Genomic DNA, 144,179 nt, shown 5'->3' on the forward strand with positions numbered 1-144,179 from the left:
CAAGTCCCCGATATTGAAGTGTCGGGGGTTGGCTCTTCTGTTGTAATACCTTTCTATCCACTGTTTCTGGGTGTCCAACCGAACTAGGGCGGCCTCGCGCCTTTCATCCAATAGTTCCAGGCTCGTGCTCATGGTCTCACCATTTGATTCTTCGGTTGCATATCGAAACTTGAGGCTCGGTTTCACCACTTCGACCGGTATTAATGCTTCGGCACTGTAGACCAATGAAAACGGAGTGGCCCAGGTACTTAGATTTTGAGGTTGTACGGTATGCCCATAAGACTTCAGGCAGAAGTTCCTTCCATTTCCCTTTAGCATCGGTCAATCTCTTCTTTAGGTTTTGAAGTATGGTTTTGTTTGTTTATTTTGCTTGTCCGTTCCCACTAGGGTGATAGGGTGTTGACAAGATCTTTTTGATCTTGTGATCTTCAAATAATTTGCTTATCTTGCTATCGATGAATTGCTTCCCATTATCACACACGCTCTCGGCAGGTATCCCGAACTGACATATTATGTGGTCCCAAATGTGCGGACTTTCTCAAATGCTTGAGCTTCGACCCATTTAGAGAAATAATAGGTCATAAACAGTATGAATTGAGCCTTACCAGGTGCCCTCGGCAGGGGACTGACAATGTTCATTCCCTATTTTAGGAATGGACATGGGGATAAGACCGAATGAAGTAGCTCTACGGGTTGATGCATCATCGGTGCATGTCTTTGGCAGTCATCACATCTTCGTACAAAGTCCTTTGCATCTTTCTCCATGTCGATCGAGTAATAGTTGGCCCTGATTATCTTACGAACCAAAGATTCTGCCTCCGAATGGTTTCCGTCGGTGAATTCATGGACTTCTCTCAAAACATATTCGGTATCTCCTGGTTCCAAGCATATGGCGAGCAGGCCGTCGAACGTTCTTCTGAACAGAGTCCCTTTGTATAGGCCGAACCCCTTCGTGCGTAGAGCTCTCATTTCTTTAGGATCCGGGGTAACTTCCTAGTCTTCAAATAGTCTATGTGTTTTTTTCTCCAATCCCAAGTTAAACTTGTTGAGTTTATTTCGGCATGTCCTTCTTCCACTACCGATTTCATGAGCTGCATGACCGTTCCTGAGCTGAATTTGTCCTCATCAACTAATGATCCCAAGTTATCCAGAGCATCGGCCTCGCTATTCTGATCTCGGGGTACGTGTTGTAGGGTCCACTCCTTGAATTGATGCAGCGTTACCTGCAATTTGGCTAAATACCTTCGCATTCATTCCTCCTTTACTTCGAACATTCCATTGACTTAATTTACCACAAGGAGGGAGTCGTACTTGGCTTCGACTACCTCGGCTCCGAGGCCTTTAGCCAATTCGAGACCTGCAATCATGGCCTCATACTCGGCCTCATTGTTAGTCAATTTCACAGTTCTAATAGACTGCCTAACTACGTTACCCATAGGCGGCTTCAATACGATGCCTAGTTCAGACCCTTTTGCGTTTGAGGCACCGTCCGTAAAGAGGGTACAAACCCGAGGAAGTCCATAGGTTATTAACAATTCCTTTTCGACTTCGGGTATTAAGGCCGGCATGAAGTCGAAAACGAAGTGTGCCAAAATTTATAATTTGATACCCGCTAATTTCTACGGCCCATTTGGCCAACCGGCCCGAGAGCTCGGATTTGTGCATAATGTTCCTTAGTGGGTAAGAAGTTACGACACATATGTGGTGGCATTGAAAATATGGCTTTAACTTTCTGGAGGCGCTTAGCAAAGCGAGCTCTAATTTTTCTAGGTGAGGATACCTTGTTTCGGCCTCACATAGAGTTATACTAACATAATAGATAGGAAATTGCATACCTTCCTCTTCCCGGACTAAGACTTCACTTACCGCTACCTCGGATACTGCTAAGTACAAGTACAACTTCTCATCCGCCTTCGGAGTATGGAGCAAGGGTGGACTCGAAAGGTACCGTTTGAGTTCTTCCAAAGCTTGTAGGCATTCCGGGGTCCAAGAAAAGTTATTCTTCCTCTTCAATATTGAGAAGAACCGGTGGATCTTAGCGAAAAACCTCGATATGAACCGGCCCAGGGCCGTTATGCGTCCGGTTTGCCTCTGAACGACCTTGACACTATCCACCATGGTGATGTCATCTATAGCTTTATTTTTTTGGGATTGATCTCAATCCCTCGGCTGGACACCATGAATCCAAGGAAATTCACGGATCCGACCCCGAATGCGCATTTCTTCGGGTTCAGCTTCATATTGTATTTCTTCAGTATGTCAAAGGTTTCCTATAAATGTTTCAAATGCTCCAGTGCTTGTAGGGACTTAACTAACATGTCGTCAATATAAACTTCCATTGATTTTTCTATATGTTCTACGAACATCCGGTTTACTAGGCGTTAATAAGTGGCACAGGTATTTTTAAGTTCAAATGGCATTACGTTATAACAATAGGTGCCGAATTTAGTGATAAAGAAAGTATTTTCTTGATCGCCCGGGTCCACCCGGATTTGGTTGTACCCGGAATAGTCATCGAGAAAGCTGAGTATCTCATACCTGTCCATTGCATCAATTATGCGATCGATGTTAGGCAAAGAAAAAGAGTCTTTAGGGCATGCCTTGTTCAAATCTTTGTAATCTATGCACATTCTTAATTTATTTCCCTTTTTAGGTACTACTACATTAGCCAGCCAATCCGGGTACTTAACTTCCCGAACGAAACCTATTTTAAGAAGTTTGGATACCTCGTCTTTGATGAATGCATGCTTAACTTCGGACTGAGGCCTCTTCTTCTGTTAATCGGGTAGAACTTCGGATCCAAGCTTAGCTTATGAGTGGTTATTTATGGCGAGATCCCTGTCATATCAAGGTGGGACTAAGCGAAGCAATCTATGTTAGCTATAAGGAATTTAATGATTTTTTTCCTGAGCTCAAGAGTTAACCCCGTGTCCAGGTATACCTACCGATCAGGTAAGTGTTCGATCAATATGACTTGCTCCAGCTCCTCGACCATTGATTTGGTGGCATCAAAATCGTCATGGGTGATGAACGACCTAGGAACTCTATAATCATCATCCTCGCCTACTTCTTGCTTCTCCGGTTCGGTCGGGGCCGGTGTCGGTGATTGCTATTTAGTTCCTTCCTTCCTAACTGGCTATGTGTTCTTTAATGTCTGGAGTGCGGACACCGGGATTACCTCATCGACCGCGAACATTTCTTTTGCGGCCGGCTGCTCTCCGTAAACCATCTTGATCCCTCCTGGTGTAGGAAATTTCAGTGCATAGTGTAGTGACGAGGTTATTGCCCTCATGTTGTGAATCCATGGCCTTCCGAATAGAGCATTATATCTCTTATCCTCAGGAATCACATAGAACTTAGTTTCCTGAATGGTCCCGGTGGTGCTCACCGGCAGGATTATCTCCCATTTAGTAGTTTCGCATGCCATGTTGATTTCATTTAAAACCCAGATTGCAGGCACTATTTAGTCTTGTAGACCCAATTATTCTATGACCCTCGATCTGATGATATTGGTCGAGCTACCTCGATCAATTAACACACGCTTAAATCGAGATTTATTTATGAGTACATATATTAGCAGTGCATCATTATGCGGTTGTACGATGCCTTCAACATCCTCATCGTTGAAAGAGATGGTCCCCTCCGGTATATAATCTCAGGTTCGTTTTTCCTTTGTGATAGACAACTTAGTGCGCTTTAGCACTGGTCCCTGGGGGATGTCAACTCCACTAATGATCACGTAAATGACGTGTTGAGGTTCCTCTTGTTTGGTCTGTTTGTTGGAGTCCCTATTCCTGAAGTGATTTTTGGCTCGATCACTCAGAAATTCTCGAAGGTGCCCGTTATTGAATAACCGGGCCACTTCTTCCCTTAGTTGTCTGCAGTCCTCGGTCCTGAGGCCATGAGTGCCACACTATATTAGGGTCTCTTTGGGTAGGGTCGAACTGCAATGGTCGGGGCCACTTGGTATCATTGATGCGCCCGATAGCGGATATGATGTCGGCAACATCGACATTGAAGTTATTTTCCGATAATCTCGGTACCTCCCTGGTCCCGAGTGGCATGTCGAAACCAATTTTACTCATGAGTCCTGCCTATTGTGGCCTCGATCACTCCTATTTTCATTTCTCGTAGGGTTAAGCCTGGATCCTCTACTCCTTTAATCTCCACTAAACGGTTGATACTGCTCCATGTTCGGTCTTGGTTCATGATCGACAACTCTTTTAGACCTATCATTAGTTCTAATGGGATAAATTGACCCAGAGGGGGGCCGAGCTGATCATCCGCGGCTCTGATTTTTGATTGGTACCTGTTATGGAAGTCGGCCCAAGTTACTGCTAGGTATAATATCAAATTCTTTTTCAGCTGTTGTGAAGCCAAGGAGCTTTGGGGGTTGAGTCCTTGAGTGAATGCCTAAATGGCTCAATCGTCCGCAACCGGGGGCAGGTCCATTTGTTCCATTTGAAACCTCGACACCAATTCCTTGAGCATTTCGTTATCTCTTTATTTTACTTTGAAAAGGTCCGATTTTCTGGTCTCGACCTTGATGGCCCTGGCGTGCGCATTTACAAAAGTATCTGCAAGCATAGCAAATGAATCAATAGAATTAGGGGGTAAGTTCTGATACCATATCATTGCTCCTTCTGACAGGGTTTCTCCAAACTTTTTCAGCAAAACCGACTTGATTTCATCATCTTCTAAGTCGTTTCCCTTGATGGCACACGTGTAGGAGGTCACGTGTTCATTTGGATATGTGGTTCCATTATATTTTAGAATTTTGGCCATACGGAACTTCTTCGGGATTAACTTCGGTGCCGTGCTCGGGGGGAAAGGCTTTTGGACAAATTTCTTGGAGTCCAGGCCTTTCAATATCGAGGGTGCTCCTGGAATTTGATCCACTCTGAAGTTATAGGTCTCCGCTTGTTTGTCGTTGGCTTCAATCTTCTTCTCCCCCGATTCCACCTGCTTTGTCAGTTCCTTAAGCATCTTTATTATTTTAGGGTTGGTTCCGGGATCAACTTCACCCAGCCTTTCTGTGACTTGTTCATTTCTTCGGGTGTTTTTCGGGGATTGTTCGGGATCAACTCTGCTGGGGGTGCGGCTTTGGTTCTGCAATTGAGCTGTCACTGCCCATTGAGCTTGTAATATTTCGAAGATCACCTGCAGATTGATCTCGTCACCTTCGCCATCGTGCTTACCTCGAATTGTTGATCGGTCTCTTCCGCGAATGCTGTTCTTGGGGTTGGTCAGCAGGTTTGCATCGATGGACACATGTGAGTTGGCATAGATTGGGTTTGCAACTCGGACTCCGATAGGGTCAACATGGGGCACCTCGTTGCTAGGTACTATATTGTTGTTTTCGCCATGGTGGCCAGAATCAGCATCAACGTTCAAGTGAGCAGATTAAGAGTTAGACATTCTTAAGTTGACCTGAAATTAAAATCTCAAAGAACAAGCATAAAATAGAGTGTGTTATGAAAATTTGTATCAAATTATCACTATTATCCTTAGCCCCACGGTGGGTGCCAAACTGTTTACCCTTAAAAATGGATAATATTTAAATTTATACGTAGTTTTAAGGATATGTGGACTAATTCAATACAAGTAATTAATAAAGTTAGATGAACAAATTAAAGATGGAGCAAATGATCGAACTAGAAGTAAGATCGAGTTCGTGCTCAGTTATGATCCAAAGAATTAGCTTCCTTTGATTCGGAGCCAAACACTTATGAAAAGCTATGAACAAAACTAAGAACATAGAATAATCTTTAGAAGTAGAGAAAACAAATGTATGTTGCCTTGATATGCGTGTTATAGTGTCCCTAATGAATAATGAGCTTCCCTTTTTTATAGTAGGAGAGTTTTACCCTAAGTATAATTCTAAGAAGGGCAAAAATCTTCCTTTTCGCTAATCACTGATCTACTGTTGATACAGGCCGAAATTTACGCCGTGATATCCAGTTGGACACGGATATCATGTCCCTTTGTTAATCGTGCGTGGTCGTTTGGTAATGCTCTCCGGGTTCTTGGAACTCGAACCGAACCCGGGGGCGTGGCTCGATGGCCCCAAGGGAAGGTTTTTTGCTCAGGCCTTTATGCGAGAGGCTCCTGGCAGTCATGTCCTTGCTTCGTTTGCCTCACCGAGAAATTGAGGTACTCATTATCCTCGGTTTTACCTGTTTTGTTTATCAATGTATATTTCACTTGTAATTACTGAGACACTTCGTACTAATTAATTTTTTCAATGACAACATAAGGAGAAAGCACATGCTTGAATTTGTACTATGTATATGATGTAACCACAAGAAAAGGAAAATGCAAACACTAGGAATTATGTAAGTGTAAATTTTGTTTCTTTTTCTGTTTCCTTTTGAGGTTGCGCTGTTAGAATTTTCTCTTCTGTTTTATTGAAAATTCTTATCTCAACTTATTAACTCTTTAAAACAATATGTAAAAAGTCATTAACGTATTGAAAATTCTTATTCAATTGACAAATTCTTAAAATAGTACGTAAAGAGCCAATAATTTTATTCGAATTGACAAATTTCAATTTATTGACTTTTTCCTTTCGGTGATGATAGCAATTAAAAGAAAAATGTTAAAGTTTTAATAGCAAAAAACTAATATGAAAAAGCTAAATTAAACAAAAAATAAATAATTAAAACAAACCCAACCGGTTTATTTGAATTCGAATTGGATTGCATGTTTTCAAAATCAAAGAGGGAATTACCGAATCCAAAATAATACAGAACCGATCCCATAAACTGATTGGATGCATACCCCTATTGTTTACAACCATAGATATGGTGGTTGAAGCTGATAGAGAAGAAGTATCTAGAAGGAGAAATCGAAGACGAATAGAAACTGCTCATTTTATTTCTGCAAAAGCTACATTCTGTACAATATGCTACAGTATTTGAGCTAAATAACTGCTCTAACTAACTGACTTCATTAACTCCTAACTAACTAACTAAATGTAGTTAACATTACATTAAGCTTAACCATGGTTAGCTATCAGCTTGTAACTTAGCTGCTGACCAACACTCCCCCTCAAGCTGATGACTGATACAAGTTCTTCAATATTATCTTGTTCAGCAGATGCTCATGCTGAGCTTTTCCCAGATCTTTAATAAGTAGGTCTGCTAGTTGATCTTCAATGTGCACATACTCAATTTTCAGCAAACCTTGACATAGTTACCTCTCACAAAATAACAGTCTATGTCAATATATTTTATTCTTTAATGAAAGATTGGATTAGCTACTATTTAGATTATTGCTTTGCTATCACATACCAGGGTCACAGGCAGCTCAACTTTGACACCTAGTTCACCAAACAACCCCACTAGTCAGGTAACCTCTGGTGCACAGGATGCCATACTTCTAAACTCTACATCTACTGAACTTCTAGAAATAGTACTTTGCTTTTTAGACTTCTAGGATATCAATGCTTTGCCAAAATTCACCAATTACCCTATGACTGATCTCCTTGTTTGTACACATGCCCCTAAGTCTGAATCACAGAAGCACTTAGATGACTTGATGATTCTGCATGCATGAGCAATCCCATACAATCCTCTTTTATGTACCTTATTACTCTCAGTGTTACCTCCATGTGAGAGCTTTTTGGACAGTGCACGTATTGACTAAGGCCTTGTACCACAAAAGAAATGTAAGGTTTTATCATAGTGAGATACAACAATCTTCCAACTAGTCTTAGGTAGACACCGGGATTTTTAAGGACTTCATTTGTGTGAGCATTTTCAGTCTTGAAAAAATTATCATATTCTACTGAGGTTAGTTTCTGATTCAGCTTTAAAGGTGTTCCAGCTGGTTTTGCACCACTCAGACATGATTCAGAGACTCACTCTAGTGCATATTTTCTCTAACACATGAGAACTCCTTTCTTGGACCTTGCAAACTCAATTCCTAGAAAGAATTTCAGCTCCCTTAGATCCTTTATTTTGAACTTTTTCTTAAGGTTTGCTCTGGTTTCACATAGCAGTTGGTGATTATTTCCAGTGATCAAGAGATCATCCACATACACTAGTATGACTACTATGTCATTGCAGTGTTCTTTGTAAACAAAGAATAGTCATAGTGACTTTACTTAAAGCCCATATGGAGTAGAGCTTCAATCAACTTTATATTGCATTTTATTGAGGGATGTTTAAGTTCATAAAGAGACTTGTGGAGTTTGTAGACCTTTCTGTGAGTCTCCCCATGGATGGAAAACCCCTCAGGTATATGCATGTAAACTTCTTCAATTAGATCTCCATTGAGAAAAGCATTATGAACATCCATTTGGAAAATCAACCACTGTTTAAAGGCTACCAATGCAATGATAGATCTGACTGTAAGTATCTTTGCCATAGGAGAGAAGGTTTCACCATAATTCAAACTTTCTTTCTGATTGTACCCCTTAGCCACTAATCTGGCTTTAAATATTTCTTCTTCCCCAGATGCCTTGTACTTAATTCTGTAGACCCACTTGCAGCTAATACATGTCTTTCCTGGTTGTAGATCTACAATACTACAAGTGTGATTATCTTCTAAGGCTACAATCTCCAGCTTCATAGCCTCCACCCATCTAGAATCAGTTGCAGCTACTTTGAAGGAAGTTGGTTCTAAAAGAGCTGAGTAGACTGAGAGAGCTTGTCCGTAAGTTGGAGAGATATGAGAGTATTCCACGTAGAAAGATATGGGATAAGTGCATCTTGAGCCTTTGGAGGTAGTAACACAATCATGTAGCCACATAGGTGACTTGCTTGGTCTTAAGGATCTTCTGCATTCTGTAAGAGACTCATCAATTTATTGATGAGCCACAGGTATTTCCTTACCAGAATTAGCATGTTGATCAAGAATAGCAGGGAGGATAGAATCAACAGCTGTCTCTATTATAAAGTCAGGATCTCCTGGAAGTGACTCTTCAGATAGTTGACCTGAACTAGTCTTAGTGGAGTCTTCTGTTGTTGGTCTTAGAGATGAAGTAGGACTTGCAGTGTTTATATCAAGAGACAACAGATCCAAGACAGGAAAGACATAATTTTTAGAAGCTGTAACATGCTTGAAGGAAAAATAGTCTCATAAAATACAATATTCATGTTTACCATGAAGGTTTTGGAATGTAAACCATACAGTATATACCCCTTTTGAGTAGAAGAATAATCTAAGAATACATCAGGGATTGCTCTAGGTGGGAACATATCCAATACTTTAGGATTTGTTACATAACACAAGCAGCCAAATACCCTGAGATGAGACAAAGAATGTGGATGCAAATACAACCTCTCAAAAGGTGACTTGTATCCAATTACCTTAAAAGATAGTTGATTTAGTAGGTACACTGTTGTAGCAACACATGCTCACCAAAATCTTGGAAGTACAACTGCTTGAAACCTGCTAGATCTAGTCATTTTCAAAATAGTTCTATGTTTTCTTTCTGCCACCCCATGCTGTTGGAGTGTGTAGACACATGTACTTTGATGTAAAATACTAAGGCTGGATAATAGATGCATAAACTCAGTACTAAAAACTCACTTTCATTATCAGTTCTTAGAATTTTAATAGTAGTGGAAAATACATTCTTTACTTGAATGAGGAAATCTCTTAGTACTACAATAGCATCTGACTTAGAGTTTAGTAAGAAGACCCAAGTGTACCTGCTATAGTCATAAACTACGGTAACAAAGTACCTTTTAACATCATATGTATGTACTCTATATGGTCCCCATATGTCACAGTGAACCAGTTCAAAAATAGACTTTGTTGTAGTGCTACTCAAATGAAATGGCATCTTAGTTTGTTTAGCAACAGGACAAACAGTGCAATGCTGAGAATTACATGTTGTCAATCTACTCAGTGCCTTTACTTTCTTTATTATATCTATAGGATCATGTCCTAACCTTTTATTCCAAAAAGTGCTAGAAATAGAAATACCAGAACTAGAAGAAGTACTTGAACTAGAAGAAGTAGACATATCATTTGCTATGTTAATACACTTATTTGTTTCCTAAGATAAGACTAGTCTTGAAGTACTTCCATGCAGTATGTACAACCCATGTTCTTCTCTATCAATACCCTTCACCTGACCACTGAAGAAGTCCTGGAAAATACAAAAGTTAGGGAAGAATCCAACCATAAACTTTAGCTCCTTAGTGAGTTTTGAAACTGAGAGTAGATTGAACTTAAAGTCAGGTATGTAGAGGACATTAGAAATTTCCTGATTGCTTAATACATAAGTATTTCCTGTGTGTGATACTGACAGAATATTTTCAGTGGGCAAGTGTACTTTATTTTCTTTTTTGTTTGGAAATGGCCTATGAGTATGTAGCATTTCTAAGCTTGAAGTCATGTGATTTGAGGCTCTAGTGTCAACTATCCACTTGTTATTAACACAATGAGACATAAAGGCATTCCCTTGACTCAGAATACCTACAACAACTACTTTGCTAGATAGGTTTAATCCTTCCGTGCTTCCTTTGGACAACAGGTGAACAATCTGCTAATATTGTTCCGGAGTAAAGACAGGAGTTGGATGTGCCATTTGTTGGAAGAAAGCAGGTTGGTTCATTTGTAGTGATACACCTGAGTTAGATGGACCACCTCTTCTGCCTTGTTGATTCCTAGTAGGTGTTATATTGTTGACCATATTACACTTATTTGCAAAAGTGATCTCTGCACTACCAACATGATTTGCATACTGTCCAAGATTAACTTATTTTCTTTTGGTCTTAAAGTCATAGGTATACCCAATCAATTTGTAGCAATTTTTCTTTGTATGTCTCTTTTAGTGACAACACTCACATTGAATTTGGCTCCCTTAGGACTTGTAATTCCCAGTATTGCCCATGTTCTTGATGATATACAAGGATGTGCTCTCCAAAGCTTTAGAGACTTGAGCAACCTATGTCATACTTGTGAGGTTTCTTTGACTTTCCTTATCCACTAACAGAGAATAAGCTTTGTTTATGCTAGGAAAAGGAGACATTATCATGATTTGACTCCTTGAATGAGAGTATGACTCATTCAATCCAGTAAGAAACTGAAGAAGTCTTTGATACTCAAAATGTTGAGCATACTTCTTAGATTCGGGACAGGGACAGTCAGGACAAGGCATAAGAGCATCAAACTCATCCCAAAGCTCTCTAAGTTTGGAAAAATAGACTGTTACAGTCATGGTTCCTTGTGTCAAAATGTGAACCTGCCTGTGCAAATACAAAATTCTGGAGCCATTTATTTATCAAACCTCTCATTTAAGTTTTCCCAAACCTTATGAGCACTGGATACATATAGGACACTACTTAGCAAACCTGGCCTCACAACATTCATTATCTACGACAGAATAATAGAATTCACTTTCTCCCAAAGATCATGAAGCTCAGGCTCAAACTTAGACTTAGAAAATCTATCATCAACAAATCATTATTTACTTTTATTTAGCAAGCTAATTCTCATTGCATAAATTCACAAAGCATAGTTATCTGATCCATTAAGTTGAAGAGAGATCAGAGAACTACCTCGTGTGTCTGTTGGCTACAGGTATAAAGGATGCTTGTGATCGATAAAGGGAAAGGTAGTTGTACCAGACATGAAATTGCCATTAGTTGAAGTTGTGGCAGTGTGAACATGAGTAGTATTGTTGATTTGCTCATCTTCAATCGTCATTGTTGACTTAGAAATTAGTTTCAGAGAACACAATTCACAAACCTTAACTTCGATCGAAGGTTACTCTAAGACAATTCAGCACTCAAATTGCAGAATTGAAGCAACCCAGAAGACGAGATTTATTCGTAAACGAGCTTAGATCCACACCGATGACTCTGATACCAGGTTAACAGTCATGGATATGGTGGTTGAAGCTGATAGAGAAGAAGTATCTAGAAGGAGAAATCAGAGAAGAAGAGCAACTGCTCATTTCATTTCTACAAAAGCTATGTTCTGTACAGTAGACTATAGTATTTAAACTAACTAACTGACTTCATTAACTCCTAACTGACTAACTAATTGTAGTTAACATTACATAAGCTTAACCATGCTTGATTAGCTATCAGCTTGTGACTTAGCTGCTGACCAAGACCTACATAGGGCTCTCTATTAATTCTCCAATTATTAATAAGAAAATATACCTAGTAAATTAATTTGTGCTTGTTCTCTTTTTGCAGCTCCAATTTTTTGACTGCAGCCATAAGATCAAGATAAGAAGTTTTTGACTTTGTTTCACTTTCTTGATCTTAAGGCATATTAAAAAATTTCAATTTAAGGGAAAGCTCCTAGCTGATAACAAGAGGGACATTAGGGACAACTAGTCCACCCTTGCCTATGAAAATCCCAACGTGTATGTGACCTAAATATTTAATACAATAGACTATATGTTCACATGAGCTTATACTTGGAATGCGAACGACTTAATTAAACTCATTTTAGCAGTACTTCTCATACGTTTAGCTAATACGGATATTAGTACTCTTTAGTTACCCGTTGGACATCTTGATTATAATACTCTAATCTTGCTAAAGATAAAAGTATAGTCTCTTCAAAAGAATACATGTATTACTCTTATTATAAAAAAAGGTTAAAATAATAATTGACACCTCATAGTTCATACACGGAGTGGACAATAATTATATAGAAATTAAGAGATTGTCGGAGTATAACACAAGATCACCTTATCTTACTACTGTAAGTTCAACCTGTGAGCAAGTTTTATACATTGACTAGATAAAAGAAAACTAGGCATAGTTAAGTCTACTTTTATATAACAAAAGAAGGCCTAACGTCTTGCCAGCATTCATTGCTTAGGGAAAAGCTCTTTTTTCATCTCAAAAGGAGCCAAATACAATTACTAATATTTACTTTTTGCTAAGTCCTTTTCTTTTGGTCGAACTTTTTACAACTAAGTCGTGTAATTGAAGTATACGTTCATTATTCTTATTGGTAAAAGTCATGCGTGAAAAATATTAATTTTCAAAACAGCCATTTTAGGAGTATAAGTTATTAACTTTTAAGTTTTCTTACAATCTTGTACATCTGAAAGTGTCATTAAAGAATTGAGCAAACATAAAATCTTGCATAAAATAATACAATGTTTAGTTGGAGATTTTGCATATATGTAATATTTGATTTGTCATATAAGAAAAATTAAAATAAAATCTGCATAGCTAATGAAGCATTTGACTTGTAGTATTAAATAATACCCAAAGTGAGTTTTGCGAAGATTTATGTATTATTTATATAAATTAAAATGTAGTAAAACATGTATATTATCAATAAGGAAGTAAAAGCATTTAAGGACAAAGATTCCTTTTAAAATAATTATTATCTCTACGTAACATCCTCCGTATTATTATTTGCTAACTGCATTACAATTCCTTCATTATTATTAATCGCAAATAATCCATACGTTATAATCCCCATAACTACGTGAATTACCATTTCCCATAATGGCATTAAAAATCCTTACTTTGAATTTGAGAACCCGACATGTCAACTTTATGAATTTCCTTTTCCAGTATATCAGAAATAGACACTCCCCCGGTTTCCAAATATTAATCTTTTGGCAAATCGAATTTATTTTAAAATACTTGTCATTTTAGAAAAATATGAAAACACTTATTGGTTTATTTTTTCAGATTATTTTTATTGCGTCAATTAGAAGAGTGTTAATTAAGTGAGATGCTTAATGGAAAGATAAAGAGTAATTTAGATCCAAATATTCGTATGATTTTTCACAGCACGATAGAATAAATATAATACGAGGAGAAATTTATTTTCGTGTGCTCTTTGGTCTTTGGGAAGATTCTATTCAACACAAAGTAAGAAGTAAGATTGTAGGTAAGATGTGGAAAAGAATATTCTGAAATGAAAACACAAACTGGTTAGGAGAAGAATAATAATCAGTCAAACGAACCCATCGCTCTACTACGTGAAAGGGTTATATCTTTTTCAAAATTCAGTAATCACTACTCACTTTTTTATGCTAAGTTGGCAACTCAATCAGTACTTATCTTAATTACCTACTTTTTTCTAGATGCAATTGGCATGGAAATGATTGTATAATTTTCTTGGAATTGTACCTTCTGTTTAATTACTCTAGTCGATAGCTGAGATCAACTTTTAGCTCAACCTAAACATTTAATTGGAATGTGAGCGAACTACGAGCAAAAGGTAAAACAGTTAAACGACTGGCAGTTAGCGATTTAATTAATTAATCAGATAAGTTATTTTATAACTTGTCACTTACAATAACCTTCAAATTACTGGCAGGGGCGGATGTAGCATATACTCCCCGAGTTTAACTGAACTCATAACTTTTGACGAGGATTAAAAATTTATATGTAAAATATCATTAAAATTACAAAAAATTTAAAAATATAATAGGTTCAATGCTAAAAAATTTAAAAGTTGAATCCATAGGATTTAAATCTTGGATCCGCCTCTGAAATTACTGGCTTATTACTTTGTGTTAAAGTATACGTGCTTAATGGTTATACGATTGGATAGGCAATATGCACATTTAGTAAGATTGTAAAATCTAGGTGTAAATTTTCACACTTAGAATTCACTTCTGCATGAACTTTGAATTTTTTGGTGAGGACCTCAGATAGCTGTTTTTAAGAATTAAGTTACCAGCCATTTAAAATACGATTTTAACTTTTACATATACTGTATAGTGCGTAAATAACTTTTATATTATTAGTATATTTTAATATGTTATTCATCTTACTATTTAGTAGACCAAATTAAGCGTATTATACAGAGTTATTTGTTGTTACGTGATAGATCACTTTAATCTAATAGTGTCCATTAAACATGGTTAGGCGTACGTCACTTAAGCTCTTCTGACTAATAGAAAAATACAATCATAAAAGTATACCATTTCTCAATTAATGGTACAAATACAGCAGTGGAGACAACAATAAAAACTTGGGAGGTAAAAGTCACTAATTATTTGTATCTGAAGATTTTAGAGCCAATCGATGATGATACAAATAAGCGTCCTATACAAATGCCTCGTAAAATGGGCCGGCGTTGTCCAATAAAGGATGTGTACTCGACTTTGAGTCGCAATACTTTGTCTGGAGAATTTGACGACCAACTTAAAGTTTGACAAATCAAAAGAACAAAATAATACTCCCTCTGTCCTCAATTTCACTTCAGGTGAACCTATATTTTTTTAGTTCGTGCCAAAAATAATGATCTATTTTTTTATTTAGAAATAATTTATCTTTATGCAATAATTTATAGCCATATAAAATATATGTGTTTTATTCTACACCACAAGTTCAAAAATCTTCTTTCTTTTTTTAAACTTCGTGCCGCCCAGTCAAATGGGTTCATTGAAACGGAGGAGTATAACATAGCGCGGTGAGGCTTTTACCGGTAAAATACCTCCACTAACCGTTAGGCAGTATCAAATACTACTAGTATTTTTGTCGTAAAACCAGAAAGAAATATGTTAAATACACGTGTAAACTGTTAGTTAATTAAGTTGTCGATATCATGGTCAATTTTCAACCTTTAACTGAAATTCCTTGGGGCTCAACAAACTTCTCCTTCTATAAATACCCATCCTCTCTCCTTAATTAGCCCATCAACACAATCGCTGTATTTTTCATTATTTTAGAAACTATAACCCACCATATATATATACTTGAACAAATCTCCTTCATTCTACATACAGAGAGAAAGTGATCGATCGAGTGAATGGAGTTTAAACAGTTTTCTCAAGTTGCTATCCTGCTAGGCATGGTTGTCATTCTTATTTTCTTTGTATTATGTAAAGTATTATATTCTTGGTTGGTGCTGCCCAAACTGAAATATCAGAAGCTTAAGGAAAATGGATTTGAGGGACCAGCACCAAGTTTCCCTCTTGGAAATATTAACGAAATGAAGAAGGAGCTGATGAACACAGCTTCTTCTGCTACTTCGTCACCTTCTCTTTCTGCCTTAAAAATTAGCCATGATATCCATTCATTGGCATTTCCATACTTCGCTAAGTGGCAGAAATTACATGGTATATTCAGCAGCTTATTGATATTCACTTAAGACTACGTACAATAGGTATATAGTACTATTTTCTTGTTCATTGAAGCATTCTTTATATATATATATATATATATATATATGCAGGAAAAGTATTTATATACTGGCTGGGAACAGAACCATTTGTTTACATAGCAGACCCTGAATTCATAAAGAAGATGTCTGCGGGAGTAATGGGCAAAAGTTGGGGGAAGCCAACAGTGTTTAAGAGGGACAGAAAGGCCATGTTTGGTAAAGGGTTGGTTATGGTGGAAGGAGATGAATGGGTGAGACACAGGCATCTTATCACTCCCGCTTTTACCCAAGCCAACGTCAAGGTATATATATATATATATATCTTTCTTCAAGCACATTCATATACTATTAGAAATCAGTTTTCATATCTGGCTCCACATAAAGTAAAATGATTTTAAAACTCAAATTGGTGAATGCATGCGATGGGACTTATCCATAATTCGGGAAATAGTGAAAGTTAGATTGTTGTGTCCCTACAACGTATTAGCAAGCTATTGATACACTAGTATATAAACAATTTAAAAAAATTTCCACTCAGTATATATATTTTAATCTATCATATATTTTATTCTTTAAGTTACCAAATTAGAGTTATCATAAGCAGTAACCTGTTGTTCTAATTACACTTGGTTCCAGGGCATGGCAAGCTTAATGGCGGAATCCGCAAAAAACATGCTAGACCGTTGGACTGCTCTCATCGACTCCGGGAACCCAGAAATCAATGTCGAGAAGGAAATAATTAACACGGCGGGAGAAATAATAGCAAAGACAAGCTTCGGCATCAACTACGAAAATGGAGAAAAAGTTTTTAACAAATTGAGAAGCATGCAATTCACACTTTTCAAGTCCACTCGTTATGTCGGGGTACCATATGGCAACCTCATTATGTGCCCTAAAGAGACTCTAAAAGCTCATAATCTAGGGATGGAGATCGATTCTCTACTCATGTCGATCATTGAAGATCGAAAAAAGATGAAAAAAGATGATCTTGCACAGCACGATCTTCTTAGTCTGTTGCTGGCAGGGAACGGGAAGACATTGAGTACGAGGGAACTAGTGGATGAGTGTAAAACGTTTTTCTTCGGAGGACATGAGACCACTGCGCTGGCACTCACGTGGACTTTGTTGCTGTTGGCAGTTCATCCAGAATGGCAAACTCAGCTCAGAGAGGAAATCAAACAAGTGATGGGTGATGCTGCAATTGATCCCATAAGACTTGCTTGTCTAAGAAAGGCAAGCTATTCTCTTTTACCAATTTCATTTTCATCCAATTATATTTTGTGATTTCACCCAATTTTTTTTTTTTTACCAATTTCATCCAGTTAGTTTGGAAGGTGAGCTTTAATTATCACTTTAATTTAGAAAACTTTTGAACTAGATCGATTTAATTTAATTTTATTACGTGAATTATTCTTTTAGGTTAGGGATTTATGTGGATGATTGTATTCTTGGCTATAAAATTAGTCATTATACATGAAGCTACTTTTTTAAATAGATTTTCTTCCTAAATCCGACTCTATGCGGAACAATGATTCACTTACCATCTTCTCCCATATGTCTAAGCGTTGGCGGATAGAGTTATCCGGTACCTAATACTTGTGAGAAGCGTCAAGTATTCCGTGGAATTAGTCGAGGTACCTACAAGTTGGCCCGAATACCACAGTTATAAAAAAAATCTATTTTCTCATTTATTAATGTATATACGTAGGAATGGAGCTGCAGTGTCAAATATTTGGAGAAAGAGAGTATCTCTAGATCTATTAGTTTGAAATCATCGCTATAACTGATTATTATTGGTCTGCATGTTTAACGTTCTCTTTATTTATCTTCTCATTTAAGTTCTCTTGATGCAACGAAAAAAATAAAGAAAAGGAAAAAAAATAGTAAAATTTTAAAGTTTCGATATATTACATGATGCCACGTCATAATTCTAATATTAAACTTTACACATGTCAACGCCCTGCAACCAAATAGATGGCTATGACCATCAGGATGAAAATAAGATAACCACATGTGTAGCACAAGTGGTCCAGCTTGTTAAAAAAAAGTCGCCGGCCACGGCCCAAGCGTCAATAGTCAATCCTACTCGCCTCTTATCGTCGCCGTTCTAAACAAAGAAATTTTTATATAAATAGCCAGTTGAATTTTCTTCAAAAATTAAATAAAGAAGGAGAGAGAGAATATAATATGGTTCAAGATATTCATTTTTTCCCCTCATGCATATATATATGACTTGGCACTGGTATTGAAAATTTTGAAATGTGTATCATATATGCAGATGGGATGGGTGATTAATGAAGTACTAAGACTATACTCACCTGCACCAAATGTACAAAGGCAAACTAGAGAAGACATTCAAGTAGACAACCTAGTCATCCCCAAAGGAACAAATATATGGATTGATTTGGTGTCCATGCATCACGACAAGCAACTTTGGGGCGAAGACGTGAATGAATTCAAACCAGAAAGGTTTAAGGATGACATGATACATGGCGGATGTAAACACAAAATGGGATATTTGCCTTTTGGTTTTGGAGGAAGGATGTGCATTGGTAGGAATTTGACAATGATGGAGTACAAAGTTGTCTTGTCTTTAATCTTGACAAACTTCTCCTTTTCCATTTCACCTAACTATAGACACTGCCCTTCTATCATGCTTTCTCTTAGGCCCACACTAGGATTGCCTCTTATACTCCAACCTCTTTAGAATTCTAGAATAATTGTTCTTTTTAAATGTATGTTATCAACGGAAAGAATCAAGAAGGGCGGATGTCTTTCTCGATCAATTTTATATGTTTATCCTCTCCTATTTCATCTCGGTCTTTCTATAGAGAAATTGTAAGGAAGGATATCTTGTGAAACACTTCTCTTTTGTATGTGTCAAACTCGTGTACGATCACTTCCCAAAATTTAAGATTTATAGAAATGATGAAATCCCAATTTATATTACTGCGACTATGAGGTCATATGGTACGGCACAAGGGTATCATGAACTATAATCTCACTTCCTATATATTATAGATAATATTAAAATTCTAATATAAAATTTATATCTATTCTAACTAATACTAATACAAACATGAAAATATAATTTCAATTTGAGATTAGTACCTAATCTCAATAACCAAACGACCCTTAGTCTTGTACCTTAAAAATTTCTATTAGTCTTGTCGTGCAAAGGCTATTTATCATTTTTATTAGTTTACCAATTAATACTTTTAATGTTGAATAAAGGATAAAAGACAATCTAAGACTTGATTTCAACAAATGAAGTTAATCGGAGAATTGATCGACATTCATCACTGCCGATAGACAAAGGGAAACATAAAAGAGAAGATGCTGATTTAGGACTCAAAGAACAAAAGCATTCTTTGAGATATCTGAAGTGGAGTAGTATTTTATTTCCAAATATAATGGGAGTGTGAAATGACAACTCTATCCTTGAAGGAGATTATGTCAAGTGCTTTACAATCCAGCTGTCCATAATAGCACAGGAATATTTTGACTGCAGTAGCTAGAGATTCCTTAGTTGTATTTTATATTTCCTTGTATATATTTTTTATTCACAATAGGACAAATTATACATGGACAGGTATGGGACAGGTATGGGAGTAATACATAGAGTAAATTGAATAAATTAGCTACATTGTACATATATTTCTTTTTCAAGACAATACACACTAATTCATATTGGGTTCAAAATTTTTGATTTTTTACATGGTATCAAGAGCAGGTCGACCAACCTAATATTTGAAACCCTTATTCATTTTTCAAGTTTGCTCTATTCCTTATAATGGGAGAAACAACAGAAGTTGTAGCTGCAACAACTGATTCAACCAAGAAAGGTGTGATTGATTCAACACACTCTTTCTTTCTTCATCCTTTAGACTATCCAAGCATGAATCTTGTTTCCTCAACTTTTGATGGCAAAAGCTATGGAGCTTGGCGTAGAGCAGTAGTCATAGCTCTTTCTGCCAAAAATAAACTAGGTTTCATAGATGGAACTTTTTCCATTCCAGATGAAAACTCTAGTCTTCAAAGTGCTTGGGCTAGAGGAAATGACATGGTGTTGTCTTGGCTCCTTAACTCTCTATCAAAAGAAATTACAGAAAGTGTTCTGTACTCATACAATACAAAAGATCTGTAGAATGATTTAGAAGACAGATTTGGTCAGACAAATGGGGCTAAACGTTTTCAACTGTAGAAAGAACTAAGTGATGTGGTTCAAGGTAACTCTAGTGTATCAAGTTATTTTACAAAAATAATAAGTTTGTGGGATGAACTAGATACCTTGACCAATTTTTTTACTTGTTCATGTGAATGTGTATGTGGAGCTAAAAGAAAAAATCTGAAAATGCACCAAGACCAGAGACTGCTGCAATTTTTAATGGGCCTGAATGACACCTACATAGGTGTGAGAATCAACATACTATTGACTTCCTCCTTACCTTCTCTTGGCCAAGCTTACTCTATGGTTAAAGAAAAATACATATTTCTCCTGTTTATCCTGGAGAATCAACTTCATTTATTGCTGCACAACATGTAACAATTGGTAAGAGAAACAATGTGAGGGATTTTAAAGGAAAAAAATTGGGTATGAGAGAAAGAAAAATAACTTTACTTGTTCATACTGCAAGAAGCCAGGTCATGTTGTGGAATAATGCTACGTGCTTGTTGGATTTCCCTCAGATTTCAAGTTCACAAATCAAAGAAAATACCAAGGGTCAGTTCAAGGTAACAATGCTTTCAGCACTGAACAAAATGCAGTACAGACTGCGGGGATCAAGTCACTTACTCAAGAAAATATTAGCCAGATCCTACAACTCCTTCAGCAAGTGCAGGTGGGAAAACAGGGAACCAACAGCTCTGAAAGCAATGCAGAAGTGAATTGTGTTGGTATATCTTTCTCACATAATTGCACTACTTGTTTTGCACATAACAACAATAAGACATGGATATTAGATAGTGATGCATCTGAACATATGACTTTTGATGAAACTGCTCTCTATAATATAGCTCATTTACCTAAACATTTGAATGTAAATTTACCCAACTCTCATAAGGTTAGAGTCACACATTCAAGTTCAGTTTCACTTTTTCCAAACGTGATTCTTCACAATGTGTTGTATGTCCCTGCTTTTAGATTCAATTTGTTGTCAGTTCATAAATTGTGCAAACAGAACAACTATCTCATATTATTCACTTCTCTTTTCTATTTTTTGAAGGCCCCTTCAATGAAGAGGCCTCTGGTGATTGGTAGGGAGAGTTGTGGTCTTTATGTTCTGGAATCAAGGCATGTGGAATTCATTTCCAAGAAGTCATCTTCATCTAGAAGTTCGTTTGTGTTAGGAAAAAATCTATGTAATCAGAAAGTTCTTTCAGCTTTATTTTTCTTCTCTAGTAATTCTGATGTAAAGAACAAGTTGTGACACTATCGTTTAGGTCATATGCCTTTGAGTAATATGAAGAATATTTCATCTATTCCTAACATGTGATAATTTTTTTGTACCTTGTGTGATATGTCATATGGCTAGACAGTCGAAATTACCATTTTCCACTAGTTCAACTACTTCTAAAGCTATGTTTGATTTAATTCACATAGATACATGGGGTCCTTACAACACAATCACTTATAATGAATATAAGTACTTCCTAACTATAGTTGATGACTATAGTAGGGGTACTTGGACATATCTTCTTAGCACAAAATCAAATGTGTTTCTAGTATTGCAATCGTTTTTAGCTATGATAGAGAGACAGTTTCACAACAAAGTCAAAATCATACGTTCAGATAATGCGTTTGAGCTTGGAACAGGGAATGCACATGCAGATTTATTTTTCAAAACAAGGAATTTTGCATCAGACAACTTGTGTTGGGACTCCTCAACAAAATGGAATTGTGGAACGCAAACCTAAGCATCTTCTAGAGACTTATAGGGCTTTGCTCTATCATCACATCTACCTATTCATTTTTGGGGAGACTGTGTATTGACTGCAACACATTTAATTAGCAGGTTCCCTTCAAAGGTCTTAAAGCTTAAGACATCTTATGAGATCTTATTTAAAACTAAGCCTAACTACTCCAGACTTAAATGTTTTGGATGTTTATGTTTTGTTTCTACTCTTGCAGATATTACAGAATTTCCTACACCACTTTTCAGTCCACAGCCTACAGATGGAAATCCTAGGAACTCACCAGTTGGACTCAGAAAATCCATTCAGATTCACAAAACTCCCTCTTACCTAAGTGACTACATTACAAATGCAGTGCAATTAACTGATGTTAGCACACCATGTTTTCTTTCTCCTATAACACCCGCTTCTTACTCTTTTTCTGCCCTCTCAACTTCAAATAAGTCATTTTTAAATTCACTTTCAAATGTTCAAGAACCACTAACCTTCAGCCAAGCAGCTCATCACCCAGGATGGCAAAAAGCAATGCAGAAGGAGATTGAGGCACTAGTCCAGAATGAGACTTGGGAAATTGTTGAACTTCCTGGTGATAAAAAGGCCCTCCCATGCAAATGGGTATACAAAGTTAAACATCATTCAGATGGAAGTATTGAACGACTGAAAGCGAGATTAGTAATCATAGATGATGTGCAACGTGAGGGTGTAGATTTTAATGAAACATGTTCTCCAGTGGTTAAAATGGTCACAATCAGATGTCTTCTAGCTACTGCAGTCAAAAAGAGCTGGGGCTTATATCAATTGGATGTTAATAACGCTTTCTTACATGGAGATTTAAACGAAGAAGTATACATGAAATTTTCAGCATGTATGAACTCTCCAACACCCATACATGCGTGCAAGTTAAAGAAGTCACTTTATGGATTTCGTCAAGCATCAAGACAATGGTATTCAAAGCTTACAGGTGCTCTTAGTTTCAAAGGTTATTCACATTCCCTAAATGACTACTCTTTGTTCTTTAAGAATAAAGGAACTTCAATCTCTATTGTAGCAATTTATGTTGACGACATCGTGCTAACTAGTATGTTGATCAAGAATTCAAGATTAAGGATCTCGGAAACTTACATTATTTCTTAGGGATGAAAGTTCTTCGAGAATCAACTGGTTTGATTCTATCTCAACGCAAATTCACCTTAGATTTGCTAAAAGAGTTTGACTGCATGGATAAGCAACCAGCTTCTTCACCTTTGGATCCGACACAAAAACTTCTTGTACACACTGGATAAGTCATTCAAGATCCAACCTTATATCGTTCCTTGATTGGGAAGTTGAATTATCTTACTCATATAAGCCCAGACCTTTCCTTTACAATACAACATCGCAGTCAATATATGCAGGATCCGCAACAACCACATCTCGAAGCTGCTCTCCGAGTACTTCATTATCTTCTTAAAGACCCAGGACTTGGGCTTTTCATGACTGCATCACCATCCCTATAAGTACTTCACTTAGCCTTTCTATAGTCTTTCTTCCCATCTTCCCTCAAAGCGCGCTCTTTCATCCATGCGCATGGTTCTTACTTTCATTTCCCCCCTTCTCACGTAGGAGCGCATCTTGTTTTCAAAGATGAGTTGTAGATGAGTCGGTTCGATCACCCCACATATCGACAGTTTTTTAATGCCTTTTAAACTCCGTGATTCAGATTGGGGTTCATGTCCAGATTCTCGGAGATCAGTGAGTGATTTCTACATCTCATTAGGATCTTCGCCAATTTCTTAGAAATCAAAGAAACAAGCCTCAATTTCTTTCAGTTCCGCCGAAGTAGAGTATCGATCAATGCGCAGAGTTGTGGAGGAGCTTACATGGTTAGTCCGCCTCTTCGATGATCTTTCAGCACCAATCACACTTCCGGTTCCACTTCACTCTGACAGTCAGACAGCTATTCATATAGCTAAAAATCTTATCTTTCATGAGAGGACGAAACATGTTAAAATTGACTGTCATTTTGTGCGACAACAATTCATCTCCGGTCTTATTTCCCTCTCTTTCATCAGAACTGACTCTCAGCTAGCCGATTTATTCACGAAATCACTCACCAGACCTAAGCATCACACCTTACTGGGCAAGTTGGGTGTTTTCTCAAATCCTTCCAACTTGAGGGGGGATGTTGAAGAAAGGATAAAAGACAATCTAAGACTTGATTTCAACAAATGAAGTTAATCGGAGAATTGATCGACATTCATCACTGCCGATTGACAAAGGGAAACATAAAAGAGAAGATACTGGTTTAGGACTCAAAGTACAAAAGCATTATTTGAGATATCTGAAGTGGAGTAGTATTTTATTTTCAAATATAATAGGAGTGTGAAATGACAACTCTATCCTTGAAGGAGATTATGTCAAGTGCTTTACAATCCAGCTGTCCATAATAGCAAAGGAATATTTTGACTGCAGTAGCTAGAGATTCCTTAGTTGTATTTTATATTTCCTTGTATATATTTTTTTATTCATATTAGGACAAATTATACATGGACATGTATGGGACATCTACGGGAGTAGTACATAGAGTAAATTGAATAAATTAGCTACATTGTACATATATTTCTTTTTCAAGACAATACACATTAATTTATATTGGGTTCAAAATTTTCGGTCTTTTACATTTAATAAATTTACCGATTGATACTCATCTAATAATTGACCTAATAATGATAGAAAATTAAGCATAAAACTTAAAACTTTTCTTTCTTTCGTCTGTAAGAAGCAATCAGAAAGGACGGGACGCCGGCGGTGGGTACCTAGGGGCTCAAATTTTTGGTCGGGGGTCAACATGTTTAAAATTTACAGTACAAGAATAATAAAAACTGCAGACAATAAAAAGTTAAAAACTGCCCCCAAAAGCGTAGCTATTAGATACCAATACCAATTCCAAGGAGTTGGGATTGCGACTGTGACGTGGCGTAAACCAAAATAACATGCCACTTCGTGCTTTCCTATGTTACTTTACATGTGTCAAGCCCCCAGCAGCTAAATAAATGGCTCTGACCGGCTAAATACAATGATGACAACATTCGGCCGGTACAGCTAGTTGGCAACTGATCAGTCACCGACCACAGCTCAACCCTCAAAGCCTATTAATTTAGATGCTAGTTTGACTTTGCACGGAATTTAAAAATAAGATTTTTGAAATTTGTGATTTTAAAAATTTAAGGGATAAAAATTTTATGGGACCATAATATTTTTGTGATTATAAAAGTTTCTCAATAAAGATAAAATGGGTAAAATAAAAAATTTAAAGTTAAAATTATTTCCAAATTTAAAAATATGTCATTTATTTTGGAACATACTAAAAAAGAAAGCAGTCCATCTACTTTGTATGTCAATGAAAGGAGTAATAGCAAGGTTTTAAGATTTAATTGTTTGAACATATAATTATATTGGTATTTCAAATTTTTAAATGTGTGTATATTGCAGATGGGATGGGTGATGAATGAAGTACTAAGACTATACTCACCGGCACCAAATGTACAAAGGCAAACTAGAGAAGACATTCAAGTAGACAACCTAATCATTCCAAAAGGAACAAATATATGGATTGATTTGGTGTCCATGCATCACGACAAGCAACTTTGGGGCGAAGACGTGAATGAATTCAAACCAGAAAGGTTTAAGGATGACATGATACATGGCGGATGTAAACACAAAATGGGATATTTGCCTTTTGGTTTTGGAGGAAGGATGTGCATTGGTAGGAACTTGACTATGATGGAGTTCAAAGTTGTCATCGAGCGTTTTACGTATGCCTCAACGAGGCGTAAGTCCCAAGACCGTAAGTCCCATATGTATTTAATTTTTAATATTTTATAAAATAATATAATGACAGTAAATATTTATAAACAGGTAAAATTGCATAAAAATTGAAGAAAATTATATGTGTGTGTGTGCGCGCGCGCACACACTCTATCCCCACAAAAAACTAATCAAAATAATTTATTATACGCTACTTACAAACACAATTAACTTCAGTCTAAAAGAATAAAGTTTTATTCATGAAGGAACAAAAAGAATGATTAACCTGCAATTTAAACTTTGAACTTGCTGTTATGAAGGAGAATGGAGTTATCTTTGTATTTGTAAAAAAAAAAAAAATATATATATATATATATATATATATATATATATATATTCATTGCTTTTGATAGATATTAGCAGACTAGCGGACAAGATAAAGAATTAGGAAAAACCATGAATTAGGGCTTCAATCAATAAAAAAAATAGACTTTTAAATTTAGTACTTTTGAGTTCCTTTTTAAATCTTTTGAGTAATTACCAAACAGACTTTTGAGAATTTGGGTATTATATGAAGGACTTATTCAACAAATTTTGTTTTAATTTGAAAAAGTCTTTGGGGCTTACTCCTCACTAAAAAAACGTGCCTCAAACGCCCGGGCATACGCCCCGAACACCCGGGCATACGCCCAGACTAACGCCCCGAATGCCCGGACGAACGACCAGAATTGCTGGGCATGCGGCTCTTGAGACTTTCGCCCCCACACCATCGCCCCAGGACGTTTTTGGTACGCCTCGCCCCGAGGCTCGCCCCGAAAACGCCTTTTAAAACACTGATCTTGACAAAGTTTTCCTTTTCCATTTCACCTAACTACAGACGCTGCCTCTCTATCATGCTTTCTCTTAGGCCCACACAAGAATTGCCTCTTATACTCCAACCCCTTTAGATTTTCAATAATTCTCAAATTTTGCAACAAAAGGGTTTCAATAATTCTCAAATTTTGCAGTAAAAGGGAATCAACCGTTCGTCATTGTACACCCCGTTACGGTCTGAGAGGCAGCCACCTCAGCCTGAATTTCACTCTTGGTTTAAAATTTCGATGAAGGTAGTATTGAACTGGAAATAAAATAGAAAAGAAAGAGATCTTTTATTCGACCGTGCACATTCCTGTTTTTCATGCAGAACTCCGCTCACATCTCTCGTGTCTCCCTATGCTACTCAATATGAATGTGTTACACTGAACAAGAACTAAAAAAGTGGTAGAGACGATGGAAATCGTACTTGCATCCACTGTTTCTCATATACGACCAAGTGGCTCCATCCTATCTGATCGAACAGAGAAAGCTTTAGTTCATAAAACTTCTTCTTAGGTGGATCAGCATCATCTTGTATAATGTCGATTAAAACCTGATGTAACAAGTCCGCAAACAATCACAATTATTTTTCAGCAAGACTTAATAATAGTTGTAATGACATAAGCGAACAAGTGTAGAGCAGCCAAGTGCTATAGAAATGCACGCATTCAAGTCCAATGAAATACCGTTAAAGCGAGCAAGAATGACAGAATTCCCACCATCTCCCCAAGAAAAAAGTGAATACATAGTGCAAGAATTTAGCATGACCATACAATATTGAACTTCGAATTGGTGTTTGAGTGACATCCTGGTTAGGAATTACCATACAAAACAAGATAACTCATGCAAAATTTATAACCTGCTGTATTGACAAAAAGCCCAGAAGTAGTAGTACCTTAAGTGCAGTTCCAAGTCTTCCATGATGCCTCTCACGGTAAACAGAAAGGACACCATATTTAGAAGACTTCACATCCACCCATTTCTTTAGCTCTTTGAAGTTCTCTTCAAACATATCGGAAGTAACATCAGATTCTGATGCAGCCTGGCTATCTGCCTTAGCCACATTGTTGTCACCCTACCACAAAAACCATTATCACCATTAGGCACTAAATAAATGAATACCTGAGCTCTTCATGCTGCAGTTGCCATGCATAATCAGTGATACTGAATGCAGAAAGAGGAAGACCAGTCGATGATACTACAAGGTAATCATCCCGTCAGACTAACTAAATATGATAAACGTACTTGAAATCACCAGTGCAGGAACTATCTACTAATCATACTCGGGCCCAGGAAAACAGAATAGAAAAATTAAGCTTGCCATCCACTTGGTTTCTTATTCCTGAAACCATAGTTTTCATCCCACCAATGCTTATTCCCACATTTGTTCTATGTGGTAGAATCAAGTCAACTTTCCTATTTTCTTTAACTTTTTAGGGCTCCTGGAGTAGCAGAGCCTTACAGAAATTTCCTACAGTCACGGTCTAAACTCAGGCCGAAAAAGGGATTTGGAAATAATTTTAAACAAGCAATAGACCACCTTTGTTAGAAGCTCACCTGCTGTGTAATTTTGCCACCACAAAGACAAACTAATGTTTAAACAAAATCGAATAGATCCATGTCAATCGACTCTAGCAGATAATGGTAGATATGAAATGTGCTAGTACAGGGCAGGAGCGATACAAAATGAACAATCCAATTCCGCCTGCTTATTCTTTTTTAGTATATATTTCTCGTTTGTTTGGCAAAGTGTTTAATAGCCTACTTTTATTTTAAGTTCCAGAACATCTAAAAATTATACTTTTTAAACTTAGGTTTTCATTCCGAGGACAATCTTTATTGCTTATTGCCCTAGCAATCATCCCACTTGTCAGAATTAAAGAGCAGGATAGGATGTCCAGGGCTCTATTAAAAGAGTGTTTACCTTCAATGCTTCAATGTCTACCAAAGCCAATCCCTTCTGGTAGAGTGCTTCAGTTAACTGGTCACGGGTTGTCTCCATCTTCTTCTTCATTTTCTGCCAAATGGAGTACTGTTGTGAAGACTGTTTCTAGGGGTGAAAAACTACCGTGCTGTGATTTAAGGAAAAATCCAGCAGACCTATCTTTTTAGTTAGTCAAAGGAAAAAAAGAAAGGAAGCACAAACAATGTTAACTGATATGACTACCAGATATTTTTGTGTCAATTGAATATGTGTAAGTATAAACGCGAAAAGATAAACACTCACTTCTGCAGCCTCGTCTTCTGGATCACTTTTGAGGGCACAGTACTTGGCCAATTCATCTCTATCAATGCTAGTCACAACCTCATCTGCTGCACTGATAATCTGAAGAAAACACATGCCTTGGAATCATGAAATCCATGATAACATAGATTATATGGAAATATAAAATTAATACATATTTGCTGCCCATCTAAGCAATATGACGCCACCGATTTGTTTAACCTACTTTTTCTGTCATCCAAAAGAAACCAACTACTTTTCTCCCAAAATGAAAAGCACACTTTCCCAAAGAAGTTGATTCTATGTAGCTCGATTTTCAACTCTTTTCTTTACAGTCTTTTTAACCTTTCAAACACCTCTAATTATAGCACTTGCACCCCTGCAACCATTATTGGACATCCGAAGTTTCTTATCTACTTATATACTCTTACCCGGCTCAGATAGAAGGAGAAGATGAAATCATATACAGCCCAAGTGGTAGCAAGACCTTAACACCGTGTACGAGTATCAGTAATTACTCGTTTTTTGTTACCAACTCCGCTAATAGGGCAATCATAGAGCCAGATCTCAACAGCGATTCACAGTTAAATTGTCGACCAGAAAGCAAATTCAGACTAAGCCCAATCGCTTTTTTTTTTTTTCTTGTTGATTTTTTTGTGGGCAGGGAATTACAAGGTCCTTTTGAGCATATCCTGATCATAGCCATATAATGCAGATAACCAGACATTTTCATTACAGATGCGTACATATTAGTTGTAAGTTTAATCGTTCTTCCTATCTTTGAAACTTCCAGTGTCTCAATATGAACAAACTACAAGTAGTTTGTAAGAGATTGATCATTCAAATTTCAAAGAAAAATACGACCATAGTTTCCTAACATGTGCAATGGATAACATTTTGCAGAAATTATTTTCCGGGAAACAAGTCATTTTGTTTCCTGGAAAATGTTATCCGGAGTTTAGTTGGTGAGTCTGAAAACATGACAGTCCGGAAAAAAGGCCTTCTGTCTACATACTTTCGAGAATAGAATAGACGAGACGGTTGTGATTGACAAAGCAGTGGGAGGTGTCTTGTCTCCAGAAAGCTGACTAGAGTAGGGGGTAGAGGGGCTGTGCATATCTATTCCATTCGAGGTGATAGCTAGACTCGGCAAATGGGAGACTTGATGAAAAAAATTCCGAAAAAAGGAAAAAGAATATACTCATTAAAGATTGATAAAAGATGTCAGCAAATCAGAAAGTATTTTGATGAAATTTTAAATATTAAAGATTATAATAATTTTTAATTATTGGTTGGAGCAATGATAAGAAGTTAGTGGTTGAAATAATCATGAAGGAAAATGACTTCAGCTCATACCGGAAGACGTTTTGCCTCTTTCGGTTGAAAATGTTTTGCTTGGAAAATATTGTTTTAGCAATCAAGCACCATAAAATAACTAATTTTCCAGAAAATATTATCCTCCATACCAAATGGAAAATCAGGAACAAGGCTACACACTCAAAGGATCAAGTAACCATTTATATATTAAATAGATTTATATTGGCTAACAAGCCACATGGCCCAAGAAAGAGCAAGTTGAGGTGTACAGTTTAACGCTATGTTTACCTCTGTGTAATGATGGATTTTGTCTTCAACATTGTTCCGAGAAAGCAAGCCTTCCAATATTTTAGCAAGCAAAGTAGTGTATTTGGGGTACTCTGACTGCAAAGTAATTGATACCAGAAAAAGGAAAACAATATAATACCTGGTTAGCATGTAAATAAATGAAGCAAGAAGTAAAGATCGGAGTAGAAGGAATGGTAATAGGGAATCTACAGAAGTCTTAAAATAAGACCAAAGGTAGAACTGTCACATGTCAACAGCAAACGCTCTTTTTATTATTGGAGATATAAAGTTAAGAGATTCCCAATAAATAAAAGGCAGAGGCAGCCCAAAGTTGGTACAAGAAAAAATATGTAACCTAAAATCAGATGTCTGACACGAGGAAAAGGCCAAACCAACATGAAGTTGGCAGAGATCTGGCCCTGAACCTCATCAACCCCTTTTGCACAATGTCGACAGAAGAGCAGGGGCCTGAGACTTCCTCAAGTAGAATCATCTCGATCTCAAAGCATCTAACTTAGTCCTTTTTTGTCCAATGTGAAATAATGCGGAGTTTTTAGTTCTAAAGACTTCAGAACAGTGCAAGTCAAAAGCTCAGAAGCTTTCAGCGGGTAGAGATGGGCTTTGCATAACCTATTCTGAGTTAGTAATTCAATTGTCAAATGATTCATTCCATATCAAGTTTACAAGTTCACTTATTCTCTCCTTGTTAGAACAATTACCTTAAGCAACAGAGATAACTTCTTCCATTCTGCACGTTCCTCATCAGAGTCTTGATTCAAGCTAGCAAGAACCTTTATTTTAGCATCGCGGACCTGATTGGCCAAAGGAGAGATACTTTAAGGCATGTCAAAGTACTAGAGAAAGTAAATGATCGAAACTAGAGAGATATTTTTTAAAGGCAACCACCCAGGAAACAAACAGTTGTAAAGCTGAAGCAGATGGTACTCCCTAACTCAAGTTAGATTTCAGAACAACCTCTGTTTCCCCTCCCAGTATGGTGGTGTAATATTTATCTTGCTAGAGAGAAGAAAAAAGGCTATATAACAACCCAGTAGATGCAATATCTGACCAGATATTGCATGCATCTGAATTTGTGTATAACTCCATGAAAAAGGAAAAACAATATATGATACAAGAACTGGCAAAACATAAACAGAGATGACTTCACTCAATGAGAAGTGTTCAACAGAATGACCCAATATATGAAACACTTAAACAATCAACTTGCAAGAATTTGACAATCTACATATGAATACCTGTTCTTCAAGTCTTTCTGAGACGGTCTTGGGGTCAGTCGAACTTTTTCCTTTGTTTTCGTCGAGCTGTGATAAAAATATGGTTCAGTAAATCAAGAAGGACCTAACACAGAATCTGATATGGAAAGAGATTATATGTGCATTACAGAAGGGAAATCTAAACTGGAGGAAACAAAGGAAAACCTTAATTGGTGGCACAAGATAAGATATTTGATACGATGCAGAATTTTTTCCCTCTTCACTATCTTTATACACAAGCTTTCCATATGAAATTCGGCCAAGCAATACAGATCCTTCAGGGGAATTCTGCAAGTAGATGGTATAAATCATACAATGACAAGGACACACAGATTACAGTTCAAATATTAACAACTTGTTTTAAACAACAGAACAGAATTGTGGTAGGACAAACCTTTGGGAGCTTGTCCTTCACCGGAGGACCCACATAAAATGCCTCTTTCACACTACAAAATATTAAGATGGTAAATTATACACATGATGACATAACAGCGAGGAAAAAAAAACATACATCAAACTGAACATACCCTGGAACTAGATCTGAAGACTTAAAGGAGCCATCACCCGTGAGTGGGCCATCAGGTTGAGAATAGAAGTTCAACCGAACAATCTCCTGCACAGATACGCATCAACAAACAAAAATCTTAAAAGAGTGTTAAACAGTATAGGCATGACTCATGAGTTGCTTATAGGTAACAAACAATAAAGCTGCACCTTTCATAAGCACAACTCAAATTATGCCAAATACAAACATTGTGTAAGTAGTTAGTTAGGTGTTACGTCTCAAAGTTTAATAAAGAAACCAAGTAATGAATCTCCTACTACCAATTTCCTATTACTGGAAAAATGAAGGAAATAAATAACCACACCCACCTAAATCTCAAACTAGTCGGATTCAGCATATTGGGTCCATTCATTCCCATACTTGATTTTTTCGGAGGAACTGGGGTACCTTAAGTTAGGAATTATCCACTTTTGCCTACACTGATATTCTCTCCCGTCATACATCGACTTAATATAAGTACCAATAATGACCAAACTTTGATCTCAAACATTTGGTATTAATATAAGGATAAGTTATATTCTCTTCTGAGCTCTCATGGGTTACACGAGACAATAAGTCTTTTGAGACAACTTTCACTACCCCGTCGTCTTTTAACATCTTCAATCATCATAGTTATACCTACACCTTCAGACTGGTGCACTTTTAGGTCCATTAGAACATAAAAGGCCATCTTAAACAACCTTCTCTCATGTCTCTATGTACTACTTGTCTATTAGAATGCAATTATTTCTAATCTTGTCTAACCAGATACGAATGGACTTAGAGGCTTAGCGTTCACTCTGTATACTCCCCCCATTTCAATTTATGTGAAGCTATTTGACTAGGCACGAAGTTTGAAACTTCTCTCGGTCGGGGGCGACTTCCAAATTATGGTCTCATTCTTCCCTTCCCTTGATTCACGATCCTTGCAGCTTAATTAATCCCCCATGTGTCGGGACCTGAACCGTGGTGGTACTCTTCTACAGCTTCTTCTACATAGGCTCCGTAACTTCTGGAATTGAAAAAGGAAGCTTTTCCAAGCCCGAACAAGATCAAAAGACAACCTAACCGAGTACGTCATAATTGAGAAAGGGAAGACCCACCCCCCCAGAGCCAGAACACAGGCGCCGACCTCTCCGCCACCAGCACAAGTGAATAAGAAAAGATCACGTCGCCAAAGGTGGTGGTATCACCGTCTACAGGTCGAGTCATCAGATCTAAAGTGCAAATACTCGACGCCGTGAATCAAGAAATTCGGGTGTCTACTAGCCATGTTTTCTTTCTGTGATAATGCCGTAGCGTAGGACTCCAGGAATTTTGGAAGCTGAACATGCTCAAAAGATGCCTAAAGCTTTTAGCTTAGATCATTCGACGCCGAGTGAAACGGTTCTTCGCTAAATAAAACCAAAGTTCCACTACAACCAAGGAAAGAGAATTAGACCTGCGATTAACGTCGGCTTATCTGTCAGTCGCGTCGGGTCTGCCGCTCAGTTGAAAACTATGAAACAAGTCTGCGGTAGTTCAAAACTGGAATTGGCACAATATCGCGAAGTGGCCGCCCTTGCTCAATTTGGCTCAGACCTTGATGCTGCGACTCAGGCATTACTCAATAGAGGTGCAAGGCTGACAGAAGTACCGAAACAACCACAATATGCACCACTGCCAATTGAAAAACAAATTCTAGTCATTTATGCAGCTGTCAATGGATTCTGTGATCGAATGCCACTAGACAGAATTTCTCAATATGAGAGAGCCATTCCAAATAGTGTCAAACCAGAATTACTACAATCCTTTTTAGAAAAAGGTGGCTTAACTAACGAAAGAAAGATGGAACCAGATACATTCTTAAAAGAAAGTGCTTTAGCTTTTATTTAATACAATACAAGGAATTTCTTTTCTTTTCTTCCCCTATCCCTTCAAAGCCCTTGTATAGGTTGGGCGCTAGCGCTTTACTAATATAATTAAAAGTCAGGCTCTTCTGCTGAGCGAAGCTGCGAGCCTACTTAAATATAGCTTACGCTTACCAAGCCTAATCTACAAAAATAGGGCTACAGCAAGCAAAGCAAGCTTTCCCCCTTCGTTTGTTGTGGGTCGCGCCTCACCGCAGGCACTGAATGAATGAAATGAGTGGAGATCCTCCTTCCCCCTTGCTAATTACCAAGAACTTCGTTGCCACTAGTAAATTAGACCATCCCCCCAAAAAAGAACTCGGAGCGTCCTGGAGGCTCTCCAGCCGGGGAGGGGCTTGCTATCGTAACCTTTTCTCCCGGTGTATGTGAAAAAGAGTGACGAACTCATTTTTATTCGGTCATAGGTTGGTCCAAAGAACGAGAGTCGGCTTCCAACATTAAGTCCGTTGTTCCTCAGTAGCTCAGTGGTAGAGCGGTCGGCTGTTAACCGATTGGTCGTAGGTTCGAATCCTACTTGGGGAGATTTTTTAGTTATCGCTTTTCTGACCTAGCGACCACTGTCTTAGACATGTCATAACATGAAAACATTTGTGTAACCATAAAAGCTACACTCAAAGTCTAATTTAAAAGGTATACAGTCAGACCTCTCTATAACAGCATCCTTATATAACAACACTTCACTATAAAAGCCAAGTTTTTCCGGAACCAATTTTCATATGTTATGTTATAATATATGCTCTCTATAACAGCACTTCGCTATAACATCCAAAAATATTCGGAACAAACGAGGTTGTTATAAAGAGGTTTGACTATATATATACCTCATTATTTTCTCGCCCTCAGTACTTTGTGTTATTGGTAAACGCACAGCGTGTGACGTGTGGGTTACAAAGTTACACACACATCATATTTCAAAACCTACCGCAGACAATAGCTCGGTATTTAAGTGGAGACGATTAGAGGGCCGAGCTCAGTATCCACTGAGTTCCGAACTGTGCACCACTGACCCTCGAAGATTTCTTAGTTACCAAAATACTCCTCTCTCATTTTAAGTGTCGTTTTAGCCCAATAAAAATATTTCAAAATATCTGTCGCTTCTGAAAACCAAGATAAAAAAAAAATGTTCTCTACCAATTTTACCCTTCCTATTAAAGAGGTTAAAGTGATTAATAGTACTTGCTTTACAATTAATAGGAGTAACAATGAGAAAATAAGAAATAAATAAGGACAATTCATAAAATTATACGCCGTACTTGGATGTTTAAAATGGGCAGAGTATATATGTGCACACACAAACATGTATATATACACACATATATGTACATATGTATGTATTAATAAATAAACACCCAATCGTTAAGCAGTATAAATGGTATTAAATGTAATAAGAAAATACACGTAAATGTACAGTAGCAGGTTTCCAGATTGCATCAGAAACCCTAGTGGAAGCACCCTGAACCCTTTTATTCTAAATTCATTCCAAAACCCTACAAGATCCACGAGTAACCCATTTGGTTAAAACAGATTGGAAATAGCCACTCCACAACAATCTGTTGGCATAGTTAAGGCGAATGTTAAGAGAGTACTAGAACAGTAGAAAGTTAAAGATGTATGTTGGCTGGTTTTCCAACTTGACTATTGCGAGGAAACACAATAACTTTCAAAAGCAAGTCAAACCTCATGACTTTAGACATGAAAATCTTGACCATGTAAAGAAGGAAACAGCAATTACATTAACTGAAAGAACCAATGCATCAACTAAAAGAAGATGTCTTCCTGCATTTCTCAACTATTGAAGCCATTCAGACTAAACAAATTTCGGCAGCAAGAGTACAGCAGCATACCTTCTCCTCCAATTTTCTTTCAGTGAATAACACCAATTGCTTCATCTTCTCAAGATACTGTACATTGTCATGCCTGAACCACAGACATCACGAGCTAGTAAGAAGGATAATCTGTGCTTATATTCATGCTAGCCTACTGGCACGCGCAATCTGGTTGCATCACACAAATAGCAAAAACAAAAAAAAAAACACAGCATTGATCGATGTCACATTACAATGTAATAATTGGTAAGTATCTTGAAGAAATTATAAGTCTTAAAATTTGTTTACGTTTCTCAATATTGCATCCATATTTGGGGTTGGAAGAGTCACAAGCAAAAAATAAATCGCATTTACAAAATGCGACTTATAAATCGCATTTACCTTATGCGACTTGTGCAAACAGTGAGACAATCCAATTAAAAAACAAGCATTAATAATTTCCTTGGTAAATTTGTTTGCAATGGATGTACATTTTAGACAACTTTGGCAACAAAATAAAACAGCATCTACCTTTGACCAATTCAAAAATTGGGCAGATTCTGATAATGGAAGGAATTTACAACCCAAAACAAAAGCCTGAAGTTGCACGATTTCTATTGTTCTAATAACTATACCTACTATATACTAATCACAACTCTTGGAAACCCAGAACACGGCCATGGGACTGCAGATGTGATTGTCGCAGCAGATTTATCAGCACTTAACATTCTTATATGTGCTTACAAAAGCAACAAAGACAATACCAGATAAGACATGGTCTGCAAGGAGACATGTCTATTTAATTGAGATAGTGCTGGACAACTTTGTTATTGTTGCAACTGAGGTAGAAGTCAAACGACCTAGATTTACTTTATAAACCATTTACAATAAGAGAGATTGGAAAATCTCCTATTAGAGTGTCAAGTGTTAGTGTAGAATGTTAGAGCTTTGAGAGTAAGAAGAGTTGAGCTCTTTGGATCTTGTCCCACACTGGACAAACATTATATTTTACAGCAATACTGTTATATTTTATCATCAGGTCATCAGTACTTTTTCTTCTCTTCTCTGATCTTTCTTATCTCACAACCTCTATAATCCTGGTACGTCAAGTAACTTTTGCCTGCTGGTGGACAACCATATGAGAAAATAAGAGAACAAAGAGATATTCCGAAGATAAGCTGATACCACGGATACAAGGAACACCTATTTATAGGAGTTAGACACAATACACGTGATATTTGCCCAATGTGTGACAAAATATCTTAATTCTTCTAACACACTGATTTTAGGATTATAAGGCTGACACTTAACTTTCTAACATTGCCAAGGGTAATAAAGACAAAAGAAAAGTTGGAAACCAAATCCAAGCCACCTCATCTAATGCCTATGCTTTATTTACTGGTATAGACATGGAGTTTTTAAGATCTCAAAACTCAAGCCCAGACAACCTCATTCCCAGGGCCAAAAAGGGGTTAAGAGCCTTCAATAGGCAATGAGTTACAGTAAGCCACAAGATGCATGAGAAAATTATCTGCATGCTCTTGCAGCACATTAAATAAATAAATGTTAGAGAACTATACCTCAAATATAGCTGTATAGTGTATTCACCCTTTGGAAGCTTTGCGGAATCTGGATAAACATCACCCATAGCATGCACTCGCTACAGTATAGAAGGAGAGGATAGCAAGCAAGTATGGTCAAGATTACATGTATCTAATCCAATATGATAACAAACTTAACTATACTACCTGCACAGAAAACAAGTGAAATAATCCAATATTATTAATCTTAGCAGTAGATTGAAATTTGCAATTCCACTTCTTGAGTTAAATAATATTAATGCACAATGCCTTACGGTTGTGGTCCTAAATTCTTGACTAATATTTTGCACACTAAAAAACTTTTTAACTATTATGCAAATGTAGAAGATTATGCTCTTTGAATATGTAACTTCGCTTTATGAAGAAAGGGAATTAAGGCTGTGATGAGCTAGGTGCTATGACAGAAGTACTCCCTTTCTTTAGAACTAGCTCAATTTTACACCTAGCTTTCTTGCCATCCTTCACCAATGACGTTTCTAGCTTTCTTAGACTATCTGGGCCAATTGGTTCAGTTATTTCCAGTCTTCACATCACAGAAGCTTAGCTTTATTATGTAGCTACATTCAACATTGCAAGGAAATTTTCTTTCTTTCAGTTATTTCCAGTTTTGACATCACAGAAGCTTAGCTTTATTATGTAGCTACGTTCAATATTGCAAGGAAACTTTCTTTCTTCTTTTGATGAGTTCCTGCTGAATATATCAGCTAGTGTTGCTCGTGCATACAAGCAAAACAATGTGATGGACACCCCTCATGATAAGCTCTGTTACACAAAATAGTAACACAAGATTACTCCCAGCATTCATTTACTTTTTAAAAAGACCTCCTTAACTAAGCATTCTTATCTTCCACACTGAGGGCCATTACCTCTTGTTAATCCTGCTACAGCCCACATAATTTTCAAAACACGAAAAGAAGTATGGAATCCACTTTTCGCTTTTTCTTCGACATACTCCCCGATCTTAATTTTATTTTACTTCTTTCTTTTTCTTTTTTTTTTTCTTTTTTTTTTTTTTGGGGGGGAGGGGGGAGGGAAGCAAACCTCAAGGCTAATCTATGGAATGCTTTCATATGTAAAAGGTAGAAAAGTCTATACCTTATTCACATCCGATATCATATAAAACTGAGACTCAAACTTGTTATCATAGATCCGGTTGTTAAGTAAGGGAATCTGCGGCTTTAGTTCTGCACCATCCTCCAGTTTGAACTTGTAACTGTAGACAGAAGTTGGAAATGGTTATTATCCAAATTGTAATTAAGCAAAGTGAAACTAGTTCCAAGAGATCAAACCCACGTTAATGTAAGAGCCAGAATTTGCTTTCCTGAGGGTAATTTGTCCCGATCTGCTGACAGAGCATGCAGTTTGGCATCAATAGGACGATATGGAACTCTTATCTGAAGGAAATTTCAAATAGAAAAAGAGGTCATGTAAATGTTTACCCACCTAAGGAAACATACCACTTGGAATGGCTGACATCCAAAAGTTAGAGAAACAACTCACCTTGTCGAGCACTGCAGAAGGGACAAGTCTTTCAGTTGCCAGAAGAGCTTCAGCATCAATCCTTACGGGTGCTTCACTTCCATCAAGAATTACTTCCTCTTTGCTGATGTTTATACCACGGAATGCAATCTGAGAATTTCCACCAAGGCCCAAGCAAAGGCATTACTGTCTTATTTGTATCCATATATTTGGGGCAGCAAAGCATAAAATTCTTCGGAGCACCCGTTCACTTCCAACAACTAAAGTGGATTCAGTTGTCCAGGAAGGGGTGGGAAATTTTACTCGCAAAAAGATAACTAACATGTAGACACACAGCAAACCAGGTTAGAAGCATCATGTGCAGAGTACTCGGTGAAAGGAGTAAAATACCATGAATCTCTATATATTAGAAGGAAAGATATTCAATCAACTACACCTCAACCGCAACCTAGAGGGTGTTCCTATATGAATCCTCTAAATCTGTTCCTCTATTCAGGCCCATTTCATTACTAAACAGTTTTGTTTTTTAATGATGAAGAATATTCTGTTTGAATTGCATCTGTAGAATATGGACCTTGAGCCCAATTCAACCCCAAAAGATATCTCATGTGGTGAGAATCCCCTAAGATCATACAAGGAGACAACATTACAATCCCTCAGCCAAACACCCCTTTGCTCGACCAAGACTGGACATATGATGTCTGGACAATATAAGATGAGGCCCAACATTGGACAAATCAGGAATAGGGATGGGTCTGGCTCTAATAACATGATATGAAAATGGATCTAGGCCGCAACTAAACCCCAAAATCTAGCTCATGGGGTGAAAAATATCCAAGATCATATAAGGTCAGCACCAACAAGTAAGAATTCAGCCTTTTGGATAATAGAAGAAAGATTGAATTGCTAACTTAATTATTTCCTCTTCTGCTTTGCCACATAAAAGATGCATAAACACAATTCAGTGAGAAGTATTCCGTGCAATTATGTCAAACTCTTTGATTAAATGACAAAAATTCTATGGTACTCCAACTATTTAACTGATTTCCTTCATAAATCAGAACTTGGTCCCCCCCTTATAAAGGAAGTCAGCATCCTCATTTTACACCAGTTCAAATAGCGGGACTCCAGATTAAGAAAGTCTCCCTTAAACCAAAAGGAGAGGATGAACAACTGTAGCACTTCCAAAGCTTCTCATCTTAAGAGTGGTTGTGTTTGGTTCAGAAAAAAAAAAGGAATAAAGTGCTTAAAGCAAAAAAGAAAAAAAAAAGAAAGAAACAAGAGCATGCCTCTTATTAAGATCATTTGCTCATCATAGTTTAACCATCCAGAACAGAAATAGAAATTAAACAGTCAGTTTCAGTTATATTTTACTGCAAACTTAACTACCTCAAAATCGACAATTGTTGTTTCGTGACTGCCTATACCGCTGGACCAAAATTGGGCAACTGCTAGTTCCATTGTCCGACCACCCTCCACTCGAAAGGCAAAGCTTTTGGATGAAGGTGATGAAAATGTGGCCACGCTTTCCCATTTAATGGGCCTTTGCAATGGGGATAGCTGTAGATCACAAGCAGATGAATACCAGTAACAGTACAATAGAACAATACAATAAATCAGAACATATTTTACCTGAACAGTGTCTATGAAGAATCTTCTAGCTGTATCAAATCCATATGTCCTCATTGTGGCCTCAACCCAGGTAGCACCAAATGGTACCTCAATAAATCTCCTTTCAATTTGGCCTAAACACAGGTGTACATGCAGAAAATTGACAAAGTAGTCAAAGGAAGAACATGCAATATCGACCTGAAAACAATTTTAAGAAAATAAAGTGAAAGTATTTTCTTAATAATTCAGTTTTCTGGCTTTATCCTAACCCATTTTGCCAAGATCTATACCATGCTCAAGTTTCTGTCACAACTTTCTCCAACATTTTCCTTTGGGTTCTTACCCTAAAACCCATCTGTTTACAACACATCATTGCAGTCGATTTCATGGTATATATTCTCGCTGAACATCTGATCCAGATCGTACTAACACTATATAATCAGATTTTTATATTCTCTGTAACAAAGTGCTCGAAATTATAGATTATTTGTTTGCCATGTTTGCAGATAAAGAATTCAGTAGCTTAGATAGTTTTATGAAGTGCTTTTGTCTAAACTTCATTAGTTCAATTGTCATACTTCAAAAGATGCACATTTTCTGAGGAAAAGAACTCTAGAAAGCTAGCAAGACTATTTCTCAATGTGACTAACAAGGAAATCCTCTATCAGCACTAAACGTTCAACATAAGAGATCATAATTGCTACGCCCTTAATTTCAAGAAATATTGTCAACAGTTTTAACTTTAGTAGCAACACTTGAAGTACCCTCCACTTCCAACCAAGAGGTTGTGAGTTCGAGTCACCCCAAGAGCAAGGTGGGGAGTTCTTGGAGGAAGGGAGCCGAGGGTCTATCGGAAACAGCCTCTCTACCCCAGGGTAGGGGTAAGATCTGCCCCACTAGTGGGATTATACTGGGTTGTTGTTGTTGTTGTTGTTGTTGTTGTAGCAACACTTGAAGGAGACTTCTCTCCCTCCCTCTCTCTCTCTCTCACCTCCCTCCCCCTCCCCCACCCCCTCCCCCAACCCCCTCCCTGCTCTTTCTTTCTCTCTCACCCACCCACACACACACTAAAATACAATGCCATGCCCCCAAAATATCATTACTTCTTGACCACAAAGAAGCAAGGAAGATAGTTTTACTCCAATTAAACCTACACATTCATAACCACATACAACAAGAGCCACACAACACTTCACCTTCCTTTCTCTTCCCAAAAATAGTATCTACTAGTTTTACCTATATAACGACAACAGTATACCTAGTGTAATCCCACGTAGTGGGGTCTGGGGAGGGTAGTGTGTACGCAGACCTTACCCCTACCTTTGTGGAGGTAGAGTAAAGGGCAGTTCGCTGCACAAAGCATCCCGCATTTACGCAGGGTCGGGAGAAGGGCCGCATCCCAAGGGATGTGATGTAGGCAGAATACCCTGTCAGTGGCTGATATAAATCCTATATATCATTCTTACATCTGGACAGATAAACAAACAGGATGTAACAAAGCAAAATGATCTATAAGGCCCGCCAGACACTACCTTACCTATAATCCTGACACAGTTAAGTAATGTGGCAGTAAGCAATCATTGAAGAGAATAAATGCATGCATAGCTTAGTAATATGATACTCACCTGGTACAAACGAAATGCCTTGGAAGGAAATTAGAGGGGGTCGGATCTTTACAACAGTCGGCTTTGTTATAGTAACTGGAATTCTGAAAAGTGGTCCACGCCATGGTGATTTGCTATCTATGCCATATACTTCATAATAATGCAAGCCATCACTTAGATTGGTGGGGTCCACCACTATGCTGGAAAAATGAACAGAAAGAATATGTAATTTTTTCCATAATGTACACCAATCTAGTTGTCTCATGATCTTTTTCTTGGTGTATTCCCAGTTATCTCATGATTTAAAAAATCATTTTAACATTATCTATTATGCAAAGAGAAACTAGAGCAGTAGTAAAGGCGTAATGGCAATAGCCATGATTTAATAGAAGAATTCCTGGACCACATAATACTCACTTCATGGCCTAAAGTGTTGAACAAACTATCATTATAGAATGATGGTTCTGTATCCACCTTCCAAGTAAGAGACTAACATATCTGGTTCTAATCACAATTTTGCACGTCATTACATATTAACAGGCAGAAAATAAGATGTTGTGCCACGATAAGCTACAAGCATGTGGAAGAGAATAAAAGACGCAGTCAGCTCTTCACAAAGTATATAACCAACTTCTGAAGCTGGTTGCCCAAAATGATGCAGCCAAAAACAAATAAGATGTTGTGCCACGATAAGCTACAAGCATGTGGAAGCGAATAAAAGATGCAGTCAGCTCTTCACAAAATATATGACCAACTTCTGGAGCTGGTTGCCCAAAATGATGCAGCCAAAAACTTTGGTGATGATAAAATTTGCTTGTGTGGGATTAAGAAGAAAAAGAAGATTTTTGGAGGAAGAAGGAAATATTAAGATTTTTGGAGGAAGAAGGAAATAGCCCTTTTTTTTAATTGAAAAAGAGAAAGTGAGGTAACTTTCTTTAAGCAGACAAAGAAATAAAGGAAGAAGTACTTGAAGAGGGAGAGAAAGAATTTCCAGAGTAAGGACTAAGAATTTTCAGAGTGGGACTCAAAAATTTTGTTGCTAGTGTTTTTTTGCTTTACTTTCATTGTTCCTTGAGCCGAGGGTCTACAGGAAAGAACCTCTCTACCGTCACAAGGTAGGGGTAGGTCTGCGTACACATTAACCTCCCCAGACCCCACTTGTGGGATTACACTGGGTTTATTGTTGCTGTTGACTCAAACCCTTGGCTCTAGTAAAAGAATTTTTAGAGTAGGGATAAAGAATTTTAAGAGTAGGGACTCAAACCCTTGGCTCTAATAGAAATAAGATAAGATAAGGGCGCTGGTCGCGTAGAAAGTAGCAGCGCCAGTCACCTAAAATATAGTGGCACCAGAACAGTCACCACAGAGATGAATAATGCTTGGACACAAATCTTTTGTATAAGCAAGCTAATCCCCAAAAATTGTGCATTCTGCAATTCAGAGTATTTATGAAAGAGCACACATTCTGAGTGCTTTAAATTGGAGAAACTGGAGATAAGAAGATTTCGTTGTTCATATTAATCATCAAATTAGAACAGTCGCAAAAAAAAACAGCGAGGGAAGATGAGTAACCTGAAGCTGCGTCCATTATGGGTGAGAAGGAGGTACTCAGGAGCTTTCACTACCGCATCTCCAGTAGAAACCAACTGAATGCACTCTTCAAAAGGAACCAATTGATCTAAATTATTTGCATCTTCATGGAACTTCGGTTCAACTTCCACGGTCCACTGAGAGAAGAGAGAAGAACGTTAACAGCCTTTGAGGGGAAACAGAATCATCAAAAATTGTGACCAATTAAATCACATTTACACCAAATGTCCATTCAGCTTGCTTTGTATCAAATGAATCTAAGCAACTTTTTCCCTTGCAATCAATTTACAAAACCTTGGTTCACTTATACAGAGGTGAAACCTATGTAATTAATCCAGTGATTCATTTGACAAGTCCCATCTTAAATTGATCTAGTTACTATCAAGACAACTGCAGATACAGCAGTCTGAAACCCATGCAAAATGATATTCTATCGGTTCAAGACACATTTTATGGAACTCTTCACTTGAACATGCAACTTCCTATGACTCTGAGCTTATAAACCAGTATTTGTATAAAAGAAACCTAAGTTGATCTGCTCTCTAACCATGCCAGCAAGGTAAGAAAATTGAACTGGAAAAGCTCCAGATCCACTATGCCCCCAAGATACTGGTACATTAGATCCAGCTGTCACATTACTATTATGTATATATATATATATATATCCAGGTACCAGTCTAATTTGAACACTGCCTGCCGAGCACAGTGGTTCGGAACACTCAAAAGAATAGCATTTGGAAGGTACAGTGAAGTACAAAACATTGTCAAGAATTTCAAGTGTTCCTCTGAAATCAGCAGGATCACTATATCGGATTCTAAATTTCTTCATCTCCCACAACATGGTTATATTCTGAAACTCGTACATTCGAAAGTTTGCAGAGACTCACAGCCAGATGAAGATTTATATACCAACACGGAACCATACGAATGCATCAAAGAGGACTGACATGACATTAGAAAAGAATATTTCAATAGGGACCCTATTCTCCAGTTTTGCCTCGCTCCACCTGAAACACCAAAGATCTAAACTCCATCGGAAACACCGAGATCAACTAAACCAATTTCAGACCTTTCATCCAGTCTATTGGTCTTTTAAAGCTTACGGCATACATAAGTGCCTCCAGAGAGGTCGAGAGGTTACTTCTCCTGCGGTAACTCCACCTCTAATTGTTTTGCTATGCTATAGGTCACGGGCTCACGGCTGTGTGGTCACACTGTTGTTGAGTGTTAATGATGGCAGCTTAGGACAAGGGATTTCTAGCTGGCTGTAAAAGAATTGTGTCAGGTGCTGGCAACAGAAGGAAGAAGGAATCATAAATCTGTTTTTTTTCCAGTGAAGTGATGCTGAAGAGGATAACCTGGATAGAGTTATATCAACTTGCATTGGTGGAATGGAAAGGGGGAAATGCCAGCAATAGGCTCGAATCTCTGTGAAAAACTTTTTCAAGGATTACCAACAAAGATTTGGTGGAGCAAGGCATTTGTGAAGCATGAGCCGGAGCGTGAAGCTTAGGCACATGAAAGGGAAGCAAAAGAGTTTTGGACGCCAACTGTCAAATTCACATTTATGGAGTTCTAAGCAGGATTCCTGTAATTAAGGGTTCTTTTACAAGCAAATGTCAGCCTGAAAGGATCCAATAAAAAAAAGTGATGGTCAGTTGGGGGCAACTCTATCCATCAAGGATGTAGTGATTGAGACATGAGAGTAACAATTTAGATATCCCAGGTTCATCCCGAGCAACAACACTCGGTATGTGCTCAGCAGGATTACCTTGGAAACCTTGCTCGTGAGCTAGACAAGCTGCCTAGTGGATTAGAGAAGGTGCACATAAACTGGCACAGACCATTGACATTAATTTTATTTTATTTTTAAAAACACTCTAAATTGCATGGACATGTATTTGATTTGTTGGATCGTCTAACAGTTTGTGTTCCTTAGGATTTTCCTTTATACAATTTTACATTTATCTATCAAGAAAGAAAGGAATACATAAAAGGGTGCCATTATTAATTAAACATTAAATCTTAACTAATCTAGCTTGCGCCTGGGTACTCAGAGAGACAAAAGATGCCAAATAAATATAGTTAAATCTTCATAGTACAACACTACCACGCCATAAATTTATTAGCACGCATACAACATTACACCTCGTTCTCAACTAGTTGGGGTCAGCTATATGAATTCTTAGCATGCATGAGAAATAAAATTTGGAGGACTAATCTCACCTCCGTAGACTGGTGACAATAATTAGGATCCCTAAGGTAGATGCCTCGTGATGCAAGAGCTGCAACCAAAGCAAGCACTTCAGATCAGAACAAACACATCCTTTGATCAGACAAAAAATAGCGGCGACAAGAAAAACTTTTCAAATTAAAGAGACTGCAACGATTACCCCCTTAGAAACAGAGATAACAGTTACTCCCTCCATTCCAAGGAGAAGGCACTATTTACTTATTAATCCCCCTTTCCAAAAAGAATGGCAGAATTCTAACTTTGGAAACCATGCAACTTGAACTTCCCATTTTACCCGTAATGGCAAGCTTTTATATCTACACAAATGTTATGGCATGTTTAAGATCACAAGTTTCAAAAGTCTTCCTTTCTTTCTTAAACTCCATGGCCAGTCAAACTACGCCATATAAATTGAAACGGAGGAGTATTCATCTTTGATAAACCTCCCATTTGTTTGAATAAGTTCGTCTTTGTTAAAACCATAGGGAAAATGGTCTGCAGCACCATGGAGCGCATAACGAAATACACACGTACAGAAAACACAAACATGAGCACACACGCACACATACACGGAGTTGGTTTACTTGTTTTGCCAGCCTGCTTGATCTTTACTTGATACCACACACATGGAACATTTTGCACTTTTTGGATGTAGTCATAGGCCCTGAGATGACATTCAAGATATGAATCGAAAAGGGATCAATGGCCATGCGAAAGATCAAAAGTCAGAAGGAAGAGTGAACCTAACTTGTCAACTTGCATGAGTCCCTGTCCAGCGGATAACTTTTCTTCTAGTAAAGCACTCACGGGTACAGATGTATTCTCAAGAGCCTTCCGTACACTGTATGGACTAACAGGAATACCTTCTGCCTGCAGGTCACATACTTAAGGAAAACAAGAGAAACCGTGTAAAATGGCCATAACATTGGAATTACCTTCATAGCACTGACAAGTAAAGCCACCCCGCCACAGGCACATGGAGATGCCATTGATGTTCCATTCATTAACATGCGTCTTTGAAGGGTCCATGTGGGAACGGGAGCCACAGCACCACCAGGGGCACTTATGCAGACACCAAGATCACCATCCACAGTAGGTCCCCGACTAGACCTGCATTCTCTTGGAGCTCAGCTTTGTAGTTTAAATTCTAATAAAGAGACTGGCACAAAATTATCCTAAAAAAAGTTCCAAGCACTCGAATTGGAAAAGGATTGCAAACATTAAATAAGGTCCATACCAAGTGTATTCAAGGCCTTCAGTAGGTGGCTCAACTAATAAGTGAGTACCAGCTGCCATAGCTGGGGAGACATATGCTCCCACTCCAATTATGCTTGACGAAGTGCCACCAGGTGCACCCACAGTAGTCAAAGCCGGCCCGCTATTGCCGGCACTGCTGACAAATATTAGACGATGTTTGTTGACCACCTGAACTTTTCACCAAATAGTCAACAATCAACAGATTTCTCATACATTGAAGTGCCAGCAAGTGAAAATATAAAGGCAGTGAAACATTACCTCATTGACAAGGTCAACAAAGCGGCCATAATCTGGCAGCAGTGTAGGTTCCCCATAACTCATATTGATGACATCACATTTATGCTGTCCATAGAACAAGAATGCACATCTCAGAATTGATCAAAAATCGATGTACTCCCTCTGTTTCAATTTAGACGAGGTAGTTTGACTCGCCACGGAATTTAAGGGGAAAAAAAAGAAGATTTTTGAAACTTGTGGTCTTAAAAGCTTAAGGGGTAAAAACTTTGTGGAGCCGTGACATTTGTGTGGTTATAAAAGCTTCGCATTAAGGATAAAATGAAGAGTTTAAACTTGAATTATTTCCAATTGTAGAATGTGTCATTATTTTTGGAACGGACTAATAAGGAAAGTGTGTCATCTAAATTGAAACAGAGGGAGTAGTAACTATCCATGAAGGAGCTTTAAATTGGCACTACACATATAGACAAAGCGCTTAATCACTTGACAAAAACGAGAACCTCATAGGTAAGCTAGGGTCACATGACACTTAATAAGGTTGTCAGACATCATAGAGTAAGATATTATAGGACTCACACCAACTTGAATGTGTATGCCACTTAATACTGGCACTTTAGGCCAAAAGTACCTGCCTTACAGCAAGATTTGGAATTTAGCAATTAGAATCTTAAAAGCTACTCCCTCCGTTTCAATTTAGATGAGGTAGTTTGACTTGGCACGGAGTTAAAGAAAAAAGGACTTTTGAAATTTGTGGTCCTAAAAGCTTAAGGGGTAAGAGTTTTGTGGGGCCATGACATTTGTGTGGTTATAAAAGCTTCTCATGAAGGGTAAAATGGATAAAATGAAGAGTTTAAAGTTGAATTATTTCCAAATTTAGAAATCTGTCATTTATTTTGGAACAGACTAAAAAAGAAAGTACCTCATCTAATTTGAAACGAAGGGAGTATTAGCCAAAAGGAATAGTGTTGTTAGTTTACAGATATGTATATAATGTAGTCTTGTCCCATATTGGAATACAAGTAATATGTCCGTGTACAGTATAGCTATAAATAAGGACATCTTGTATTGCATTGAGTATCTAATATCAATAAGATTTTTCTCCCGTGCATTCTCACATGGTATCAGAGCTTCGGTAAGAAAAGATCGTTGTGCGTCATTCTAGCGACATCCGGGAAGAAAGAACTCAGTCACCATGCAATTTTCCGATGACCTAAATGACTGTTTGCGTCAAAGTCACTATTTATCAGTGTTGTGAACAAACCAACACCACCACAAGGTCCGCCGTAATCCCACAACCAAACCCCAGAACATCCCACCGGAAAACTCATAGCCACGCGCCCTCACGCGCCGGGCAAAGTCCAAATTTTCCGGCGAGATCTGTGCACGTGCAGGGTGTGTGAGACCCCTTACATCCATTTTCCGACGAACTTCCTTCCGGAAAGCTTACTCGCACAGCAATTCCGAGTCGACCAGTGCTATCCCCGACAAATTCCGACCACTTTGAGTTTTTTCCGACAGCTACAGTAAGATTCCGATACAGTATTCCCTTATTCTGTTTCAGTGTTTCCTTACTCTGTTTCAGTGGATTACAGCTGATTCTTTCTCTTATTTGGTAATAATTTGCAACGATGTCATTGGGATTTGATGTTTTTAGGTCTAGAAACATGAGTTCTGGAAGCTCTAGCGTTATGATTACCTCGGAACCTTTAATGGGAAGTTCAAACTACTTAGCTTGGGCTTCATCTTTCGAGTTGTGGTGTAAAGGTCAAGTTGTTCAAGATCATCTAATCAAACAGTCTAGCGAAGGTGATGAAAAGGCGATAGCACTTTGGGCAAAGATCGATGCTCAGTTATGTAGCATCTTGTGGCGATCTATTGATTCCAAGTTGATGCCCTTGCTTCGTCCATTCCAGACACCTTATTTGGTTTGGGCAAAGGCCCATACCTTATACACTAATGACATATCTCGCTTCTATGATGTAATATCGCGGATGACAAACTTAAAGAAGCAGGAATTAGATATGTCTACTTACTTGGGTCAAGTACAGGCAGTCATGGAGGAATTTGAGAAGTTGATGCCAGTTTCTGCTAGTGTTGAAAAACAACAAGAGCAGCGACAGAAGATGTTTCTAGTTCTTACCCTCGCTGGACTTCCTAATGATCTTGATTCAGTACACGGCCAGATTTTGGCTACTCTGACTGTCCCCACAGTTGATGAATTATTCTCTCGATTACTCCGCCTTGCTGCAATACCAAGTCACCCAGTGATCTCATCACAGATACATGATTCTTCTTTTCTCACATCCCAAACAGTGGATATTCGGGCGTCTCAAACTATGGAGAATAGACGAGGAGGAGGTCGTTTTGGAAGATCTAGACCCAAGTGTTCTTATTGTCACAAACTTGGACACACTCGTGAAATGTGTTATTCCTTACATGGTCGTCCACCCAAAAATGCTTACATTGCTCAGACCAAGACTACAGGCAACTAGGGATTTTCTTTATCTAAAGAAGAATATAATGAGCTCCTTCAATATCGAGCAAGTAAGCAGACATCTCCACAAGTAGCCTCGGTTGCTCAGACTGATACTTTTGTTGCTGGTAATTCTTTTGCTTGTGTTTCCAAATCTAGTACTCTTGGACCATGGGTCATGGACTCAGGCGCTTCTGATCACATCTCTGATAATATATCACTTTTGTCGAATATTGTATATTCACAATCTCTTCCCACTGTTACTTTAGCCAATGGATGTCAAACTAAGGCAAAAGGAGTTGGACAAGCTAATCCCTTGTCTTCTATCACCCTAGATTTCGTTCTTTATGTCCCTGACTGTCCTTTTAATCTTGCATCTGTTAGTCCTTTGACTTGTGCCCTCCATTGTGGTATATATTTTATTGACGATTCTTTTATTATGCAGGACCACAGTACGGGACAGACAATTGGTACAGGACGTGAATCAGAAGGCCTTTACTACCTTAACCCACTCAGTCCTTCCACAACATGTCTAGTTACAGATACTCCAGACCTAATCCACAGGCGTTTAAGACATCCGAGTTTATCCAAACTTCAGAAGATGGTGCCTAGTTTATCTAGTTTGTCAACATTAGATGGTGAGTCGTGTCAGCTTGGGAAACATACCCGAGCCTCCTTTCCGCGTAGTGTTGAGAGTCATGCAGAATTTGTTTTCGTTATTTTGTTAGTTTTATTGATGATTATTCAAGATGTACTTGGCTTTTCTTAATGAAAGATCGGTCTGAGTTATTTTCTATATTCCAGAGTTTCTGTACTAAAATCAAAAACCAATTTGGTGTTTCTATTCGCATTTTTCGCAGTGATAATGCCTTAGAATATTTATCTTCTCAATTTCAGGAGTTAATGACTTCTCAAGGAATTATTCATCAGACATCTTGTCCTTATACCCCTCAGCAAAATGGGGTTGCAGAGAGAAAGAATAGACACTTTATTGAGACTGCTAGCACAGTTCTAATGGAATCTCGCGTTCCGTTGCGTTTTTGGGGCAATGCAGTTCTCACAACTTGTTATTTGATTAATCAGATGCCTTCGTCTCCTATCAAGGATCAAATTCCGCATTCAGTATTGTTTCCCCAATAACCCTTATACTCTCTTCCACCTCGTGTTTTGGGGAGCACGTGTTTTGTTCATAACTTAGCCCCTGGGAAAGATAAGTTAGCTCCTTGTGCTCTCAAGTGTGTCTCCCTTGGTTATGCTCGTGTTCGGAAGGGATATCGTTGTTAGTCCCCTGATCTTCGTAGGTACCTTATGTCAGCTGACGTCACATCTTTTGAGTCTAAACCTTTCTTTACCTCTGCTGACCACCATGATATATCTGAGGTCTTACCTATACAGACCTTTAAGGAGTTTACTATAGCTCCTCCTCCACCTTCGACCACAAAAGTTTCACCCATACCAACCATTGAGAAGTCTAGTTGTTCCTCCTAGATCCCCAGCCACAGGAACACCACTCTTGACTTATCATCGTCGTTTGCGCCTTACATCAGGCCCAACTGGTTCTCGTCCTGCACCTGACCCTACTCCTACTGCGGACTTGTCTCTTCCTAGTACATCGATTGCACTTCGGAAAGGTGTATGGACCACACTTAATCCTAATCCCCATTATGTCGGTTTAAGTTATCATCGTCTGTCATCTCCCCATTATGCTTTTATATATTCTTTGTCCTCGGTTTCCATCCCTAAGTCTACAGGTGAAGCGTTATCTCATCCAGGATGGCGACAGGCTATGAGTGACGAGATGTCTGCTTTACATACAAGTGGTACTTGGGAGTTTTTCCCCTTCCTTCAGGTAAATCTACTGTTGGTTGTCGTTGGGTTTATGCAGTCAAAGTTGGTCCCGATAGCCAGGTTGATGGACTTAAGGCCCGTCTTGCTGCCAAAGGATATACTCAGATATTTGGGCTCGATTACAGTGATACCTTCTCTCCCGTGGCTAAAGTCGCAACAGTTCGCCTTTTTCTATCCATGGTTGCGGTTCGTCATTGGCCTCTCTATCAGCTGGACATTAAGAATGTCTTTCTTCACGGTGATCTTGAGGATGAGGTTTATATGGAGCAACCACCTGATTTTGTTGCTCGGGGGGAGTCTCGTGACCTTGTATGTCGCTTGCGTCGGTCACTTTATGGTCTAAAGCAGTCTCCTCGAGCCTGGTTTGGTAAGTTCAGCACGGTTATCTAGGAGTTTGGCATGACTCGTAGTGAAGCTGATCACTCTGTGTTTTATCGGCACTCTGCTTCAAGTCTTTGTATTTATCTGGTAGTCTATGTTGATGATATTGTTATTACTGGCAATGATCAGGATGGTATTACCAATTTGAAGCAGAATCTCTTCCAGCACTTCCAAACTAAGGATCTAGGCAGATTTAAGTACTTTCTAGGTATTAAGGTTGCTCAGTCTAGCTCGGGTATTGTTATTTCTCAAAGAAAATATGCCTTAGACATTATTGAGGAGACAGGGATGATAAGTTGCAGACATGTTGACACTTCGATGGATCCGAATTCTAAACTTCTGCCAGGACAGGGGGAGCCGCGTAGCGATCCTGCAAGCTATAGGCGACTGGTTGGTAAATTAAATTATCTCACAGTGAATAGATCCGACATTTCTTATCTTGTGAGTGTTGTAAGTCAGTTTATGAATTCTCTCTGTGATAGTCATTGGGATGAAGTTGTCCGCATTATTCGGTATATAAAATCGGCTTCAGACAAAGGGTTATTGTTTGAGAATCGAGGTCATGAACAGATCGTTGGATACTCGGATGTTGATTAGCAGGATCACCTTCTGATACCTTCTGATAGACGTTCTACGTCTAGATATTGTGCTTTAGTAGGAGTAAATTTGGTGTCTTGGAAGAGCAAGAAACAGAATGTAGTTGCACGTTCTAGTGCAGAAGCAGAATATCGAGCAATGGCTATGGCAACATGTGAGCTAGTCTAGACCAAACAATTGCTCAAGGAGTTGAAATTTGATGAAATCAGTCGGATGGAACTTGTGTGCGATAATCAAGCTGCCCTTCATATTGCATCAAATCCGGTGTTCCATGACAGAACTAAACACATTGAGATTGATTGTCACTTCGTCAGAGAAAAGATACTTTCAGGAGAGATTGCTACAAAGTTTGTGAGGTCGAATGATCAGCTTGCAGATATTTTCACCAAGTCCCTCACTGGTCCTCGTATTGGTTATATATGTAACAAGCTCGGTACATATGATTTGTATGCACTAGGGACCTAGTTCAACCAGTGTAGCGGGTGTGGACTGGTTCAATGATAGCCAACCCATAAGCCATTCCAGCAAAGGACCAGATCAAAACTGGACTGGTCCGTACCAGGGAGAAAAAATTGTGCATCCATCGCACATCTGACCATTTAGAAAGATTACAGATGAAGCGGTCAATTCGATCGTTTGTCTCACTCCCCCTTACCTCTTCAAAAATATTAGCTTGTTTAGAATTCTTTCCTATCGCCGAAAAAAATAATACAACTGACCATCTCAATTCATCTATTCTCACAATAAACTTTCAATCTCAATTCTCTCTTAACTCTCTTACATTCTCAAGCTTCTCTCCTTCAGATTCCGATTTACAATGCTATCAATAGATGATTTGCAATAAGATCTGAGAGACCTAAAAGGTGCTTAATATACCATAACAGAGAAATGGACATGGAGAGATTAAGATCTCAGAGACCTAAAGGTGCTTAACATACCATCTAGAAATTGGATGCAGATATCCGGAATGAAGAGCTGCATAATAGGACACAAACAAGGAGTGGGAAGAGGAGAGTAGAAAACTAAAAAATCACTAGCCTCTAGAGACTGCATTATGAAGGGAGACCTTTCGCAAAGAAGAATACTTTAAAAGGTTTCCAGAAACTTTTGCCCATCTCTAAACTGAAAGACAGTGGTGTGGATGTAGCAAAATGGAAAGCAAATTCTTTGGGACATACAGTTTAGAAGGGCATTGCATGATGGGAGAAAGAGCTGGAGTTGATAATTTTGCTGCACTCACACACTTATGAAAGCTTATGAAAAAACTTACAAGAATGGATGTCAGGAAATGATATGATCATGAGGAAAACACCCTCAGGAGCAGTTCCCTGTCAAATGATTTGGAAGGAGGACAAATTTCCTGCTTCTACAGTATGGCCACCTAAACTGAAATTTTCGGTCTTAGCAGTGGCTTGGGGAGCTATTTTGGTTGCCGAATAATCAAATTCAGCTAATAAAAGCATACATACCATTTTTGTGCTTTATGTAAAGACCATTGCTATTAAAAGTCAACGCTCCGACACTTTGTGAAGCCAGAGGCTACTGCTTCATGGATGAGACCATACACTTTGGAGAAATCTGTTCTTCAAACATTACAATAACGTGCAAAGTGATGCCAATGAGAAAAGGTCATTCCGTTGAATAATGCTGAGCAATTGCTTAATATCGACATTATCGTATATTGGTTGTTAAAATTAGTTATTTTTAATTGTAATTTGACTATTAAAGTACTAAATTCATATACGTTTGGTATTTTTAAAATTTTCCACAAATCGTGTGTTCCACTTCGAAGAAGAGTGTGCTTCACTTCACTTCACGCATTTCACTTCAAGCTCCGTGGACCATGTTGCTTTTTGCACTTTTTGCTTTTAAAGACACTGGTACAGATATAAGAAAAGGATGCAAATCACCTCTTAACCAATTGTAAAGTAACCTATAAACTGTGGCAGTTGATGCTAGATCTATTTGCGAGGGAACAGACTATGGAAATTGTACCATGCGTAGAACTATGGAAAGACTTACTAGGGTGCTGGCTAATAAGAGACAAAGGAAACAGAGCATTGTATTTCAGTCCACAAGCTGTTGATATGACAAAGATGATGATCGAGTTTCTACAGAAATTAACACCCAGACACAGAATTTAAAGCAGGGATCGCTGGAGATTTAAGAGCTACCATTGCAGGAAGAAGAGATTCAAGAAAGGGAAAAGCACATTTGGCATGGGAGAGATCATGACTTAGCAGTAAAAGGATATACCGGTGAACAGGTCCTACCTCTACAGCTGCAATCAAGGCCCTAGTCAAACCAGTTCCTGTTTCCATAGATCCCAACCGTGAATCTCCTATTTTACAAGACACAATTTGTGCTCCAGGTGCAACTCCATTTAGCAAAGGTTCCTTCACAAAGACCACTCCACCGTCATACAAGCATTAAGCAAGTTGAATCTAGTGCCAGATAAGCATCAGTATAATGAAATTGTTGCCAATAGAAATTCTATCTTACCTCCGGGTGGAAGGCGGCGGCAATACCAGCAACATGTGTGGCATGTGGTGAGCTATCTGTTACAATACTTAAAATGTTTCCTCCATTGTAGACATTTAGCACACACGTACAGGCATCCAATTTACTAAAAACTCCATGCTTTTGTTCAAGCCTACAAGGTAAGTGGTATAAATTATGAAACTCCAAAAGGTATAAATTACTAATGTGAATTAGACACTGATGTTCGGCCAAAATGCTATACCTTAAGCACATTACTCGCCCTACATTTTGTTGGTTTAGTGATTTATTGTGCGACACTTGAGCTAAATTGTGTTGTTTTATGTGTAGGAACATCAGAAGAAATAGTCGAATGAAAGTTGCACAAAAAGAGGACAAAAATGCAAGAAAAGAACGCAAAAGCATCAAGTACCCAAACCGTGCTGCACACCAGGCTTCGCAAGGTCTATAGCCAGGTTGACCGCGCTATAGGCCAGGCTTCGCGAGGTCTATAGCCAGCTTGACCGCGCTACAGACCAGGCTTCGCGAGGTCTATTGCCAGCTTGACTGCGCTACAGATCAGGCGTCGCGAGGTCTATAGCCAGGTGATTAAAAGTCGCGGATTAAAAGACTCCGACCAGGATTTGGACTCAAGGACTTCGACCCTAGCATATAAATACGTCCCAAATGAGTTGAGAAAGGGTCGGACACTATTTTGGAGAAGAAAAAGGCTGCAGAGCACGGTGGAGCAAGAATCAAACGACAATTCCCTCCGTTTATCTCTGTACTTTGTAGTTTAATGTCTTTGAACATCATGATGATTGTTGATACATTTATGAGTAGCTAAACTTTCTAATCTAGAGTTTGATGGAACCTATTGGAGGATGATTTTCTACTACGTTTAATATAGATTTGCCTTTGATTTGTTCAACTATGTTTACATTGTGGTTGATTGAAGAGCTCTCAATCGACTGTGCCTATTTAGCGTGTATTGCTTAGAAAAGGGTACATGTTTAGGTAGTTGTTGAACAACATCACTCCTAACGTATGTGAGAAATCAATACGAAGGGTTTAAAGGTGGGACTAGGAATAACGAAACCTTGGTACGATCCTAGTGAGCAGTGAATTAGAGCCAGTTAGCGTAGTTCGGAAGAATACGTTTAATAAATTGTGGTAGTTACTTGGAAGAGAATTACGACACCCAAAGTACTCACGATCGGTAGAGATTACTTAGGCGAATTTATAGGAAACGTAGCGGGGAGGATTCCGACAATAGGGGAAATCATAACCCTAGACTTTTCCAAATCTTGTCCACAACATTTCCTCTGTTACTTATAAATTACTGCAATTTAATTACTTTACTCTTAGTTAGTAAACATTCAAATTGTTATTTAATATTTCCGAAGGTTGAATACTTGAATTCGTGCGGAACTAGTGGTTGTAATTAGTAGGTTAATTCCTTGTGGGATTCGACTCCGGACTTGTAAACCGAATTATATTTGCAACGACCGCTAGACCTCTTCGGAGGCATAGTTGGGCGTGATCAAATTTTGGCTTCGTTGCCGGGGATTTAACGGTGTTATTAATTACGGCTAAAAGAATTGTTAGAATTCGTAGTTTATTCAGCTTTCTCGACTTGAAATTCATTATATTGAAACTCTAACGTTTGTAGTCTTGTGTGTTACAGGTGCATGTTATAAACTCCTCAAGAACTGGTGAATTGTACGAAGCATTACCGGACCCTGAGAAAGCTTTCAAGGCACTAAATCGAGCAAACAAGAAAGACAAACGACAATATAACTCAACGGAACGAATCGAACTAGACATGGGTGACGTAATAAACAACCAAAACAATGTGAATGACCCGAACAATTAGGGTGTGGAACCTCTTGTGCCAGAAGCAGCCTGGTATGATTGGGCACAACCCACCGCTGAAAATCTGGCAACCGCAATTGCAGTCCCTCAGATACAAGCATAATCATTTCAAATCACAAACAACATGCTACATTTGCTGCAAAACAAGGGACTGTTCTCCGGGTCTTACATTGAAGATCCACAACAGCATCTGAAAAACTTTTTGTCCATTTGTGTCACTCAAAGGCAACCGAATGTGACACCGGAAGCAATCAGACTGTTATTATTTCCATTCTCGGTGACCGGAGAAGCTCAGACTTGGCTTAATTCACTCCCCATAAACTCCATCACCACTTGAGAGATATTAGTCAAACAGTTTTTGAACAAGTTGTACCCGCCCAATAAGACTGCCAAGCAAGTTGATGAGATATTGAGCTTCAGGCAGAAACCAGCTGAAACATTGCAAGAAACGTGGGAGAGGTTCAAAAGGATGCTGGTTAAGTGTCCACATCATGGCATTCCAGATCAGATGTTGGGGCAAAGGTTCTACATGGGATTGGCAGACAGCTTGAAGGTCAATGTTGATGCTTCAGCAGGTGGAGCATTTTTGAGCAAATCATTCAGGTAATTTTCTTGCTTGATAAAATGGCTCAAAACTCAGGATGGATGACAAGAGACTCTACAATCACTCTTGTAGTTCACTCGATAGCTTTAGACCCAAACAACTCCATGGTTGAGAATATGGCTACGATAATGACACAATTGAGTATCCTAACCAAAAAGATTGATGAGTCAGGCCAGAAGCAGGTGCACATAGTTGACACAACAAATGGAGGATTATGCACACCATGCATTAATCAGCCATATGTGTGCTCGTGGAGTGGTGAGAGTGACAATCAGAACTATCAAGAGAATATGAACTATGTGAGCAACTATGGAGGCCAGAGACAAGGTGGTCAGACTTAGGGACAGCAGAATCAACAATATAGGCCTGCACAGCAGCAGTACAATAATAATAATAATCCTGGAGCTGCACGACCACAGGGCCAGGTTGTGCCTTATCAAAGGCAACAAGGGTACAATCAGCAACTAGCTTATCAACAACCTCAACAACAACAGATAGTGCGAAAAGATGATAGATTGTTTGAAATAAAAGGAATGTTGCAACAACTCATTAGGTCCAGCGGGAAAATGGAAAAAAAGGTCCACCAAAAGGCACACCAAATGCAAGAAAAGGTAGTATCTCACGACTCAAGCTATCATGGCATTGAGATTCAACTAGGGAAAATATCCATGGCCCTTAACAATCGTCCTCATGGGACATTACCTGCGGACACACATGTTAACCCGAAACAGCAAGGCCCGAAGCAGTTGATGGCTGTGAGTTTGAGAAATAGTAGAGATCTTGATCTAGAGCAAGAAATTGCTCGCGACAGCCGACCAACTGAGATACCCGTGCCAATACCAATTGAGGTAGATGAGTCAACTGAGCTAACAGAAGTAAGAATCCAACCAGCCCAGGAGGAAACAAACAAGGAAAAGAGGTTGCAAAGGAGGCTGAGGAAGTGCGAGAGAAGGCATTAGAAAAAGTGCCCAAGCAGGATCGAACTCAAGTCGCAGGAAAGAAGCGACCGCCAGCACCCTTCCCACAGAGGTTGGCCAAATATCAGAAGGATGAGCAGTATAAGAAATTCATGGAGATGTTGAAGCAACTCCAGGTGAACATTCCACTGATTGGCGCCTTGAGGGAGATGCCTGGGTATGCAAAAATGATGAAGGACTTGATGTCTCGCAAGTTCGACTTTCAAGAATTGGCAATTGTTACACTAACTCAGACATGTAGTGTTGTCGTGACGAGACCCATAGCTGAGAAGCTATCCGACTCAAGAGTTCCACAATCCCATGCACAATAGGCAGCTATGCTTTTGCTAAAGCATTGTGTGATTTAGGGGCGAGCATAAACTTGATGCCCTTGTCTATCTATAAAAGGTTAGGCATTAGAAGAGCAAGACCCACATCCATGTTACTACAGCTAGCCAACCGAACAGTGAAGAGGCCATCAGGTATACTTGATGATGTACTTGTGCAGGTTGAAAAGTTTATGTTTCCGGCAGATTTTGTCATTCTGGACTGCCAAGTTGACGAGAGCCATTCTTGGCCACTGGGAGAGCTCTGATTGATTGTGAAACTGGGGAGCTAAAGATGACTGAACGATGAAGAGATAACGTTCAATGTGCAGAAGTCTATGCGGCGACCCAGTGAGTTTGCTAACTACTCTCTGATAGAAGTTATGGATGTGATTCTGGAGGAGGAAGATGAGGCACTGAATGCAAAAGACCCCCTAGCAGCATGTTTGATGAACCTAGAAGAGGTAAATGGTGAGAACTTGGCCCTTGAAGGCCAAGGGTACTGGAAAAGAGAGCTCGAATTCGAGCCTTTATACTTAGAAGAAAGAAAGAACCCTCCAACTAAGCCATCAATCGAAAAGCCACCACAGTTGGAGTTGAAACCTATGCCATCCCACCTCAAGTATGCTTTCTTGGGAGTTATTATCTCATCCGGTTTGTTAGATGTGCAGGTAGAACAACTTTTGCAGGTTCTAAAGGAGTGCAAGACTGCAATTGGATGGACCATGGCAGACATAAAGGGTAATCAGCCCAACGTTTTGTATGCATAAGATTCTACTGGAAGATGGGCACAAACCTTCCAAAGAACATCAAACAAGGCAGAACCCCAACATGAAAGAAGTGGTGAAAAAAGAAGTGATCAAGTGGTTAGATGCGTGAATCATCTTCCCCATCTCTGACAGCAACTGGGTTAGCCCAGTTCAATGTGTGCCAAAAAAGGGTGGAATGACTGTAGTGCAAAATGAGAACGAGTTGATCTCAAAAAAACAGTCACAGGATGGCGAATCTGTATGGATTACAGAAGATTAAACAAGGCCACCCGAAAAGACCATTTTCCGCTGCCATTCATTGATCAGATGCTAGATAGATTGGCGGGGAGGTCTCACTTTTGCTTCCTGAAGGATACTCGAGGTATAACCAGATCTCTATTGCCCCAGAGGATAGAGAGAAAACGTCGTTCACCTGTTCGTATGGCATCTATGCCTTTCGGAGAATGCCGTTTGGCCTATGCAACGCACCCGCCACATTCCAAAAGTGCATGGTGGCCATCTTCACAGATATAGTAGAGGAAATAATGGAGGTTTTCATGGATGACTTCTTAGTGGTGGAGAACTCATTCGATCATTGCCTTATGAACTTGAAAAGAGTATTGAAGAGGTGTATGGAGACTAATCTGGTAATGAACTAGGAAAAGTGTCATTTCATGACAGGAAGGTATAGTCTTGGGACATCTAGTGTCAAATAAGGGCATTGAATTGGACCGTGTTAAGGTTGATATAATTCATAAGTTACCTCCACCCACTTATGTCAAGGCCATAAATAGTTTCCTTGGTCACGCCGGTTTCTAAAGGCGGGATTTTTCCAAAATTGCTAACCCTTTGTGTAAATTGCTTGAAAAAGATCACCCCTTTGTGTTTTCTGATGACTGCAGGGTAGCGTTTGAGGAGTTGAAGAAGAGACTGGTGACTGCACCAATCATAGTGGCACCCGACTGGGGACAACCTTTTGAGTTGATGTGTGATGCAAGCGACTATGTTGTGGGAGCAGTTCTTGGGCAGAGAAGAGATAAAGTCATACATCCAATCTACTATGCAAGTAGAACCTTGAGTGGTGCCCAATTGAATTACACGGTGACATAGAAAGAGATGATAGCAGTGGTGTTCGCATTTGACAAATTCATGTCATACCTGATAGGCTCGAAGATAATTGTTTATACTGACCATGTTGCTCTCAGGTACCTAATTAAGAAGTAGTCAAAGTCGCGCCTGATTCGATGGGTGCTACTGCTGCAAGAGTTCCACTTGGAAATCCGTGACCGAAAGGGAATAGAAAACCAAGTTGCTGATCATTTGTCCAGGCTTGAAGGAGCTGAAAAAAGGGTTGAGGTGGAAAAGATCGTGGAGACCTTCCCAAAGATACAAATTTTAGCCACGAGCCTTGAGGTAGCGCCATGGTATGGAGATATTGCAAACTACATGGCGATCGGTACTGTTCCCTATGACTTGTCCTTTGTGCAGAAGAAAAAGTTCTTTTGTGATTGTCGCATGTATTTCTGGGATGAACCACATTTGTTTAGGATTTTTATTGATAACATGATCCGGAGATTTATTCCCGAGATAGACCAAGCTTTTGTGTTGCAGGCATGTCATGCTTCGCCTTATGGAGGCCATTTTGGAGGAGTAAGGGCAGCTGCTAAAGTGCTGGAGTAGGGCTTTTATTGGCCGACATTGTTTAAAGATGCACACTTTTGGGTAAAAAGCTGTGATGAGTGCCAACGGACAGGGAATATTTCCCGTCGACATGAGATGCCCATGAATCCAATTCAAGAGGTGGAAGTATTTGATGTATGGGGAATCGATTTTATGGGACCATTCGTCAGCTCATGTAGCAACAAGTATATACCGATAGCTGTGGACTATGTCTCGAAATGGGTAGAAGCCGTGACACTCCCAACGAATGACGCAAAGGGAGTTATTGGTTTTCTAATAAAAAATATCTTCACCCGATTTGGTACTCCAAGAGCGATCATCAATGATGGAGGCACCCACTTCTGCAACCGAGCCTTTGCAAAGTTGTTGGAAAAATATGGCGTTCGCCATAAGGTTACCACACCCACAAACAAGTAGGCAAGTGGAGGTGTCGGACAGAGAAATCAAGAGTGTTTTGACCAAAACTGTAAATGCTACACGGACTGATTGGGCGAAAAAAATTGGACGATGCGCTATGGGCCTACCGCACTGCATTCAAAACTCTGATTGGTATGTCACCATACAAATTGGTGTTTGGAAAGGCATGTCATTTACCGGTGAAGTTAGAGCATAGAGCCTTCTGGGCGTTACGGCAATTAAATCTGGACTTGGAGGCCGCTGGAACGAGTAGAGTCACAGAGGTGCATAAGTTGCGTTACTGTTACCATGCTTTTGAGAGTACAAGGCTATATAAGGAAAGAATGAAGATGATGCATGACAAAAACATTCTTGAGCAAAATTTTAAACCTGGAGATTTGGTATTGTTATACAATTCGAGATTAAAGTTGTTTCCGGGTAAGTTGAAGTCAAGATGGTCAGGACCATTCCGTGTGGTAGAGATGCATCCCACCGGAGCCGTAGAAATTACATCAGAAGATGGCTCATTATTTGGGCATGGATGAGAAAAAAGTTGTATCGGTGACTCATTTGCAAGAGCCAAAAATGTTGAGTGAACCTTAGTTCGATTGCCTGCGTCGTGCCGCGACGTTAAATCAGACGCTTCGTGGGAGGCAACCCATTGTAATGTTGTATTTGTCATGCCGTGACGTTAAGTAAGGCGCTCGTTGGGAGGCAACCCAATTCGTAGTTTATTTCAGCTTAACTAGAATTTTCTCTTTGTTTTTAGGCACTAACAAGTTTTAGTTACTTAATGGTGTTTGAACAGGTAATGGAGCACGTTGGGAGGTCATTGCGCTTGGAGTCGTGCACAACTCGGAATGAAAATCACATGAGTACGCTCCAGACCTCGATGTCTACCTCGTGCCACAAAGCCTAAAGAACAATGGACCTGGCAGCAGACCTCGCGTCGCCAGGTATTCCTCTCGCTACACAGCTCGCGCTGCAAGGCATATAGCGCGCTGGACCTCGCTACAGATCTGGCGTCGCACACTCTGTAGCGCGCTTGATCTAGCGTTGAGCCTGGCGCCGCGCGACCTATAGCTCGTTTGAGCTCGCTGCATGCCTCGCGTTTCAGTGTTGCCGCGAGGTCAGGTAAGTTATGAAAAAAAAAATCTTTTTAATCCCCACCGGTTTAAAACACTACACACACGCACGCAACTTCATTAAAACAAAACACTGCAAGCCCTAGCCCCCCCCCCCCCCCCAAAACAAAAGCACAAACTCCATTGAACACACACAAAAACTCCACTGCCCGCCCAATTTACGCCTCCCCCTCACACACAAACTCCATTGAAGCCATTCCTTCATCCATTCCTTCACTAACTAGCAACATCAATTGAAGAGCAATTTCCCCTCCTAAGCATCTAAAGTATGGTTTCTAACACCTTTCTTTTCCAATTTTTGAATTGTGTTAAGTAATGAAATCGGATAACTTTTGGGTTTGTTCTTCAGAGTAACAATGTGGTTGATTGAACTATGTTTACATTGTGGTTGATTGAAGAGCTCTCAATTGACTGTTCCTATTTAGTATGTATTGCTTGGAAAAGGGTACATGTTTAGGTAGATGTTGAACAACATCACTCATAACGTATGTGAGGAATCAATACGGAGGGTTTAAAAGTGGGATTAGGAATAACGAAACCTTGGTGCGATCCTAGTAAGCGGTGAATTAGAGCCAGCTAGCGTAGTTCGGAAGAATACGTTTAAATTTTAATAAATTGTGGTAGTTTCTCGAAAGAGAATTACGACACCCAAAGTACTCACGATCGGTAGAGAATATTTAGGCGAATTTATAAGAAAAATAGCGGGGAGGATTCCGACAATAGGGGAAATCATAACGCTAGACTTTTCCAAATCTTGTCCACAACATTTCCTCTGTTACTTATAAATTACTGCAATTTAATTACTTTGTTCTTAGTTAGTAAACATTCAAATTGTTATTTAATATTTCTGAAGGTTGAATACTTGAATTCGTGCGGAACTAGTAATTGTAATTAGTAGGTTAATTCCCTGTGGGATTCGACTCCGGACTTGTAAACCGGATTATATTTGCAACGACCGCTAGACCTCTTAGGAGGCATAGTTGGGCGTGATCAGACACTAATACCGCAGTGTTCCTGTTCAAGTTGAATAAACCTCCCCAGTTACATCCTCTTTCCGAGAAAACAAAGATACACACATATAGCCTCAACCTTATTGCTTCTTTTTTCCCCACACAGATAATAAGACAAACAGCTCCCTCATAAGTAGTCTTCCGTATCTTCTTTTCCTCAGGCATGGCTCCATCAATGACACACTAGCATATAAGATCCTACCTATAGCATTAGACCATCCCATCCATCCTTGAAGTTCATTAAACCATGTCTTTGCCGATGTATTTATTTTTCCCTGAACAGATGAACCTTTAACTTTTTACTGGACCACAGGATGTCATCTTAATGCAACGAAGTCGGATCTTAAATCTTTTTCTGGAGCAAAATCCACATACTTCCTTTGAGACTTTGGCAAGCCCAACGATAAAAGCACATTTAATCAACTTCTAAAATTCTATAAAAGCAAATAAACTGTACCTTTGATTCAGTACACATACAAATATTACTATTACTATTTCTAGCAGCCATGTCATACCTGTAATTAGTTAACGGAACAAAATCCGCAAGCTTCCCACATCCTGGATCATTCTCAAGACTCTCTGTGTCCAAAGCAGCTCTCCAAAGTTCTCCGTCGTGCCATACAACAGCATCAATAGCTGGCCCCTTATCATCGTAGCTCTACAACAGATATTAGATTTAGCAATGGAAACAGAAAAATACAATTTATTGGTGAAGGACTTGGGAAATGGATCAGTATAAAAAGGTACAGACATCAGCTTGCTTGCGCAGGAGATCAACTCTGTTCTGGAGGTCTTCACGGACCCTTTTCAAGTGCACACCTTCGACTTTTGTGTGTTTCTGCAGAATTGGTACAAGTATGCTCAGTAAAACAAAATCAAAGTAAAACTAGATAACTAGAACAAGATTGAGAAAAATAAGAGCATGTCCCTGCACAATATCAAGCAATAAATGAGTTGGAACATCTTACATAAAGTCATGAACTTTCCACCAATATTTACAAATAGAGTTTGTGTGCTTACTAGAAGCACGAGTCAAGTGAATTAATGATAAATTGAATTCACGATAACTCAATATAGATACAATCAATAGCACCATATTTACTTCTTACAAAATGAAAAATAATGAGTAAAGCACTCATAATAAGCAGGTAGCGGGAATGCCACACAGAACTTTAAAGCAATGCAACATCCGTTTTCCTTGCCTAATTATCATATTATACTTATACTTCAGAAATTTTAACAAAGTAATCCAACTGCAAATCTCAGCCTCATCTCATCTCATCTGTATCAGTGAGCAATATACATCAGTTGTCAAATTAGTCAAGCTGCTCCTGTTTCAACCAGTTAAGCTTTAAGCCAACATGGAATAACATAGTCAACTTCACATTAGGCCTCGACTAAGCAGAATCAAGAAAGCACTAGGCTAGGCTGCCACCATTTGTAAGGAGGCTGAATTCAGTATCTCTGCAAATTAAGATTAGCTTTTGATTTGCTGAACTTGGTCCTTTTAATTATCTCTTAGAATGATCATTGCGAATAAGTTAATCACCTCGACATTTTCGTTTTATCAAAATACGAGTTAATTAAACAAAATAGTCATACAGATGGTGGAGAACCTTATCAAATTCATCAAGTTGCTTTACAGCCTCTGCTATTGCTTCCTGATTTTTCTCATCCCACCTTTTCTTTCGTTCTTTCTGCAAATAAAAAGAGCTTTTAGAAACAGAGAACTTTAAGATCCTACAAGAAAGAAATCAAGATTAACTTTAGAAAAAATAAAGAAAGAAAAGAAAAAATTGAATTGTGAACACTTATATAAAGCATAGAATCCAGAATATAAGGAGAATGGCAACTAGATTCACCTTTACTCGAGAAGTCAGTGTATCAGTAAAGAGCTCATACACCAATTTGCAGCCAACATGCCACTCACCAGATGGATTCTTCCATGAAGAATTTATGACAAGAGAAGCCCCTACAAGAAAATTAATATATAAAGCATTAATGCTGTATATAAATTACTCAAGAGTAGGTGGATCCATAGCACCTTCTCCATAGATCAAACATAGCAAGAACGGGAGTGTAGGAGAAATGTAAATGTAACGAGACCTATTATGGTTTTTTCAAAAATTAAGGAGCAATGCAATTAAAAAAAGCCATTTATAGAAGGATGCGCGAGAATAGTGTAGCTCCCTTTCAAAAGCATAACCAAAATGTCTCAAACACATTAGCAATAAAAAGAGTTAAACACATTCCGGAATCTCAATAAATCTGACATCATCAGAAATGATAAAGGTCTACAGCATTATCATCATTCTAAACAGCAATGGAAGGTACAATTCATTCTGGAAACACTTCTTACATATATTGAAGGAAGACTAGCAACATTGTACCCTCAATTAGTATATCTCCCATATTGACGATGGATAAACGCGTCATTTGGGGCACTCAAGGTGTAGACTAGTGCTCAATGAAATGGATAGAGAATCATGAGATCTCAGGTTCAAGGTTCATATCCTAATAGAGACAAAAGCCACTAGGTTATTTCTTCCTATTTGTGTAAGTCTTGGTGTTCAGAGTTACCCAATATTTGTGCTGGTAGGAGGCAGCAGATACCCGGTGGACTTAGTCAAGGTACTCTGGCTCGGACACTACCATCGTAAAAGAAAATAAGCGTGCCATTTGGGCAATTCGGAGGCCAAAATCCAAGTAGAGGCAAAAACAGTAGGTAAATCTAGGCTTGGACAGAGTTATCCTGTATATGTGCAAGTGTAATGTAGTTGATACCCTGTGTAATTAGTCGAGGTGCTTGCAAGCTGACGGGACACCACAATTATCAAAAAGAAATTAGGAACTAAACCCTAGTTGACATGGTGATAAAAAGATTTAGACTCACTGGGGAAGTTTCAGTCATTCCATTAGTCAGCAGATGATTGAAGATTGAATTGGTCTATACTAGATGTAAATAAAAAATAAAAGTTGCAACATCAAACTATATCTTAAGGAGACAAGTGAAGGATATTTATACAAAATTGCAAATCTATTTCTAAATTCAACGTACCAGAAGCTCCACGAATACAACCATCACTATCCGCCTTCACCACTTTAGACGTATCAACATCTCCGCTCCCGGTACTGCAAATAAAATTATCATTACCAGTCCTAATATTATAATTATCCTTAACAGTTGTAGTGCATGAAAATTTAGTATCTTTTTATAAATAAAAAATTAGTATTATATCCACTGGAAATAAAAGTCAAAGTCAAACTTCAGATTGTCAAGCTCACCAATCTATAACATCTATGACCTTCGGCTTTCCATCAGAAGTAACTCGTAATCCAGCCGCAGCGGGATCAACACCAGAATCTGATGCACTTAATTTCATAAGCAACAGTATAGAATACAAATTGGACGCTTAATTTTTTCATCTTCTATCTCTTTTAGTAACAATACGATTCTAGATATTATCGGCAATGAAAAAAAGGAATGAAGAATTTTGAAGTTGAGAAAAGCACCGAAAATGGCAATGACGACGCCGCGACCGTCGTACTCAGGGTGAGCTTCGATGAATCGATCAGCGGCAATCTCTTTCTTCGGCATTTGAGCAGCGAGGAAAGTGGATTCCTTAAGCTTGAAACTACAAACAGCTCCGTTACCGTCACTGGGTTTCACTAGCGAAGTACAAGGCATGGCCCTAGTTATTCTACCACTCTTACTAACCCTACTATCGCTCTTTCGCCTTTTGGGCACAATAATGGGGGGAGAACGAGAAAGTAATGAGTGTGAATATGATTGAGGCGTCGAGAGTGGAAGTGATTTAAATAGTGGACTTTGCATTGCAGTTGCAGTTGCAGTTGCAGGGGTGTTTTAGTAAGTTTGTTTTTCAAGGGTGTTTTAGTAATTTGAGTAGGAAGACGGCGGATTCCCGCGGTGGCGTAGAAGGAGAGATTGCCACCTGCCGGAAATTAAGGGGCTTGTGTCGTCGCGTTTTGGATGGGTGTCCTGTGAGTTGAGTTTGAGTGTCAAGTTACCTTATCCATCCTTGCATGGAAATTGCCCATTTGGGAACTTGCTCCACAAAATAGCCAAATACTATCTGTTGGGAAAAATTACTCATTGTTATGAAAATATTATATTGTGTATGTTCATTCATTACTCCGCTATAAATAATTTTTCTGAAGAATATTATCCATTTAGTACTCTGTTAAAGTTTATCTACAAATAGCTGATGCATGCAGGTTGCAAGTAACTCAATGAAATAATTTACAACAACTTTTTATTAAACAGGAAGGTTACAAGCAGTTAATGCAGGCAGGTTGCAAGCAACTCAATGAAATGATTTGCAGCAGCTTCTTATTAAAAAGGCAGGTTGCAAGCAGCTCATACATACAGCTTACAAGGAGCTAAAGAAAAAGCCTTGCAACTGCTTCCTGAAAAGCCTCGCAGCTGCTTCATTTCTTCTATAAATAGAGGAGTTTTCAGTTCATTATGAATATAAGTTTGAAAGTTGAATAATATATTAGTTTCTCTTTATACTTGTCTTTACTTTACAGTCTTTATTTTATAATACATTATCAGCACGAGAATCTATCATCTCGAGCAAATACTTTACAAGTATCAGAGGTACGAACTTTCTTTTTCTAAATAATGTCAAATTTTTCTAAACTTGAATTTGTAGCCCTAGATATATTGGGCAAAAGCTACATATCTTGGGTGCTTGATGCTGAAATTGATCTTGATGCGATGGGTCTGGCAGACACCATCAAGGACAAAAATAAGCATCAAATCAAGATCATGCCAAAGCAATTATATTCCTACGCCATCACCTTGATAAAGGCTTGAAAATGGAATATCTCACTATTAAAGATCCAGTTATACTGTGAAATAATTTAAAAGATAGATATGACCACCTAAAGATGATAGTTTTTCCACAGGCACGTTATGATTTGACTCATCTAAGGCTACAAGATTTTAAATCTATCAGTGAGTATAATTCTGCTATGTTCAGAATTATTTTCCAATTAAAACTATGTGGTGATAATATTACTGATCATGATATATTGGAGAAAACTTTCACCACTTTGCATGCCTCGAATATGCTCCTGCAGCAGCAATATCGAGAGATGGGATTCAAAAAGTATTCTGAACTTATCTCACATTTTCTTGTAGCCGAGCAATATAATGGGTTATTAATGAAAAAACATGAAAGCCGACCTACTGGTTCTTGTCCATTCCCTGAAGTGAATGAGACGAACTTCCACCAAGCTAAGCATGGAAGAGGACGTGATCCCAGTCGTGGTCATGACCGTGGTCGGGGAAGAAACTCCAATCATGGTAATAATAATGCACCAAAGAACCTTCCTCACCACCAGTAGTGGAAAAGTAAGGAACAAAAGCATGAAGCAGTACAAGCAGCAAAGCTAGAAAATATATGCTATAGATGTGGAGGAAAAGGGCATTGGTCACGTACATGTCGTACGCCAAAGCACCTGGTTGAGCTTTATCAAGCCTCCTTGAAGAAGACAGAAAAATGATGAAACAAATTTTATTTCTGAAGATAATTTAGACTTCATGCATTTGGATGTAGCTGATTACTCTGCACTCCATGAAGGAAAAACAAGTCATGTGATCGGTGATGAATCTGTAGAGATGTAAATATTTTTATTTTTGTTGTTTGTAGTAGATAGTATGGCTATGTAATTGTTGTACATAAATAAAAGTTATGTTTTGATAATGATGTTTACTATCATATTTATTTTGTTTATGTCATTTTGAAGAATATGGATAATCCTCAAATTATGTTTGGATCAAAGACCAATCATGAAGATATTTATGTAATTGATAGTGGAACAACTCATGTCGTATTCAAATATCAGAAATACTTTTCTTATTTGCATAGGGAAAAAGTAAATGTTTCTACAATTTCTGGTAATATAAGTTTGATTGAAGGCTCTGAAAGAGCTACTATATTTCTGTCTAAGAAAATAAAATCTATAATAGACAATGCATTATTCTCCTCCAAGTCCCGAAGAAACTTGTTGAGTTTTATAGATATCCGCCGAAATGGGTATCATGTTGAGACGATAGATGAAATGAATATGGAATATCTTTGTGTTACAAAGAATGTTTCGGGCCAGAAGTGCATTGTAGAAAAGTTACCAACTTTATCTTCTGGCTTATACTATTCAAAGAGTAGTACAGTTGAAGCACACTCTATCGTAAACCAGAAGTTTACTGATTCAAATATTTTGAGCTTTGGCATGGCCGTTTGGCCCATCCTGGATCAATAATGATGAGACGAATTACTGAAAATTCGATTGGGCATCCATTAAAGAACCTGAAGATTCTTACAAATAATGAATTTTCTTGTGATGCTTGTAATCAAGGCAAAATGATCACTAGACCATCACCAATGAAGGCTGGCATTGAATCCCCTACCCTTTTAAAACGTATACATGGGGATATATGTGAACCTATTCACCCACAAAATGGATTGTTTAGATATTTTATGGTCCTAATAAATGCATCTTCAAGATGGTCTTATGTGTGCCTACTATCATCTCGCAACCTGGCGTTTGCAAAGCTATTAGCCCAAATAATTCGATTAAGGGCACAATTTCCAGATTATCCTATAAAGGCTATTCGCCTTGATAATGCTGGAGAATTCTCATCTCAAGCTTTTGATGATTACTGTCTATCAGTTGGGAAAAAAGTTGAACATCGTGTAGCTTATGTTCATACTCAAAATGGTCTTGCGGAGTCATTTATTAAACGCTTGCAATTGATAGCATGACCATTACTTATGAAAACAAAATTGCCCACTACTGTTCGGGGCCATGTTATCTTGCATGCAACATCATTTATCCGTTTTAGACCGACACATTATAATAAATATTCTCCGTCACAATTAGTTTTTGGTCATGAACCAAATATTTCCCATCTACATATTGTTGGATGTGCTATATATGTGCCAGTAGCACCACCACAACGCAGTAAGATGGGCCCGCAGAGAAGATTAGGAATATATGTTGGGTTTGAATCACCCTCTATTATTCGCTATCTTGAAACATTGATGGGAGATTTATATACCGCTCGATTTGCAGATTGTCAATTTGATGAAATAAATTTTTCACAATTAGGGGGAGAGAAAAAGGAAACCAAAAGAGAAATTGTATGAAAAGTTTCATCATTATCGCATTTTGATTCACGTACCCCTATATATAATCAGGAGGTCCAGAAGATCATCCATTTACAAAATATAGCAAATCAAATGCCAGACGCGTTTACTGATTTGAAAAGAATAACTAAGTCACATATCCCTACAGAGAATATGCCTATACGAATTTATGTCCCAGCATGACCATCTACTAGCATGAGAACTAGTGAACCTAAAGCACGCCTGAAGCGTGGTAGGACTTTGGGTTATAATGATCGAAATCCTCGGAAAAAAAATCGATAAATGATCAAAACGATACTATAAAGGGATCTCCCGAAGAGACCCAAGATCTGATTAGTTCTGAGATTTCTGAATAAATCACTGAACCCGAGACTCAAGTGAGCGAGGAACTTTTAATAAGTTCTACTGGTGATGTGATTAATTTAAATCGATCTGAAATAGTGGTGGATAATATTTTTGCTTATAATGTTGCACTTAACATTATGCAAGATAGTGAGGATTTTGAACCCAGATCTGTCGAAGAATGTCGACAAAGATCTGATTGGCCAAAATGGCAATGGGCAATTCAATCAGAATTGAACGCACTTGCTAAAAGAGAGGTCTTTGGACCAGTAGTCCAAACACCTGCTGGTATAAAACCAGTTGGTCATAAATGATTTTTTGTGCGAAAAAAAAATGACAAAAATAAAGTTAAAAGATACGAGACTCGCCTTGTCGCACAAGGATTCTCACAACGACCTTGAATCGATTATAAAGAAATATATTCACCCGTTATGGTTGCCATAACATTTCGATATCTCATCAGTTTAGCCCTATGTGAAAGGCTTGAAATACATATGATAGATGTTGTTACAGCTTATCTGTACGGGTCACTTGATAATGAGATTTACATGAAAACCCGGAAGAATTTAAAATGCCTGAAGCATATTCGAAATCTCGGGAAATGTATTCAATCAGATTACAAAGATCTCTGTATGGTTTAAAACAATATGGGCGCATGTGGTATATCGCCTTAGTAAATATTTATTGAAAGAGGGTTATATAAATGATGTTATTTGTCTATGTATTTTTATAAATAAAATGGCATAAGAATTTGTTATACTTGCTGTTTATGTTGATGACATAAATCTTGTTGGAACTCCAAACGAGCTCCAAAAGGCAATTAAATATCTTAAGAAAGAATTTGAGATGAAAGATCTTGGAAAGATAAAACTTTATCTTGGACTGCAAATTGAACATTTAGTAGACGAGATCTTTATGCATCAATCTGCCTATATAGAAAGGGTCTTAAAACGCTTTTACATGGACAAAGCGCACCCATTGAGTACACCAATAGTTGTTCGATCACTTGAAGTGCATAAGGACCCGTTCCGACCTCCAGAAGAGGATGGGGAACTCCTTGGTCCTGAAACACCCTATCTAAGTGCAATTGGTGCACTTATGTATCTTGCTAATGCTTCAAGGCCTGACATAACATTTTCTGTTAATTTACTAGCAAGATATAACTCTTCTCCTACACTGAGACATTGGAATGAGATTACGCATATTTTGCGATATTTAAAGGGAACTCTTGATATGAGTTTGTTTTATGCTAACAAAGGTAGTGCAGATCTTGTTGGTTATGCAGATGCAAGTTATTTATCTGATCCCCATAAAGCTCGATCTTAAACCGGGTACGTGTTTACATATGAAGGTACTGTCATATCATGGCGCTCCACAAAACAATCAATTGTTGCTACTTCTTCAAATCATGCTGAGATAATAGCTATTCATGAAGCAATTAGGGGATGCGTATGGTTGAGATCAGTGATTCATTTTATTCAAGAAAAATGCGGTTTGGAATGCGATAAAAGATCCACAATTTTATACAAAGACAATGCTGCATGCATAACCCAATTAAAGGGAGGATTTATAAAAGGAGATAGAATGAAGAATATTTCACCAAAATTATTCTACACACATGATCTTGAGAAAAATGGTGACATCGATGTGCAACAAATCTGTTCAAGTGACAATCCAGCAGATTTGTTCACTAAATCTTTACCAACTTCAACTTTTGAGAAGATGGTATACAAGATTAGAATGCGGAGACTCAAATACTTGAAACAAGGTTTTCATCAGGGGGAGTGAAATACGCGATGTACTCTTTTTTTTTTCTTACTAAGCTTTTTCCCATAGGGGTTTTCTTGTAAGGTTTTTAATGAGGCATCTAAAAATGCGTATTACTAAATATGTGTACTCTTTCTCCTTCACTAGGATTTTTCCCACTGGGTTTTTTCTAATAAGGTTTTAATGAGGCACATTATCTTTTAATGAACATCCAAGGGAGAGTGTTATAAAAATATTATATTGTGGATGTCCATTTATTACTCTGCTATAGATAATCTTCCTGAAGAAGATTATCCATTTAGTACTCTGTTGAAGTTTATCTACAAGCAGTTGATGCAGGCAGGTTGCAAGCAACTCAATGAAATGATTTGGAGCAACTTCTTATTAAACAGACAGGTTGCAAGCAGCTCATGCAGACAGCTTACAAGCAGCTCATGCATGCAAGTTGCAAGCAACTCAATGAAATGATTTGCAGCAACTTCTTATTAAACAGGCAGGTTGCAAGCTTGCAGCTGCTTCCTGAAAAGCCTCGCAGCTGCTTCATTTCTTCTATAAATAGAGAAATTTTTAGTTTATTATGAATATAAGTTTGAAAGTTGAATAATATATCAGTTTCTCTTTATAATTGTCTTTACTTTACTGTATTTATTTTATAACACTCATCTAATTATTAAATTACAGCTAAAAGTTATTCTATAAATAGAAACTTTTCCTGATGAAATAATTTGGTACTTCCACGTTGAACATGTGAAGCTTGGCACATCCTTTTTTTCATTAGGAGAATGCTTCATTTGGATTGTTGAGGGAAAATTCAGTTCCCATATCAAATATTTCTTGTTACATAGTTATAGAGGAGAAAGAGAATTCAACTGAATCGAGCTCCTAAGACTGCTGTTAAAATTGTTATCATTTGATTATCCGACTATTCCTCGCGCACACATGTGAATCAAACTATTTGTCGTAAAATGTTGTCACCATCAGGGGCGGAGCTAGAGCTTTGGTAACCGGTTCATCTGAACCCAATAGCTTTTGTGCAAACAACATATTTATCTTAAGCAATACATTGAATATGTACACATTTTTACTTTAGAACCCAGTAATCTGCCTCTGGTCACCATGGTTGCCAATGTCTACTACCAACTATTTCTTCTTTTCTTATTATTGATTGATGAAATCTCCAAACACGTCTCACAACTGATATTTCGTAATAGTGTTGCAGTTCTGCTTTCTGATTTCTCCCAAAGTGGCATATATAGTTCGTTAGTTTTAGGCCATTCTCAATTCTATTCTGTTACAGTTATATTTTCTTTTCTCACGACACCAGAATGGAGAAAGAAAATGGCATGTTACACCAGATAGGCAAGACTTTTTACCAGTCCCATGGGCTATGGACCTGCAGAGGAACTGTATTAACGTGGGATTATTTATCTTTCAAAAGAAATGGCAAAACAAACAAGTCCCGACAACAACCGCATCAAATGCCAGAAGACAAAGACCAATGAAATTATTTAGTCCATTAATAGTGTCATAGTGATTAGTGAATATATTTCTTTGGCCTGATATTTGAACATAAAAGTTCAGAATCGGTTGTATGGAATCCTTATCATATTCTTTGCTAAAAGTGATATACATATTTGTTCTATGTGACTAATCAGCATCTCCAACATCTCTCCTCTCAGAATACAAGAAAACTGCTTTTTACTCTGCAATATATATTTATAAAATCTTATAAAAAGAACACCTACTCCTTCCTGCATCCCACTTTTAAAAGAATCAATCTGCAGTATATAACCAGTATTGTCTGTATGATTGTGTATAGCTGAGTTTCCGGGTTCCAATTACCCTCTGAAAATTAGCATGTACGAGATCTCTGTATCAAATCATGTTGTGGCAAGTAGTGTCACAAGGATATGCACAATCAATCTCCTTGCTCACGTTTCTACTAAAGTACCAATCGCCAACTGCCTGTGCAATTGTCTGGAAAATGAATGTTTCAAAATCAGTAGACACAAAATCAAAAAGAAATTAACTTTTGTGCTTGATAGGTTGTCAGTTGCATCAGATCGTATATTGACTTGTACATATATTGTGAAATTCAGGAAAAACAACACCACTCTTTCTATAAACACGGAGAATCATTTACTACTTTGTAGATTTTATCAGAAAACGAATAAGAATTAGATTCCAAGATTGTGATTAACAGTATGATTTGAGAAAAAACTTGCATAGTAGTAATAATTAACAAACACAGAAGATTTTGGAAGAAACTGAAAGGGACTGGAATTACTTCACACACTAAAAAAAAGGTTCATGTTTGCCATTTTAGCGTTAAGTATTGCATTTCAAGTAAGTACTGTGCCGCAGCCAAAGATGTGAGAAATTTATTTGACCAACCTTGTTGTTTATTCGAGGAGAGTCAACTGCAAACCAGGTATCTTGTGTCTCACTTTGACAATGAGTGAAGCAAGAGTTTATGTACATCCCACCTCTTCTTGAATATTCATAGAAAACTCCCAGAGCTTCAAGCATATCTTTCCGGAACCCTGAAAATAGTCAGCAATAGGTAACCATGGTTACTGCCATCAATTGCGACAGAAATTACAAATTCTGAGAAAGGTACATATAAAGATAAAACTAACAAATGTACCGTGATAAGAGTAGCATAGCATAGCATAGTATGTTACCTAGGATTGCTATAATCTAGTTGCCGAATATTTGAATACTTCGTGAATTCAATTGATATTTCTTTCTATCGGACCCTTACAAGATTCTAACTTAATTTTTAACTGCCTAAGGACCTACATTAATGACTTACGTTGAATTGCATGATATCATGTTAAGAAATGGACTTTGGGCCTTATTCAACCTCAAAAGTTAGTTCATCAGGTGAGGATTGTCCATAACCATATTAGGAAATCAATTACCCCCAAAATCGATGTGCGAGTTTTAACAACCCCGTACACTAAGGATTGGACAATATAACATGAATGCTCAAAATTGGATAACCAAGAATCGAGATGGTCTGGAATCATGTTGATTGCGTGACCGTTTCATCTATAAGCTTAATTTGTTAGAGTATTTATTTAATTATATCTTCAACATCTTTCAAAGATAATAATATGACAATCTTTGTCAACCTTGCAAAATATTTAGTTGACTTGGATTGCATGCCGTAACATTGAGCTCGCAATGATACCAGTGCCTTTGAGGATCAGAAGAAGGCGGAACCAATATGTGATGGAACTGCAAAAGCATATGGTCAGATTACTGGCACCGTGCATCACAAACATTACTCTGAAGTATACCTAGTTTATAACAAATTGCAGAATGATCTTACTTGGTACACGTCATATGCTGAATTTAAGATGAAGAATGGCGTTCTGATGTATGGTAATGCATACTGTGGGAAGAAGCACTGCATGAACATCTCAAGAATTCTTAGAAGAGTGCTCAGTTTCATCACCAGCTTATGAACTAAATAAGACGAGAGAGCTTAGATCATACCAGGTGTGGATAGTAGAGTGTAGAAGTGCAATTTTGATTGAGATTTGGTTCTACCCCCTTCAGAAAACCACATTTGTCAGAACAAGATAGCGCAGTATAAACATTCCTGAATTTAGCCATGATAAGAGCATACCTGTAGGGAAATAAGATCTTCATAGAAAGATCTGATAGTGTGGTTCAGACTTATATCTCTCCTGCGAAAACAAAATGCAAACATCCCATTAAATGTGTAATATGGCCAAATTTTCATGACATTTGCCATGACATAATATCCATTATAACAAATTTGTGGTTCATGACATTTGCCATGACATAATATCCATTATAACAAATTTGTGGATCATGACATTTGCCATGACATAATATCCATTATTAGGCTAAGGATTTCTTGCTATAAATAGAGGAGTTTCTCCTCATTTGTAGACACACGGACGTAGGTCACTTTGACCGAACCACGTTAAATTTGTGTCTTCTTTATCTACTTTAATTGTCGTTGTTATCAACTCCCATTGTCTTTGTTATTGTCATTATACCGTTGTTTAGCTATATTCCGCACTACCCGGATTTCCGATCCTAACAAATTGGTATCAGAGCCGGATCTAACCAGGTTAGTTTCAATAGCCAAAATGACTCTAACAAAGACCTATGTTGAGAAATTTGACCGAAGTGCAAACTTCGGAATGTGGCAATTAAAGATGGAAGCTATCCTAATTCAGGATGGCTTAGACTTGGCGTTGCAAGGAAATGAGAAGAAGCCGGATAAAATGACGGATGAGGAATTTGCCATCATAGACAAAAAGGCAAAAGCAGGTATTATTTTAAATCTCTCAAATGAGGTTTTACGTGAAGTTTCCGTAGAAACCACAGCTAAAGGCATGTGGGAAAAATTGAAAACCTTATATATGAAGAGGACGGTGGAAAATAGACTTTACCTGAAGCAGAAGCTTTATACAATTCGTATGGGTGAAGGTACCTCTATTCTCTCTCATCTTGACACATTTGATTCCATTCTTATGAATTTGAGTAATATAGATGCTGAAATTAAAGATGAGGATCAAGCCGTGTTACTGCTTTGTTCTCTACCCCATCTTTTAAGCATATAAGAGATACTATGCTTTATGCAAAGGATAATATCTCTTATAAGGATATTAAATCTATCTTAAAATCAAAAGAACAGATAGATAGTGATATTACTGGGGAAGCTAGTGGAACTCAAGCGGAAGTTGGCTTGTTTGTTAGGGGCAACTCCGACTCCATATCCAGATACAATAATTTACAGTGTCGCTATTGTCATAAGAAAGGTCACATTATCTCCGAATGCTATAAGCTGAAAAATAAAGAAAAGCATAAGGAAAGAAAAAATGAGCACAAAAGTACTGACACCGCCGAAGCTAGTGTAGCAACTGATGAGATTGAGGGAACTATATTTTTAGCAACTGAAACTAGTTTCAGATTAGACAATGAGTGTATTTTAGATTCCGGTTGCTCATATCATATGTGTCCTAGAAGGGACTTGTTTTCTACATATGATTCAGTTGCAGGTGGAGTTGTCCAATTGGGTAACAATGTTACTTGTAACGTTATTGGCAAAGGTACAATTCAGGTCAGAATGCATGATGATGTGGTGAGAACTCTCACCGATGTTAGATATGTTCCTGAGTTGAAGAAAAATCTCATATCTTTGGGCACTTTAGAATCGCTTGGGTGCAAATTCACTAGTGAAGGTGGAGTTTTAAAATTTTTTCAAGATGCTCTTGTGATCATGAAAGCACACAGATCTGGTTCGTTGTATACTTTATTGGGCTCCACTGTTATAGGCTCTACTACAGTTTCGATATCAGACAACTTGTCTGAATTTGATGGCATTAAATTTTGACATATGCCCATTGGGGCTTTTGCGGAGAAGGTGGAGCAAATTTACTATATCAGCCAAAATTAGGCCAAGGTGGAGATTTGTAATATGGCCAAATTTTCATGACATTTGCCATGACATAATATCCATTATAACAAATTTGTGGTTCATGACATTTGCCATGACATAATATCCATTATAACAAATTTGTGGATCATGACATTTGCCATGACATAATATCCATTATTAGGCTAAGGATTTCTTGCTATAAATAGAGGAGTTTCTCCTCATTTGTAGACACACCAACAAGACTTGTCTTCAATTCTTGTTTCTTCCTTTCTTCCTTTATTAAGAGTGTTTTGTATGAGAGTTAGTGTTGGGAAGCACTTGTGTGAACCCTTTCTTTGGAGTGATCTTGTGAGGTTATTCTCTTAGGGTATTTGGGATTAATTAGAGTGTTTACTCTAATTTTGTACTCTCTTTTGTACTCTTATTGTTATAGTAAATTGCTCCTCTCCGCTTGTGGACGTAGGTCACTTTGACCGAACCACGTTAAATTTGTGTCTTCTTTATCTACTTTAATTGTCGTTGTTATCAACTCCCATTGTCTTTGTTACTGTCATTATACCGTTGTTTAGCTATATTCCGCACTACCCGAGTTCCCGATCCTAACAAAATGTAATACGGAGAGGAAATCACATTTGCCTGTTCAGTTGGCAGAAACATACTCATCTAAAAAGAATCCAGCATCACTCAAGCATTTCACACTAGAATTATTTGGCAGATAACTGGTGAAGTTGTCACAATGCAAAAAGGTCGCCAAGCCCCCAGCAGAGCATCCAGAAAGCAAAGCCTAGAAAGAAATGCCGTCAGTGACTCAGTACAGTTTTAAGCAGAAAGTATCTTTTAGTAAGGGAGTAAGACTATGAAGTTAAAATATTTGTATTACATGTCTTTTGGAAAAAAAAAATTAATCAACAAAAAGATTATCATGTTATATACTTAAAGTTACAGAGTTTGAATATAAACATACTGAAAGATCCCAAGCAGATTTGTATAATATTTGGCAGTTCACTATTTGTTTACTGTTACAGAAAATGACTATTTAACTCAGAAAGGCAAGACCATCTAATTACCCTCTCTATGTCCTCACAAGAGACTAATATTTGTGTATTGGGCAGGATGGGGAGGGGGTAGTGTGTGGTGAAGGAACCAATTGCTGTTTATCATATTGCTACCCAAAGTATAATTATCGAGCTGTATTTGTGGTCCTAATCCTTGACGGTCATTATCACATGCTGTTTAAGTGCAAAGGAGTATGTCTAATGTCATTACCTTCTTTGCTCGCCCGAGACCTTTTGGGAGAAGATCAAGAATAATTGCTTGCCAAATTCTTTGCCCTCTGAAATAAAGCAATGTGCTCTCATTTCGCTCGCCGCTGCTACGGGAATATGTCTGTGCTTCATTTCACGCAAGAAAAGGACTCGGTTAATAGTAAGAACAGGGTACAACTCAGACCGGATACACCTTTATCAAGACCATAATTCTTTAACTAGTCCAAAGGCAAAAGTAATTGGCTTTGAGACATCTAACATGTATGCCACCAGAAAATCTATTAGCAGTTCCATACTTAATTCTATTTAACTTGAAAGCAAGAAAAATGAAGAAAATTCAGAGTAACGCAAATGGTAGTCATATGATAGAATCCAAGACAAGTAAGGTCATAATAATTGGTAGAAAGAGCAGGGATTGAAATAACAAATAAAAAGAAGTCAAAAAAAAAGTTCCATATTGGCCTTGATCCAAGTCTGACCACGCTTTTCAAGCTCTAATATTCCGAACTAATGTGAATTACACGTGCATATTAATTCTAAAGCAAATGAATGTTGCTATGCAAATTATGATTCTTTTCCATCTTTATCTGTTGAATTTCCATAATGTTCCACAAAAATGTTATGAAGCATCATTACACTGAGGTACTCAAGACCTTGTAATGCCCTCTCTCATTACTAATTGAAATGAATCCTAGACTCGCAGTTCATTTCCAACGCGTGAATATTGGTCATATTAAACAATATCTCCTAACCACAATGTTGAGTTTACCCTTTCTTAAAGACGATAGTATTTTTTTTCACGTTCACAATGATTAGGAATACTTAAAACAATTTATAGAACCAAACCATTCCTGGCTCAAGTAACTAGAAATGAAGTCTCAGAACTAAAACACTTAATAGTCTGTTTGGTCAAGCTTCTCCCAAAGCCAAAAGTGTTTTTTTCCCAAAAAGCATTTTTTCTCAACTTGAGGTGTGTTTGGCCAAGCTTTTGGGGGGGGGGGGGGGGGGGAGTGCATTTGGTAATAAGCAAAATCAAATTTAGAGAAGCAGAAAAAAATAGTTTCTTCCTAGAACTAGAAGCAGAAGCAATTTTGACTTTTCATCTTACCAAATATACCTTTAGAGAAGCAGAAAAAAGTAGTTTCTTCCTAGAACTAGAAGCAGAAGCAGTTTTGACTTTTCATCTTACCAAAAATACCTTTAACAAAATATAGTATATACCAAAATAACATTACTTATTTCAAACCTAATAATTAGAATTAGAGATTATAGTATTGAGAACTCTCATAATGTATAAATATGTTGAATGCTTTTTTAATATATTTAAATCATCTTGAAAGAATTAAAGTACTTTTCAATTTATTTTCATGTTTTACTTAAATAAAATAAAATAAAAAACTTAATTATTATCTTTAATAATAAATATTTGAGATTATTCATTTATTTATATAATATTAACTATTAAGTAAATCTTTTTATGTCTTTATTACTACTTTTTAAAAAGTTTGGTCAAACTCAAATTATTGCTCAAAAGTGTTTTTCAGATTAATTAGCCAAAGACATTGTTTCTCTTCAAAAGTGTTTTACTTTCTCGAAAAGCACTTTTGGAAAAAACACTTCTCAAAATATGCATTTTTCCAGCTTGACCAAACAAGCTATTAGTTTCATGACTTCTACTGGTTCTATACACCCATAGTTTGGCAGATAAAACAGCAACAAACCAAATAAGTTTGATCATTTGGCACGAGGAAAAACAAAGCACCCGATTAAGCTGAACTCTCACTTAAAACACTCTAGATAGGTGACTATCAAACAAAAGATTTATTTTGGAAATGGCGGCCAGCTACTAGGACACGGCATTGATAGTTATTATATAATAACCAAACAATAATGAGGATTAGAAAAGTAATTTCATAGAAACTTGATAAACAGGATCTAGTGGACACGAATCTAGTACTACAAAGGCAAAAGAATCACAAAGTGGGAATATTTAAGAGGAATAAATACTGCAAGAAACTGAGGTATGTGCAAGTGGTAGAGTTTTACCCCATTATAGAACTTAGAATCACCAGCGAACGAGGCTCCATCACAATATCTGAGCTTCACCCGATTCCAGTTGTAGAAATCTGCATTTGTTTTTCGACTTCTCCATTAGTTAGTTACAGATTCCTCACGCAGTTCTTCAAATCATTTAGAATATATAAAAATCTTTTAAACCATGTTAGTTTATCATTGCACATGAAAAGGGAAATTCTGAAAAAGATTATCCTCAATACGCAAAAGGATGATAAGTATTGATAACTAACTGTAAAGAAATAGTCCTATCCGATTCATTCAATTACATTTGAAACAAAGTTTGACTCCGTGTAATTACTTTCCAATTAGGCTTTAGTCTCTAAATCATGCTGCTGTTGACGAAGTGAGAAACTCTCAAGTTAGGATAAAAGAAAGGAAAATTAGGGAAAAGATTATTAAATGAAGAGACCACCATTTTTTGCCAGTGTAGATCGAGGTTCCACACTCAATATTCATTGTTCAAGCTCCTTAACAGTATTATTGACTTGTTAAAAACCCTTAGCTCACGCCTCAGTCACAGAACCAAATTAGAAAGCCGGAAAAAATAACATGGACTCTCAAGATGTTCTCACTTTTAACTTTTAACGGCTAAGGTTAAATTACTTGGTTAGTATAAATAAAGAGGAATCCTTTTTAGCTAGGCTTTACTGGAGAGTACGATGGGAAATGCAGGGCAGAGGTCAGAAAATGCATAAATCATGTAAAATGTTAGAAAAGGTGGTCTATTTGCCTTGTTTTGCTGTCCTCGAAGTTCTAACTGGCTGTCGGTGCACCCATTTAGCCTACTTACAATTTAACAAGACACTGATTAATTTCTGTTTTCTTTGTCCATATTAACTGACAGGGTAAATGTTTTAGATGCTGGACCTAAAACATGGCATACAAAATTGACATTTGTTTCCCGCAATATCTAAGAAACTGATAAGTAATAATCAAATATAGGGCAGGCACTGTCCTTGCTTTTGGACTTCAAAACCAATCTAACTGATAAGAGGATTAGACAAAAGAAGAAAAATCTAATTAATAGGACGGCATCGGAGCTGAGATCGAACTGCAATGTTTTAGATTGGGAGGATAGACAAACCAAAACATATAGCTGTCTACTTCGTCCTCAAACTATTAATCACGTGGAAAGGGAGAACATCAAACGTGAGGAACATGGACCTTGTCACACAAGAATACTACATTGACAGCATTTTGTACTCTTACTTACCAGATTGGCATTTCACATGCTTCCGGTAATTTTTTTTTTTGTTTTTGTTTTTTCGTTCCTTGGTATAAAGATAAGTTTGTGAATTACCAGGATTTAAAGACGCATTGTCGCTGAGAATGCCGGAGAAGACCTCCCACTTATTCATGTAACGAGTTGATCCACGCCGAGTTTTGGATCTATCCAAGCATGATTTGATATCATTGCACCACCCACCACCCTGTTATTGCAATCAATATGAAATTAAAACGTCAGACGTTTCGCTATACGCTCACTAGCCACTATACTTCTTGGACAAACTTGCATACCCATTATCCTTTTTCTTTTTTCGTCTGTTTTTCTATTAGCCTAATGTAATGTAATGCAACTTTTTCACCTAAACAACAAAGTAGCCAAAAACACAAAAGTTCCAATTATTAGTATCACAAGTTCTAATTTCAATAGATTTCTAATTACTCTAGCTAAGTTTTTTTTTTATACATATAATAGTGTTGTCCGAATCAATTTCTGTGCACTATTTCACGGAATATACTTGCTATCTTATACTCTCACATGTACCATCTAATGTTTTTGTGTTTTTCGGATTTTGAAATCTGAAATATCTAGAAATTTTAATTTAAAAAAAAGTAGAAAGGATACTGGCAGCGGTTATAGACGTGTCTTTTTCTTATGGGTGTTTAACGGGCGGGCTGGACACAAAAAAAAACAGTCCGTCTGTTTAACGTTGCGGGCTGTTAGCGGGCTGTAATTTTTCGGGTTTTTTTTTGTCCGTCCGGGTTCGGGCTTAGCGGGCTGTTAGCGGGCCGTGAGTTTTTTTTTTAAAGTAAATTTTGTTTTTCTTATTCAATGTTATTGATACTTAAGTGTTAGCAAACTTTTAAGGCTTAGAATTAAACTTTGAAGTTTAAAGTTTTAAATTTAAAATTTGAATTTTATAATTTTAAAATTTAAATTTGAAAGTAAGTGGCTATAAAAAATTATTTAATAAGACCAATAGGCAATATGTAAGGATCAAGCTCCGAATACTTTCATTTGATATTTTTATTGAATAATATATAATACTTCAAATTAAGTTGCAAGTTCTTTTTTGATTTTTGTTATTTTTGAACTTGCAAATTAAAAGTTTACAACAATTATAAAAAAAAAAATAGTACATCACATGCTTTGCATCATTTTTGTAAATTCATCCATGTCAACATGAGGTTCTTGGTTTTCGGCATTGGTTGAATCAGAACCATAAACCATTATATCTCCAATTTCTTGGTCCTCCCCTTAATTGGCCATTTTGATAGAAGGGCTTAAAATAATACCAATTAGGTAAATAGAGGGAATTGGGTAGAAATATTTTTTAAACTTATCTAGCATAGATTCAACACTTACTTCTTAATCTTCGACTCTTCTTAATAGGGAGGGGAGACCTACTTGTATTACCACGACTTCCACCCCTATTATTTTGAGTTTGACTAACATTACCAGATGTAGCTGGTGGTGTTTCAAGATTATCAGGTGATGGAATATCATCTAAATCATCATCTATACCATAATTTTCTTGAAGTCGCTCATAATCTACATTTAAATTTTCAGGTGAACGTTCAGAAATATATGTAAAGCTACTAGAAGAACAAGCACCACCTTTTGATCTTTTGGAAGTTTTCTTACTACCACCTCTACTAGTGCACGCTTTTTTGACTGCTCTAAATATATCCCTTATATAAATTAAATTAATAATTGTAAATAATAAAATAAATATACACCAAAGAAGAGAAAGATATAGAACGAGTGTATCGGAATTCCGGATGCCGCACTAAATTTGATATCAAAAATCAAACTTCAATTGATAGATCGATACTTGATAGTTGATACCACACTTCACTTGAATACTTGATATTTGATAATAATAATTTTGTAATGGCTAAACTAAATATTTGATGAAACTTGAAATAATAAGTAATTGAGAATTTAAGAATAATAATCAATAATATCAAGAGAGAATTAGAGTAGTAAGAGAGTGAATTGTGAGAAAAAATGAAGAAGAAGGGGGGCTATTTATAGTTTTTAAAAGGTTAAAATTGTTATTTATCAAATACTAGGGGTGTGGGGGCTATTTTCTTAAGGGGTAGGCCGAAATGGCCATTTCTGCAAAAAAAGAGCCATTGTGGCAACGGTAAATTTTTTTTTTAAAAAAAAATGTTAAAAAACGAGTTAAACCGGGCTGTAGCCCGTTAACAACCCGTTAACGGGTTAACGGGTTCCGGTATCAAAAAACTGTTCGTTTGAAACCCGCTCCCCGCCCGCCCCTACGCTACAGTACCGGGGTGAGCCGGGCTGACCCGGGCTATAAACGGGTCAGCCCGACCCGATTAACATGTATACTTTTTCTACATCTAGTCCTACTTATAATAATACTCCTTAAAATGACAACTTTGTCTCTCTTTTGTGGTCCATATGCAAGTTGTCATGTCGTAAACAGAATGGCCATATGGCCAACTGGAGGAACTTATTCAAGCCGCCTTTGAAAACTAATTGATAGGATAAGCTTCTAATCTATTATTATCATTAATAAATAGTAGTGAAAATCTAATTATTGAGAAACGGAAATGGACAGATTGAATGAGAGAGTAGGGGTCCGTTTTTAGATAAATGGACAAACATGTTTATGTTCCGCTCACCAATCCTTTTTTGCCTTTTTAGGTTGATAAGTCGCCGATGTTTCGCACTAGAATACTAGAATCCGCGCATGCACTTTTTTCATGTTTTGGACTGGATGAAAAGAAGAAAAAGAGGTGGAAACCGTATTTAAATAGAGAAAAGAAAAAGGTGAGAATACGAGTGGTAACTTTATATTTTTGAATTTTTAATGAAAAAAGAAATTTGATCTCATTTAACAGTAATACTTTTTATCAAGAATTATTCTGCTAATAAACTTAAAATCTTATTCACATTATCAAAGTTTCATTTAGATATGGAAAGATGGGAAAAGAAAATTTGGTTCACGACCTTATCCTTAATTTTATTCCTTGTTCCCTCTTTTTCTCCCTAAAAATCAATCTAAAAGTAAGAATTAGGCTCACCCCTTCTTCTCTACATCCTTTTTTCCTTTTCTTAAATCCAGATGATCAGATAACCAAGACATTGAATTTTTGATTTTTTGCACATAATAAAAACTGTATGACATCTTAATGCATGTAGAAAAAGAGAAGAAAAAACTAGGAACATTTGAAGAGGCATGTTACATTAGTGCATCTTAAATCTTAATGCATAAATAATTCCGTTACTCCTTCCCATTACTTTTGCCTATTGGAACCATCATGTCCATAATCGCAGAAAGTTTCTCTTTGCCTTGTTTGTCCTCTTTGTGCATACCAAATGTTCTTTTTAAACATATCGTTTTAAGCATCATGCGACATGTTCACCGATTAATAGACAACAAAGTAGAGCAACATTTTTAATCTTGATAATTGTGTTTGATCAAACTAATACAATCTAATGGCCCAAAAGTGTAATTTTAGAGAATTTACCTTTTTACCCTAAGGTGTAACCTTTGAAACAGATCGATCGCATAACATCCAAATGCACTAAAATTAATTATTTAAGCTAAAAAAAATTACAAGCAGGAGAGAAAAAATAAATAAATTAAAAAAAAAAAAAAATATATATATATAATGTTAACATTTACTTCTTAAATACTCTATGTGAAATCAAATATTAGATGTTCAATTTAAAGCGAATCAGAGTAACGAATTTAAGGTGATATTTCCCGTTTGGATTTAGTTTTGAAATTAGTCCTGTGTTTTGTTTCTCGAAAATAATGATGTGTGATATTTCCCGTTTGGATTTAGTTTTGAAATTGGTCCTGTGTTTTGTTTCTCGAAAATAATGATGTGTGTCTTTGCAGTGAACTTTGAAAGAAATTCATAGAAAGCTTGTGCATTTGTTTAGCTTAACTTTTAAAAAAATTGTTAATAAATTCCTAGAGCATTGTAAACATTTGAATATGATTAAAAATTGCTACTATTAAACTTATCTCAAGTGACTGAAAGGAAAAAACAGTTCTTTCTCTAGCCACATTGGCCAAATACAAAAAGAAAGCGGAAACAAAACGGGAAAAAGGAAATACTAGTACGTAAAAAGATCAATTTGGAGTAATTAAATGAAAAGGAAAAGAAAAAAGTGAATTTCAATATCCCAAAAAATGAGACAAGGCCTAAAAACAGCATTAAGGTTGTTTTCTAACTTCCTAAAGCAACGTCAAAACGTGTTTTAACCGAAACACCCACGATATCTGTTTTAGTGTTTTGTCACCAAAAGAAAAAGTAGAGAGAACTAATTACTAAAGAAAGGCTGCAGGCACGTTAATCAAGAAGTGCAGAAAAGCAGCAGCAAAACAAAAGAAGTCTCTGTAACTACTCTATTTACTAAACTGTACGCAATGACAGAATCTTTTTGCCCTTTACCACCCCTACAGGAAACTCCAAAAAGGAATCACTTACCTCAAATTGCAAAAGCCAATTGCTTGCTCCTGCTCCAAATCCTCGGTGCAGGTGATACGCAGGCAAACTTCCATCCAAACAATCTGCAAAATCAAAATTCAATGTTTAATTAACAATGCCATTAATTAGTTTGTTACCTGTACAAAAGTAGTAAATTTGCGTTTGATAGCGAAATTTAAGAGGAATTATTAATGATTGGTAAAAAGGAAATTAAAGCTCTCAATAAAGATAGGGCATGGGGTTATTACATGCTCCTAGAGTAGAAGCGTTATGGACAAGAGTCATGTTGACCAAAAGCCGACTCTGTTCACCTTTTGAGTAAACCAGCCATGGCCAGCAAATTAGCAGAACCAATTTCAACAGGATAACAGAATTCACATTCATTTTCATTTTTTACTGCGCTCCCCAGAGAAAAACAAAAAAGGGGAATGCAGCAATATTTATAGTGAATCTATAGTTCACAGAAAGAATGCGTGGAGAGACGAATAGAGATGTGAATGTAATCCACTAAGAAACTTGTTGGATATAGGAGTAATTGCGAATGAATTATTTTCTAAAAATGAATGAAGGAATTAGATCTTCGCTGTTGACTGAAGAATGAAAAGCATTTAATTTACACCACGAATAAGGAAAATAAAACTCAATTAAAACTTCTATGCTTAAAAGGAAACAAAAGAAAGAAAAAGCACAAGTTCTATGCCTTCAGTAGAAGAATTTTGCAGAAGCACTGAAGAAAAGGATGAAAATGGCTTGAAAAAGGAAGCAAGAGAGTTGAACAGAGCCCCAAATTTGGGCGTACTATAAAAAGAGTTGTAGTGTATGAAGGGGATTTCCGAGGGAGGGAAAGAAATGGGAATGTCTTTGTTATGGTTTTAAGTGTGCGACGGATTAAACAAGTGACTTTAAGAACAAGCCCAATGGGCAGTGGGGATGGTGTGGATTAACAAATTTGTGAGAGTAGTGGGGTCAGCCGCAATGGCAATTGACAGGTGATAGATGAGATGAAATGAGAAGTGGGAATGGGAGTGGGACCAATTTTTGGTTATGGTTAAGTAAGGAGCAAGCTATTTCATTCAGCCTTTTGGCCCTAAATGTATTATTCCACCATAATATACTCCGGAGAAGTTCTTGCATGTGCTCCAATATTATGCTGGAACTTTTTGTGTTGAAACAAAATAATGATTATTTTTTAATGACTTTGCAAATGTTAGCTATTTTTCAATTATCAGTTCGAAAACTGGCTAGCCCGTGCTATTTTCACCAATCTCCTTTTCTTTCTTTTTTCTCTTCTAATTATTTCCTAGTCTATGTCAAGAAGGAAGTACTTCTAATTATGAAATCTTACGGAGCAAGTGATATATGCACTGTCGCATCCAATGTACATCGTGGAGTTGCAGTTAGTATAGTGCAATTTTGTAAAATCAAATTCCACCAAAATTAGAAATGTGATGTTACTTTCGTGAAAATTTTACGCACTACATTCAAGATTTGTTCACAACTTTCATGATTCATGTAAATTTAATACAAATTTGTAATAAAATTCCTGTGATGCTAGATTATTTTACATTTAATCTAGAAAAAAAATACATATAATAAAAAGAGTTACGTAATATCAAACGCCCGTAAGCCCGAGACGTTTGGCCAGGATGGTATAACGCATGTCTGACCTGCCCTATAGGTAGATTTGCTCCTTTTTTTGTGCATTATATTGGTTCTTAAAATTGAATTTTACTTTAGTTCCGGACTAGTGGTGACCAGGTAGTTGCGTCTTCTGAAGTCCTAATGCTATTGAGCGTTGATGGTTCGGTGGCACAGGCCAGACTTCGTTGAAATAAAAAGCAAGGTGGGGTCCGCCCGTGATTGGGGTTAAATGCCTAAATGGTCATGTTGCTACTCACAAAACTGTAGTTCTTGAACCTATTTCCTTTTTCGCTCCGTTTCAAAAAGAATAATTATTTTTTAAATTTAAAAATAATTTTACTTAAATTTACAATTCTACCCTTAATGAGAAGCTTTTATAACCACACAAATACTATGAGCTCCCTTTTGACTTGTTTAGGACCACAAATTCAAAAAATTTTTTTTTTTTTTTAAACTTTGTGCCCAATCAAACAAGTTCACATAAATTGGAACGGAGAGAGTAATTCCTAATTTTTCTCCTTTTACTTTTTCCTTCGGAATAAGGTACCACATAGCCACATACACTAAACTCTTTTGTTAAATTTAGTGATTTTAACAGTCACTTTTTCTTCAACTTTAATAAGAAATACATAAAATTATTCAAATATTAAAAGGAAAATGGTGAACACTCGATGAATTAAGATAAAAGTAGTGTCAAATAACTAAATTATCAGGTCCAAAATGTATGACAATTTTATCAATATTATCAGGTCGTTTGTAATTCATCAGTAATTAATGCTCCTAAACAAAATTCTTCGACATAATTAATTTTTATGTATCAGAAAAAACCAAATTCAATAGCTAAAACCAATTATTGTTTGTACTTTTATTTAATCGTTACTATCATAATCTGTTCACTCATAAAAAGTATTTTGTAATTTTATTTCAAAATTCTCATAAAATCAGCTAATAATACAGATTAGACAATGCCAAGTCCTTCTGCTGTAATCGCTAATATAGGAGATAGGATTTAAATGATTTGTTCAACTTCAACATCACATGCCACGTATTTAGTCATATCATCTGTGCATTATTGCGTATATAACTGATGCTGCAACTCTTCTTTATTATTTTGAGAATGTTGAAAGCCACGATCTTTAAGTAATAACGATTCGGGGCTTAAGTTTCGGGTCTTATAACGCCTCATCAATCGATGTGACACTCATCTCATGTGGACTGTTACGCGATGACTTCCTGAGATTACTTGGAAGGGCGACGTAAGGCTAAGCAACTGATGATTGTATAGTTACGGTCCGCCAATTGAGATCCCCTCCACGCTAGACTAAATTGTCAGTGTCGTACGGGAAAACCAATGTCAAGAGCAATTGAGAGAACAGAAAAAAGAATTGAGAATGAAAGAAAGCATAATTGCATTAATGAAAGCTATTACAGAAAAGTAACACGGTGTCCCGGGGGGGTCACCAATACAGAGAATTGTTTGCTTGCTAGAAAGTTTGATTGCTTGACCCCCCCTTAATAATGCTTAAAAAAAATAAACCAAAGTTACATGACTTGACCTATAAAAGCTGTAGAAGCCCATGGAAAGTAAATGCAGTAAAACTACTCTATATTTACAATAAAAAAGGACTTAGTCTTCTACAAGGCAGAAATAAGTCCGTTGGCAGCAACTTTGTCTTTAGCATCAGGGTCTGCGCGCGGGGCACTGTTGGTGATGTTTGGCATATTTCGATATGTGTTGATGTTACTTTGCCCATGTTTTAACCACTTTTTGATGTTATTCAATCTTTAAAACACTCAACATGGTGTAATTATTGGTTTGATGACTAATTAAGTTATGTGTGACGATTTAAGGTGTTCGGAGTGCAAAATATGAAGAAAAGGATGGTTTAGCCAGAGGAAGAAGGGTTGGATGCGTCACATCCAACCTAGGAAAACATCATCCTGCATGCAACCTTAGCAGTGAAGTTGGGCCATAGCGTCCGCCATCGCGTGCGAAACTGGGAAGTAGAAGTGAAGCTGGATGCGTCGCGTCCACCATCGCATGCAAGCTGAGAAATAGAGGACAAGGTGGATGCGTCGCATCCACCTTCGCAGAAGAAAAATTGAAATGGAGGACAAGGTGGATGCGTCGCATCCACCTTAGCATCAATCCCTGAAGCCGATTTGGACTAGGAATAGGAGAACTTTGGCCCACGACTTTTGTACGCAATAAATAAGCCAAAAATGCCTCTTTTAGGTCATCTAACATATTGGGAAGAGTGAAAAAGCCACGACAAAGCTGTGGAGGCCGGAATTCATCAAGTTTCATCTTTCTCCTACCAAACTGAGTAATTTTTATGTTTCTTTGTATGATTTGTTTGGCTACCATGTCTATGTGGAGCTAAACTTCACGTTCTAGGGTTGTGGTTCTTTCATGACTATTGTTATTCGGATATTGATTTTGACTTCTTGATTTATCATATTAGTTTATTTATTCAATCTTGCGCTTAATTATTTAATTGCTTGATCACCAATTGAATATTATCTACGAATCTAGAATTGAACTCGAAAGTGGGAATTCTATATTGCATATAGGATTGAGTAGGGCAAGTTCTTGAACTCGGGCATCGGGGAACGGATCCGTGGTTAGGATAGACATATACCTAATTGCCTTGCTGGGTTGATTTACAGGAATTATAAATGCGTTCTTGTTGATTCTAACTCCATAGACATATGGGCGTTAGGTTAGCTTGAATAGGCGAGTAAGAACTCGACAGATTCTTATGAGCAATATTAACCCTGTCAACCAATAAGCTAGATAAATTAGTCGGTCAATTCAATTGAAGAATACAATAGGATTGTTAGATAGCCCATAACCCTAGATCATTTTCAGTACATTGATATCATTAAAATCTGCTCTTTCTCTGTTCAAAGTTTATTATTTATATTTTTCTTATTTAATTAGTTGGAATAAAATATTTTTAGATTTAATTCTTGTTTAGATAATAAGGATAGTCTAATTTAGTTAATAGTTAATTATAAGTCCTCGTGGGTTCGATATCCAACTTTTAGTCACTTTATTACTTGACGACTGCGTATACTTGCGTGAGTGTGTTTGGTCGCAACAAGTTTTTGGCGCCATTGCCGGGGACTTAGAAATTAGCTACGTGACTAAGTTAAGCTTTTATTAGATATTTGTTTTCAAGTTTTAATTTTCAGTTTGCCTGGTTTGTGTCAATGCAAGGTTTTCTCTCGAATGCAGAGGAGTAGAAGTGCAAACAACCTCATTCCTCTTGATCCAGAAATCGAACGAACACTACATAGAGTGAGAAGGGAACACGAAGCTAGAACGAGAATAGAAAGAGATTTGGACATCGCAGTCCAACCACAGCCAATAGATATGGCAGGCAATGAAGAGCGTCCGGTAATTGAAGCCGCAAGGCCCAATCTTGCGAATATGACTCAGGCTATTGTGAAGCCTGATATCACTGGGCATTTTGAACTCAAACAGTACATGGTACAGCTGATTCAGTCCACAGGACAATATGTGGGTCTATCTCATGAGGACCCGCAGAGGCATATTCAGAACTTCTTGGAAATCACGGACACTTACAATTATCCGAACGTCTCCAAGGACTATGTCAGGCTGACACTATTCCCTTTTTCACTGTTGGGGGAAGCTAAAGAATGGTTGCAAAAGGAGCCCGCGAACTCTATCCACACTTGGGATGATCTAGCAAGGAAATTCCTAATCAAGTTTTTCCCAACTAAGAAGACAAAGTCGTTGAGGAGCCAAATTCTTGGGTTCCAACAACGGGATGGCGAGACACTTCGTCAAGCTTGGGAAAGATACAAGAAACTACTCAGAGACTGCCCGCATCATTGTCAAACTGATGAGGTATTGGGTCACACTTTTGTTGATGGGTTAGATGAAGCATCAAAGATGAATCTTGACTCAGCTTGTGGGGGTAGTTGCATGGCAAGACCGTATAGTGAAATACAACTCTTGCTAAATAATTTCACTGCTAATGACCATAATTGGCAAGGAGAGGGGGATTCACGAAGGGGAATTAAACAGAAGGCCGCCGGTTTGATTGAGCTTGATGACTTTTCCGCCATGAGAGCCGATATAGCAAAATTGGCAAATCAGATGAATAGAATGACAACACAACAAATGCAACATGTACAGCAGATGTCTATGTGTTGCGAACTATGCGGAGATAGTCATATGATTGACATGTGCCCCACGAATCCTGAATCTATATATTATGTGGGGCAACAAAACAGAGGTCCTATGAATCAACATGCGCAATATGGGAACACTTACAACCCAAACTGGAGGAATCATCCTAACTTCTCATGGGGCGGAAGTCAACAGAATCAGTATAGGCCTCAAGGGAATTTTACTCAACCTCAGAAGCCACCCCAACAAATGGAAGAAAGTACGAATGACTTGCTGAAAAAGTTGTTACTAGACAATCAACAGCTCAGGACCGATTTCAGAAATCTTGAGAGGCAAATGGGGCAGTTAGCAGCAAACCAAAATACTAGACCTACAGGCTCACTTCCCAGTGATACAGAGAAGAACCCTCAAATTAATGCAGTTACACTTAGAAACGGGAGGGAACTAGAGGAAGTGCCAAGGAAGATAAAAGAAAAACCTATACCTGGGGGGAGTTGACACCTAAGGCAACACAAGAGTCAAAGGAAGATGATGCAAGTTCAGAGCGAATGGAGGTTACAAGGCCACCACCACCTTTCCCCCAAAGATTGCAGAAAAGGAATGACGATCGCATGTTCAACAAATTTCTCGCCATGTTGAGTCAGGTTCAATTAAATATTCCATTAGTGGATGTACTTCGTGAAATTCCAAAGTACGCTAAGTACATAAAAGACATAGTGGCTCATAAGAGAAAATTGACTGAGTTCGAGACGGTTGCACTTACTGAGGAGTGCACATCAAGGGTCCAAAACAAGCTTCCCCAAAAGCTTAAGGACCCTGGCAGCTTCACCATTCCAGTACAAATCGGTAATGTTAACGTGGGACGTGCTCTGTGTGATTTGGGTGCAAGCATAAATCTGATGCCATTATCCTTGTTTAAGCAATTAGGTCTGGGAGCTCCGAGACCAACCACCGTGATATTGCAATTAGCTGATAGGTCCATAGCCTACCCCGAAGGAGTGATTGAAGATGTGCTGCTGCAAATTGGAAAATTCATCTTCCCAGCTGACTTCATTATTCTAGACTTCGAGGCTGATGAACAAGTTCCAATCATATTGGGACGACCTCTCTTGGCTACTGGCGATGCAATAATTAAAGTGAGAGAAGGGAAAATGATTATGAGAGTGGACAACGAGGAGGCAGTCTTCAATGTCTACAAAGCAATCCAACTCCCCCGCCACTATGAGGAGCTCTCTATGATATCTGTAGTGGAGGTGGATGAGAAACTTCTTAACACGAGTGTATATCTAGGCGACTGTTTAGAAAAAGCAATCATGATGTTTGATAGCTTGGAGATGGATGATGAGGTTGAGGAGATGAAGGGAATCCTAGATACATCATGTGGTTACATGCAAGGAATAATCCCGTTTGAGCCCCTGAATAGGCCAAGTGGCCCTCCACCAAAGCCGTCAATTGAAAAAGCTCCAAATTTGGAACTTAAACCCCTACCCCCTCACCTTCAATATGCTTATTTGGGAAGTTCTGACACTTTACCTGTTATTATTTCTGCTCACTTGTCTAAATTACAGGAAGAAAAGCTATTAAGGGTGCTACGTGAGCACAAGCGAGCAATTGGGTGGACAATGTCTGACATTAAAGGCATTAGTCCAGCTTTCTGCATGCACAAAATCCTCATGGAGGACGGACACAAGCCAAGTGTAGAACACCAACGCCGACTAAATCCAATCATGAAAGAAGTGGTAAGGAAAGAAGTGATTAAGTGGCTTGATGCAGGTATTGTATTTCCAATCTCTGATAGTAAATGGGTAAGCCCCGTTCAATGTGTGCCGAAGAAAGGGGGGATAACCGTAGTAGTTAATGAAAATAATGACTTAATTCCTACAAGAACTGTAACTGGATGGAGAATTTGCATAGATTACAGAAAACTGAACAATGCCACCCGGAAAGACCATTTTCCCCTTCCTTTTATTGACCAAATGCTTGATAGATTAGCTGGCCAGGAATACTACTGTTTCCTGGACGGTTATTTGGGGTATAATCAGATTGCTATAGCCCCAGAAGACCAAGAGAAAACTACATTTACATGTCCTTATGGCACGTATGCGTTCAAGAGAATGCCCTTCGGTCTTTGTAATGCACCTGCGACTTTTCAAAGGTGTATGATGGCTATTTTCACTGACATGGTTGAAAGATATGTAGAAGTATTCATGGACGATTTTTCTGTGTTTGGATGTTCTTTTGATAGTTGTTTAATGAACCTTGATAAAGTGCTAGCTAGGTGTGAAGAGACGAACTTGGTGCTAAACTGGGAAAAGTGCCATTTCATGGTACGTGAAGGTATAGTTTTGGGGCACAAGGTTTCAAAAGATGGTCTACAGGTGGATAAGGCAAAGGTGGAGACGATCGAAAAATTGCCCCCGCCGACATCCATCAAAGGCATTCGCAGTTTCTTGGGTCATGCAGGTTTTTATCGTCGTTTCATTAAAGATTTTTCGAAAATTTCTTCCCCTTTGTGCAGGCTTCTAGAGAAAGACGTTACCTTCAAGTTTGATAATGCATGTCTGAAAGCATTTGAGGAGCTGAAGGGAAGATTGGTGACTGCACCAATTATCATTGGCCCTGATTGGGCACAACCATTTGAGTTGATGTGCGATGCAAGTGACATAGCAATTGGAGCGGTGTTGGGGCAAAGGAGGGATAAAATCTTTCACTCCATTTATTATGCAAGCAAAACCATGAATCCAGCTCAGATAAATTATACAGTGACTGAAAAGGAGTTGCTTGCAGTGGTGTGGGCGTTTGACAAGTTCAGATCCTATCTAGTGGGAACCAAAGTCATCGTCTACACGGATCATTCAGCTATCAGATACCTATTTGAAAAGAAAGACGCCAAGCCGAGGCTGATTCGTTGGGTCCTCCTCTTGCAAGAATTTGACTTAGAGATCCGAGATCGAAAAGGGACAGAAAATCAAGTGGCCGATCATTTGTCCAGATTAGAGAGCCGGAACCATGTAGCTGAAGGAGGGTCAATTAAAGAAATATTTCCGGATGAGCAAATATTAGCAATCACCTCAGGTGAAGCCCCATGGTATGCAGATTATGTGAATTTTATCGCAAGTGGGGTAACGCCACTAGAATGGACAGCTGACAATAGAAGAAGATTCTTACATGATGTAAGGTTCTACGTGTGGGATGAGCCATTCCTATATAGGCAGTGTGCAGATCAGTTGGTGAGAAGGTGTGTTCCTGAGGAAGAGATGAAGGCTATACTACATGACTGCCATGCGTCACCATATGGAGGTCATCACGGCGGGGATAGAACCGCCCAAAAAGTGCTACAATCAGGTTTTTATTGGCCAAAATTGTTTAAGGATGCACATGCCTTCGTTAAAAATTGTGATAGATGCCAAAGAACTGGAACTATCACGAGGAAGCACGAGATGCCCTTGCAAAATATACTGGTGGTAGAACTTTTTGATGTTTGGGGGATTGATTTTATGGGACCATTCCCATATTCTAACGGACACAGATACATCTTGGTGGCGGTCGACTATGTTTCTAAGTGGGTAGAGGCCATAGCTCTTCCTACTAACGACGCAAAGGTTGTGGTAGGCTTTGTAAAGAAGCACATCTTCACACGTTTTGGGACCCCAAGAGTGTTGATAAGCGACGGGGGAACTCACTTTTGTAACAAACTGCTGAATAATATTCTTGCAAAATACGGAGTCAAGCACAAAGTTTCCACTGCCTATCATCCCCAAACGAGTGGTCAAGTAGAAGTTTCCAACAGAGAGGTCAAGCAGATTTTGGAAAAGACAGTAAGTATGAATAGAAAGGACTGGGCCGGGAAGCTGGATGACGCATTATGGGCATATCGCACTGCGTACAAGACCCCAATAGGCACTTCTCCGTACAGGTTGGTTTATGGGAAGGCCTGCCATCTGCCCGTCGAGCTTGAACACAAAGCATATTGGGCGATTAAAAAGCTAAATATGGAGATGGACTTGGCCGGTGAGAAGAGATTGCTACAACTCAACGAGCTTGATGAGTTTCGATTGCATGCGTATGAAAATGCCAAATTGTATAAAGAGAAGACCAAAAGATGGCATGATAAGCATATCCAACATCGTGAGTTTGAACCAGGTCAAGAAATTCTACTGTTTAATTCAAGGCTAAAGCTTTTTCCAGGAAAGCTTAAATCTCGATGGTCGGGTCCGTTTGAAGTGGTTAGTGTGAAACCTCATGGTGCGATAGAATTGTGTGATAAGGGGTCCAATACGACATTCCTGGTAAATGGCCAAAGAGTAAAACACTATTGGGGTGGTGACATTGCACGTCACAAGACCACAATGGATTTAGTGGAGGCATGAAGAACATGTTGCGTCGTGCCGCGACGTTAAATCAGGCGCTTCTTGGGAGGCCACCCAAGTTAGTTAGTTTTTTTTTTTTTTATTTTGTTGTTTTTTCTTTCTTTTCGTAGGACATAGATTTTATTCAAGAAAACGAGGCGGATGCGTCGCGTCCCCCTCAGCAAAAAAAAAAAAAAAAATATTTGACGGGCCAATTGCTCAAGGCAGTGAAGTCTGCCTATCGCGTCCGTATCGCGTCCGAAAATTTTTGACCGAAGACAAGGGGATGCGTCGCGTCAAAGCTCGCACGCACAGGTAAGTAATATATATTTTAACACATCTTAAGATAAACCATTCGAAAAAAAACGTTTCTTGCGACGCATCCACTCGTTTTTTTTTGGCGAAGCCTACGAACGCAGAACAGAATTCTCTCATCAAAATTATAACGCGATAAGCTCAAACGCGACAGGTACGCATCATCCTTTTCGTTCTTCCGTTGGCTTCTCTCCTAATTCATCTCTCCTCCCTCCTTCAATGGTAGCAACAAGTAGGTTTTGCAATTTCAAGGTTTTTAGGGCTGTCGTTCTTGGTAGTTGTAATGGTTGCGAGATGATAAACTATAATTCCCTTCATCTCGTCCAATTTTGGGAGGGTAGTTGCATTGCTCAACTGATAGAATGAACTAGGCACACTTGTTGCATACCACATGTTCGACGAATTGTCCCTGAGGAAAATTTAGGCGTCGGTGAAGTCTGAGTAACCGAGCAACATTGGTGTATGCTTGAGAATAAGTGTGGGGTCGAGTGAGGGGCTATGTGCAATTGAATTTTTTGAAGAGAAGTTATCACATACTTGCTGAAAGTCATGAGCTACAATTCCATGAAGAGTGAATGGCATGACTTTACGAATAAATTGAAGTCTACAAGCTGTTGCAATTGCTTTCAAGCTGAACTTCGCTGTTTCATCTGCTAATTGTTGAATTCTTTGCATTGCAGGTACTTAGATTCGTAAAATGACAGCAGCGAGTAAACCATCCAAGCAACAAGACAAAGAGGGTAACAAGCAACCGCCCAAAAAGCCCACCGGAAGGGCAGCGGGCGGTCCAAATCCACAGAAAAAAAGGAAGCAGACGGAGAAGGAAATGGAACTGCTGCCTAGGCAGTTAAGTGATGATTCAGAGCAAGAGGAGGAGGAAACATTGGTCAGGAGGACAGTGAAGAAGGGTATTACACCAAGCAAAGGAATAGAGATACGAGAGCCTGTGACATACCAAAGAAAAGCTTCGAGAATGAGTGCTCCAACTGATAAAGGGAAGGAGAAGATTACTACAGAATCTGAATCCGATTCCGATTCGGACAATGACCACCTACAGATCAACATGAGTGATGAAGACGAGGGTGAACCCATAGACCGAGTTGATTGGGAGAAATACTTTGTTAATGAGAAAGCATTCCGAGCCTATAAGAAGATATTGGTTTCAAAGAAGTACATTCCGGAAAAGCCGATAGACATCGGACCACTTAAGACAAAGTACTCAGAGTTTCTCCAGTCAATTCGAGAGGTGCAAAAATGGGGACCCATTCTGAAAGGCCATGGCAAAGCCAACCTCACCATTGTTAGAGAGCTCTACGCCAATTGGCGTCACGCAAGGGGAAACATTGTGCGAGTAAGAGGGGTAGATATTAATGTGTCAGCTGAAGCTCTGAATAACTTCTTAAGGGTGCCACACACACTCACAGACAGGTTTGACGCCATATGCAAAACACCAGATTATGCACACATTAAGTCTGTCCTATGCCCTACCAGGAAGGATGCAGAATGGAAGCATGGGAGTATGGAGTACCACTCTATAGCAAAGGAATTCATGAGTGCGTTAGCACGTGTGGCTCTAAATTTCATTTGTAACCGACTGCTGCCATGCCAACATAAAACTGATGTCCCTCGTTACCGCGCACTCGTATTATATGCTTTATTAGAGGGGATACCACTCAACTTCGGAGCCATCATGCATGATCAAATGCAGCGAACCAGGATGAATTACAAGTGGAGGCTGTTCTTTGCTAATACCCTAACGGCTTTTTTAACAGAGAGGGGAGTACTATGGGAGAAGGAGAATGACGACATTGAGGCTAAAGCTCCAGGACCATATGATGTCACTCATGTTCTAGAGCCGAACAAGGGAAGGTCTTCTAAGCTCACCATCCAACAATTATTTGAACATATGCAAGCAGATATGCAAGAGAACAGGGCTGAGCTGATAGCAACTCGTGTCGAGTTGAGTGCCACCAGGGATGAGTTGAGACAGACTCGTGCAGATCTAAGCCGAGTTCAGACCGAGCAGGCCACGATGATGAAGGAGATATCATTACTCCTCAGAGCTCTGGTTCAATGTGCAGGTACAGACATATCCCAGCTGATTGCATCATCCACTGCCGGACCATCCACTCCTGTTCCTCCCATAGTCACCGAGGCTCCACTCAACAGGCCTATTGAGGTCGCTGTAACACCTGATACAGAATCCGCACCAGTTGTTGATGATAGGAATGCTATGGATGCAGATGCTCCTCCACAGACTGCGGATGAGCCCTCCACCTTGACTTGAGGGAGTTCTTCTCACCCTACTTTACCTTGTTTGTGTGCGTTGGGGACAACGCACAGTCCTAAGTGTGGGGTGGGGGTGATTTATGTTTGATGTATGGATGAATGTACTAATATATTCACTGGATTAATGGCATAAAATAGCAGTAAATTCATCTATATGGAGTAATTATCAGTTTATCTAGTAGTTTATTTAAAAAAAAATATATATATATATATATATATATATATATATATATATATATATAGTATCTTTGTAGATAGTAATAATCCCCTGTGGTTTTTCTTTGTGCCTCGGTTCTTTTCCATGGGATGTAGTTTGAACCGGGTAATTTTGTTTTCTTTTTAGAGTAGGAATGTAGGGAATAAAAGAAGTAAGAAGGGACCCTTCTCACTCTGAAATTATTGATGATGCCTTGTTAAAACGGATAGCATGTTTTGTTGCAGCCTATTTCTCACTTTCTTGACTTGTGTTCACTTTGCGCTTAATGCTTAATATCTCGTGGCTCCGTGAATACTTGCATTGCTTGAGAGTCGGAATGTGATCGTCCTTAGTGAGTCATGTGCCATGTGTGGTGAGATTTTTTTGTGTAGTCCATGTATTGTACTTGTGTCTAGAACTTGCCCGGTATGTGAGTTGAAGCGAAATTTTAGGTGATGCTCGGTTTGAAAAATGATTTTAGGCTTTCTTTGATCTTTTTGAGCTTATTGCTTATCACAAATAAAATCTATCCCTAGTTAACCCTTTTGAGCCTGTAAACCTTTTATTTGGTACCCACATTACAAGCCTATACCCTTTTTATTTTTAATTGACATTATTTTGATCCTTTTACCTCTTAAAGCACTTTAATTGTTAGATGAGCGCTAAAAGAAGTAAGAAGGGACTAAGTGTGGGGTGACTTTTGAGTGGAACCAATGAAAGAAAGAAGGGTGCACTTATTTTGTAAAATAATACACCACTAGCGGAAATTAAAAGAAGAAAAAAAGAAGAGAAAAATCTGAAAAAAAGAAAGAAAGAAAAATATAAATGAATAAATTGTTATCTTGTTCTTGCTAGTGGGTATGAATTAAAGTAGGGCTTAAAGAAAAAGGGACTGTTTTGGGGGTGATATTGTTTGTGAAATTGAAGTGGTGTTGAAGAATTTGCGCTTAAAGTAATTTTGTGATGTATTAAAGTGCTTAGGAGGGTGAGTCACTATTCCTAAAATATATCCTACCTTTCCCTTAGCCCACATTACAACCATGAAAAAGTCCTAATTGATTTTAGATCGAGCGAGCTTACATTAGTAGAGATTTACATTAAGGGCAAGCATATGGTACCAACTACATGCATGTGACTTCTTTTGTGAGAGTGAGCGATTTTCTTTGTGAGCATGATATTCGAATGTGTGGATTGATTCTACTCGCTCTTTTGTTCTTGTTGTGAGGGCACATGGTTTCACGAGGGATAGGTAATGTTATTAGACTTCTCTATAATGTTGGGTGTTCAAGCCATGAGTGCATAGTGACATTGAGTCGGTTTTTGAGGTTAGGATTGTTGTGAGCATGTTATCTTTGTTCGAATATTTTTAAAAGAATGGCTTAAGTAAAGCGAAGGGTATGTGATGCATAGCCTAGAGCCTAATGGTTGCAAATAACCACGGTCAGAGGTGCAGTGTGCTTTGAATGATAAGAGCTCAATTTTGTTTCGTCTACTATAGGATGGTTTGTTCGAGGACGAACAAAGGTTTAAGTGTGGGGTAGTGATGTTTGACATATTTCGATATGTGTTGATGTTACTTTGCCCATGTTTTAACCACTTTTGGATATTATTCAATCTTTAAAACACCCAACATGGTGTAATTATTGGTTTGATGACTAATTAAGTTATGTGTGACGATTTAAGGTGTTCGGAGTGCAAAATATGAAGAAAAGGGTGGTTTAGCCAGAGGAAGAAGGGTTGGATGCGTCGCATCCAACCTAGGAAAACATCATCCTGCATGCAACCTTAGCAGTGAAGTTGGGCCATAGCGTCCGCCATCGCGTGCGAAACTGGGAAGTAGAAGTGAAGCTGGATGCGTCGCGTCCACCATCGCATGCAAGCTGAGAAATAGAGGACAAGGTGGATGCGTCGCATCCACCTTCGCAGAAGAAAAATTGAAATGGAGGACAAGGTGGATGCGTCGCATCCACCTTAGCATCAATCCCTGAAGCCGATTTGGACTAGGAATAGGAGAGCTTTGGCCCACAACTTTTGTACGCAATAAATAAGCCAAAAACGCCTCTTTTAGGTCATCTAACATATTGGGAAGAGTGAAAAAGCCACGACAAAGCTGTGGAGGCCGGAATTCATCAAGTTTCATCTTTCTCCTACCAAACTGAGTAATTTTTATGTTTCTTTGTATGATTTGTTTGGCTACCATGTCTATGTGGAGCTAAACTTCACGTTCTAGGGTTGTGGTTCTTTCATGACTATTGTTATTCAGATATTGATTTTGACTTCTTGATTTATCACATTAGTTTATTTATTCAATCTTGCGCTTAATTATTTAATTGCTTGATCACCAATTGAATATTATCTGCGAATCTAGAATTGAACTCGAAAGTGGGAATTCTATATTGCATATAGGATTGAGTAGGGCAAGTTCTTGAACTCGGGCATCGGGGAACGGATCCGTGGTTAGGATAGACATATACCTAATTGCCTTGCTGGGTTGATTTACAGGAATTATAAATGCGTTCTTGTTGATTCTAACTCCATAGACATATGGGCGTTAGGTTAGCTTGAATAGGCGAGTAAGAACTCGACAGATTCTTATGAGCAATATTAACCCTATCAACCAATAAGCTAGATAAATTAGTCGGTCAATTCAATTGAAGAATACAATAGGATTGTTAGATAGCCCATAACCCTAGATCGTTTTCAGTACATTGATATCATTAAAATCTGCTCTTTCTCTGTTCAAAGTTTATTATTTATATTTTTCTTATTTAATTAGTTGGAATAAAATATTTTTAGATTTAATTCTTGTTTAGATAATAAGGATAGTCTAATTTAGTTAATAGTTAATTATAAGTCCTCGTGGGTTCGATATCCGACTTTTAGTCACTTTATTACTTGACGACTGCGTATACTTGCGTGAGTGTGTTTGGTCGCAACAGTTGGCATCTGCATGTGGCTGGGCATTGGCATTGGCTATCAGTGAGGCGACAGAGGCACATGCATTCTTGTCACTTGGAGCTACCAAGACCACAAGACCGACTGTGGCGCTAGGCATTGTGAGGCTTGCCAGGACGCCACTGGGCGTGTCCAAGGGGTTATGGGGCATGGCTGGAAAGCCGTCCATGACATTCTCCCCCACTTGAGTTGGCGACGTCCTCGACGCCTTACTTGCAAGATAATCATCAATTAGGCTCTTGTAGGCTTTGAGCTTTGTTCCCCTCTCCCATGTATTCTCATCTACATCACATCCCTGCCATTTCACCAAGAACTCTTGGTGACCTTTCCTTGAGGCGTGAATCACTCGATCATCAAGAATAGCTTCAGCACGCCTTTTTCCGGTTGAATTGGGACCTCGAATACCGGATATTGTGAGTTGGCTCCGTGAAGGATCCTCCATATCTTCCCGAAGAGGTTTCAGGAGACTGACATGGAAGACATGATGGATTTTCTACCAAGGTGGGGTATCTACCCAGTATGCAACTTTCCTAATGCACCTTTTAATGGACAAGAGTCCAATATATTTTTGCAATAGGCGAGGGTCATGTACCCTTGCAAAGAAGTACCGCTTTGGGATTTTGACTATCACTTTTGTGAGAAAGCACGGGAGAAAATATATTATTGATATTGGATACTCAATATAATACAAGAGGTCCTATTTATAGCTATAGTCTACAAAGTACATATTACTCCCATTCCAATGTGGGACTACACATAACTAACACTCCCCCTCAAGCCGGTGCATACACATCATATGTACCGAGCTTGTTACACATGTAACTAATACGAGAACCAGCAAGAGACTTAGTGAAAATATCTGCTAGTTGATCATTCGATTTTACAAACTTTGTAACAATATCTCCTGAAAGTATTTTTTTCTCAGACAAAGTGACAGTCGATCTCAATGAGTTTAGTCCTCTCATGGAATACCGGATTTGACGCAATATGAAGAGCAGCTTGGTTATCACACACCATTTCCATCTTGCTTATTTCTCTGAACTTTAACTCCTTGAGCAACTGCTTGACCCAAACTAACTCACATGTTGCCATAGCCATGGACCGACATTCCACTTCGGTGCTAGATCGAGCAACTACATTCTGTTTCTTGCTCTTCCACGAGACCAAATTACCTCCTACTATAACACAATATCCAGATGTAGAACGTCTATCAAAAGGTGATCCTGCCCAATCAACATCCGTATACCCAACAATCTACTCATGGCCTCGATCCTCAAATAGTAATCATTTGCCTAGAACTGACTTTATATACCGAAGAATGCGAATAACTGTATCCCAGTAACTATCACAGGGAGAATCCATAAACTGACTTACAACACTCACTGGAAAAGATATGTCAGGTCTGCCTTTGTGGCTGCCGTTTGTCGGTCTCCTTCAGAGTCGTGACTGATGTTTTCTATGTCAACTTCGCCCTGGAGCATTCTGCGGTCCAGGTCGTCCAACCTTTACACTAGGCTGGTTTTTAGATCAGGAACCATTTCCACGATGGGTCGTAATACGTCAACCGTTTCCTCAAGGGTCGCGATGCAATCCCCATAATTCACCATGGTCAGAAATGGTGATAATGGCAATATGTTCCCTTGTCCGATGTCGATCCTAGGCCGTGATACCAACTGTTACGCGGCGTCTTCCTGAGATTCCTTAGAAGGGTGACGTAAGGCTAAGCAACTGATGTCCGTGTAGTTATTGTCTGCCAACTGAGGTCCCCTGCGTACGCTAGACTAGATTGTTAGTGCCGTACGGGAAAACCAATGTCAAAAGCAATTGAGTGAACAAAAAAGAGAATTGAGAATGAAAGAAAGCTTGATTGTATTAATAAAAGCTATTACAGAAAAATAACACGGTATGGGGGAGGAGGGGGGGGGGAGATGCCAGTACAGAGAACTATTTGTTTGCTAGAAAATTTAATTGTTTGATCCCCCTTAATAATGCTTAAAAAAAATAAACCAAAGTTACATGACTTGACCTATAAAATTTATAGAAGTACGTGAAAAGTAAATGCTGTAAAACTACTCTATATTTACAATGAAAAAGGACTTGGTCTTCTACAAGGTAGAAACAAGTCCGTTGGTAGCAACTTTGTCTTTAGCATCAGGGTCTGCGCGCGCGGCGTTGTCTGTGAGCGCGATACTGTTGGTATCGGTAGGGCGACAAATGCACATGCGCGCTTGTCACTTGGAGCTGCCGGGACTACGGGGCCGACTATGGCGTTGGGAGGCTTTCCAGGATGCCACTGGGTGCGTCCAATGGGTCATGGGGCATGGCTGGAAAGCCGCCCATGACAGCACTTATGTCTTGAATTATTTAATTCACTTCTTTCTAAAAACTTTTCATGCTCTCATTGGCAAAAATCCATATTGCCTATGCTTTTAGCCCTGCCGAATATTAAAAATAAAATGAATCGGTTGAGCGAGACTTGCCTATCCTAAATAAATAAATAATATCAATTGTCTCCTTTATAAGAATGAAATTTATGCTCAAGTTCCAACTTGATTTTGTAATTCCAGAAAAAGGAATTCACACAAATATTTATCCGTAAAATTGTATAGTTAAATTTATACGTGATTCTAGATAAGTGAATTAATTTGATCCTGAAATAATAAAATAATTAAGGGAAAGGCGTAATACTTAGCCTTGAAATGAAGATAAAATTACGTAAAACAGTAATTAGGGGGCAGAGCTTCCGGGCACAATGGTGATGAAACGAAGGAACAAGAAAGTAAAATTGTATAAAGCTTTTAATCAATTATAGCATAAGTGTAGCACCCCGAAAAATTTAGAAATACTTAAGCGCATTTAAGAAAGTTTATGTGTGCTAATTATATTATTTCGTGTGTCGCGCCCCTTCTTTCTCCCGAAAGTCGGGCTTCGACGTCGTGACAACTCTTTCTAAAGGAAGGGTGTTAAAAGAGAGAGTCGCTACCTAACGGGTTTGAGGTGCGTTAGGGCACCTATTTGCGAATAACTCTGGCTTAACCAGTTTGCGTCACCAAAGATCGGGTAAGGGATCAAATTACCTCGAGGAGAAGGTGTTAGGCATTCCTCGAAGTCCACAAACTGTGGGTCCCGACCGAACTTGAATTATATGAATTAGTCCAAAATAAAGAGAAAAGACAAAATTATAAATAAAATAATTGATTTTAAGGCAAGGTGTGTGTGTGTGTGTGTGTTGGGGAGGGGGAGGGTCTTAAGTGTTTTAGCCTAAAGGATCACCCCGTGCAACATAAATAATACTTCATAACTCCCTCGAGATGGGGTGTTACTCATATTATTCAGCGGGTATAGACTATCATCTCCTGCTACCCAATTATTATCTTTAGGTTGTTACCTAAGGCACACTAATTGATTCTAAGTCATACCTTATGCATGCACTAGCCGTCCCATGCCTATGGTCCCAGAAGCGTTTGGACCTCTATTTTTGATGGTCCTAGACTTAACTTAGTTACACAAAATGATAAAACTAGACGACATACAAAAGCAAGTTGGACTTCATATAAAAGCAAATAAGGGCTCAAGCTAGCCTCCACACTTAGACAATAAATGCACGCAAACAAATTGGCGTTTGACAGTCGCAGAATTAAGATGAGTTAAAATCATTAAATCATATAGACATGATTTCTATGTGATTCTGGATTTGATCATGCGGGCAATTATGCAAAGTATAATTTCTGAGCGACTGCATAGTTGCCTACTGATTATAAGTATAAACGGTTAAAACCTATAGACATGCTATCTAGGTGACTTACGCAGTATTTGGCAGTGATAAACACGAGAGATATTCAGAATTACTCAGTTTGATCCTATATGCATGCTTTCTAATAGTGGCAACGAAACAGTATTGAAAGTTCAATATTAACACTTAAAGAGCGAGTGGTATTATCCTACAAGCAGTATTTCTAACAATTAATGATTGAAATTGATTTTTTATACTTAGCTCCTATAGGCATGTCTCCTAGGTGGGCAGTGCAATAGCGAATTAACCAATTAAAACCCTATAGGCATGATTTCTAAATGTAGATTTTGTAGAACATAAGCTAACATAGCCCTATAGGCATAGTATCTAATGAATATGCTGCAGTTATGTAAATTGAAAGATTGGTCATTGACATTTTATTTCCTATAGGCATGGTATCTAATAAACATATAGGAGCAGAATATGTTAAACGAATTAAACACTTAGGTCCTATAGGCAGGTTATCTAACAGAACATGTTGAGTAAATTAAACACCTATAGGCAGGATTTCTACCCGTTCACGCAAATATTAGAATAAACCCATTTTCCTAATTTTTACTAATACCCCAATTGTTATTACAAAATTATTACAGGCCCAATACAAAAAAAAAATGATACAAATAACTATAGTGAGCCTAAGACAGGCCCAAAGTGTACCTAGCCTAGCCAGGCCTTCAGGTTTGTATCCATACATGTTTCAACACAGCCCAGAAACCACAAGAGAGCTTGGATGATACCCAACAGCCATAGTCGATCAAAAGATTCAGAAAAACAGTCATTTACACAAGCCAATTGGCTTATTCAATAGGCATAGAGAGGGATAGAATTGAGCAGTCAAGAAGAATGTGTCCAAGAACCTTAGGCCCTAGTGTGTCAGAGTTCACAAGGGTTTCAAAGTGGACCCCAAGTAGTGCTCACACTAGGGAGGTTAATAGAGAAGTTTTAGGAGGCCTTAGCTTTCAACCGGCCATGAATTAGAGACTCAGAACAAGGAAACAACCAATGAAAATAGTAATAAAGTAATGGGTTCGGAAAAGCATTTGCAGACACTTTAAGATAATCACATAATAAACATGAACTCGAGAAGCAAACTAATACATTGGGGCAGAGTTACATATGATAAGAAACAAGGAGCCTGGGACTGCAAAGTTAACTGCCAAGGACATTAGACTAGTAAAACCAATTAATACAACCAGTTTAGAACTTAAAGGATCAAATTATACCCAAACTCAGGATTACACAGTATAATACAAACATGATTAAATATCATAGAGGGTATCAGTCAAGTTTAAGGGATAACAAGTTATTAGAGGTACAGATTTGGACATGGCAAGAACACATAGAGTGGCAACCATAGTCATAGGAGCATACTACACTTAGAGTAAAGGTCTTAAACAACATCAATTAATCACTGGAAGTTCGTAATTAGGCAAAGAAACATGGATTAAACCATGTAATCAGAACAACACTACACTAAGCATGCTTTATTCTGTCTGAATTAACTAAGTTAAGTACAAAGACATTATTAAGCTAGCAATTATAGGCAGAATTAAACAGGAAAAGAGTCAAGAGAACATATTAGGTCATGCAATTCGAAGAACATACTAATTAGAACATGATAAACATTGCGAAAGTTAGAAACTAACCAGTGATTGTTTAACAAACAAGAAAAGAAAGGCAGTAGGGACCCAGAATCTCGAATGTGTCAAGTTCCAAGGATTTCGAGAACCCAGGGCAGTGCTCACACCCAAGAGAGGTCGGGAAAAATAGAAATCTGGTGGCCTTGGCTTTCAGCCGGCCAAGAGCCAAACAGAACAGAGTAATAAGCAAATACAGAGTAGAGACCTCAGTTGTTTTAGTGGGAAAATGGTGATTGAAGTCTGTTTCAAAGGGGGAAGGGGAAGGGTTTATATAATGTATAAATCGAACACATAAACATAGAAAACCATCAATCAAACACTAGAAAGGAAAGAACACCACATGTAATCGAAATCAGTAAGGAAAAGAGAGAAATTTCAAAACCCTAATTTTAGGGAAAGTACAAAAAATCGGCAAAATCTAAAAATAAAAAATCAAACGTTGCACAAAATAAGATGAATATAGACGAAAACATCGCTTAAAATCAGAGATTTGAACCAATTTTGGTTCGATTCTGTAAATCGTAGTTTTAGGGTAAGTAAGAGTCAACAGAATATAAACAAAATCAGACTCACACGATATATGATGAACATGGACGAAATAACATTCAAAAATCAGGGATTTGAACCGATTTTGGTTCAATTTTGATGAGATCCTTTAGGAAAGCACTATAGGAGAGTAGCCAGTACCAGAAGGAGGCCGAGTATGGTAAGTAATAGCCATGAAATCCCATATTAGGTGGGACTAGAAGAAGATTTAAGGCGGCGGGTTTAGGGTTCTTCAGAAAGGAAGAAGGGAGATGAGAGAATATTAGGGCGGTGGGCAAAGGGGAGTGATTAGGGTTAGGGGGTAATTAAAAAGAAGGGAAATAATAAGGGTCGTTGATCTTGAGAGATCAACGGCCAGGATTAAAAAGTGTGTGGGGCGGGTCGTGTGAAACGGGTACCGTCCGGGTTAGGATTAGTGGGTCATTGTTTTGGGATGGGGTTATTTGGGCTAGTGTATTAGGTGTTTTGGGCCATTATTTGGTCCGAAAATAGGTTAAAAGTGGGGCTAGGTTTTAAATACGCAACATTTTAGCAAAAATAATTAATGAATAACAAAATTATTATTTGTGTACTAAAGTGATTAAAAATAATAACTTAACATTATAAAATATAAAAATTTATTTTTTTCATAAATAATGTAATTATACATGAATATGGGCTATTATTGCAAAAATATGCAATTAGCCCTAAAATGCAAATATAATTATAAAAAATGCACTGAAAAATATTTAAAACTTGATGCTAGTATAAATGATAAGTTTAGATGATTAAATCATCATAAAATAATTTTAAAGATAATTATTGGATATTTATACAATAAAAATACAGAAATAAATTGGTTTAAAGTCTTTAAAAATCATGAAAAATCATGAAAATACTTGTGTATGCTTATAAATCAAATGATGATGCATATGCACTATTTTGAAAGTATATATATATATATATATATATATATATATATATATATATATATATATATATATATATATATATATATATATATATATATGAGGAAAAATTTGGGTATCAACAACTGCCCCTCTTTACCCGGGAATGATGAAAGAGTTGTCAGGTAAAGAAATGATTACCGATTTTGACCGAATGGGGTGATTTGAAAAATGAAGGCCGAACTCCAATTTCTGAGTTGTCTACATATTCATGGTTTTACGGGAATCAGGTTGTGTGTAGTTCTGGATCCAACGGTGAACTGAGCCGATGGAGTTGTTGTAGGAATGGACAGGTTCTTCTAGATAGGACGACATCGGAGTTGTGAATGAATGTACCTTAGAACGGTTATGGGTATTTGAACGGTCATCAAGTGGAAATGGGTAACAGATGGTGGTTGGCTGTATTTGAGGTAGTTACAAGGTGTGAATATTGGACGGAAACTGGAGCGAAGATTTCTCCCGTTGGGAGAACGGTTACCTCCTGGATTACCTGCAAAACTTAAATACAATGCATGCAGGTGTATATTGCGATAATTTAAACATGATTCAAATTTTCTTTGGACCATAAAAGTTGTCTTTGGATGATGGGGATGATGTCCATAGACCATGACGTCTTGGGCCATGAATCATGTGATAAGAGATTCGCAGGCCATGAAATGATGTTCTCGGTCCATGAGGATGGTGCCTCTGAACCATGATGCCTTTGAATAATGATGTGCATTATTGAGAGATCCTCAGGCCATGGTATGATATCTTCCGGCTATGAGGATGATGTCTTCGGACTATGACGTCTTCGGACAAAATGGCAATATTCCAGCCCATGAGATGCAAAGACATGACGCTTGGTTATGCGAAGCGAAACAAAATAGATCTTAGTCTTGTGTAAGATTGGGGACAAAGATTAGCCCCGAGAAAAATAGAAAATAGTGCTAGATTTCAAGTAGCATTGCATTTGGTGTTATACAAGGAAAGACAGAGCTTAGCCTTATGCAATTAGGGAGGCAATGCTTAGCCTCATGCGAAATGGGAGACAATGCTTAGTCTCACGCAAGAGGAGGCAGGGCTTAGCCTCATGCAAGTGGGAGACAATGCTTAGTCTCGTGCAGGGGAAGGCAATGCTTAGCCTTATGCAATTGAGGAGGCAGGTCTTATCCTCATGTGAGCGGGAGACAATGCTTAGTCTCGTGCATGAGAAGGAAATCTTAGCCTTATAAAATTGAGGAGGCAGGGCTTAGCCTCATACGAAGGTGGAGACAATGCTTAGTCTCATGCAGGGGAAGGCAGTGCTTAGCCTTATACAATTAAGGAGGCAGAGCTTAGCCTCATGCAAAGGTGGAGACAATGCTTAGTCTCATGCAAGGGAAGGCAGTGCTTAGCCTTATGCAATCGAGGAGGCAGGGCTTAGCCTCATGCAAGATGGAGACAATGCTTAGTCTCGTGCAATGAACAGATAATAAGTAGTAGCAGAGTATTCCTTAGCTGGAAATGTGTTTGCGTTTGGCAGCTTTGTCGTTATGAAGATAGTGATCCTGAGGTGTGCACGTATTTGCGAATATTCCTTGTTCCTGCATCCAAAGGGAAATTGTGAGTTCTACGCGGGGGAGGGGGGGGAGAGGTTGGTTCGTGCCTCTGCCTGCCTGCTTTGCTTTGCTCTGTATCGAAGTCCTGCTTGAATTACCACGGGTATCATCTGGCTGTTTTATAAAAATAAAGTTTTCGAAAAATGTGCATGCATATGATGAATGTAGTTATTTAAAATATATTAGTATGCAATATCGGATAAATTAGATGAACCAATGACTGTGACACTTTAGAGACATTGCGACTTCCTTATAATTTTGAGGGTCCTCCTCAAAATTTTGCCCCAGTTTACTTAGGCGATTCTCTGACCGTTCTACATATGATGATGTTGGCTGGACTTGCTCAAGAATTTTGAGGGCCCTCCTCAAAATTCTGCCCCAGTTTTTTGTTGTGGGGAAAAATGAAAATTTTATTGAATTGTGACCGAACCCACAGGGCTGCCTACGTATCCCCTCTTAAACGGGAATCAGGTCGAGCGTAGTTCAATTATATCAGATGAAGAAATGCGAACATTCTAAACATAATATCTTTTGACTGCGTCTGAATTGATAGGCTTTGGCCAAACCTCTCTGTCCATTTCTGTGAGTATGAGTGCTCCTTCTGTTAGTACTCGATGAACCATGTAGGGCCCTTGCCAATTGGGCAAAAATTTCTCTTTGGCTTCATCTTGATGCGGGAAGATCCGCTTCAGTACCAGCTGCCCCGGTGCGAACTGTCTAGGTTTGACCCTTTTGTTGAAAGCTCTGGACATCCTATTTTGATAGATTTAACCATGACACACTACATTCATTCTTTTCCCGTCAATCAGAGCTAATTGTTCATAGCGACTTCTTATCCATTCTGTATCACTGAGTTCAGCTTCTTGTATAATTCTTAAAGAAGGAATTTCAACCTCGGAAGGAATGACAGCTTCGGTACCATAGACCAGCAAATATGGAGTTGTCCCGGTTGATGTGCGGACTGTGGTACGGTACCCCAATAAGGCAAACGGTAACTTCTCGTGCCATTGTTTGTGGTTGTCTACCATCTTCCTCAGTATTTTCTTGATATTCTTATTTGCGGCCTCCACGGCTCCATTCATTTGAAGCCTGTATGCTGTGGAATTCTTGTGTTTGATTTTGAAGGTCTCGCACCTAGCTTTCATTAGGTCACTATTAAGATTGGTGGCATTGTCGGTGATGATGGACTCTGGAACTTCGAATCGGCAAACAATACGATCTCTGACAAAATCTGCGACGACTTTCTTGGTTACAGCTTTGTAGGATACAACTTCGACCTATTTTGTGAAGTAGTCTATGGCCACTAAAATGAACCTGTGCCCGTTTGAAGCGGCATGCTCGATTGGTCCAATGGCGTCCATTCCCCAAGCGGCAAAAGGCCAAGGTGCACTCATTGCATTGAGTTCATTTGGCGGCACCCGTATCATATCTGCGTGTATTTGGCACTGATGGAATTTCTGGACATACCTGATGTAGTCTATTTCCATAGTCATCCAAAAATAACCTGCCCTCAGTATCTTCTTGGCTAAAATGAAACCATTTATGTCTGGTCCGCAAGTTCCAGAGTGTATCTCTTTGAGCAGTTTGGAAGCTTCCTTGGCGTCAACACACCATAATAACCCTAAATCTGGAGTCTTTCTGTACAGAATTCCTCCACTTTGGAAGAAATGGTTGGACAATCTTCAGAGCATGCGTTTTTGAGTATGATTTGCATGATCCGGGTACTCTCTTTTTGCCAAGTACTCCTTGATATCATGGAACCATGGATTCCCGTCTGCTTCTTCTTCAACATGAGCACAGTAAGCTGGCTGATTATGAATTCTTACCGAAATGGGGTCGATGAAATTCTATTCCGGATGCTGTATCATGCAGGACAAAGTGGCCAATGCGTCTGCGAACTCATTCTGGATTCTCAGGACATGTCTAAACTCTATCTTCGTGAACCTCTTCATCATCTCTTGCACATGATATAAATATGGTAATATCTTGGTATTCTTCGTAGCCCATTCTCCCTGCACCTGATGTACCAGAAGATCTGAATCACCAATTACCAGTAATTCCTAGATATTCATGTCAACGGCTAAATTGAGCCCTAATATGCAAGCCTCATACTCTGCCATATTATTGGTGCACGAAAATCTGAGTTTCGCAGATACCTGATAATGTTGACTTGTTTATGACACCAAAACGGCACCAAAACCCACTCCTTTGAAGTTTGTGTCTCCATCAAAAAATATTCTCCATCCGTCGTAGGCTTCGGCGATATCTTCTCCTACGAATGATACTTCTTAGTCAGGAAAATACATTTTTAGTGGTTCGTATTCTCCTCCTACAGGATTTTCTGCAAGATGATCCGCTAATGCTTGCCCCTTAACTGCCTTCTGAGTCATATAGATGATGTCGAATTCACTTAACAATATCTGCCCTTTTGCCAGCTTCCCTGTAGGCATGGGTTTCTGGAAGATGTACTTCAGAGGATCCATCCTTAATATGAGATATGTGGTATAGGCACAAAAGTAGTATCTCAGTTTCTAGGCTATCCAGATCAAAGAACAGCAGGTGCATTCCAGCAAAGAATACCGTGCTTCATAGGGTGTGAACTTATTACTCAGATAGTATATGGCATGTTCTTTCCTTCCCGTCTCATCGTGTTGTCCCAAGACATAACCGAAAGCCCTATCTAATACGGAGAGATAGAGTAGCAGTGGTCTACCAGGTTCTGGCGGGACCAGGACTGGCGGTGTGGACAAATATTCTTTGATTCTGTCAAAAGCTTTCTGGCAGTCTTCAGTCCAACTGGTTGCGGCATCCTTCCTTAACATTTTGAAAATCAGCTCACAGATCACGGTTGATTGTGCTATGAAGCGGCTGATGTAATTAAGACGTCCCAAGAAGCTCATCACATCTTTCTTGTTCTTTGGAGGTGGCAAATCCTGGATAGCCTTGATCTTTGATGGGTCTAGCTCAATTCCTTGGCGGCTGACGATGAATCCTAATAACTTTCCTGCGAGGACCCCGAAGGCACATTTTGCGGGATTCAATTTCAAATTGTACCTCCGAAGCCGATCAAAGAATTTCCTCGAGTTTGCTATGTGATCTGTACTCTTCTTGGATTTGATTATGACATCATCAACATATACCTCTATCTTTTTGTGTATCATGTCGTGGAACATAGTTGTCATGGCCCTCATATAAGTGGCCCCAGCATTCTTCAGACCAAACGACATCATTTTATAGCAGTACACCCCCATAGTGTAATAAAAGCTGTATTTTCGGCATCCTCTTCATCCATCCAGACCTGATGATATCCCTTGAAGCAATCCACAAAGGATTGGAGTTCATGCTTGGCACAGTTGTCGATCAGTATGTGTATGTTGGGTAACGGGAAATCATCTTTGGGACATGCTTTGTTTAGGTCCCAATAATCGACGCATACTCTGACTTTCCCATCCTTCTTCGGAACTGGCACGATGTTAGCCAACCAAGTTGGATATTCAATCACTATGAGAACCTTAGCTTTGATCTGCTTGGCGACTTCTTCTTTGATTTTCAAACTCATATCTGGCTTGAACTTTCTGAGCTTCTGGTTTACCGGCGGACACATTGGGTTGGTAGGTAGTTTATGAGCCACTATGGATGTGCTCAAACCGGTCATATCATCATAGGACCATGCAAAGATATCCTCATATTCCTTCAGGAAACGAGTGTATTCTTCTTTCTATGATGGTGACAGGTGAATGCTTACAGGTGTTTCCTTGACTATTTTGGAGTCTCCTATATTAACTGTTTCAGTCTCATCCAAATTGAACTTAGGCTTATTTTCAAAGTTTTCCACTTCTATGACAATTTTCTTGATTATTATACCCTCTTCTTCTATTTCTTCTGAGTCACTATCCTTATGTTGCGTTGTCTCATTACATGTCACAATCGTAAGTTCATCGGGATAGGTAATAATAATGCTGTAGAGAAAAACGTAAAGAATAATAATAAATACTAAGAACAATAATGCATTAAGTAAATCTTGAAAACGTCAAACAGGTACAATTCGATGATCCGAGCAATTATTTCAAAATAAAACATGCTTAAAACAAAATACTGAAAATGTCTCAAATGCTCATAAAAATTACTTTTAAAATAAATGATGCCAATTGCCAGGCTACCCAGGAACTCGATGGGCCCTTGATGGTGCAGCAGTCCAGTTCTTGAGAACAACTCCTTTCTCCACGATCTGAATAATGAGGCCTTCCTCCTCCTCCTCCTCCTCCTCCTCAATTATCGCATTGCAATCCATGTCTTCATCATCCAGAAATAGATTCCTTATACCAGCTAGAACTTCATCTTCTTCGGACTCTCACATCATGTCAGCTTGATGAAATGACTGGCTCAAATGTGGTACCGGTTACTCTAGAGGGTAATAAGGATCACACCATAGTGGCGACCAATTCCGATACTCGTGCTAGGTGTATTCATACCCAAGCCCAAAAGTTGTGTTATGACGCTTTAGCTGTATCGGTTTGGTGATCCCCTGGAGATTCTTACCGAGACCTTTGCTAGGCTCATACCCTATCCATGCCAATATGCCTTCTATCTTACTGCTCCACCATTTGTCCTTTTCAATTGCATTGACGCGCTCAATGCGATGGTATGTTTCTCCACCCAACTTCCTTCTATTCTGGATGACCAGAACAATTTGACTGGTGTAAATGGGATTACTTCCGTCCCCATGGATGATCACTTCCTGATGGTTCCACTCAAACTTCACGATCTGATGTAGAGTAGAAGCTACAGCCCCAATGGCATATATCCAAGGTCGTCCCAATAGCAGATTGCGTGAGGCCGATATGTCAAGCACTTGGAATTCAACATCAAACCAAGTTGGACCCATTTGTAAGTAGAGGTTGGTTTCTCCGATTGTGGCCCTTTGAGACCCATCAAAAGCTTTTACGTTCATAGTTCCTGCTCGTATCTCATTCAAACTTTTACCTAACCTTTTCAAAGTAGTCAACAGGCAGATGTTGAGACTTGGATCCCCGTCTATCAAGACCCTGGCAATGAATTTGTCTTCGCACTGTACTGTGATATGCAATGCCCTGTTATGGCTCAACCCTTTTGGTGGCAATTCATCTTCGTGGAAAGTGATCTTATGGCTTTCCAATACTTGTCCTACCATGTTGGCCATCTCTCCACTGGTAATGTTGTTGGGTACATAAGCCTCATTCAACACTTTCATCAATGCGTTCCTGTGTGACTCAGAATTCTGCAGTAGTGATAGAATGGATATCTGAGCAGGAGGTTTGTTCAAATGATCAACCACATAATACTCCCTTGCTTGCACCTTCTTCTAAAGATCATCCGGGCCGGTTTCAATGATGGGCTGCCTGGAAGCGGCTTCTTTACTTTTCCCCCCCAAATTCTCGGGCGTGTAAACCCTATCTATTCTGGTCATACCTTGTGCTGCACCAGTTTCTTCTATTTTCCCCTTTCCTTTCCTTCTCGCTTCTGTAGTATAGTCCCGGGGCACAACATTGGAATTAAAGGATGGTGTGGGTGCTACCGTTACGGTGAATGATGGGGTCACTTCTACTTCGAACGAAGTTGGCGTGGGTAAGGGCATTGTTACTTTAACCTCGAACGGAGTCAGTGCGGTGACCTCAACCTCAATCGGTGACTGTATCCGTACCACAATATGCATGAGAGTGACTGGAGGCATTTTGGGATCATCCCCTTCTCGAATGAGCCCAATTGACCCCTCCAGGTCCTATTCTTCATCAGTTTCTATCACATTTACCCCCTCGCCCCTATGATCTGGGAGGGAATTATTACGGATATTGGGTGCAACCTCTTTTTCCTGTATGACTTTGGTGTCCATTAATGTCTGAATCTTATCCTTCAAAGTACGACACTCATCAATAGTATGACCTTTCATGCCTGAGTGATAGGCACATGTCTTATTTGGATTATTCCATTTCCATAGCAACAACGGGAATGGAAGTGATATAACCGGCAACCTTCAGTCTCTCGTACAGTTGATCTATAGGTTCAGCAATTAGGGTGTATTGTCTGGGCGACCTACGGTCGAAACTTGTCCTGGGTTTTTGGTAGTTTTGGCGGGCTGGTGGTGAGTGGTAATATGTTGGCTGAGTGTTGTAAGTGTGGTAGGCGGTAGCGGGTTGTTGGTATCTAGGAGGTAAAGGCTGATATGTAGGTAGAGGTGTTTGGTATGTGAGAGGAGACTTCGGACCTTGGGCTACCATTATTGCACCTACTTCTTTCTTCTTGGAGATACCTCCTGACTGTATGGCCTTATTTGTGGCTTGGAGTGCTTCAACATTTGTCACCATTCCGCTTTTGATCCCTTCTTATATTCTCTCTCCCAACTTGATGATATCAGAAATTCTTTATGATTTTTAACAACCATCAATCTTTCGTAGTATTGCGAATCTTGAGCTCTGACGAAAAACTTATTCATTTGTTCTTCCTCCAGCGCTGACCTTACTTTTGTAGCTTCAGACCTCCACCGAGTAGCATACTCGTGGAAAGTTTCTGTTGGCTTCTTCTTGAGATTTTGAAGGTAGAAAATGTCTGGTGCATTTTCTGTGTTAAACCTGAACCGATCCATGAAATCTGATACCATGCTTACCCAATTAATCCATTTCTTTGGGTTCTGACTGATGTACCAAGATAGGGCGTCTCCAGTGAAGCTTCTCATTAACAGCTTCATACGGATTCTTTTATCCCTGCCAACTCCTACAAGCTTGTCGCAATATATTCTCAAGTGCACCTTTGGGTCACCAGTTCCATCAAACATTTCGAACTTAGGAGGTTTGTAACCCTCTGGCAGTTATACATTTGGATGAACACACAAATCTTCATAATTCAAACCCTCAATTCCTTTGTCCCCTTCGACACTTTGAACCCTGCCGATAAGTTTCTTGAGTTCCTCTGCCATGTTCTTGATGAGCAGGTCCTTCTCGGCGAATTTGGGTATGTATAGGGTCTGTTGTGGGGTGTGGGGTAAGGTTTCCACATATATGGGATTACTTTGGTGGACTCCAGGAATTTGGGCGTAATGGTGGTCAATGGTTGAGTTTTGCAGGTCAGGAATAGGTTGTGGTGCATTTTGAGGGGCATGGTATGTGGTAGTTTGTGGGTACTGGGTCGGATGATGATGATGATGCTGTGGAGGAGTTGGTACTGGTGGAGGATTAGGATTTTGGGGAGGCGTGGCGTATTGATGAGGTGCAGGACGATTTTAGGGGTGTTGATTTTGTGTGTTTTGAGGAGGTGTTGGGTTTTGGGTGTTTTGTTGGTTGATGTCGGGGACATTCAGGGTGAGGGAAAGGTTTGCCAAGTTATGGACCTGCTCAAGTTCCCCTTGTAACTCCAGTATCTTTTGCTCTAATCGCAAAACCAAGTCGTTCTATGCCGGAGTACTCCGACCATCCGAAGTCTTAACATTCTCTGCATGTGTAATGTTATCTTTCCTGATACCGCTAAGATCATCAATCTTAGCCTTTCCTTTGTTCTTAGAATCACTTGGAGAGGGAGGAGGTGGAGGACCTCTAGATCTGGTATGATATGCTGATGATGCCAGTATGCACAAACCAACCTTAGGGCATGGGAATAAACAAAGAAAAGAAGAAAAACAAAAGGTAAACAAGTCAGTAAGGAGTATTAAAAGGATATTTACGATATTTAAACACGTATTGCAGAATTATAAATTCGCGTCCTAATTTGGGGACCCCATCGTGCCTGAGGTAGGCCTAGTGATAAATAGCTTTAGAGAAAACTCAATGCCGATACCTGCGTCATTTCATTAATATGATAAATAGACCAAATCTCTACTAAAACGACAATAATTATAAAGAGTCACTAGTGACATTTGCCTTATTACATTCAAATTCTAAAACAAATCTAGAAAGCATCATCCCTAATCTACTTGGTCCTAAATGGACCTTCTCCAAGCTTGGACCTCTTAGCCCCGTCTATCAGATTCCCCAGGTCACTCATGTCCAACAGCAGATACGCCCTTGCTAGATGTCCTCCTTCATTTCTCTCTGCGTTATGACAATCCGAGACCCTTTTCCTCATCTTTCCCTCAAGTTCCATCAAACCCTGCTCCAAATACTCCAACCTTTCTGTTGATTTATTAGCGATTCCCCTCCATTCATTGATTGCTTCCATGTCCACTTTATGGTTTTCCAAATGCCTGTCCTCAGATTCAAAGACCCTTTTGCGCAACTCCTATATTTGACTTGTGCTTCAGCAGCGTCGTCTATGACCCTATTTCTCAAATCAACCCCTGGCTTGACCTTTCTTGCTATGTCATCGACCAACCATGATGGGTAGAAGTACACATAACTGGCATGATACCTGTTTGGCTCGATGATATCTTTCTCCACAATAATCTTTTGATGTCACATGTGCTGTGCCTCGAACTTGAATGGAATGACATTCCCTTGTTAGTCTGCTTTGTAATGAACCATTTTAGAAACTCGTGGTATAACCTGTTTTCTCCCTGCTTGCCTTATGACTCTGATAGGAGCATAAGGATAGATTCCCCTTAATCCGATTAGCACTAGATGAGGAACATCTCTCGACCTGATGATGAATTCACTGCTAGGGAACAACTCGAACATCCAATGTACCTTGTCATCAGTCAAATTTCTAAAGAAATGTACCCAGCTCACAGCGTTTCCCGATTGTGCAAACCTGTCTGGGATAAAAGTCATTCTCTTCGGATGGTGATAAGCTATGTGGTCATTCCATGGTCATCGCGGAATTTCTTGACGGTATTGTCCTCTCTGAAGGTGTTCTAATAACCATATTTACAGCAATAGATTGCAACCCTCGAAATGCCTATATCCCTTTTTGCAACAGTCTAAGGCTCGGTACATTTCAGCCACGATCATTGGGACAATAGTGTAAGTTTGCCCCTCAATTCCTTCCAATAGGGTCTTAGTGACCATAGCTAGGCGAGTGTGGATCATTTCTCCTTGTATCGGGAATATCAGCATCCCTAGAAAACATACAATGAATACAAAAACCCGGCGGTGAGTCCAACCCAAAGAAGTGATGGCAAATTCATCATGGTAAAGGCGATATGACTTGTTGTGACCATAACGCTCATAAAGGAAGTCGAATGGTATGTAAGATTTTTTTCAGACAGACTAACTCATCATTTTTCCTGAAATCCATCATTTTTAGGAAACCTCGAAAAGTACGGTTTTCCGGTACCAACAAGCCAGGGCTTTCCCATAGGAGCCCAGCGAAGCCTCCTATTTCCTCTAGAAGGGGAGTCATTTCTATATCACCAAAACGGAAGACGTCCCTCTTCTCATCCCAGAACATGGTGGTAGCCTCAATTAACACATTTTTCGGCTGAATATCTAACAAAGAAGGTAAATTCCCAAGAACTCTTTTCACATGGTTTTTTTCACTTGGCGAGAGATTTTTCCACCAATCTAGCAACAAAGGTGGGATACTTCGAACCATGCCGAACCTGGGGACTTCGTGCCTCATTTCTGCAAAACAAATAAAGTTAGCCCTTTTCCCCTTCGGATTTGACTATTTACACATTAATGATTATCATATTGGCATGTTTTGTTCCAAATAATGCACATATCGTGATTGTACCCATTGGGATTTAAGGAAATACCGGCGGGCTTTGGACAAGGCTTGCCTTAGAGAGTTATTACGCGGACAACGTTCTAACCCATACTAGGTTTAGACATGATGCATGCACAGTTAATATTAGAGTGGGGGTTTCTAGAAGAGTCTAGACCGGTACCCTCAAGTGGACAACTTGAGAGGGGAAGGCACGGAACCGTCGATTGCACCGCTGAACGACTAGTTTTACCGCAAATAAGCCTTTCTAAATTTAAAAGGGTGATTTAGGAAGAGCGCGAACACTCATCAAGCGCCGCTATGGTATTAATTGGGCACGAGTAGAATATGATGTGGAGCATGCTTTATATAAAGATAAAACAACACGTTGTCAAGTATTTTTCATGATGAAGACAATAAATGCAATATTAAATGAAACGTAAAGACATAAAAAGAAAGGAAAACAAGGAAGAAGTTAGTTCGCGTAATGTGAAAATTGTAAAAAAGTAAGCAAGGTAGTAGGGGTAGGGAGGAACATGATGTAGTAAATTTAAAAATGATTTGGGGCAAGTAAACATGACTAAAGGAAAACACATATTGTAACCGAATTAAGCAGAGATTTGCATACGAATTCAAATAAAGGGAAAATAGGGGAAAGGGTGTGCATGTAGCCATAAAAAGGGAAAATGGTAGCGGAATGTTCATGTAATGATAAAGAACAAGGAAAAACATTCATCAAAGAAGACTAATTCATATAGACCAAGTTTGCTATGATAAGAGCCTAAAAATATCCCCAGTAGGGGAGTCATGCTGTCGCGCCCCTTCTTTCTCGCGAAAGTCGGGCTTCGACGTCGTGACAACTCTTTCTAAAGGAAGGGTGTTAAAAGAGAGAGTCGCCACCTAACGGGTTTGAGGTGCGTTAGGGCATCTATTTGTGAATAACTCTGGTTTAACCAGTTTGCATCACCAAAGATCGGGTAAGGGCTCAAATTACCTCGAGGAGAAGGTGTTAGGCATTCCTCGAGGTCCACAACTATGGGTCCCGACCGAACTTGAATTATATGAATTAATCCAAATAAAGAGAAAAGACAAAATTGGGCAAATAAACAAAATAATTGATTTTAAGGCAAGGTGGGGGGGGGGGGAGGGGGGAGGGGTCGTAAGTTTTTTAGCCTAAAGGATCACTCCGTGCAATATAAATAATACGTCGTAACTCCCTCGAGATGGGGTGTTGCTCGTATTATTCAGCGGGCACAGAATATCATCTCCTGCTACCCAATTACTATCTTTAAGTTGTTACCTAAGACACACTAATTGATTCTAAGTCATACCTTATGCGTGCACTACCCGTCCCATGCCTATGGCCCCGGAAGCGTTTGGGCCTTTATTTTGGGTGGTCCTAGACTTAACTTAGGTTGCTCAAAATGATAAAACTAGGCGACATACAAAAGCAAGTTGGACTTCATATAAAAGCAAATAAGGGCTCAAGCTAGCCTCCGCACTTAGACAACAAATGCACGCAAACAAATTGGCATTTGACAGTTGCAGAATTAAGACGAGTTAAAATCATTAAATCCTATAGACATGATTTCTATGTGATTCTGGATTTGATAATGCAGGCAGTTATGCAAAGTATAATTTCTGAGCGACTGCATAGATACATACTGATTATAAGTATAAATGGTTAAAACCTATAGACAGACTATCTAGGTGACTTACGCAGTATTTGGCAGTGATAAACACGAGAGATATTCAGAATTACTCAGTTTGATCCTATAGGCATGCTTTCTAATAGTGGCAACGAAACCCTGTTGAAAGTTCAATATTAACACTTAAAAAGCGAGTGGTATTATGCTACAGGCAGGATTTCTAATGATTAACGATTGAAATTGATTTTTTATACTTAGCTCCTATAGGCATGTCTCCTAGGTGGGCAGTGTAACAGCGAATTAACCAATTAAAACCCTATAGGTATGATTTCTAAATGCAGATTTTGTAGAACATAAGCTAACATAGCCCTATAGTCATAGTATCTAATGAATATGATGTAGTTATGTAAATTGAAAGATTGGTCATTGACACTTTATTTCCTATAGGCATAGTATCTAATAAACACATAGGAGCAGAATATGTTAAACGAATTAAACACTCAGGTCCTATAGGCAGGTTATCTAACAGAACATGTTGAGTAAATTAAACACCTATAGGCAGGATTTCTACCCGTTCACGCAAATATTAGAATAAACCCATTTTTTCAATTTTTACTAATACCCCAATTGTTATTACAGAATTATTACAGGCCTAATACAAAAAAAAAATGATACAAATAACTATAGTGGGCCTAAGACAGGCCCAAAGTGTACCTAGCCCAGCCAGGCCTTCAGTTTTGTATCCATATATGTATCAACACAGCCCAGAAACCACAAGAGAGCTTGGATGATACCCAACAGCCATAGTCGATCAAAAGATTCAGAAAAACAGTCATTTACATAAGCCAATTGGCTTATTCAGTGGGCATAGAGAGGGACAGAATTGAGGAGTCAAGAAGAAAGTGGCCAAGAACCTTAGGCCCTAGTGTGTCAGAGTTCACAAGGGTCTCAAAGTGGACCTCGAGCAGTGCTCACAGTAGGGAGGTTAATAGAGAAGTTTTAGGAGGCCTTAGCTTTCAGCCGGCCAAGAATTAGAGACTCAAAACAAGGAAACAGCCAATGAAAATAGTAATAAAGTAATGGATTTGGAAAAGCATTTGCAGACACTTTAAGATAATCACATAATAAACATGAACTCGAGAAGCAAACTAATACATTGGGGCAGAGTTACATATGATAAGAAACAAGGAGCCTGGGATTGCAAAGTTAATTGGCAAGGACATTAGACTAGTAAAACCAATTAATACAACCAGTTTAGAACTTAAAGGATCAGATTATACCCAAACTCAGGATTACACAGTATAATACAAACATGATTAGATATCATAGAGGGTATCAGTCAAGTTTAAGGGATAACAAGTTGTTAGAGGTGCAGATTTGACATGGCAAGAACACATAGAGTGGCAAACATAGTCATAGGAGCATACTACACTTAGAGTAAAGGTCTTAAACAACATCAATTAATCACTGGAAGTTTATAATTAGGCAAAAAAAACATGGATTAAACCATGTAATCAGAACAACACTACACTAAGCATGCTTTATTCTTTATGAATTAACTAAGTTAAGTACAAAGACATTATTAATCTAGCAATTATAGGTAGAATTAAACATGAAAAGAGTCAGGAGAACATATTAGGTCATACAATTTGAAGAACATGCTAATTAGAACATGATAAACATTGCGAAAGTTAGAAACTAACCGGTGATTGTACAACAAACAAGAAAAAAACGGCAATAGGGACCCCAAATCTCGAATGTGTCAAGTTCCAAGGGTTTCAAGAACCTAGGGCAGTTTTCACACCCAAGAGAGGTCGGGAAGAATAGAAATTCGGTGGCCTTGGCTTTCAGCCGGCCAAGAGCCAAACAGAACAGAGTAATAAGCAAATACATAGTAGAAACCTCAGTGGTTTTAGTGGAAAAATGGTGATTGAAGTCTGTTTCAAAGGGGGAAGGGGAGGGGTTTATATAGTGTAAAACCATCAATCAAACACTAGAAAGAAAAGAACACCACATGCAATCGAAATCAGTAAGGAAAAGAGAGAAATTTCAAAACCCTAATTTTATGGAAAGTACAAAAAATCGGTAGAATCTAACAATAAAAAATCAAACATTGCACAGAATAAGATGAATATAGATGGAAACATCACTTAAAATCAGAGATTTGAACTAATTTTGGTTTGATTCTGTAAACCGTAGTTTTTGGGTAAGTAAGAGTCAACAAAATATAAACAAAATCGGACTCACACGGCATATGATGAACATGGACGGAATAACATTCAAAAATCAGGAATTTGAACCGATTTTGGCTCAATTTTGATGAGATCTACTTGCCATGTTTAGGCAAGCACTATAGGAGAGTAGCCAGTACCAGAAGGAGGCCGAGTATGGTAAGTAATAGCCATGAAATCCCATATTAGGTGGGACTAGGAGAAGATTTAGGGCGGCGGGTTTAGGGTTCTTCAGAGAGGGAGAAGGGAGATGAGAGAATATTAGGGCGGCAGGAAAAGGGGGAGTGATTAGGGTTAGGGGGTGAAGGGGGTAATTAAAAAGGAAAGAAATAATAAGGGTCGTTGATCTTGAGAGATCAACGACCATGATTAAAAAGTGAGTGGGGCGGGTCGTGTGAAACGGGTACCGTCCGGGTTGGGATTAGTGGGTCATTGGTTTGGGCTAGGGTTATTTGGTCTAGTGTATTAGGTGTTTTGGGCCATTATTTGGTCCGAAAATAGGTTAAAAGTGGGACTAGGTTTTAAATACCCAACATTTTAGCAAAAATAATTAATGAATAACAAAAATATTATTTGTGTACTAAAATGATTTAAAATAATAACTTAACATATAAAATATAATATTTTTTTTTTGCATAAATAATGTAATTATACATGAATATAGGCTATTATTGTAAAAATATCAATTAGCCCTAAAATGCAAATATAATTATAAAAAATGCACTGAAAAATATTTAAAACCTCATGCTAGTATAAATGATAAGTTTAGATGATTAAATCATCATAAAATAATTTAGAGTATAATTATTGGATATTTATACAATAAAAATACAGAAATAAATTGGTTTAAAGTCTTTAAAAATCATGAAATATTATAAAAATACTTGTGTATGCTTATAAATCAAATGATGATGCATATGCACTATATATATATATATATATATATATATTTTTTAAGCATGAGGGAAAATTTGGTATCAACAGTGTGCAGACGAGGACTATTAATATAATGGATATTAATTTGGATATGATAATAAGTGTACGAGACATACTATAAGTGATGTGGGGTCTAAGGAGATCCCTAAGTCTAAGCCAAGTTGGAAATTACATAATAGACTAAAGTTCCAAATAAGTACGTACACGACCAAAAGCATGTTTCAAGTTAATACTTAAGTTGTTTGCAAATGTGCTTTCGTGTTTGTGGGGACAAACAAGTACGAATATCTCCATGTATTGACAAACCTTGTTGGCAGAATGACACTCAAGGTAAATGTTATAAGTTTTTATCAAAACTTACGTATTGACAAGAGTATATATATTTGAGTGCTAAAGATAAGTTTTCATGGAAAGTTTTTCTTTTGGAAATTGACGAACAGAATAGCACTTGTGGTATCTTTCAAAGATTGATGTTAAATTGCTAAAGGCTTTAGCATGTAAAAGTTTGTTTACTTAAATTTTGTCCAAATGATTTAGATTTTCTATAAATTTTATGGTTGATAAAAATAGATCCTTTGAAGCTATTATGCTATGAATCTATTTTTGAAATATCAAATGTTTTGGGGAGTTACTTGTGTTCACCGAGATTGACTTTGGATTTATTGTATTCGTTGTCATGAAACTACATGTGCTGGTGTAAGCGTAGATGGCACTTTGTGGTATAGACTACGACATAGTGCTCTCCCTCGAGAGAGTACTATTTTGTGCTATTATTAGCATGGCAGAGTCGATTCGTACGGTACTACGATGAGACGACCTGAGCAAGTAGGGTATATGATACTTGCCGCTAGGTACATAACCTAGTTGACCTTCTTATGTCGGTGATGGTATAGTACTCCTAGTGAAAGATAAGGATGATTTTATTATGTTTAGGCCTAAGGAGCCGAAAGTGATTTTGATGACTTAAAGCAAACAAAATGATTTTGCATGTTTTTTATCCAAAATCTTGGATTGATGTAAATGTTTTAAAAGTTTATATTGTGGGTAATATTTCACTTGGTTGTTATTTATTATAACAAGGGTCATGAATTGATAAAATTTCTTATCGTTTTATATCAAATATTGGTGCATTATTTTTATAAATTTTGTCCCAAGAACTTAAGTTAGAGAGAGTCTAAGACACTTATTGAGTACCGTTGTGGTGTACTCAACTCTTAGGGCCCCCCTCCAGGGACCTGCTTACTTTACATGTTTCAGGATGATGTATGATACGTGGCATGCGGTCGGGCTAGGATGACTCTCTTTCCGAGGTATTATGAAGCACCACTTTTATCTCGTGGTAGCTATCATGTTCTTTCTTATTTTATTTTGTTGGAATTACTCCAATCGTTGGTTCTATTCTTTGTATAGAGGCTCCATAGATAGTTGTGAAAGGTTGTAATAATGGGGTTGTACACGACATACATGAAAGTATATTTATTTTACTTAATATCATTGTTAAAATCATGAAAAACGTCATGTGTGATTTTAAATTGGAAAATATTTTATCATTTAACTTTAAAATGTGTATGATTTTCAACGAGCTTCCGCATTTAAATTAGTTTTCATGCATATGATTTGGGTGCATCACATGGTTTGGTTCGCTCAGGTCGGGTACTGTGTCGGGTGCTGGTTATATGGTTTTGGTCGTGACAAACTTGATATCAGAGCACTAGGTTCTAAGTCGAGTCCTAGGAAGTCTATAGAGTTGTGTCAAGTAGAGTCCCTTTTGTCGGTGTGTTGCCAGCCACACTTATATCGGGGAGGCTACAATGACATCTAGGGTGTTTCACTTTCTTCATACTCCAGATCGTGCGTTTGTGCCTGAAGTGAGAGTACGGATTCTCGATCGTATTAATTACATGTTGTGGACGATATAGAAGTGACGACAATACAACTCAAGGTTCAAGTTATAATACAAGATGTTTGGGCTAATAGCTCGAAAGTGTCAGAATTTTTCAAATGGAAAGATAAGTCGAGAATGGATTGTGACTGATATAGTCAACACGTATGACTTTGGTGAATAAGAATTTTCAAATGAATATTGATGGCTCAAGGAAAAGAGATTGAGAGGAGGTGAAAGAGGGAACCTCAAAAGAGTAAGGCCCTAATCTAGAATTTAGATTTTTAGTCAAGATGTTAAAACGATCGGTCATTGTGACTGTCACCACTAATGAGTACGTCAAAGCTACAAAGAAGAAAACACAATAGTTACAAGATAAATGGGAATGTTGTATCTCAAATTATCATGATGAGGTGTCGAGGAATGATGAAAAAAATCAAATTGGTAAGAGAATGTGAATCATCCAAGTTCGTAGAAATCACATTATGACTTATAAGAATGAAGGCTTTTTTGGGATAATATCAAGAATGACCAAAAGCATCTAAAAAGGGGGAGGGTGTAAGGAAACCCTCAAGACTATTAGAAAGTGGACAAGTCAATATACAAGAGATGATTCGCACTCTCGTTATGGATTGGGAGACTCTCGACATGACAAAGTTGTCATTATGGTAATATCACATGTAAGGAAGTAAATGTAGAAATGAAGTGTCACGTATGTGCACAAATTCATGGTATTCGAAGCATATCATAAGTATGAGAAGGGTAGGTGAACTTTGAATGCCTCACAGTTAACAAATGAGATACTAACAGCTGCTAACATTCAATGATGCATACCAATGTATGTGTGGATGACATAGGTGGACTTAAATGGGTAAGTAAGTAAAATTAAGGCATGATATACACAAAGGTGTACCTTGAAAAGGTACGAGAAGTAACATAGGTTACCAGAGGAGGTAAAATGATGTGGAATGACAACCTTGGGTTTGACTAGTTAAGATTCGTCCTTTTAAACTTGTGGGAATTGAGAATTTTCAAATGTAAGCTCCAAAGTACTTATGCATGTGTCAAGTGGAGCAATTAAATTAGGATTGATGGACCCTTATGAATTATGAGAAATGGACGTTTGAAATAATGTATGAGGCAAAGTAATCATTTATGACAAGTTGTCAATACTATATATGTTATGGGAACTGGGCTCCAAACTATAAGAGTATACTTTTACCTTTCTCAGAGCAATCTGATCGCTTAAGGCCCAAGAGCTTGAAAATGGTTAGGGTACTGTGATGACCCAAAAGGTTATCTTTCAATTTAATAATTAATTATATATTCTAAGACCTCAAAAATCACTATTTATCATTTCTCGACTTGTGTGCGCAGTCCGTATAATTTTTCAGAAAGTTTTTATGTAAAAAATTAATTAAAATGTGAAATAGAGCTTTAAAACTCAAGTGGGTTGACTTTGGTCAATATTTTGAGAAAACTGGCCCAGATCAGTATTTTGACAGCTCCGATAGGTCCTATCATGATTTTGAACTTGGGCGTATGCCCAGAATTGAATTCGGAGGTTCCTAGCTCGAATTATCGCATGTTGTCGAAATTTTGAAGTTTAAAGGTTTAATGACATTAAAGAATTGACCAATGTTTGACTTTGTTGATACCGGGTTCGTATTTTGGTTCTGGAACCCATTATAGCTCCATTACTATATTTATGATTTGTCTGGCAAATTTGGTGAGAAACGGAGTTGGTTTGACGTGATTCGGACATCCGGTTGTTAAAATAGAAATTTTAAAGTTTTCTTAGAAATCTCACTTGATTTGGCATCCGATTCGTAATTCTAAGTGTTAAATTGGTGTTTTGATCGCGCGAGCGAGTTCGTATGAGATTTTTGGATTTGTGTGCATGTTTGGTTTGGAGCCCTGAGGGCTCGGGTGAGTTTCAGACGAGTCTCGGACCATTTTTGTTCAAGAACAGATGGCTGGAAATCTGGTATTTCTCAGTTCTGGTTTCCTTCTATGTGATCGCGTGGCTTTATCCACGATCGCAAAGGTTTATTGAACACTGATGAAAAATTGTACTATGAGATCGCACAGTATTGTCCGCGATCGCAGAGTTGGAGAAGTTAAGGCATCCTGAACGTGCGGGCAAAGTCGCGTTCGCGAAGAAGGAGTGAGGCAGAAGTTGTAGCATGCGATTTGTGCTATGCGGTCGCATTCAGCCGTCCGCGATCGCGTAAGGCTGGGAAATGGTTCTTCACGTTCGCATAAGCTCTTCCGCGTTCGCGTAGAGCAAAAACTAGGCAGCCTAAAAAATGTGCTTAGCGATCGCGAAGCATTGTCCGCGATCGCATAGGGTAAAAAACCTGGGCAAACATAAATTAAGTTCTGTAAATAGGATTTCGACCAATTTTCTATCATTTTTGATTTTGAGCTCGGGTAAGACGACTTTTGGGCGATTTTTGTGGGAAAATATTGGGGTAAGTGTTCCTTATCCTATATTGATTATATTTTATAATGTCATACTCATTTACATCATGAATCCGTGAATTTATGAAAGAAAATCAGATTTTTATAAAATTATCCAAAAATGTAAAATTAGGACTTGAAGGTCAATCCGATGTCGGAATTCGATAATTTTTGTATGATTGAACGCATATCGGAACGAGTATTCGGATTACATATATTTCGGGATTCGAGACGTGGGTCCCACAGTCAATTTTTAAAATAAATTTTGGATTTTAATCTGGAAAATTTATAAATTCATATGGAATTAATTCCTACGATTTGTATTGAGTATATTGAATTGTTTATGACTAGATTTGAGGATTTCGAACACGAATTCACGAGGCAAAGGTTTGTTGGATTCTTGAATTTGGTTGCAAAGCGAGGTAAGTGTCGTGGTTAACCTTGACTTGAGGGAGTAGGACTTATTTGTCTATTTGCTACGTGATTTAATGTGCGGGTACAACATATATGTGATGTGACGTGAGTCAAAGTATGCGGGTGGAATTTATTTATCGTGAATAATTGCCTATTTAATTAAGATATTCCTTCTTAAGTCTATTATTGATTATTTGATCATTATTCGTGAAATTATTATTCATTTAATTATTGTTGAATATTTTGGAAGGTGAAGTCGGTATTCTGGTATTGAATTGATTAATAAGTGTATATCCCAACATTTAAATACTCTTCCGAATTTATATTATTATTTCCATGGTAAGGAAGAGTGTAAAAGCACGAAGGGTGATGCCATGCCATTTTTATTATTTATAATATCATTGTCATGGTAAGGAAGAGTGTAAAAGCACGAAGGGTGTTGCCGTGACATTTGTGAGTGTAAAAGCACGAAGGGCTATGCCGTGTCATTTTCAGAGAGTGTAAAAGCACGAAGGGTGATGCCGTGCCAAAAGAGAGTAAAAGCACGAAGGGTGATGCCGTACCAATTATTATTTATTTATTTATTATTTTATGGGAGGAATGACAGTAAAAGTACGAAGGGTGGTGCCGTGCCATTTTCATATCACCAGTTACTCATTTTATTATTGAGAAATTATTTGGCTGCTAAATGATAATTCTCATGCTGAAATTATTATATCAATCCCCTTCGCATGTTCCCTCCCAAATTTATAAAGTGTTACTTATTATTTTATTGTTGCTTCGTATTTGTATATACTTGTACATGTTGTTTACATATGTGTCTTGTCATAGCCTCGTCACTAATTCGTCGAGGTTAGGCTGCTTACGGAGTATATGGGGTCGGTTGTACTCATACTATACTATGCACTTCTTGTGTAGATTTTGGAATTGGTCCCAGTAGTGTACCATAGACGTGCTCGGATTTAGCTACTCAGAGGAGACTTGAGGTATAATTGTACAAAGTTCGCAGTTCTGAAGTCCCCTTCTATCTTGTCTCAGCTGTGTATTATCTTTCAAACAATTTAAATTTTATTCAGACATTTATTTGTGTTATTCTAGTAGGTCGTGCACTTGTGACATCAGATTCGGGGATGTATTTTGATAATTCAGTATTTATGGTCTTCCGCACTTTATTTCAGTAATTGACTTCTATTTAATTAAATTTGCTTAAAAATAGTTAAGATTATTTTAACATTGGCTTGCCTAGCAAGTGGAATGTTAGGCGCCATCACGATCCTGAAGGTGGGAATTTCGGGTCGTGACACGTACGTGTGGGAGTTGAGAGGTTACAAGTGTCCAAATGTTATAGAGTGATGCATTAGGAATCCCTAACATATTATGCACGGGGATGGAATTGAAGATACTATGGAGGTACAAAAGAAATTACCGTACGATGATCGGGTAACCACGAATTAGATTCCATGAATAATGAAAAATATACAAGTACTTATATTAATTGCAAGAAGCATGATGATGTAAAGATGGGATATTAAATATAGTTAAAAAATAATTGTTAGGATGACGACATGAAGATGGATTGTACGCTTCTTACATATAGAATTCTGAAAGTAGTGTATGTTATGGAAAATTTTATGAATGTTATATGGGTTTAGTATGAAGGAGTAGTACTTTTTAAAATACATAAGAATGGACCGCGAGGTGTAAGGTAGTCGTACTTGCTAGAAAGGTATTTCAGCATGGATTGAAGGGTATAATGTCAGAAAGGGGATTCTGAAGATAAAACGAACTTGAAAGGTGATATGTTAACCATATTATTGTTGTAAGAGCAGGAAACGATGATACTTAGCAACATGAATTGCAGTTAGAAGTATCATGATACTTTAGTATGAAAAGGAATAAGGAAATTTTTAACGAAAATAACCATTCTATCCTATTTTCAAAACAAAAAGCAATACAAATGTAATGATGAAATAAGGTTGGGGTTTGATAGAAAAAAAATGGTGAAATGAGATTTCGAGTTGGAGAATAAAAACTTGTGGCAGCATGTGAGCATGCATATGATTAAATGTAGTTTACCTACGAGGTAAGAATTTAATGAAGTCTTGGAGTATTAGGTTCGAGCTTAAGAATTGGGTTTTATGCTTAAGTGGGGGAGCGTAAGAGCAGGTAAGAGTAACCTTAAAGGTAATGGTTTGAGAAATAAGATATTTTATTTACTAGAGTCAAGGTGAAGAGAAAACCTTCGGTAACTTCATGATGGAATGAGTACAATTACCATAAAGTATTTGTAGGGAATCAAAGACTCATTATAAGTAATAGTTACGATATTCTGCATCAGAGATGTTAAAAGTTACGTCTGATAGTCAAAGATTTAATGGGCAGCTCGAATGCATTCCTACAACTTTGGGGACATGTGCGATTTGAATTAAATTCAAGTATTGCGGAGAACGAGGTAGTACTTTCAATTATATGTGAAATTGTATGGAATAAGGGAGTCCTTTTAATATTTGCACACCTTGCACGAAATAAAATAGAAAGAGGTAATGCAATGCTTATTCTTAAATGAGAAGAGACTTCTATGCAAAAATAAAGTATGTCAGTAAAAAGCAAGGGTTCAGAGAAGAGCACTAATATTAAAAGGGTGCAAGTACCATCGTGGTAACGATGACTCTTGACTGTTGAAAGTTTACGGGCTACGGTAGCATGTATATGGTGCGCATGAAAATAAATTCAGTCCCAAAATTTTTGGTATAAAAATATCACAAGATACTCAATGGTGTCAAAGAATTGGTAAAAGTTAAGAAATAAAACTAGAACACGGATATCCGCGAGTAGGTGATAAATTAGTGTCATGAACTCAACCGCAGTGAGTTAAATTATTTTTAGAGAAAACTTGTTGGTAACAATAGTTATCAAGTCATGGATTTAACATGGGCTCTCAAGATATGTGCGAAAGTGGGGATATGAAATTATCATATGATGGATAAATCAGAGACAAATATCCTATTAATCTTTGGAAGGAATAAAAGAACATTCCAAAAATAGTTTTGATGATTAGTGAATATTAAAAGTTTTAAGTGGGAAGACTTTTCCTGGAAACAGGATTCATAAAGGACAACAGACTAATTTGAAAGTATTCGTTATAAGGAAATTTTGAGACTACGAGTCGGAATGAACAAGTTTTGTAGATACCAAGTGGGCAGTATAACTTCGATCTCATAAATTATGAGATATTGCCTTGAGCAAGCTAAGAAATTAAGGGAGCATGATAATCAGTTATTCTTTATCTCAAGACAAAAAAATATTTATTAAAGAAGTCCAATCACAGAGAGATTTGTGATTTATTTGAAGATACTTTTCACTTACAACTTGACGTATGCATGACTAAAGAAAATGCATGCATGTATAATAGTAATATGGGAGCTATGTATAGTATCTATTATTGATATTGAATGGTATTCATATATGTTACTAGTTAAAAGTTTCAAAGATTCATACTTGATGCACTTGTGGTATATGTACCGCCTAGTGGGGCCAAGATGGTATATTATATTGTGTATTGTTGGTTGTTGAGCGATATTGTTATTGGTGCTCATGTGGGGGCTTATTATGGACAGGTTAAAGTTTTTGGATAGTCCTAGTCATAGGGGAAACTCTGCTGAAATGTTTAAGAATTTGTATAGATAGCCAAATTTTGAGGGCTATAAGTAAGTTGAGATTTTGGAAAGGAAGTAGAAGACCCATATAAAGTCAATAAGTGCATATGCATGGTGGTTGGAGATAAAAGGATGGTAACTCTATACTTAGAAGTGACTTCCAAGACATTCGAGGACGAATGTTCTTAAGTGGGGGAGAATGTAGCACCCCAAAAAATTTAGAAATACTTAAGCGCATTTAAGAAAATTGATGTGTGCTAATTATATTATTTCGTGTACAGACAAGGACTATTAATATGATGGATATTAATTTGGATATGATAATAAGTGTACGAGGAATATTATAAGTGATGTGGGGTCTAAGGAGAGCTCTAAGTCTAAGCCAAGTTGGAAATTACATGATAGACTAAAGTTCCAAATGAGTACGCACACGACCGAACTTTGGACGATCATATCTACATATCTATAACGAGTTATGTGATTTCCAACCTATCAAATGAAAGATCTTTGAGTCTAGTTTCTAACTCTTCAAACCGTTTGTCATTTGGACATTCCTACAAGAAGTTATGACCAACTTACCAAAGGCTGGCAGAGGAGTCTGCGGATGCGAAGCATCCGGGTCCGCGTCCGAAAGAATGGCTGGCAGTGAAGTGCTGCCATAGCATCCAAGGCCACGTCCAAAACTCATAAATCTGGGCCTATAAATACCAAGTCGGGGGAGAGAGTATTTTGATTATTGGAGGTTAGGGTTCTTAAGGTGAATGGGCGATTTTAAGCTCAAATCAAGTCCAATCAACCGAGGTAAGTTGTTAATATTGTTTTGGGTTGATTCTTACTCAATATACATGCGTTCTAACATCATTCTTGCATCTAAATGCTAGATTTCATCATCAAATCCTCAAGAACACTAAAATCACCAAAGTTGTAATTTTTCAAGATTGAGCTACTAGAGGTAATTTCAATGCTTCAAACTCATTTATTATGAGTAATTAGAAGCATTTGAAGCATTTATTACAAATTTTAATGGTTGAAAGATTGGATTATAAAACTCTAGTTCATGGCATGAATAATACTTTTAAGAAAATAAGAGAGAAGATTAATGGTAATCTTGGCGATGAAATTTATGAATACAATGAACCTATGGAATTATTTGTTAGCAAAAGATGGAAGTGATCAACTAAGTAATCACCCGAATTGTATATTTTGCAAGTGTTAATTATGGAAGATGATAAATAGTAACTTAGCGGCAATGGAAAATTGATGTAGTATCATTAATGACTTCGAATGGGTATTAAAACATAGGAATGAAGTTGAATGGTCTAGCATGTAAAACTATTTGGCGATTTGAGTTATTGGAGGCTTGTAGCTAACTTATGAGCCATATTGATAAATATCTTAGGTCATATTTTGATGTAATTAGGATATCTAATTGTAGATATCGACTTGTTGGTAATGTTGAGCATTTTAATAATTATTGGAATGATAGAGGAGGATTGAAAGCATGTGAATATTAATAAAGCGAAAGCGAGGTAAGTTGATCAACACTCACTCTTCTTAAGGGACTTTCTCTAAAAGAATGTTTCAAGTTAATACTTAAGTTGTTTGCAAATGTGCTTTCGTGCTTGTGGGGACAAACAAGTACGAATGTCTCCATGTACTAGAATATTATGTTGCATATGTAATGTCATGCCATTTTATAAAATTTTATTTTAAACCTTGTTTGCAGAATGACACTCAAGGTAAATGTTATAAGTTTTTATCAAAACTTACGTATTGACAAGAGTATACATATTTGATTGCTAAAGATAAGTTTTCATGGAAAATTTTTCTTTTGGAAATTGACGAACATAATAGCACTTGTGGTATCTTTCAAAGATTGATGTTAAATTGCTAAAGGCTTTAGCATGTAAAAGGTTATTTTTTTAAATTTGTCCAAATGATTTAGATTTTCTATAAATGCTATGAGGTGATAAAAATAGATCCTTTGAAGCTACTATTCTATGAATCTATTTTTTAAGTATCAAATATTTTGGGGAGTTACTTGTGTTCACCGAGATTGACTTCGGATATATTGTGTTCGTTATTATGAAACTACACGTGCCGGTGTAGGCGTAGATGGCCACTTTGTGGTATAGACTACGGCGGAGTGTTCTCCCTCGAGAGAGTACTATTTTGTGCTATTATTAGCATGGCTGAGTCGATTCGTATGGCACTACGATGAGACGACCTGAGCAAGTAGGGTATATGATACTTGCCGCTAGGTACATAACCTAGTTGACCTTTTTATGTCGGTGATGGTGTAGTACTCCCAGTGAAAGATAAGGATGATTTTCTTATGTTTAGGCCTAAGGAGCCAAAAGTGATTTTGATGACTTAAAGAAAACAGAATGATTTTGCATGATTCTTATCCAAAATCTTGGATTGATGTAAATGTTTTAAAAGTTTATATTGTGGGTAATATTTCACTTGGTTGTTATTTAAAATAACAAGGGTCATGAATTGATAAAAAAATTTATTGTTTTATATCAAATATTGGTGCATTATTTTTATAAAGTTTGTCCCAAGAACTTAAGTTAGAGAGAGTCTATGACACTTATTGAGTACCGATGTGGTGTACTCAGCCCTTAGGGCTCGCCCTCCAGGGCCTTTCTTACTTTTCATGTTTCAGGAAGATGTATGATACGTGACATGCGGTCGGGCTAGGATGACTCTCCTTCCGAGGTATTATGAAGCACCATTTTTATCTCGTGGTAGCTATCATGTTCTTTCTTATTTTATTTTGTTGTAATTACTCCAATCGTTGGTTCTATTCTTTGTATAGAGGCTCCACAGATAGTTGTGAAAGGTTATAATAACGGGGTTGTACACGACATACATGAAAGTATATTTATTTTACTTAGTCCCATTGTTTATCATGAAAAACGTCATGTGTGATTTTGAATTGGAAAATATTTTATCATTCAACTTGAAAATGTATATGATTTTCAAGGAGATTCCGTAGTTAAATTGGTTTTCATGCATATGATTTAGGTGCATCACATGGTTTGGTTCGCTCAGGTCGGGTAGTGTACCGGGTGCCGGTCACGTGGTTTTGGGTCGTGACAGTAAGTTTACTAGAAAAGTCGTGTCCTCTACAATGATAACAGGGCTCACTATTTATAGTTGCACCTAGGGAACAAGGTCCAAAGATCATATCCTTCTTTAATGTCAATTACAAGGGCCATTGAAGAAGGTGTAACAGTGAGTGAAATGAAAAATTCTCTGCAACGGGCGGTGCACTAAATACTGTGAAATATTCTTCTTTAAATGCTACCGGATGGAGGGTATTTATTACGTCTTTATGAGCGTTATTCTTTCCGATGACAGACGGGACAATTGCCATCGGTTTTAACTATCCCCCACCTTAGGTTCCATGTGTCCTTCTTTTGGATGGTCATGTGGCATAGCATATTTTACTCTATACAGATAGCCCCCTGCTTTTTGGTGACATAACTTTGTGTCACCAGGAAGTTGGTATAATCACTCTTTTTGGCGGGATATACTATGAGTCCTTCTGAAAAGCTTCTAACGGTTGATTAGACGCACGTCTCCGCATTTAATGTCTCGAACACACGTCATCCCACGATTCAACATAACTTTAGCCGGTTATTGAGGTAATCATGGCCACGAATTTAGCCGCATAAACCTTTACTTATACGCATTAACCTATTTTATTTATACTCCATAACTCTCCAAACTCTCTAAAACTCTCTTTGTTCAACTTGCATCATGTTCTTCAGCCTTTCTTCAACTATCTTCAAACAAAAAAGCCTTTTCTTCTTCCATATAATGGCTTCTTCTTCAATTAATACCAGTTCTTCAAAGAACAAGAACAAAGCCGAGGACTCCGCTCCTCCAACAGTAGGCACCATCATCCCTAGAAGTCTTGTTACAACAAATGACTTTAAAGAGAAATTTCCTTTTGTTAGCCCTCGTACATGGGTCTTAGAAGATATCCTTCTTCCATCCACCCTTCTAACATTCCTGCTATGAAGGAAGACTGTCATTGCCAGGACCTAGCCATTTTCGCTCCCGACCTGGCGGAGGAGAACCTTAGCCAAGAAGGGTTTTACGTACTTCTATATGTATCCCTTCACTTTGGGGACATTTTCTCTAAGTGGAGAGCTTTACTCTATTATTGAAGAGTTTTGCCTCCGCTATCAAGTGTGTTTGGCACAGGTGAGTCCCTCCATATGGAGGACGATTACTTGCCTTCGGCGCCTGTGCAGGGAAATGAGAGAGGAGCTAACTTTAGCTCATGTGATGAACCTTTATTCCCCCAAGATCTTCCGGGGGGGGGGGATGATCAACTTCAGCAAGTGGGGCCACCATGCGCTGTTGTCTAGCATTGTTGATGATAACGACCATGGGTGGATGGAACAATTTATTTCAGTTGCCACCAGTGATATCATCCCAGGCTCGACTTCTTCCTTCCCAAAACTGTGGAACCGCACTCGTGAGTATATAGTCTATTTCTTTCCTTGTTAAAGATCCTTTCCGTATGGCTGAGGGCCTGAACCAATAGGTTCAGAAGATTTTGGATGTTACCACACCCAAAACCCGCTCGTGGAAAGAGATGCCCATGAAATACGGGTGAAAGGCCAAAAATCATGGTAAGGTTAACTCGTTATGTCCTTACCTTTTCTTATGAGAAAATTATCTGAATCCTTCCTTCTATTGAATTTAGGTCTACCCCAAGGCTTAGTTGTGGCCCCCGAAGAGGACATTTTGGCTGATCCTATTTATGCGGCGAGGTTGCTGCAAAAAGCTTTTTCATAGACAGGCATCTCCAGGCCTGCCTCTGGTGCAAATGCTTCTTCTTGAAATCCCCGGCCGGAGAACAAACAACCAAAAATAAGGCGTTCTTCTACGGCCGGAGGAAAAAATAAGAGGGCAAAGAATAATACCCTGAGTCGTCTCCGGATGTCATGGTGACGAGCCCTTCACTCGGGTCGGCCATTGATATCATGATGATTAACGATGATGGAGAAGCTAGCGAGGAATGAGCTTCTCTACATAGAAGATGATGACATTCCTCAACTCAACAGACCTCTCAATCCGTTGAGTTAGTTACACCAGCAGATGACGATGTCTCGGCGCTCTGGGGAGTATGAAATGGTGGAAAATGACAACTCCCGCTTCCGTATCCCAGTCGATGTGCTCGGTATTTTGGGGCTGAGTACCGGGTCCCTTTCATCCTCACCTGACGAGCATGCAACAACCAGCACTGCGTTTGTCGCAGTTGCTTTCAACTCCATTAGCTTCATCTCCATCTTCACCAATACCAGCAACTGCTATATCATCTCCACCGACTGCATCTGCCCAAGAAGAGGGTGTCCTTCTCCCCCAGTCCTAGTTCATGGGAATTTGGGGCAAAACTATGCTCCCCCTTTAGAAGATCCGCAAAGTAAAATGAGTGTTACTCTCACGGTATCCACCAGATGCAATTTGCTATCCCGGCTGGTGGAACTTGCTAACTATCTGAAGCCTTTGGTTTCAGAAAACGATTAGGAAAAGATACAGGCTCTCTCGGGAGAGTGCTTGTTGAATAATTCCATGTACATCGCCACAGTGGTACATTTTTTTACTTCCTTTGTTTTTTTTTTTTCTTTTGCCTAAAAATATCCTAGGTTTGACTTTCTTTCTCTGTAGGCCAACTTTCTTGCTTACGAGGTCCTCCAAAGGTTGATTCGGGAAAAGGATGAACTTACTTCCGCACGGGATCAACTTTTTGCTGAGCGGGAGCAAACTCTCGCTCGCCTATCAGAATTGGAAGCCAAAGTTTCGGATGCCGTTGAATTGGAGACTCATTTGCAGCAAAGCGAGCAAGAAGTGGTAACCCTTATCCAAGATATTGGCCCACTGAGGGTTAAATTTAACGAAGCCAGGGCCAAATGGGCTGAAGTCTATAATGTCGTTCTTGCTACAACCGACCGCGAGGTTGCCTCTGCTAAAAGATTCTTAGAGGAAGCCTTGAACTCCAAAACTAAAGAGCTTGATGTTGCGGGGGTGAAATATGCTCGGTTTGAGGAGAAGTACAGTAAAACTATCGAGCATAATAGGATCTTTAGCTCAACTATCCGTTACCTTGATGTTAGCCTCAAATCCGTTAAATCCGCCTAGGAAAATCTTTCTGGCGAGGTAACCCAACTCAAAGAAGAACATAAGCTCCGACCGACTTCTCTCGTTGTTGAGAAAACTTACATTATGTACAACATGAGGAGTAAAACCTTGGAAGAGGCCAAATCTGGTATTATTGACTTTGATGCCGAAATTGCTAAGGCCCGTGAGCTTGAGTTAGCTGCTAAAAGTGGTCTCCTGGAACAGCCTGATGCTTCCGATTCTTCCGGTTTCGGTTCTGAAACTTTGGGAACTGAAGAGGAAATGGAAGGCGAAGATGTTGAAGGCCAAACTGACGAGGGCCAAAATATTGAGCCATCAACGGATCTACCCACTTCCCCTAGGGGTGCGTACACTTCTCTTTCTCCGGGTTCCGGAGATGCAGCAATTTAGCTACTCTTTTCTTTTTCCAACTTTTGTATCCGTGCCATTTTGGCATGTTATTGTAAATCAAAACATTATTTTGCTCAAGTATTGTTTGAGTATTTCTTTCGTTTGAACATTTACGCAAGTTTTAACCTTTGCATTCTCTTCTTTTTGCTTAAGAGTTTTGCGCATGTTTTAGTGTTTGCATCTTATTATGTGAAGCCTTGGGTGTATTTTTCCCTAAAATCACTTTGATTCCAGGCATGTTCTACTGAAATCAACCCTTTTAAAATAAGGTATTCATAAGAGAGGGCCCTCTTATGTTTACGGTGCTCTTGAAGAGGACGTATCTGTTCATTACATCACTAGCATTTGAAGTACTTGTTTAACTTTCAAATGATAAAATCAACTCATCGATCACACAAGAAACAAGATGAAAAATAAAAGGACTTTATTTTATTCCTTCCATTTTCAAAAAAGTACATAAGCATTTGTTATATTAATGAGAAATTGCCACTTCTTGTTGCTAATTTATACAACTTGTTTCTACGGGGCTGGCCGCGCAGTCCCCGGTCCCGATGACACAATTATGTTCCCGAATTTGGTGTTTCGGTCGACGTGGAAGTCATTATTGCTGCATTCTCATATCATCCCCCTCCCAATGTTAAAATGCGGAGAATGCGAATTGGAACACTAGTAATCATGCACCTTCGAGGATCCCACTAATGAATTGCTAAACAATCTTCCGCTCGGTAACAAACTTCACTTCCCCTTAGGAATTTATTTTATCGAGCAAAAGACTATCTAATAACTCTTTCATGGTTTGCACTCGTGAACGGTCGGGTACCTTTTGCTTTAGAGCAAACTTATTTTCCCGGTGGAAATTTTGCTATAGAGCCAAAGATTATCTAACCGACCGGTAGTGGTTCTTCGCTTGTATGCCTTGCTATTAAAGGTCTTATTACTGCCGTTAAAACTTTCTTCATCGTATGCTTTCCAGTGCTGCCTTGTTAAAAATCTTGCCAGAAAAACCCAATTAGTACAAAAACTGGGCGAAAGGAAAAAGAGTGCAGCGCATACTTCCAATACAAACGATGTTTGTAAGCAATAATATCTCTTGAGGTGTGACACATTCCAATTGATAGCCAAATTTTCTCCATTCTGATTCTCTAACTTGTACGAAACTTTCCTGGTGACAGCTGAAACCTGGTAGGGGCCTTCCCAAGTTGGGGCTAACTTCCTTGCATTGAGTTCCCGGGTGTTTTGAGTTACTTTACTTAAAACCAAATCTCCCACTTTAAAGTAACGAAGGTTGGCCCTTCGATTATAATATCTTTCCATTCTCTGCTTTTGTGCATCCATCCTTATATGTGCTAAGTCCCTGCACTCATCGAGTAACTCCTAGTTGACCAGCATCGCTTCATTGTTCGCTTTTTCACTTGCCTGGAAATACCTTAAGGTATGCTCCCCTACTTCCACCGGAAGTAAGGCTTCTTCTTCGTACACAAGGGAAAAGGGAGTTATCCCTGTGCTCGATTTGGCCGCCGTTCGATCTGCCGAGAAAACTTTGGGTAGTTCCTCAAGCCATTTACCATTAGCTCCTTCCAACATTTTCTTCAGGTTTTGTATAATCACTTTGTACGTTGATTCCGCTTGACCATTTGCACTCGGATGATAGGGTGAAAATGTGATCCTCTTTATTTTCAAATCTTCAAGGAACTTTGTGATCTTTGCGCCGATAAATTGCGGTCCATTGTCACATGCTATCTCTTTTGGTATTCCAAACCTGCAGATTATGCTTTCCCACAATAAATCCACCAATTCGCGTTCGTCGAACTTCTGATAAGGACCCTCTTCCACCCACTTAGAAAAAAAATAATCAGTTAAAATCAAAAGAAATCTTAGCTTACCCGGAGTCAGCGGTAGCGGTCCGACGATGTCCATCACCCACTTCATGAACAACCATAGAGACAAGACCGAATGTAGTGGTTCTGCCGGTTGATGTACTAGTGGTGTGTAGCGTTGGCACTTATCGCATTTTTGTACAAAAGATTTGGCGTCTTTTTCCATGATTGGCCAATACTATCATGCCCTTACCAGCTTTAACACTCAGGAATCTGCGCCTGAATGGTTTTCGCATATCCCTTCATGGACATCTCGCATAACGCAATTTGCTTCGGATGCTCCTAAACATCGGGCCAGCAGGCCATGGAAATATTTTCTGTGCAATTGTCCTCCTTTAAAGATATACCGTGATACTTTGACACGTAGCGGCCGAGATTCCTAGGAATCTTCGGGCAATTTTCCGTGCTCGAGATAATCGATGATCTCATTCCTCCGGTCCAAAACTAAATTAGTAGTATTTACCTTGTAATAAATATATGCATTCAGGACTGTAATGACACGACATGTTATTTTGAGCTTTAATGGGTGAGAGGTTGTGATAACGCAGGTGTGAGGAAATTTCTGCACCTGCGAGCTCGCAGGTGCGGGCTATTGGTCGCAGAAGCGGGAAGCGGCCTTGGGCAGATGAGGCGCAGAAGCGAAGTTTT

General features: G+C 38.4%; 4 protein-coding genes, 1 long non-coding RNA gene and 2 other non-coding genes across 7 annotated transcripts; 3 read left to right on the forward strand and 4 right to left on the reverse strand.

Moving 5' to 3' along the window:
• The first annotated feature begins 15,686 nt into the window (after window positions 1-15,686).
• Window positions 15,687-18,870, forward strand: LOC104109951 (cytokinin hydroxylase-like). The gene is made up of 4 exons (XM_070199426.1): window positions 15,687-16,012; window positions 16,129-16,358; window positions 16,693-17,289; window positions 18,335-18,870. The coding sequence occupies exons 1-4, from the start codon at window positions 15,703-15,705 to the stop codon at window positions 18,761-18,763; spliced, it is 1,566 nt and encodes a 521-aa protein (XP_070055527.1). The 5' UTR covers window positions 15,687-15,702; the 3' UTR covers window positions 18,764-18,870.
• Window positions 18,871-19,849: 979 nt separating this feature from the next.
• LOC138908105 (uncharacterized) lies at window positions 19,850-20,203 on the forward strand. Its single transcript, XM_070198745.1, has one exon. It carries the CDS (start codon window positions 19,850-19,852, stop codon window positions 20,201-20,203), a length of 354 nt encoding a protein of 117 aa, XP_070054846.1.
• A 7-nt stretch (window positions 20,204-20,210) lies between these two features.
• On the reverse strand, window positions 20,211-22,546 carry LOC104109950 (uncharacterized). The gene is made up of 3 exons (XR_689349.4): window positions 22,455-22,546; window positions 20,678-20,922; window positions 20,211-20,587 (listed from the first exon to the last, which is right to left on the reverse strand). It is a non-coding gene; the product is annotated as an uncharacterized lncRNA (long non-coding RNA).
• Window positions 22,547-26,884: 4,338 nt separating this feature from the next.
• On the reverse strand, window positions 26,885-68,154 carry LOC104109952 (tripeptidyl-peptidase 2). Its single transcript, XM_009619355.4, has 34 exons — window positions 67,616-68,154; window positions 67,388-67,466; window positions 67,161-67,234; window positions 65,965-66,074; window positions 65,719-65,799; window positions 64,854-64,940; window positions 64,618-64,760; window positions 55,386-55,536; window positions 55,157-55,279; window positions 47,606-47,689; window positions 47,328-47,515; window positions 47,026-47,200; window positions 46,839-46,960; window positions 46,660-46,754; window positions 46,084-46,142; window positions 43,840-43,994; window positions 42,289-42,467; window positions 40,685-40,797; window positions 40,442-40,612; window positions 39,074-39,202; window positions 38,867-38,967; window positions 38,669-38,786; window positions 37,553-37,632; window positions 36,012-36,084; window positions 32,241-32,326; window positions 32,108-32,159; window positions 31,879-32,001; window positions 31,696-31,761; window positions 31,159-31,251; window positions 30,440-30,535; window positions 28,838-28,936; window positions 28,535-28,627; window positions 27,506-27,685; window positions 26,885-27,163 (listed from the first exon to the last, which is right to left on the reverse strand). The coding sequence occupies exons 1-34, from the start codon at window positions 67,935-67,937 to the stop codon at window positions 27,005-27,007; spliced, it is 4,059 nt and encodes a 1,352-aa protein (XP_009617650.1). The 5' UTR covers window positions 67,938-68,154; the 3' UTR covers window positions 26,885-27,004.
• TRNAN-GUU (transfer RNA asparagine (anticodon GUU)) lies at window positions 34,618-34,689 on the forward strand. The gene has a single exon. It is a non-coding gene; the product is annotated as a tRNA-Asn (tRNA).
• LOC117279991 (small nucleolar RNA R71) lies at window positions 57,628-57,734 on the reverse strand. Its single transcript, XR_004510438.1, has one exon. It is a non-coding gene; the product is annotated as a small nucleolar RNA R71 (small nucleolar RNA).
• A 6,766-nt stretch (window positions 68,155-74,920) lies between the features above and the next one.
• On the reverse strand, window positions 74,921-88,730 carry LOC104109954 (pectin acetylesterase 9). The gene is made up of 12 exons (XM_070197188.1): window positions 88,101-88,730; window positions 87,853-87,935; window positions 83,453-83,582; window positions 82,123-82,202; window positions 80,078-80,197; window positions 79,471-79,595; window positions 77,024-77,084; window positions 76,891-76,947; window positions 76,724-76,801; window positions 76,524-76,629; window positions 75,781-75,929; window positions 74,921-75,363 (listed from the first exon to the last, which is right to left on the reverse strand). The coding sequence occupies exons 1-12, from the start codon at window positions 88,240-88,242 to the stop codon at window positions 75,262-75,264; spliced, it is 1,233 nt and encodes a 410-aa protein (XP_070053289.1). The 5' UTR covers window positions 88,243-88,730; the 3' UTR covers window positions 74,921-75,261.
• Window positions 88,731-144,179: the final 55,449 nt, after the last annotated feature.

The sequence above is a fragment of the Nicotiana tomentosiformis genome, chromosome 3, assembly GCF_000390325.3.
Source record: "Nicotiana tomentosiformis chromosome 3, ASM39032v3, whole genome shotgun sequence".
In the NCBI taxonomy this organism is placed as follows: domain Eukaryota; kingdom Viridiplantae; phylum Streptophyta; class Magnoliopsida; order Solanales; family Solanaceae; genus Nicotiana; species Nicotiana tomentosiformis.

What these genes read in the sequence shown, in the direction of transcription:
- LOC104109952 (XM_009619355.4), bottom strand. Translation starts at nt 67,937, where the DNA reads ATGCAAAGTCCACTATTTAAATCACTTCCACTCTCGACGCCTCAATCA. An exon ending in TACTTGTCAGTGCTATGAAG is followed by an intron (nt 46,961 to 47,025) that starts GTAATTCCAATG and finishes TGTGACCTGCAG; the next exon opens with GCAGAAGGTATTCCTGTTAG. An exon ending in TAGACATTGAAGCATTGAAG is followed by an intron (nt 27,686 to 28,534) that starts GTAAACACTCTT and finishes TTTTTGTGGTAG; the next exon opens with GGTGACAACAATGTGGCTAA.
- LOC104109954 (XM_070197188.1), bottom strand. Translation starts at nt 88,242, where the DNA reads ATGAAAATGAATGTGAATTCTGTTATCCTGTTGAAATTGGTTCTGCTA. An exon ending in CAATGCGTCTTTAAATCCTG is followed by an intron (nt 82,203 to 83,452) that starts GTAATTCACAAA and finishes AAACAAATGCAG; the next exon opens with ATTTCTACAACTGGAATCGG. An exon ending in ATTCTAAGTTCTATAATGGG is followed by an intron (nt 80,198 to 82,122) that starts GTAAAACTCTAC and finishes AATGAAGCACAG; the next exon opens with ACATATTCCCGTAGCAGCGG.
- LOC104109951 (XM_070199426.1), top strand. Translation starts at nt 15,703, where the DNA reads ATGGAGTTTAAACAGTTTTCTCAAGTTGCTATCCTGCTAGGCATGGTT. An exon ending in TAAGTGGCAGAAATTACATG is followed by an intron (nt 16,013 to 16,128) that starts GTATATTCAGCA and finishes ATATATATGCAG; the next exon opens with GAAAAGTATTTATATACTGG. An exon ending in TTACCCAAGCCAACGTCAAG is followed by an intron (nt 16,359 to 16,692) that starts GTATATATATAT and finishes ACTTGGTTCCAG; the next exon opens with GGCATGGCAAGCTTAATGGC.
- LOC138908105 (XM_070198745.1), top strand. Translation starts at nt 19,850, where the DNA reads ATGGGAGAAACAACAGAAGTTGTAGCTGCAACAACTGATTCAACCAAG.